This window comes from Chamaea fasciata, unplaced genomic scaffold (genome assembly GCF_029207755.1).
Source record: "Chamaea fasciata isolate MVZ Bird 193981 ecotype frontalis unplaced genomic scaffold, bChaFas1.0.hap1 SCAF_9, whole genome shotgun sequence".
Classification (NCBI taxonomy): domain Eukaryota; kingdom Metazoa; phylum Chordata; class Aves; order Passeriformes; family Sylviidae; genus Chamaea; species Chamaea fasciata.
In genome coordinates this window covers 8,328,562-8,472,740 of record NW_027094094.1, presented here as the reverse complement: position 1 = coordinate 8,472,740, position 144,179 = coordinate 8,328,562, and the positions used below count along the sequence as shown (strand labels likewise).

General features: G+C 41.4%; 2 protein-coding genes across 4 annotated transcripts; one reads left to right on the top strand and one right to left on the bottom strand.

Moving 5' to 3' along the window:
- Nucleotides 1–73,664: 73,664 nt before the first annotated feature.
- HABP2 (hyaluronan binding protein 2) lies at nucleotides 73,665–97,229 on the top strand. 3 transcript variants are annotated; one of them, XM_066190904.1, is made up of 14 exons: nucleotides 73,665–73,776; nucleotides 81,933–81,969; nucleotides 86,891–86,995; nucleotides 88,104–88,211; nucleotides 88,631–88,747; nucleotides 88,995–89,114; nucleotides 89,751–89,922; nucleotides 90,352–90,440; nucleotides 90,574–90,808; nucleotides 91,664–91,806; nucleotides 92,153–92,287; nucleotides 93,790–93,935; nucleotides 94,822–95,022; nucleotides 96,604–97,229. In XM_066190904.1, exons 1-13 carry the CDS (start codon nucleotides 73,702–73,704, stop codon nucleotides 94,996–94,998), a joined length of 1,659 nt encoding a protein of 552 aa, XP_066047001.1. In that variant the 5' UTR covers nucleotides 73,665–73,701; the 3' UTR covers nucleotides 94,999–95,022; nucleotides 96,604–97,229. The 3 variants fall into 3 exon arrangements, with proteins under 3 accessions (XP_066047001.1, XP_066047002.1, XP_066047003.1); XM_066190905.1 differs by having other exon boundaries at nucleotides 96,577–97,229; XM_066190906.1 differs by having other exon boundaries at nucleotides 73,665–73,780.
- NRAP (nebulin related anchoring protein) lies at nucleotides 95,635–143,729 on the bottom strand. Its single transcript, XM_066190907.1, has 42 exons — nucleotides 143,495–143,729; nucleotides 143,134–143,228; nucleotides 142,339–142,426; nucleotides 140,031–140,135; nucleotides 139,387–139,491; nucleotides 138,608–138,715; nucleotides 137,679–137,783; nucleotides 137,019–137,126; nucleotides 135,960–136,064; nucleotides 133,114–133,218; nucleotides 131,278–131,394; nucleotides 129,804–129,908; nucleotides 128,730–128,837; nucleotides 127,921–128,025; nucleotides 125,434–125,532; nucleotides 125,156–125,260; nucleotides 123,446–123,553; nucleotides 122,532–122,633; nucleotides 121,821–122,018; nucleotides 121,576–121,680; nucleotides 119,203–119,301; nucleotides 118,053–118,157; nucleotides 117,487–117,594; nucleotides 116,554–116,865; nucleotides 115,407–115,511; nucleotides 113,226–113,324; nucleotides 111,296–111,400; nucleotides 110,793–110,900; nucleotides 110,248–110,361; nucleotides 108,729–108,926; nucleotides 107,204–107,308; nucleotides 106,084–106,182; nucleotides 105,162–105,266; nucleotides 104,688–104,795; nucleotides 102,792–103,103; nucleotides 101,896–102,000; nucleotides 101,127–101,225; nucleotides 100,904–101,008; nucleotides 99,272–99,379; nucleotides 98,296–98,607; nucleotides 97,900–98,052; nucleotides 95,635–96,663 (listed from the first exon to the last, which is right to left on the bottom strand). Exons 1-42 carry the CDS (start codon nucleotides 143,564–143,566, stop codon nucleotides 96,562–96,564), a joined length of 5,214 nt encoding a protein of 1,737 aa, XP_066047004.1. The 5' UTR covers nucleotides 143,567–143,729; the 3' UTR covers nucleotides 95,635–96,561.
- Nucleotides 143,730–144,179: the final 450 nt, after the last annotated feature.

Here is a 144,179-nt window from a genome sequence, read left to right as displayed (position 1 = left end):
ACTGCACATCTTTCCACCTTTTTGATTTTAAAATGCATGTGTGTTAAGCCTAGAATTTCCCGTGGCTACAAGGAATGGCGTCTGATTGATTGTAATTAGGGACAGTCTAAATGAAGTGCTTGGACTTGCCCCGGGCACTTCTATCTGCAGGTGCTGGGAGCCCTTGCCAATGTGAATGACTTTTTGGAGCACATGTGATTATTTACTGCCGAAGCAAGCCAAAGGCTGTGCTTCTCCTTGCAGCTCACAGCCCTTGGCCTCCAACAGGAAATGTATTTCATTTTCAAATCCCTCTCTGACCAAAAAAGAAATTCCAGCAAAACAGCAATAAACATTCAGAGAGTCTCCTCTTCTGTAGGAAAAAAACTCATGAGCTTGGGTTTAAAATGAAATATCCTGTGACTAATCTATTTTAGGACCAGGCTGGGGTCAGTTTGTTGCATGTGGAGAGTCAGCAAGATGACCTGGGAGAAGGTTGCCACACCTCATTTGCCACCCATCCCACTTTTAGAAATATCCGAATATCACCAACGCGATGTTTTCAAACAAGGATTGCAAAAGGGTTTGCTGTTTGATCCTCCTCTTCTCAGTTTGTCATTGATTTCCCCCATCAAAATAGTTTGTGCAACGAATCCCAGCTGTATTGCTGGCACTTTACTAGCCAGCAAATACAATCCAAATGTTAATTCTTTGGAGCCGGGAGCTGCGTGCCAAGAAAGGAATAATCTGTGCAAGGCTAAACAAACAGTTTATTGACGGGGTGGGGTGGGGCGCAGGTGGGGGGTGGCTGGGCTCAGAAGCAGGCGAGCCCGACCAGAAGGACATCAAAGCTGCTTCTGTCACAAGACTCAGTCACATGTGATTTGTTTTCTCCCCCCGCTAATTCAGTTACATGTTGAACTACCAATATTCCCAGGCAAGAGTGTGAGAGCTTTCCAACCCAAACACAGCAGGCAGGCGAAGCAGATGTTTGCACCCTGCTCATCCCAACTTGCCCTCTTTGTCTTTTTTGGGATGTAAGAATGCAGTGGACACACTCAGGTCCAGAGCTCCAGCAGCCAGGCACTCTCTACACTTGTCTCTGCTTTATAAATGGAGCACATGAGGCAATTTGAAAGTTCACAGTGACATTCCTCTGGCAGCTGATGGGAGTGTGGCAGGGCTGTTCTGATGAGATTTAAACCAATAGATTTCAATTACCTTGTTAAATCTTTGCACCTTCTGCCTTTCTCTCCCACATTATCCAGGAGGTCAAGACCAGAAGCAGGATTAAAGCCTAAATCCCCTGAGTCCCAAGCCAGCAACAGTGCAGACCACTCACTGCAAATGCTACTAGATCCTGACCCCAGCTATGTGCTGTAGTAATCCACTTTGCACATTTTGGGCCAAAGCCAGGGCAGAATCCTGGGGATGCTGCCAGCCAGGTCTCATTCCTCTTCCAACCTGCTGCAATTTTGCAGCATGCTGTCTGGACTTTCTGGACTTGGTTTTTTTTCAGGGGCAGGGGAGGGGGTGGGGGGAAGAACTGGATTGTACTTGAAACCTGAACCCAGTAAAATACACAGACAGAAATTTGAGCCTTAATTTTTAAAATAAAAGATCTACTCAAATTTACAAGAGCCTCATGCTGAGGAGATTATAGGAACAGGCCTCTGCTTCTTATTCCACTTTTCCACTTCCCAGATGCACTGACAGAGTAGGTATCTCCACTTTTCCATTTCTCCCCATTGCAAAGAGGGGGTGTGCCTTCACTGGCAGCATCCCTGCTGGAGACATTCATCCTGCAGACAGACCTGTCCAGGCTGCAGCTCAGAGGAGATGGAGGGATTCCCTGGCCACCCTCAACACCTGTCATTGCACAGACAGGGGAAGGTGAGGGCCTGCAGCATGATGGTTTAATAAGTAAAAGGCAGGAAAAGTCACAGGTGAGGGTGTTGTGATGACAGGATATGGAGCTGCATGCACTAGCAGTTAAGTCTGTCGGGGGTTAATCTAACGCAGGTACTGATGTGGGCATTTAGATAGTGGATAACTCATGCTGTCATTAACCTGTCAGCATTACAGCAGGAAGATTATATCTTCACAAGTATGTATTGATCTGGAAAGGGACGTGTTAGGCATGACCAAGCTTTTTATATACTGTCTTTTACCACCTGCTTTTCCCCTGGTCAAAGATGCTTGATGTGTGTGGTCAGTGCAGAGAAAGCCATGTTTTCCTCTAGGCTGAAGAGATGTTTCTCTTTGTCCACTTCCCATTATCTTGGGTGCAATCTAAAAATCTGGTTACTTACACAGCCCTTTCCTTTTCATGCTGATGGAGCAGGGGAGATGAGGTTGGTGTCTCTTCCACAGCACACCAGAAAATGAAAGTTGATGGCCTTAATTTGGGAGAGGCTGGGCAACAGTGTGCATGACACAAGGAGAAAGCAAGGGTTACAGCCAAGAGTTACAGCCAAAAACGTCTTCATATTTAAGTGCACCAAAAAGCTAAAATGAGGGACCATTGCACTGGCAATTCCAGCTAGGGTAAATGGTCTTTTACAGGCAACAGCATTCTTCTGATGACATAGCATATCCATTCGCAACAGTTCCCAAACTGGGGCAGATGGACTAGAGGATGGCCCCCAAAACCATGGCAGAGTCATTTGTGCAGTGCTTTTGAGTGACTACCCAAGGACAGGATCCTGTGGTAGTCCATAGGAAAGTTGGGCAGTTGGCAGATATCCAAGGACTAAAAGTGCAGGAATGAGCCAGCCTTACCAGAAGGATAACATGTCCCGTTACTGTCTGGCATCAGGATTTCTCACAGCATAGTGGCATCAGCTAAAATTAGGATTTTTTTTCCCACCTTACATCATTTAGATTGGCAAACATCCTGAAGAAAAGTTCAGCAGTATGAAATCAACAAAATTCCCTAGCACTGGCATAAAAATGCTGATATTGTCATTTCTTACACTGGGTAGGAGGCTACATTTCTGTGAGCTGTGTTGATGAAACTTTGAAAGGCACGTACATTTTTCTCTCATTCTCCTGGTTCCCTTGCTTTGGGGATGGAGACAAGAAGTTATTTGAGTTCAGATGAATGTTCTTTATTCATTGCTTATGTGAGAAAACCAAAGTAACTGATAGTGGAGGTATTCTCTGGGGGCTCTGCATGGGCTGTTGCCCTCCGGACCTGCTCCTGGGCAGGGAAAAGTCATGGAAAGTCAGAGGAAGCAGTTGCGTTTCCTTTCCCTGTGCTCACCCCAAAGTGCTGTGTGAGATGTGAGCAGCATTTAAACACTTTCCTCTCTCATTTTCCTGCAAGTGTCCACTCGGCACAACCTTGTGCTTCCAGGGTCTGAACTGGAGATATCTGGGGAAACATGAGAGGCCAAAAAGTCTCCCAAGAACTGTTTAATCTGGCATCAAAATACTGACAGTGTTTACACAAATCCTTGCTCAAAGCCTTCTGAGAAGAATTTGTTTTCAACACCGCAGTGGAAACTGGCAGCTCTTTGATAGGAGGCAGGTGGAAGTTCAATGGACATGTGTGGCTGGTCCTAAATCCTCCTGCCTCAGACTGGGAGCCTCTACCATCTGTTGGCAGCTGGATTCTGGAGTGCTGATGGATGTGTGCAGGGCATTGAGCACACAGGCATACAGGTGCACACACTGCTCAAGTGCTCATAAAAGGTGCCTGCCCTTCATTTATTCAAGCTGAAGCACAGTTCTGGGCAGGTGAAAAAATGGCTCTTCCTCTCCCCTTAAATACATCCACAGATTAGGATTTAGTGTTGAGAACAGAGCAAAAAGTTCACTGGCTCTTGTGTCTGCACAACACCCCTGGAGAAAGCTCCCCAAGCTCCCAGCTCCCCCAGCCCTTTTTGGGGAGGCAGCACTGCCTTACTGGGGGCTGTACAGTCATGGCGATTCGTCCTGCACGGGCCATACAGTGATATGACACCAAAAAAAAATCAACGGAGGGAGGAAGAGAAACGAGCGTTCCTAACAAAAACAGAATAATTTGCTAAAGGCAGGGCTGTTTGTGATGTGCGGTTTGAAGGCAGGCGAGCACGGAGCTGTCGTTACCAGCCTCCATCATTTGAGGGCACCCTAGCCTTTGATGCTGGCTGCAGTCAGCTGCCGGAGAGGTGCTGCACCACCCCTGGTCCTGGCAGGGCTGCCTTTCACTGGAATGCTCCCTTCCCTCCAACCCTCCAGGTCAATGCTGCCGGGACTTGCTTCTTTACTGATGGCAGGAGCACGTGCTGGGCTCGCAGGTCACCAGCCTTATTGGTGTGTGGGGGATTGGAGGTGAATTGCCTAAAGGAGGGATGCACTGGCATGCCAACACTGCTATTGATTAATGCTAATTATCATTTAATTTAACCTCCAATTAGTTTTAATCAATTGTCACATACATTCTCCCTCAGTATGATTGCAAGGATAGTGTACAGTAAGGAGGATAATTGTCTTGAGCTTTTCCTTACTTGCCAGATGGCTATTTTCTATCCCTTTCTTTTTCTTTTAATGGAACTGGGTGAATAATTAGTTTGCCAAATTTAGTTGCTGCTGCTTCTTGTCCCTTAGAACTATCTGTAAGCATAGTTTGAGTCTGATGCCTGGTCCAGAATTTCTCATCACAGAATATTGGTTCTTGGTCTGTATGATGCATTACAGCCATTTGATCCCGAAAAATCAAGCAGGGCGGTTTCATTTTAATCAGGCACGTGGTGGAGTCTCATGGCCCTGGCCCCACTGTTGCTGTCAGTCATAACTCTGGGGATCCAGTTTTGCATGAATTTTCTATAACTCTTTCTTTAAAAAGTGGTCACAGTCATGTTTCTGTCACCCAGAGTGTTTCCCTTCAAAGGGGGAAAGCAGGGAGAAGGAGCAGTTACATCTGTTCCTCTGGATCATCATCTCCAGGGCTTGAATACAGGCTATAGCAATAAGAGAATGCCAACTCAGCTTCTTCTCCCAAGGGGCCAGCTCCTCTCTGTTACAGCACCAGCCCTCTTAACATTCTCCTCTGTGGTCTTTCCACTGACGCAGGAGAGACTGGTTTTGTCTGAATATTGCCATGACAGCCTGGCCTTTCCATGTTGCATTTGAATGGATGGTCACAGAATATATATAATCAGAGGCACTTGTCCAATGCTAATAATAGCTCTGTCTGTCCAAGAGAATTACAAAAAAAGTATCAATTTATTAATCACCCCCACTGTTTTTGTGTACATTACTGATGAAACATCAGGCAGTGTTCCCTGAAGGTCAATAAACTGGGGCAGTTATCCAAAATTACCTTCTGAGATCTCTCTGAAAGCTAAGGGAAAAGTGAGCAGAGCACAGTCCCATCTATTCTTGCCGAGGATCAAAAGCGACTCAACAATACCTCAGGGCATCAAAGACAGCTGATAGATCTAACAATAACATCTTGGAGCCCTGATATTCATCTGTAACCTGGACTGCCCGTGCAGTGCAGTCTCTGTGCTCCACTCTGTCTGTACCCAGACCAACACGGGTCAGGAAGGGCTGAAGCTGTCAGGCACTCGGGGAATTCGCTTCCCTTCACAACTTTCTCATTAACCATGCCCACACTTGAAGAACAGAAACAACACAGCCCCATGGCCAGCATCCAGCAATAGCTTGTTTTGGCGCCTTCTCTGCACCTTCCAGAGATGTCTCCCACCCGCCCTGTCGCGGTTTCAGGCGGGGCAGTTCCTTCCCCCAGCCCTGCCACCAGGTATCTGCAACACTGATCAAAAGCCCTGGTGGACAATGCAGGTTCATTTCAGCTGGTGGGCAGGTCACGTCCCTGCCACCAGTGCCACTGCTCATCTCTGAGCCTCTGCTGTGACCTGAAGTGAGGCAGCGGCAGTGTGGGCAGGTGAATGTGGCCATGGCCCCTCTGCTGTCTGCTGGCCAGGCTCTCCACATGGGCACTTGGCCTCCAGGGCATTTCCTCCCATCCCTTCCCTGCAGAAGACAGGAAGAGCCTCATTGCTGGAGTACTCAGAACCTCCCCTGCAACAGAAATCCGAAGGAACTTGGGTGCTTTTTAGGAAACACACAGTTCATCCCAGGATTATGATCTGACTTGTTATTTTTTTAAAGTTTTATTTTAGAAAATAGAAGGTCATCTTATGTGTACAGCTGAGCTCTTCCTCCTACCCAGCCCATTCTGTCCCCAGTGGGTCAAGTAATGTGGGCTCACATGTCCCAGGCAGATAGTTGTGTCTTGGTTCAACATTATTTTATTATAAACATTTAAGTTACAGGAGAACTTCAGTGAAAAATAAAACTATGGTAAAGCAAATCCATTGCTCCATTGGAACAAAAGCTGACCCCTTGCTCGCCTTTGTGCATGGGCTGGATAACAAACCCATTGTAAGATTAAAATGAAAAAAGAAGGAAAGCCAAAGCTTGTTTTGTTCGTATAAACATAGGACTTTCAATTTACTTTTCACAGAGCTTTGACTGGGCAACAGAAGAAATGTGAGATATCTCACAATGTTCTCTTGGCATAACACTGTGCTTTCAGTCTCATTATTATTGCATTATATGTAGCACATCTGTTACTGGTCAGGAGCCAAACTATTTAATTCTATTAGATACATCTATACAGCTAAGTGATAATCTACACCAGGTTTATGGAACAAGCACTTAATTCTTGGCAGGGAGCAGCTCAAGACTTGATACAAGAGCAACAGAATATATGCAGTGTAGTTGTAGATCAGTGTCAGAAACTGGCCAGAAATCATTTCTGCATTCTTCAGCATGCAGGCATTCCAGTGTGGGAAACTATTCATTCAATTTATTGTTCTAACATCTGTAAGTTATTGGGTGAGGGGGAGGGGAGAGGGAGAAGAGGAAAATGCTCAGAGGGAAAAACGTTTACCTAACAAAATACTAACTCTTTCAGGGGGTTTCATGTCAGCACTCTGTAAATAATAGGAGCCTTTTAATGCACATATGGTAGTATTTACTTTGTGGAGAGGTACACAGAATCCTGCCTTGCTCAGAAAGTTTTGTGCCCCAATGCTTTTTGCTGAACATATTTCGTCTTAATCCATCTTTTATCTTGCTGAACACAACTACCAAAAGCAAAGTCACGTTGCATCGCCTCTGCTCACAAGCACCCCTAGAGCAGGCTGAACATCAGGATATGGGGTTGTAAGAAAGAGCTCAGCTCCTCAGCTCTGCTCCCCTTGCAGGGCACAATGCAGCTCCAACATTTGATGGCTGGCAGTTTGGATCCTGGTGCTTTTTCCCTCCCCTCTCTGCAAGACCCTTCCAAACTTTGGGAGGAAGAAGCCCCAAGCCATGTGTCCTTCCCAGAAACAAGTAAACATGGTTCTAACCCATTTTGTAGGGGAGGAGGAAGGGCACAGGGAGGTGATGACTTGCTCAGGATTGCACAGGATGTCTGCAGTGGAGTGGAACAGGGGCCAACTCTGAACTGTCAACAGCTCCTCTGCCTTTATCCACCAGCCTATCCTTCCTTCCTCTATGCTGAAGAGTTGAAACAATTCTGAAAAGGAAAAGAAAGAAAAAAAAAAAAGGGAAAAGAAAAAAAAGAAAGAAGAAAAAGAAAGAGTCTCCACCTGCAGACATTCCTGACCTTCCACTGACAGGGCTTTTCTTTTCCTTTCCTCCTTCCCCCCCATCCATTTTTTGGTCTCTCAGCAGAATTAATTGGATCTATTTCTCAAGGAAGTGATGTCAGGAGACCTGGGTGTTCCAGGAATAGTTACTTCCATATGATTTGAGCAGGTTCTTACATACTGTGACACTTGCATTGTAATTTAAACAGATCTGCTTCTTCAGACCGAAGGCCATTTATAAGAGTCTCCAGCTGGAAAGGAATTCATTTACTCATGGCCTTTGGGGAGCAGCAGCATCCTTAACTCTCTGCTGTCTCCTCCAATACCTGGTGTCTGAAATTTCCCAGAACTGTCTTATCCTGAGCCTGACGGTAAGAGCACCTTTTGATTTCAGAGGTCCTGCTCTGCTGTGGGTGAACGTGGCTGAGCTGGACATTGCAGGCAGCAGACTCGTAATACCAGTGAAATCGTTCCTGGTCATCACTGGTGGTACTCAAGCTTTTATAAGAAAACCCACTCCTTGCACCTGAATTTGCAAGCTGAATCCAGGAGGATAAAAGCAAGGCTCTGAATGAAGGCAAAAGGCTGTAATGCTGAACTGTATTTAGGCTGTGAGCTTTGGGGACAAGTGCTGCATTTATTTTTCCCATGGAGTCGTACAGCATCTAATACAGTCGGGTTCTGGTTCAGGACAGATGTCTGACAGGAAACTTTAGTGCCAAAATAATATCATTAAATACCAGTAATAACATCATGAGGCAATAAATAGTAATATAAACCTTGGAGAGAGGCCAAGTAGAAGGGTCTTCAAAGGCTGTGCTGCCCCTGCTACTCTTGATCCTGAATTGTACGTGGTCTTCAACCCTAAATGAAGTGGAGACGTGTCAAAGAAACAAGGCTCTTGCTTATTGTGTGGTCACAGCACCTGGGGGTAGGATGAGGAAGGAGAAAGGTCTGTGCCTTGCTGAGCCTCTACACCTTCCCCTCCTGCCCAGTACAATGTCCTTCTGACCATCCAGAGCAGTGCCAGGTCTTGTCACAGGTTTGGGGAATTTCAGAGGTCATTTTAAAATGATCTCATGATTTAGCATTTCCCAAGTGCTGCTCATGTCAGGGATGCCAAAAGCAAAGTCACTGACTGGCTGAGTCTTATTAGGTCTCAAACACAGCCCGAACCTGTCTTCTCCCTTTAGCTGAAGGCCTTGGGCAGGGCCAGTGAGGAGGAACAGGTCACTGCCGACAACAGCAATTTGTACATTTGTCAACACATCGACTTGGAGAAGTTAATTTCCCAGCACGTGGGTTTCTGTCCATTAAACAAATAGCTCACAGCCCCACATGGCCTGGACACACCCTTCAGGGGGCTGACTGAAGGAAGGAGGCACTGCTGGCTGAACCTCTGACTTCCAGCCAGGTTCTTCCAGGGGAGCTTTGATCTCTGTGGAGCAGGGAGCAGAACAGACACATCCAGCCTGCTCCCACCACTGATTCTCTGAGTCACTGCGGGGAAGGGTTTGTAAGGACTCCAGATACTTTCTAGAAAATGGGGAAATCAAAAAGACCAAATTCAGATGGTGAGAAAGTCAAGTGTGTTTTTTGCTCTTTGTTTGCCTTTAGCTTTGATAATTGCTCCAGAGTGCTGTACCTTGTGACAGTGTCCCCCGGAGTTACTGCTGCCGATGCTGAACATATATGCTGATATCCAGAGGTTTAGAGCAGCAGGTCTGGCTTCACACAGACTAGCAGTAGTAGCAAAACTCCTATTCAAAATGTTGAAGTAATTGCCAGTTTCCCCACCAGAATCACTCTGTGCTTTTTTCAACAACCTTTCTTTCCTTCCTCTTCAGAGCTCTTTGACTATACCAATGAAGCATCCTGGCATTCTGAGTCAGCTGGCTTTTTGCAGTTATTTTTCAAGATAAACTTTTCAAAATAAAGGATTTTTAAAGTTGGTTTGGGTTTGGGGTTTTTTTTTCCTGTTTTTTGAGTTGGGTTGGGTTTGGTTTTGTCCCTTTCATGAAACCTGGTGAGATGCTGGTAGCACAGGCGTTGCTTACTAAAGTGAGGTGGTTTCTGCAGGCTGGGAAGATCTTACATTTATTATAAAAATAATACCCACTATGGCCTTGAACCTGTTCACCATTTTCGAACTGCCCATGTGATGATACAAATTCCTGATGCTGGGTTTTAAAGAAAGAGCTCTCACCGAGCTTCTGTGCAATCTTCCTTTTGCATGTTATTTGCATATACACTTGACAGGCAACTGTAATCACTGCCAAAAAATATTTTGTCTACTATTTTCTTGCCATGGTCTAGAGCAGAGAACCAGGGACACAATCTCAGAATGCTGTTGCAAAAAGATGAGGAACAGGCATTTGATTTCAAGGGCTGCTCGTTAGGTATTTTTTCTTGCTCTCTTCCCATGAGAGAGAAAATTATGTAAATGGAAAACCTTAATGGGAGTAGTTTGCTGTGATTTAGATTATGCCTGGAAAAGGACAGGGGTTCTAAGATACAGATATTTCACCTAGCAGAGCTCACCCTGTTCCTGGAGCCGTAGTTGGATGAAGCCTTGGCATTGGTGCCATCACAAATCCACCTTTGGAGACGTGAGGTGCTTCTGTCCTCCGCTCTTGTCAATTTCAATCCACTGAGACCATTTGTAGGAGTATGGCCAGCCCCTGTAAGAAACATTCATCTGCCCATCTACAAATAACAGGATACAATTCCCCTCTATAAAATCAGCATGAGACTGTGTAGGAAGCATCAGGACAGGAAAAGCCCAGCAGAACAGCCCCTGGGGCTAGTGCAGATCTGCTGACAGTTCACACTGCTTGCTGCTAGTGATATCTCATTGGTCATGGTGTTGGACAAGGTTTTGAGAGGTCTGACTTCGTTTCCTGGTTTTCCATAATGTTTTAGTGTCCTAATTCCCTACTTCTGAAAACAAAGTTGGTAGGGGAATGCACATCCTTCTTGAACGTTGTGAGGGGTATGGCCCTGTAAATCCCACACAGTCATAGACTCAGTCACACTGCACTGTTTTTAGAGCCTACAAGTTCTCCACATGCAGTATAAAATAACCATTAAATCATCTGTAATGAAGCCAACTTAACTGTAATTCTATAGGGCGTGGATTGAGGACGTGTAACTAACAGATCTGGTTAGAGAATGTGGGAAACGTTTCAAGGGAGAATCAAAAATAACCTTTGGATTTATTTTTATCCAAATTTACTTGTTTTCTTTTAGTTAAATTACCTTTTCCTTACTCCTTTAAGCAGCCTTAATTCTTTCTTTTCTCTTTCTCATTTTTTCTTTAGAAAGAGTGAAGGAAAGAAGGGGATGAAAATCAATAGGGAAGAGTGAAAACCTAAAAATCTTCAAACCTTGCTGGGTTGGGTTTTTTGGGGTTTTTTTTTGGGGGGGGGTGTTTGTGTTTGTTTTGGTTTTGGTTTTGGTTTGGTTTTGGTTTGGTTTTTTTGAGGTCATTTGGTTTGGGGTTTGTTTTGTCTTAAAATTAATATTTATGCAAATGCCAGAAATTTGTGTTTCATTAAATGGATTGTTTGTCACTGGAAAGTATGGCTGAATTGAAGAGGCTCAGGCCTTAACTTCTCCATTGGAGTTGGGAAACCCGAAGTGAAACACTGGAGTGATGACCCGGAATCCACATGGTGGGGGTCAGTGTCAGAAAAGATATTTAGACCAGAGGAATCCCTGGCTCCTCTCTCAGGTCTGGACCATCACTGCTCACAAGGCAGCTACGTGAGGTCTTCTGCTGCAACACAACCACGCTGTGCACAAGGAAAGCCTTGAGGGCTTCCCTCTCCCCTTCCTCACAAAAAAAAAGTCCCTGCATCTCAAGATTACTTTCCAGAGCCCCTTCCGCAGCAGTTGGGTGAGGGAGCACTTCAGCACGGGTCTTGGTGATGGATGCAGGAGGCAGAATGCTGGTGCTGAGGACAGGTGGCAGGTGGGACTGCAGCCCGGTGTGGGGCACAGCCAGGAACGCGGCGAAGGACCGCGCACATAGATCTACAGATGCCTGAATTAATTGCCTGCTGTTTACAGCTCGGGTTTATTGCTCAGCTTTTAATTAACTGTTTCCGGATTTAATCTCACAAATGTTCTGTCTTGGTCCCTGTTTAATCCGGCAGTCTAATGGCAGGCTGATTTATGCAGATCAATACTGTTTACAAACATGAAAGCCGCCCGTCGGCGTTTGAACTTTCGGCGTGATGGCATTGGTTATCAATAGCTGAAGCAGCCTCAGCAGGTGGCCTGTCAATATGCAGCCAGTCAATATGCATGGAGCAGCCAAGATTAAAACTTTTTTTTTTTTTTTAGCAGGAGTGGGAGGGAGCTGCCTAAACTCCTCATCATACTCGTATATGGAGGATTTACTACCCGCTCCTGCCCCTGTTTTCTTTTATTCATTTGCAGCCATCCGAATGCAGCGCTAATGAGAATAATCAGGTTATTTGAGAACACAGGTGGTGGGGGGGGAAATAACTGTTCCCACAATCTGCTTCAGACTCTCCCTCTCCCTGAGCCAGCTCACCTGCAAAGGTGTTTCCCTTATATTAAACTATTTTAAGTAGTAGCAAGGGAGACCTGGCTTGGTCTTTGCACCTAGTTTACCATAGATTTAAATGGAAATTACTGAAGGTATTAGATTATTTTCAACTTACTCTTTTGACTTCAGTAGGCATGGAAGAACCATTCAGCAAATGCTTTCCTGAAAATAAAGAATGAAAACCCAGTGGAACTTTTGGTGAGGGGATGCATGGACAGAGCAGCTGTCGATGTGAATCTGACTCTGCAGCCTTGTATCTCCTTGGACCTGTTCTTCTGCTTGTGCCTTGGGCAGCTGTTGGCATAATTGTGAAAGGGGAAAAGGGTGTTTTCCCTCTGAGTTGCACAGTTTTGAAAAGCACAGAGTCTGAACCCTTAAAGGACTGACACATGCTTATCTTGTTGCTCTCATCTCTGTTAAAAGTCAGTGGCTCTGTTTTTAACAGGCCAGGTTAATCATGTGCAAACCTCTGAAAAGGCAGAGCTGAAGTTAGTCACTAGTCAGGGCTAGTAAAAGCTTTCCTTGGTAAGAGTTATAGACCTAAGCATGGAACACAGAGCCTCAGCGTGATTTTATCTAATACAACCTTAACCTACCAAGGTAAATGAGATCAGGCTTGCCTGTGCCTTCTCTTTATTTGTGCAGTACTCGCAACACCAGCTGCATTCAGGGGCCAAGGCCCTGCTGTGCTGGGGATGGTACAAGCAAAGCTAATTGCATGTTGGCTAAAAACACAGCTCTTACACAGTTGTTACACCTTTCATAAATGCATTTCTAATAATCAGCAGACAATAGCACGGGCAAGCCAGAAGCATAACACAAAGCATAAGAATAAATTGCATTTAATTACAAGGAGAATCTAATTAAGCCAGATTTTCTTAGACCAGTGTTAGGCTAGAAGTAACTTCATACACATTAATAGAGTTGTAACAAATGTGACCCGTGGTATAATGACAATGACTACTCAGGGGTGGATTGCCAGACTGATGCACGGCATGGCATGAACACCATCCCCTAATTTCAAAGGTGCAGAGTAGATTGTTTTTATGCAGAACACAAGGACTCCGATCCTCCCATTACCTTTGTGCCTTGGCTTTATGCTTTGGGCCATTTGCAGCATTTTCCAACATTTCCCAGCCTGTTTGTTCTAGTATTCACTGTCGATTAAGTAGCCAGGAACAAGACTCTTGGGGCAACAGCTGCAGTGTTTGCAGTGAGGTCCTGTGGCTGCCTCGGATCGAACACCCTCCATGGCCTCCCAGGAGGGCATTTTGTCCTCTGGGTTCAGAGGCAATGCCATGGTGGTTTAATTTTGACTCTTCCCAAATGATTCACAAAAGGGGGAAAATAGGACATGGGGAAGAGGGGAGTGGGGACATTGTGGGAATGCCGGGCCAGCCAGGCTTTGCAGAACCAAGCTGGGCTTCAAAGGGTGACGCACCCTTGTGTACATGCGGACTGGTTGGAAGCTGCTGATCTGTTCTCTAGCAACTTGTGGCACACCGCAGGCTTTGTAAGGCTGGCAAAGTCGGAGCAGCTAATCAATTCTGCTTTATTCTCCTCACCACAGACCTTCGCCTGCAAAGCACAGCGCCAGTTTTAATAGTGACATCTTGAGCGCCTTTCAGAGTCTGCTTGAAAGCAAATATAGGCCTTTTAATAGGTTATTTTAATGCATTAAACTATGGAGAGGAGGAAGAGAAGGGGGGAAAAAAAATCCCTGGCACATACATCTCTGCAAAAGTTTCAGAGTCTGGAAGAATCTGATCCAGAAACAAAAGCCCTTTGAATCTCTCCCCTTCCCTGCTCCCCCATGCCTGGCTCCCCCTCCCCTTCCTTCCTTCACTTCTCCCTCCTCCTGCTGAGCAGTAACAGTGCCAACTTATCAGATACTTTTAGCTGCCAGCTTCCCAGATACTTTCCTTTGAATGTGACCTGGCAGCAGCTCGCTGCAACTTTTGAACTGCTATGTATGTCATATGCTAAGAAGAAGAAGAAGAAGGAGCTGAAGTATAATGACTACTGGAATACGCGATTCAAGACAAAGTCAAAATGCTTTCAGTGGGGAGCGTGAGGCAATTTATTTTAACTCGTAAGGCAACTTTGCTATCCGACAGGTAGGGGGGGTGGGGAAGCGAGCAGGATAATCGTCGTATTTTATCTTCACCTGAGGGCTGCGAGTCCATTGCCAGCATTCCACAAATTGCCCCTCCTGAGAGCCCCGAGGTGCCCGGGGGAGTCTGGGGTGAGGAGGGAGAGGGGAGAAAGGGCATGTGCCTGCCTGGACAAGGAGGCATCCGGGGGCACCATCCAGCCCTGACCAAGGAGGTGGAGGAAAGGGGAAACTGAGGCAGTCTGACTCCTGCTGCTGCTACAAGTCTGCACAGGGAATAGCACCAGGGATCAGCTACCTGGGTTCCTATTTTCTGAGTGAATGGGATCCCTCTGTTATGTGGAGGAAGAAAAATACCCAGAAATCCAAAATACACATGGAAACAGGCAAACAGCTAAGTTTCCCACATCAGTACCAGCTCAGAAAAAGGTTATTGTAGGAGAAATCATCATTCAGTGATAATAGACCTTTTCTCCCTTTCCTGGAGAAAAGTATGGACACTAACATGTTACTTTAAAATCAGTTATGGAAGGAAGCCTCTGATTAAAAACAAAGCAAATTCCACGAATGACAATACCCTCATTTCATTCATCATCCAGCTTTGATTTTTGAAACAAAATTATTTTTCTTTTAGTAAGGTGGAAAGGAACCGAGAAGCTTTCAAGGCTGAGACATGGTGCAAAGTGGTGTCATTTAGTAAAAGATGCTTCAAGTGATTGGGCATTAGTTTGTCAACTTTTGCCTGGAAGGAAATGGTTGAATTCCCAAGTTTTTTGTTTCAGAACAGAGTGGATGTGGCTTTCGTGGCCTCTGGGGTATTCTGCACAGAGAAGAAACCAGTTCCAGCCCTGGCTCTAATACTTTTAATGCCTACAATTCCAGGGATCTCTCTGCCTGTAGCTGCCAGTTGAGGCTGTTAATAAAGGAGGACTGGGAGTGCTGAGACTGGAGGAAGGTGGTTCAAGATGTTCCCTCCAGCTCAAGGTTGATTTGCTCCAGGAAGCCCCCAGGTGCTCCATGAGCCCCTGCTTAACCCTCACTGAAACAGGTAGACTAGTAATTATTTGCCATAAAGTTTATTAGTGTCCTTGGCACATTTCAGCAGACGCAGATTAAGACCACCTTGGCCCCAAGGAGTTTGCTGGTACACTGCCACCCTCACCGGGGCTTGGCAGGAGACTTAATACAATAATTTCACAAAGCGCTTTGAGATCAGGGGATGAAAGCTGCTACAGAAGTGCAAAATATAATGATTAATTGCCTTTTCTTGGTGGGAAGTTGCTATCATCTCTTCACTTTCTATGGCTGGCAAACCGGAGGGAGTATTTAACTTTTAAAAAAACCAACATCTTTACAAAGTAACAAATTAAGATGCAAATCTGGAGGGGTTTTTTCCCCTCTTCTTTTTTCCCCCCTCTCTCTCTCTCTTTTTCTTTTTGCTAATTGGCAGAAAATTAATGACTGTGTTTCTGACTGAGCAGATGCTCTCGTCAAAAAAGGCAGATTTGGAATTTCTCTAACCCTCCTTTTAAAAACACATCAAGAAGGCAGTAGCATGTGGCAGGTCAGAAATTAAGCGAAGGTAACTGTACAGATTGTAAAGAACACAAAGGAGGTTTTGTGTGTGCATGTGAGTGAATGAGTGACTGAGTGGGGGGTGTTATTTTCCCCCCATCTCTCCCTTTTGTTTTAACTTCCTTGCATCGGATTTTATGGGGGTTTTTGTGGTTTTTTTTTGTTGTTGTGGCATTTTTTTTAAAACCCATATTCCACTGCAGCTCACAATTAGCAGCCAGGCCTCTGGGACCTAATTAACCAATTCAATTAACAAAAAAAGCATACAAGTCACCCTGACATTTGTCAGCCATTAGGAGGGATGTCAGGCTGGTAGGTTCTACCGACACATTAATGATGATTAGCTCATTTGCAGCTCACTTTTACCCCAGGTGTCCACCTGGAGAGACTGGCACAGAACACTCCACAGACAGGGAGAGGAGCTGGGGCTGGGAAGAGCTTTACTGCAACTGTGGTGACCCTCAAAGGGAGTTTTGACCTTTTATTGAACGTATAATCAATAAGATTTTTGCCTCAGTTAAGAGAAGCTGCTGTCCCCTCATCTGGCTCCTGTGCTTGCGAACCTTCAGAGGAGTGCTCGCCCAAAGAGCCAGGGGACCAGTGCTTGCCCCAGGGGCTGAAAACCCTTGTTTTTCAACTCCTTCAGTGGGAGAGAAGTCTTTATAAACATTTTCCTTGTCGATAGCGCTGTTTGCTTGCTTACCACAGCAGGGCTCCTTCACTTGGCTGGGGCTGTTCCTTAGTTCAAGCCAAGCTCTTTGTTCTCAGGATTGATTAACTACACTACTCTATATAATATAGGCAGATATTTATATAGACGTTGCTTCCGTTCCTGCCTCTGATCTCCCTTAATTTAACTCCATTTCCCCAGCAGCATTGATTTAATAATAAGTGGCTGATTGTTACGGAAATGAAACCAAGAGAAACACCGGCAGAGATCACTTCCAGGGTGGAGAGATGTTTCACCCTTTGGGGATTTTCCTTTTTTTTTTTTTCTCAGCACCTGAGTGCAACTTTCCTTTCCTGCCCAGGGTTGACTCTGGGTCACCTGAGACTGCATCTGGCTCTTGCCATCCAGGGGAGAGACAGATGTGGCTCCATGGGAAAAGATATTGCTGGGATTTGCTCCTGAGGGGACATTCGTGAGGCTGGCCAGGGTTCACAGGCAGTTCCCTTGCCCTGTGGAGGCTGTGAGGGTATTTCAGGTGAGTGAAGAAGGGCACAGTGGTGGGAACACACCTCCACCATTGTGCAGGCGTCTGTGACCCCCATGGTGGACACAGTGGGATGCTGCCAGCATCCTGCTTCATCCCACCCAGCCCTCCTGACTTCACTATCCTTCTCCAGCCAGCCCAGTCCCAGCTGGGTGCTCGTGGTGCTGTGTAACATAAAATAAGAAAAAAAACTACATGCACAGGAGTCACCAGAAGTATCCATGGGGGTTCTTGCAGCTTCCCTCTCATTCAGCCCTGTTTGACAGTGCTTTTCCTGGAGGAACAGAGCCTTTTAGTTTCTTTCTCTTTGCCTCTTCCTCTTGTCCGCAGCACTGCTGGCCAGCCCTAGCCAAGAACAAACTACAAACTGCTATCAAGGAATAGATTTCTTCCTTGATTTTGGTATTTTGCAAGTTTCCTGCCCTCAGGGTGAACTCCTCACGTGCAAAGGCAGTGACAGCAAAGTGTGAAACCCAGGCACACCACCTCTGAGCAGGGGAGAAAGCCCAGAGAGGAGTTCAAAGGCGGTCGGGTGCTTTCCTTAATTTCAATTAAATCCTAACTGCCCCTTCACATCAACTAATCACTGAGGGGCTGATTCAGCTCCTTCTGCAAAACAGGACACGTATCAATAGCCAGAGCCAAACACTCCTTCCTGGAAATCTGCAGTGCACAATAGTAAATACAGAGAACCGGGACTATTCATGTGCTAACAATGCAGCGGCAGCAGCCCTTTATTGTCACACACATTGTTAAACCCACAAAGAGCAACTGGTAGGTTAAATCTATTTTAGCTGGGAAAGCTTGACAAAAATCCTTGCCACTAAGCATTTGATACTGATCACAGTGTCACATCAGGGAACAGCAAGCTCAAAAGAACAAGTCATTTTTTTTTTATTTCTGAACTTTAGAGGCAACGGCCTCTCCTCTTCGCTGGCTCCCCAGGTCTTAGTCCTCTTAGTAGGAGGTGGTCTCTTTTTTTTTATTTTTATTTTTCTTCATGCCACTCAATGAGAGCAAATTCGCAGGGGTGGGGAGAGGCGGGTAAAAAAAAGCAGGAAACATAGAATGCTGTATTGAGGCAACACAGGTGGACAGGAATGTGAGCACAAGCTTCTTTCTCGAGGGAGACCAAATCCAAACCTCGGGATGGCAACAAAGGGTGTGGCTTGCGAGGCAGCAGGACCGCTGGTGGCAAACAATCACGGCATAAATCAGCCATTTCAAATAGAGACAGCCTACCTAGAGCATCTCTCTGAAATAAACACCTTGGTATTAACACAAAGGGCTCGACTCAAATGGATCTGTTTGAGCTGCAAACATTACTGTAACCTATTCATTTTTCCTAAGAGTTTTCTATGCAATGGGACCAGGTGTTTTTTCCCCCCTGTAACACAACCTCGTCTGAAATTATGCTAATTATCACAGGCAGTCTCCACAAAGGTCTCTTAAAAAAAAAAAAAAAGCCAAACAAACAAACAGAAAAACCCAAAACAAAACAAAAAACAAACCAACAAACAAAAAAAAAAAACCCTCTGTGTCTGGAAAAGGACAAAGCTCCCGTAAAGATGGGAAAAAAATTCTTATACAGCAGCATTTGTCCCCATGGCAGGGATCACTGAATACTGCCAGGAAAGTCCAGTGTGACAAGGGGACATTGGTGTTGTCTAGTTGGTGGAGTCTGTCTGTTGCCTAGTGGAATATTCTTATTTAGATGATGGCAATGAGTGACTCTTTAAAAGGGTAATTCAAAGCTTCCAAAGTGGGATCCCACACTGATTTTATAACCCATGTGTTGGATTTATAGGGACATTGAAGATAGCTCTGTAATTGTGGATGCCTCTCGTATTGAGATATTCCTCTTAAATTTTACAAGTGGATTTTTAACATTCGTGGAAATAACAACTCACTGGGAGGATAAAGCCCAGGGCTCTCCACACAACGTACCATTTTTTATAACTCCCATGCCTCAGAGTAACAGAGTCAGGAGCAGATAAGAAATTACATATGCTGTATTTTCTGGGAAGACTGGATGACCTTGGGTCCCTGAAAATCCTTCTATGTTTATATGGGTGAAGAGAGGGGTCTAGATTAAGGTCTTTGGATGCAAAAGGAACTTGAAAAAATGTCAATGGACAGTATTTTGAACTATCCACCAGAGGACATTGTGACTGATGTGTGGTACAGGGAAATCTGGGATTAAGGAATTTACCAGCTGAAATAAACTTCACATTCCAGAACACTCTAAAATAATTTTTCAAGGGAAAGGGAAAAAAAATAATCTGGTTCAAAACCAGGGCTGTATTAAACTCAGTGATCCTCATAAGAATCACCACCTCAGCTTGGGCACCCAGGTGCCTTTCAGCTACCCAGGGACAAGGGTAAACTGCAACTGCACCTTGATCCCACTGTCAGAGGCCCATGTGGTCCCTAGGCCGAGTTTCTTTTTCATACTGACGCTCTGCTGAGAACCTTATGGCTCAATTTTATGGATGAATTTTTTACCATTGAAAGTCAGCCAGGCAGTGTGGAGAGGCTGTTTGCTCAGCCATAGCAGGAGTATCTGAAAACACTGACATCTTGTGACAGTTTGGAGTGAGATGACAATAGAAAAGAGCTGGAGAGCTGGCGGGGTGTCCGTGCCTCTTCAAGGACTGAAGATTTTAAAGAGGCTTTTACATCTATTGCCATTTTTCATATGCCTTCTGCACCACAGCCCATTTGGAGGCCCTGCTGATGCCAGTGCGAGCAGGTTGACACGGCCATTGAAGGTGCTTAAGCCCTGAGTTTCTGTCCACTTTGCTGCTGATTCCCACTGTTACCCTTCAAACAAAAGTTTGATAGTCTAAATCTTGCGATAGTCTCTGAAGCCCTGGTGTGGGGACAGGCCCATTACCACCCTCTCCTGCAACCTACAGCCTCTCCTGTTCCCCACAGACCCCTTCTCATCCAGTGATGACTCCCAGGACTTTGTGGGCACACTCTGCATTGCCCCACACACACCTGGTCGCCTACAGGAGCAGTGAAGGTGACTGACCCCCTGCCCAAAAGCTGAATGAAGGATGGCAGCAGCCCCAGGTCAATAAAACATTTTGTGTCTCAGAAAACTGGGTTTAGCTTCTTTAAGACCACAATGAGGAAACATCTGGCTGATGCTGCCAGTGGTGCAGAAATGGGGCAGGACTGTGGTGCGTGTTGCTGCATCCCTGCCCAAATTGTCATCACGGCTCTAAGGGCCAGCTGAGTGGCTGCCCTCCAAACCAAACCTGAGGGAAATGTCAGAGAAGCCACACCAGGTCCCTGGTCTGGACCAAGCCATCAGATTCTCCAAGGTTTCATCTTGTGTTCAGGTCTTTGATTTAGGTTAAATGTTGTTTATTTATGAAAAACAAACATTTTTTTAGCCTAGTCCGTTAAACTGAGTCTTTCTAGCCCAGCTAGATTTTCCTTCCCCATGGGAGAAGTCAAGTGTCCATATACCTGGGGACTGCCAACCTCAAATGTTTAAATTCCAGAATCAGGAGATTTGCCTTAAAATTATAAGATGAAAAAGGAATTGGAGGTGCTTATTTACTTAGCTCTTTGCTTACATCTTTTGAGGAGTGAGTGTCATGTTTTCAAACTTTACTGGAAACCAGAGTGAAAGATTTTTTTAAGAATTGACAAGATTTTTGTATATTCATATGACTCCTGGAGCTGGCAATTTAAGGAAAGTTATCAGGACTCAAGATAAAACTGTGAAAGATGGTATTGTTGGGACTCAAATTGAAAGTTATTTTATAAGTTAGCTACAGAGTAGAAAAGGAATAAAAGTAATGTCATTATAGGACATTATTTATTCCCTATTTAATAGCTATAGAAATACTATTAAATGTAACAATTTTACCTAATTAGTTCAATTCCTTTTCATTTGCAGGAATATGTTTATAAGGAGTATCAAATAAATAAATGTTGACAATTATGACAAACAACATAAAAGGCTTGCTGTGAAAATTTAAAATAAATTTGTTATAATTTGAAAAGAAATAGCAGTATGCTGGTTGAGAAACCAGTCAGCGCTTTCCAACTTCTTTTATTAAAGAGAAACTAGACTGTTTTTAAATTTCTTTCTTTGAAAGATCCTGAGGTGTTACGAATAGTCTGCTAAGCAGAGTCCAGGTAAGGCTGATGAACTGCTTTAACCAGCTTCTGTTTCCAAAATTAAAGTTCTGTGGGCAGAAGAGGTCGTCAGGGTGGCTTGCTTTTTCCTTATTGAAGTCGTGTTTGGGCTTCACAGATTTTAAAGCCAGAAGGGACTATTATGATTCCCTTTCCTGACCTCCTGCATAACACAGACTGCAGAACCTCACCCAATAATTTTCGCATCAAACCCATAACTTCTGTTTGATCTAGAGCGTATCTTTTACATCAAGACTGGATATCTTCTTAAAGACTTCAAAAGTGATGGGGAATCTACCAAGTTCCTAGATAAGATAGTTTGAATTTGTCTAACTTCAGCTTTCAATCACTGGATCTCATTATGCCTTTTTCTGCTAGATTAAAGACTCTTCTTCCATCAGAAACCTCTTCCCCATGTAGGTACTTGAAGACCTTGAGAGGGTGATAAGAGAGGATGATATTTCTTGAATGGTTGAAGAGAATGTGTCATCTTAACAAAGATAAAAACTTATCCATGGATATTCTTTTTTTCCCCCCCTGTTTAGTGCTGGTAAAAGGTGAAACCAGTAGACTGCTCTGGTGAGCAAAGATTACTGCCAAGAATAAGGGCTACAGCATCAAACTGACTAAGTCATTGTAAGGGATGTTAGTGTGGATTTGAAAGTATCTGTCAATTAAATTGCCCTTCCTTTTTCCAGGTAGAGACATTATTATATAGTAGGATGCAGCATCTGCCCATATGATTGGAGACTCTGTTTTTAACAGGCATTTACAGTTTTAATCCACTCAGGAATGATCCACTTCACAATTTTTTTATCCTTCCCTTTTAAAACACAAGCACAAGAATAGCGTCACCTCAGGCTACATCTGTTTTAAAAATGTTTACTACAGTCCCAGGAAAAAGTCTATTTTTTTGTGTGTGTGAATCTACATAAAGGGCTAATTTTTGCTGTAGGCTAATTGTGAAACTACATACACTTTAAAAAAAAACCTAAAAGTCCAACCAAACACATAAGCAAAAAAATACCCACAAACCGAAATGCAGCACCTCCATTCCCAAACAACTCCTTTCCTGCCCATCTAAAACAGTCTTATTGTTGTAAAATAGGACAGGACAAAGGAAGTACAAGAAAGCAATATTTGCATGGGGGTCAGTGGCTCCTAATTCTGTCCATGAATGACCTTTTCCCCCGCTCCTCAGACCACTGACAAGAGTCCCAGTGATTATTTGGCCAAGGAGTTTACAGGAACACTACATTGTGTATTGTTTGTCCAAGGTGGATAGTGCCATAAAGTGTATTCAGCTGGAATGCTCCACACCTTTGTGTGAAGGAACAAAGGAGATTATTAAAGAATAGAAGTAAACCACATGGTCCTGGATTCATATTATAAATACTGTCCTGCATCCTCTTTGAGAGGACACAGCGCTCACTTCCACACACACAGGCTGACTTGAACAGAGCAACATTTCCAGGCCAGCAGTGCAGCTCCCAAGCTCATTATCTGGTGCCCTTCCAGGACCATCTCTTTTCAAAGGGAATGTCCAGCTGTATATTATCAATGTCTTTATGGTTCAGGAAAAATTGGTTGGGTTTTTTTTTCCATTTCATTATGTAATTCTTGACAGTCCAAGGTGCAGCCAGGAGCTCTGCAGGATCAAGTCCTCAAAACAGAAGATGGATATGACAACAAGAATGAGTTTTTTTCCAGAGAAATTATTTTCTTACATCTGCAAAAAAGCCCAAACCTTTTTTAACATCGTGTTTCACTTTTTCCATTGTGCAAACATTCGGGATAAAGGATGGAAATAGCTAATGGTATTTTTGGCCCAGCTCAGTGATGTTTTGGATAAAGATAAAATTCTGGGTGTTTTGGCAGAACTGGCCTATCAACACCATGAGGTGCTCCAGCCTCTCTTGTGGGTTTAGCCACGTGCTGGCTGGGCAGTGGAGGTCTGGCATTCAGCCAACATCATCCAAAAAGCTGAAAGGGCCTGAAGAAGCTGGGAGGGTTACGTGCATACAGACAGGTCTGTTCTACTAAAACAGGCAGGGCACACAGTTTACCTTCTGGGGCCAGCATCTGCCAATACAAACTAAACTCTCCAGTGTTCAGCTGGGAATTAGCCCACAGAACCCAGTTTTAAAAGCACTGGTGGATCAGGAGCTAACAAGGCCCTGTTCAGCCCCAGACTGCAGGCATGGAGAAGGGGCTGTTTGCTCTGAGCACACTGCCTGCCCCAGGCTGGCTGCTCACCTGGTGCTGTGCTCCGGTCACGAGGATGTTTGGACAGCTCTTTAGCCTGACTAAACACCGCTGTCTTTGGTGATACCCAGGCACTCTAAAGCAAGGAATGTTAAATCAACATTGGTAAATAATTTTTTTGAGTAAAGGCTCTTGTAAAGGCCACTCATATCCCAAGATATTTCATCAGCTCCCCATGGATATGGCAACCTGTCTCTTCATAAACAGGTGACAGGTAACACTGCTTCAAGACATGGAAGACCTTTTTGTAAACAGGTTTTTTCCTGTACCTACCAGAAGGTGTTTTGTTGAAGAGTGTGAGTTTTCTTCCTCTCTTTTTTACAAAGAAAATATTTCCCATACACCCTCACTACAAATGGGATTGCAGAGTATATTTGTAATATCTCCTTACACTGCCTCCTCTGCCTCCTCTGAAAACATTGATTCCCACCATCAAGTAAAAGCACTCTATGTAGTTTTCTTCCCTGTGTGCTCCACACTTTCCCAGGGCCTACATTATTAATCTTCACAGCACACAACACTCACCCACAATTCAATGTGCTATTCTGTAAAGGTTAGTACTCCCAGAGCTTTTTAACAAATGAGAGGTCACAAGATATTGCCTCTACTGGATGATGCTTCAGTAGCTACCAGAAATCTGCATAATGATCTTTCACCACTGGAAATACTGTATGGGAACCAGACTGAAGGGTGGCGTTAGGACAGACCCATATGCTGCATTAAAGAGCAGACAGTATGCATGTGGTCCTGTAATTCATATTTTTATTCCAACTTACATTTAAGGCCATCCTGCATGTTCACAACTCTTTATCCAGACTCCTCCATGATATTTATGAGGTAATTTCTCCATGGGCTATCCTCCAGTGTCATGGAAAAAAACATTCTCCAAGGTAACAGAGCTGCACTAGAGTTTGAAAATTAGACAAAAATTCTTATGCTTCTTATCCTTACCAGAAAAGGACCATCTTTCTCTCCCTCTAAGAGAGCAGAAATTCTGTTTGGCAATGAAATAGAAAATTGAAAAATTCAGCCAAAATTAAAATAATTTCTAGCAAAAGTGCCATTCCTTCTCGACTGGGTGATCTAGCAAAGGCTGTGTTTTCTACTCAGTCCTTTCACTTTCTGTTAAAAAAGACCTGATGTGTCAGGAACATAAATACATATTTTACATTACCTTCTCTAGCAGGATTTCTTAGTGAAAAAGAAAAACCAAACTGACTTCTTTATCAAAATTGGAAAATGAGAGTAGATTGAAGAAGTATTTTATTGTTTCTGAAAGCAAATGCAAGCTTACTGCTCCCAGGCTGCAAGATGAGCAAGCTCTGTGTGATAGCTTAGTGCCCGAAAAGTGAGAGTATCATCACTGCACTCAGTTCTCAGCTGCCTGAAAAATTCTTGGAGTCAAGCCCTTGTGGAGTCAGGAGAAGGATGGGGAGAGATATTTTTTTCCCAAGCAACATAACATATATAGCATGGAAGAAACAGAAATGGTCAAAGACCACCCTGGTGAGCAGCAGGTTCCCCTGGGCCATCTCCTGATCCACCACCGGGCAGCAGGATGACATCCTCAGGCAGGACTTGTCATGTAGAATGTGATACAGCTCCAGAGAAGGTGTTTGGGAGAGACTGGAAGGAAGCTGAGCTGCTGCTGGAGGAAAGCGTCAAAGAGCATCACTTCTGAGGGGAAGAAATTTTGGGCTCAGTGGCTTGAGGTTTTGGATTTCCTGGTGCAGACTTTGCTGAAAACATGCTAGGTTGTATCCTGAGCTGGTGGTCTTGGATCTTGAGCTAGGATCTTGCCTCATACTGGGCAAGAAAGGGGACTTCCCCTGATGGTCTAATGCGGAGCATGTTTTATCTTTCTTCTGTTGGGCTTGGCTGTCCTGCTGCTCTTGCCATGCAGGAATCTTGCTAAGGGAGCAGAGCCTTGGGACTCCCTGCCCTGGGCTGGCAGCCTTTGTGAGACTGTAGCAGAGACCACTGCTGGTTACCAAACCACCTGGAGGTGTCAGTGCACCTGCAGAGACAGCCAACCACCCCTGATGCTTTCAGCAATCAGCCTGGCATCCCCACTGCCATTCCCTGGCACTCTGGGCTTCCCTCCCTATGCTCAGAGCAGCCTGTGACGATGGAAGAGGTGGTCTACAGGTGTTTGCCCCAGCAGAATCCAGCAGGCAGGTTGTGTCTGAGTCAGGCGCTGCCCACCTTGCAGCCCATGGGGACATGGGCATCCTGGCTCAGCCCCATGTCCTTTCCAGTGGGTGGCTGGTGGCAGCAGTCCCCCTCTGTGGTCCTTACGTCAGGTCGACCCAAACCTGCTCCACTACACCCCACTGAGATTTACTGCTGCAGAGACAGGTGGACAGGCAACAATAAGCAACACAGTGGTTCAATTTGTTCCCACTGGCACATTAGAACCCTGGACACAGTTAGGAAGGTGGCACCAAAAAGCCTCCTCTAAAGGGCTGGACTCCTCACCATGTCCTGGTGTCCCCCTGGAGGCACACAAAGCTGTTGCTCAGGTTGGTTTTCATCTATATGAAATGCAATGAGCAGAAGTAGCAACCCACTTCACAGGCATGCTGTGAGACCTCCTTAATGAATGTGCGTGAAGGACCCAGGGTTGATAAATGCAAAATAACAAATAAAGAAAACCGTGGAGTCCCAGAGCACTGCTAAAGGAAGTCAACATGTGATGAAAACAGGTTTTAATAGATCCTGACCAAACCTCCCTGTGTTGCAGGCCTGTGAGCAAAATGCAGTCTGCCTCATGCCATGTGTGAGGAGACTTAGAAAGCCAATTAAAACTGTAACTAAAGTCTGTAAATTTAAACTTCCTTTTTTTTTTTTTTTTTTTTTTTTCTTTTCATGGAATTTTTAGGCTGTCTAATCCTAGGCACATCTGAGCTGTAAAGCACCTGTGCTGTGCTGAGGTTTGATGATCTAGTGCTGATATCCTGGATGGTGGCATAAAATATTCACAAAGACAAATGTGAACTGAAGCTGTAAAAGCTCCCTCTACCAGCTGTGTGGACAAAAAAAAAAAACAAAAGCAAAAACAAACCAAAAAAAACTGCACCTAAACTAAACCAAACAAAAATATATATTTAAAAAAAAAAACAAACAAAAACCCCCAACAAAAACAAAACCAAAAAAGCTCAAACCCCACTCAGTTAAAGGAAATGTGGCAAGCAATCAGAAGTGCCTCCACATATGTGAGTTAGTCTGTGTGCTTTAAAAGCCACATTAACAGAGAACAATGTTCTCCTGATAAGTCAGGTGAATTTTATTCCTTGCTTTCAGCTGCTCCAGTGAATTTTATGCAGCTCTCTAGAGAGGTTCAAGCTTACAGTGCTGCTTCCAAAAATGTCATCTTTTCTGTCTTTGTTGCATCCCTCTCCTTGTCAAACTTACACTGCTCCAGTCCCCAACTCTTTTAAATGGGCCTTTCCTGTTCATTTTTGCACTTTAGTGGCTGCACATTGTCAAAAGTTTTTCTTCCTGTCAGACCTGAAACACCCATGAAGTTAAACTTCTTCCCTTTGACCAAAGAAGAGGAGCATGGAGACTTGGAAATCTGCTGAAAGGAGAGAATAAATAGCCAGGATGGGTCTGTGAGAGGCTGGAGGTAGGGGTGTCCATGGGTTAAGGTGTCCCTGCAGTCAAGCATCCTTCACAGTGCCTCTGAGGGATGTGCAAAGTTTTCCTATAACGCGTAAGGTTTGGACAACATTGGAAGAACAAGTAGTAGAGAAGAGAGGGTGTTGGATTTGGGGCATTTTTTGTTGGTTTTGTTCCCTGTGATCCCATAATTTATAGGATTTGAGGCCCAAAGTAGAGGCAGAAGGAGCAGAAGTCTCTCCAGGTACTGTTGGATACGTCTCCTTGACAAAGGCAGGCATAGCAGGGGCTCAGACTGATCTGTCTCAAACTCACCCTTCAGGGCAGGTTTGTTTACCACTGTTCTCTCCTGGCTTCTCCAGAGAACCATGGCATTAATTAAAGCCACGTGGAATGCTGGGGACACCTGCCCCTGGTCTCTGGGGGCCCAGTGACCCTGCAGTGGCAGGAGGTGCTGGCTGCTCCAGCCCGGAGAGGACTGGAATGAGTGACCCAGAGGCAAATAACTCAGTATCCTGTTACTAATCCAGCATCCAGCTAGATCCCCATCTCTCCCCTCTTTTTATTGTTTTTTTTTTTTTTTCCTTTAAAGGGCATTTGCTGCACCAGCTGCCAGAAGATCTGAATTGCATCATGTCAGCAGGTCCATTTCAGCCTGGTGTTTTATTCTAGGGAAGGTTGGGCTTAACTCTTCCATCAAACAATTAAAGCTATGCACACCAAACTCGAAACAGGCTCTGTTGGAAGAGAACAATAAATACTGATGGGTTGAGGCAAGTCTGGCTTTTATGACGTTTGATGACAAGTGGTATCACTTACAAAAATTTCATCATAAAGAAAAGGCAATGAAATTGCATGTCATCAAGCATCACTAAATGTCGGAAGAAATATGTTTATCCTTTGTTTTCAGATCCAAATTCAGTTTTAACATTTAAATGAAATCTAGGACTATTTTGATATTTATCAGGCACCATTACAAAAAGTCTTGGGGTATTTTTGTTTGCTAACTTGCACATTGCCAAGGGTGGTGTGTTGTTTATATTCCTGTTCTTTCAAGCCAATTTATGGTTAGTAGAGCATCCTCTGAATTGAAACATCCCCTTCCTCTTTACCTCACCCACTTATTTTTGTCTGTTCTCATCCTCTGGAGGATTCATGGGCTGGCAGCTTGTTGAAAACCTCAGTGTAATCAATGGCAGTACTGGGCCTGGAGTGAGATTCACAGAGGTCTGGTATTAGCAATAATCCATGGGTTTATTGAGATGCTTGGAGATGTAAACACTTTGTCTCTTGGTTTTTTTTGTAAGCTAAATAAAATTAGGACTGTCTGGACCACTGCACCACAGCTCTGTGGTTCAAAGAAAACAAACCCTCCCTCTGGACATGAACCTCAAGATCCTATGTATAGCCAAGGATGTTAAAATAAATGCTATTATTAAGCAACGTTAGAATTTTCAGCTATTCTGAGTGCTTTAATATCTATTGTTATACACATTAAAAAAAAACCCAACCAAACAAAACCAAAAAAAACCACAAACAACCCAAACCAAAACAACAAAAAAACCAAAAACAAACAAACAAAAAAAAATCAAAAAAAAACCCCCAAGAACCAAAAAAAAAAAAAAAAATCCCCCAAAAAAACCACACAGAGAAACCTTAAAATGCATGTCTTAGTATTGAGGTCTTTTTGCTGGTCAAATTCTAAAAATTCATTCTTGTCTTTGCACAGAGTGGTAGATCACATGAGAAACCTGGCCTGGGGTTCATTACTGTTTGTTAAGTTTCACTTTTGATAATTGAAACAAATGTAAAAAAGTTACAATTCGGGGAGGAATTGGTAGAAGAAAGTAGAAATGGCACTCAGCAAGCACCTGGGAGGGTACAAATGTCATTTCTTTTTGAAACAGCAGACAACAGCATTCAGCACCTTTTACAGTAACCTACATCTCTACGGTGTCTGAAACCAGTGAGCTCTTTGAGCAGAAGAGCTTTGCCATTGCTTTCATTGTTAACAATGTCCCCTGATGTCTAATGTAGGGGGAAAAAATATGTTCAAGTTTTTTGACTGCCATGATCGATGAATGTGTTCCCATTCTCCTGTAGCCGTACACAAAAGGTGCAGCTGCCCCACGTGCACCTCCAAAGTAAACTGTGCACACAACCTCAGTGTCTTCTCAGACATCAGCCAGAACTTTGGATTTAAGCACTTGGAAGATTGGGTAAAGCCTGCCCTGTACCTTTATTGCAAGTTAAGCCCCTGAAGACCTCAGTGTTTTTCATTTAGGAAGCTGCTAGAAGGGGTCGGGGGAGTTGCTTTTGACTCTGGGGGATCTAAACCCAATTAAACTATGCAAAAAATACATTTCTGGAACAATTTTGCAGTAAAAGTTTCAGTCAAGTTTTACTTGTTGAGTTTTTGGCTCATCCCTAATGAACCAAAAGAGGAAGGGGAAAATGTATTATTTTTTTTTTCCTCCTGGATGGTGCACAGGCTGCCAGTTCATGCAAGCTGAATAATCATTGCTGGGTGTTAGGTCTCAGATTTTCTGATGATTTTAAAGCAAGACAGGGGCAGCTGCAGTTGTTTTACACTGAGGAATTTCAAAGAATCATCATATGCTTTTTCTTGTGTTGAAATGCTTAAAATATTCCTGTTCCTAAAGTAAGCTGAATTTACACACATCTATATGTATTTATAAACAAACACAAACCAAGGCTCTAAGTCTGCTGGGAAAAAAAAAAAAAAGTAGCAGTTGAAGCAGGAATACATCTAAGTTATTCTGGGAGACTATGAAAGCATAATAAGTAAATAAAACCTATAAAAAACCCAAACCACACACACACAAAAAAAAAATCAAAATCAAGCATTCATAAGGACTGGAAGATATTCCATCGGCTTTACTCATTTGCATGTCAATGCCACAATGCCATGCCAGCTTGGAGCTGCTTCATAGCAGCACTGATGTCGGAGTCCAAGGAAACAATGTAAGAGGTCAGAGCAGCACATTTGTAGGTTCACTGATTTCTTTTCAGTGTGCTTGGGAAAACAAAACAGAAGTGGAGAGACAGGATCCGTATCCTACGTGGTGATTTGTCACTGACCTTTCAGGTCTCCAGCGCAAGCACGGTGGCTGGTTTTCCTTTACGCTGCACAACGTGGTGCAAGAAAAAACCCTGGGATTCCACTGTGGGCTCTGCTGCAGCTTCTCAGTCAGCACAGCACCTATCTAGGTGTGCTTTGACTATCAGCTTTTCCGTGCCTGAACTGAAGGTCAGTCAAGGTGTCTTCAGCTGAAACAGGAGCAGTCAGCTTTAATTATTACTCTGTCAACGTCTCTAAAGCCTCATATCTAAATGTTCCAGGGCATTTTACGGATGTTAAGGGGTAAATTTGGCTCTGTTACACACCAGAGCTTTCTTAAAGGACGTTGTGTTTGTGGCTCTGATTTGAAACAATTTATGAAATTTCTTACTATCACATCAGCAAGTGCTTTTAGGAGGAGCCTCCAGTTCCTGTGTGACATGGAAAGCAAGCTATACTGATATGTGGGGTAAGAATAGGAAAAATGCTGAGTCTGAGGATGGGAAGGGTAAACAAGTCTGGTAAGAAGCTCCTGCTACAGTAGTTCACAGGTTCACATTCTCCTGAAATTCTGGCTGCACCTTATTGGTATGACACAGGACTCCCGTATCTTTCCTTAGCACTTGACACTCTTTCGTGATGTCAGCCCTGAATTTTGTGGTTCATGCTTTCAGGTGGTTATGGTTCCCTTCAGGCTTAATTCTGGACTACTGCCTTCATAAGACGGTTAAGAATTTAGAAGTAGCAGATCCAGGGCTCAATTTTCTTTGTGGAGCCAGCTCTGAGTTTTCTCACCATGCCTAAGATGACTGCTTAAACAAGTCCAGCTGTTACCACATGATAAACACAATTGGCTACTCTGGATTAGACCTCCTGCTACAGCTACAACTGGTTCATTTTTTATTTTCTTAAATGCCTGGGAACTTATGCTAGGACCTCACCATGCTGTACCAAAAGCAAGAACAAGAGACCTGTGGAGGAATCCAAAATCTCTAAACAAACTAAAAATAAATTCTGCAGCTGGAGAATACCACGAGGAAAAGGAAGAGCTGCCAATACATGCAGCATTTTTCAGCCTATCATTATGTGCCAAGTTTAGCTTGTCAACCATTGCTGGCAGTGGCCAGAGGATGTGAGTGATTTTCATTAATTACCATTTCCCTGCCAATGTAGATAACCAGAACTTTCTTCTACATCATTGATGTGCAGTGTGACTTTTCTTTCTTTTTTCTCTTTTTTTTTCTCAGTTACAAAACTTCCAATAATCTTTGGAAACAGGAACTTTCACCAGGCCTTAAGCCTGCAATTTTTTTTCCTGGATTGAAGTTCTGTCTCATTGATTTAAGTTCTGTTTTACACTTGCTTGCACCTTCTTGGACACTGAATGCTGATGAGCTTTTCCGTAGTTTCAACTGTTCTTAGACAATGGTAAAACCTTCTATTCTCTGCACTGGATTCTTTTTTTCAAAAGGCAATAAAAACCCTCCAGACTTTCTTTCCTCTGTCTTGGCCATGGGATAGGTGTGCAGAAAGCTGGATTGAAAGGGAACAAAAATATCCATTTGGGGAAGATAACATTATGTTAATAATGAGGCAGATTTTGTGGGATTAAACCAGCTAGAAAGCTGGTGAAAACTGAAATATTGGTGTTAATCTATCTCATGTTTTGTCATCACCTGCACAAATGGTGAATTTTACCTTCCATGCTTTACATTACCAGCCACAATTATCAAAATATATGTAAGCAAGGTCTGCAAGGAGAGGCAAAGCCATTTGGCTTTATATAAGCCAACTTCTTCCTTTCTGCTTCTGTCTTGCTTGTATTTTTAGACTAGCAAGACTACAATGATGTTCATCCTTTGTCATTAGCAAGACTTTAATTATTTTGTTCATGAACTAGCAAGTGATTTTGAAGGCTACAGGGTTTTTTCCTCAGATTTGCTCCAATATTCAGTGTTTAGGTTATTTTCCCTACATGGAATATTTAGTCATGGTTGAACAAATAACAGATGAGAAGGTTTGAGGAAAATGAAAGCTGATTTAAACCATCGATTCAAGACTTCTGATATACTCAGAACATTTTGTTTAATGTTTCTGTTAACCTAAGCAATTGTATCTCCTGCACAAAAGGCAAAAATGCTGGAGTCTTCCATAGCAAAGTTCTCAGCCACTCCATCACTTTCTGTGAGGCCAAGTTAAGAGTTTTCCTCTCTTTAAAGGATAACACCTGCTCTGCCCACGAACTTAAGGCTCCCTTTCTGAAATAATCCCTGCAGCTCTGTGTCTTAGGCTCTGACTTCTAATACTCAATTCACTTTCTGTGTTAGCACAGAAGATCAGCCTGTGTTCCACACCTTTTGTCAACCTGCCATTGAAATCAGAAAAGTGTTTAGAACCAAACAGGTCTACCTCAATGGTGGTAGACAGTGTTTACAGAAAAGGGATTTGATGGCAAAATAATGTTATTATCCAGCTTTCCATCAATTCTTCTAAACATATCTAATTTCTTCATATTATCTGGAGAGTACTAGTGGTCTAGTTTAATTTCTTTTCTGATCTTAATCACCTGGGCACTGGCATTTATAAAAAAAATTCTTTAAGATTGGATGGAGTAGAAATGAAATTTTAAAAAGTAATAACTTTGGCATGTTTCTCTCATGTCTCCTTTATGGTATTCAAGGCAGTTCTTCAGCTTTGATTTACTTTACCTGCAGCTTTTACCTTTCTAATTTCTTATTAAATAAAATCTGATTCATACAGGAAGCATTGAAATCCAAGTCATGACACCATGAAATGCATATGTAAGCTGCTGATTAAGTTCCTACCTGAGGAGATGCCCAGATTGACCATATTGTACCTGTTGAGATCCAAAATACTATTTTCATTCTCCCATTTCTGAATGGGAATCTGGTCACTCCTACAGGTCATTTTTGTTGTAGGAAGATTGAATCTCTGCTCTTATCCCTCTATTCTGAGAGACCTGGATCTTCCCTTATTCTTCCTTGGGGCCCTGATGCACTTTGGTTTTTTCTGTCCTTCAGGCTGTACCACAAAGAAAATGAACCTGGCTCGATCTTGTAACTCTCTGTCAACCTTTCTGAAAGTCTGTGAAGAGCTCTGCTAATTGTGCTTATGCGTTTGCATACCCCTGATCACGTTTAGCTGGAGCAGTCAAGGAACAGTCTAGGAACAGTCAAGCCTCATTAGCTAATCATACCTTTGGTGAAAAAATTGGGTTTGACATCTTCATGGACATAAATGCCCTCTAGTGACTGGTGATCACTGTAAAGAGCTGTACATTGGGTACAGCCTGTGTATTCTTTGATAAATGTCTTGTATGTCTGTCTTGAAGAGTTACTTAGTTGGGCTGTTGACCGCTTATGGTACTGGTCTGTTATGGGAAAATTCAATGAAGTTTAGGGTTTTTTGAGAAAACACTCACTCTTCATTCTTTAACTCCATGCTTAGACTGAAGGTGTTAAATGTGAGAAACCCCTCTGGCACTGCTGTGTTTCCTCAGCCTTCCCTTCCCTCTCTGTTTTTCAGATAACATGAGCAGATGATAGTTGTCACTTTTCCCTGACAACCCTCAGTGCCACGTTTTCCCCCAGTATGGAGCAGCATATCTGCAACAAGTATTCCTGGATCTAATTGTGCTTCTAATTGTGATTTTCTTCAACTGGAATAGCTTAATTCTCCTTGATGAGCGGGAGAATTGGGAACAGGAGGATAGGGACTGCTTGGTTCTGTTCTCAGCTCTTACTGTGAGATAATGTACAAGTAGATCTTTAATTTTTTAGTTTATTTTTTTTTCTTGAACCTACTGGATCCTTACTTCCTAGTTTCTGCTTCTATTAGCTGAGGTTCAGAGATGCAAGGAGCACTCTTGCAGAGGAAGAGCAAGATGCCCATTGCCTTTGCTTTTTAGATGATAGTTCCAACCCCTCTGGAGAGGACCCTACTACTGCTGCTCATTGACCTGTGGATGGATGGGTCTGCTCCCAGTCTGAGCTTTCACCAGTGGAGATAAAGCCCTTTGAAGCTGCACTTAACCAGAGCCTTGAATCTAGACCTCATCCAAGCTGTCATCAGACCAAGAGATGTCTTTCACCCACTTGACTGGGAGATAACAAGTCTTGCCCACTGGCAAAAGATGTGAGGGCCACCAGTGGCACGATTGGAGCCAGGCAGTGCTGCCCATCCTCTACCCGGCCCCTGATCACCCAGTTTTGTTCCGAGGTGGGTTCACCCCACTCCTGGAAGTCCCCCTTCCCTGCTGCCAGTTCATCCTTATCTTTCTGTCTGTGCAGGTTTTCTGGCCCGGTGCTGCTGGCGGCCCGCCAGGTCCGGGCAGCGCTGCTGATTTGCATGTGAGTGCATCGCTGCCAGCGAGCTGCTGCTCGGCCGCCTGCACTGACCCTGCTCGCTTTGGTTTGGGTTTTGTTCCTTTTAATGCTGCTAATCCCCAAATCTTATGTAGGACGAATACAGGACAGCTAAACAATTTTCTTTTTTTTTTTTTCTTTTTTTTTTTTTCTTTTTTTTTGGCGAGAGAGCCTTGCAAAGCTCTGTAGCCAGCATGTGAATGCTATCTGGGGAAGGGGAAAAACAGCTGATCTTGGCTGTGTCTCAGGGTGGCTGAAGGTTTCACATTAGTCTGGGCTGATTCGTTTGGAGCTCTTTCGCACCAGGGTGCTTGCAATATCTGCTATACAAACGTATTCTGTGTGCTTTCATGCACGTGTGTTATTTTCCATGTTGCTCTTAAAAGGATTTGCCATTGCTATTCATATTCCTGTCCCTTTTGGGTGTCACTTCCTTCTGCCATGATGAATAAACCAAAAAGGGGGAGGGGGGAAGTAACCATACAAATAAAAACTACAGACTCGTCATATTTGACAAAGGCATCAATGTTAAAACAGAGGTTTTTGATGCCATGACTGCTTCCCTGTTACACCTAGCTAAGGGAAAATGCAACTGATGTGTTTTTTAGTGATTAAGTGGTTAATGATTTAATGAACTAAAAAAAAATCTCATTTGTTGCATCCCTTGGACTCAGAAAAAACCTCAAAGAGCTGATTTTCTGTGTACCTCAGTCCAATATTGCTACCTGCTGGGATATGAACACAATCTCTAAATAAATTGCAAGTGGCCTTGGGCAAATGGAAGAGTTTCGCTTTGATCTTGCTAGAGAGAATGAACTCAAATGTTCAATCAATCAAATTCATAACTTCTAGCTACAATCGGCCTGACAACAGCCTATTATTTATTTTTAAAATCATATATTTCATTATTGCAAAACACACAGTCTCTCGTGGGGGGAAAAGCCTAAATTATTGATAAGCCTTGTATGTAACTGAGTTTGTTGGTTTTGACATGCTTGTCACTAACTATTGTCAGGAAGAATTTACTAAGATGTTTAGTCTGAAAAGTTGGCCAGGAGTGTGTGTTGTGCCACATTTAAACTGGGTAAAGAAAACTTTAATAGCTGCTTTCTTCTTGAATTCCTAGTTGGTAAAGACAGCTGAAGGCAGACTGGGCTTTCTAGTGTGAAAACAATGCATTAGAACAAGTGCTCTTTGTTTTAATTGCTGCAAACCAGATGATTCAGGCTCTGAAATTATCCATGAGTTGGGGATATGAAACTTTTACTTGATTTGTGTATTTCTGGAAATAGCAATTCTCAGTCTGCAGAATATTAATGTGTACAGAAAAGGGAGAACAATTAACCCCACACCTCAAGAGTCTGTTTTCACTAGTGTTTGCCAAAAGCATCTGAAGAGCGGGTAAGGGAAGAGTGTATCAGGGAAGTCTGTAGGGAGAGTCATCCTGTTATACAAAAGCATTTATAGAGATGTTATAATGAGTAGTTTCTCCAGCCCAGCTGGAGTTTTTGAGGAGGCTGTGCAGACACCTGGATACAGCTCCCACATGGCTCAGGGGTCCCCAGGAATGAGCTATCACCGTGTGCCTGGTACTGGATAGAGTTTTGTAGAACCACCACCTCTTCACTCCCCTCTGCTGTTTATGTGACCCTTACGGGCGTTACATGTCTGTAAATAGCTACTAGTAATTCCTTCTTGCAGGAAGGAACAACTCTTACAACTCTGGAGCAGATCGAGGGGCACATCTGATCCCTGAGCATAAGTCAAAATCTGCAGAATTGTCTGAAACTCTGGTATGTCACACAGTCATAGGGCTTGACAGAGAAATCTGAAGATAATTTTAATGGGAAGGTGATGGTATTAAAAAGCAAAGTGATTGTAATAATAGTTACTTTTTTTCTAAATGCTGGCTCTCTCAGCAGAGTCCAAATGTTGTTTTATTTCGGCTTACTGTAATACTGCTCTATTTTTCTTCTGGTTTTGGCGTGGCTTGATTCAAAATGAAATATTTCAGGTCACCAAAAGAAGAAAAAATTAAATGTTGTTGTAATCCCCAGAATGTTCTTTTAGTCAGATATTGAAATTATCATTTTATTACTTCTGGCTGCACTTGTTCCCAAACAATTTGTTCCATGAACTTTTGGATGATATTTCATCATTTTCTATTGACTTCACAACACTGGAGTATCCCACGGGTTACAAGTTCCATGAGAAGGTAGTGGAAAAGCTGAGCAAGAGGACTGATGGAACCAAACTAACAGTCTGAAAGCTGTGAATCTCACCCGAGGTCCTCCAGGGTGCCTCTGCAGACCCTGCAAAGAGGAGCCCTTCCAGCAGATGGTGTGCCGTGTGCTGAAGCAAGCTGAGCATAGACTACCTTTCTCCACAGAAATGAAGGTTACTATTGTAAGTACGATTTGCACTTTTGGCATCTTCCCTCATTTCCTTGTTTTAGCTGCCACTGTTACATGGTTTGTCCGAAGTACCAGTGCAAAAAATCTCCAAGCCTTTTCAGGTCCCTCTGTTCAGATGTGTCAGAAACAGCACTGTAGGAGCAACAGGCAGTACCAATAAACCTAGGTGGCTTTGGGAGCTTCTCTTCCTGGAGCTTGCTTGGCAGCTCTAAGCATGAACTCACACCATTTATCTGGTCTATGTCACATATGGCAGTCCTATTTGCACCTAGGCTTGGGTCCAGACTGTGAATGCCTTTTGAGCCCCACACCAACTCACACTTGCTACAAAGCCTGGAAAGTTAAGCCTTTCTTTAGGCTTTACTCCTGTGGCATCATTGTACCATGTAATTATAGAGACTGTAATGTTATTCTATTATGAAGGTTTAGCAAGATGAGCAGTTTGGGAGGCACTTAATGCCTAACATGCAGTTCAACTTGGCTTTGATTTCTGTTATGAGATTTATTATCACAGGGAATACACACTTCACTTGACACTGCTGTGTGCCTGTCTAAGCTGAGTACATAGACTTTTTAAAACTAGAAAGATTTATTTGTTCTTTTTAATGTCTGGGACTAAACTTTTGCATGGAAGGAATGTGTTGCCTAAATATAATGTGATCCTTCCAGGTATATAGTGGGATAGAATAATTTGTTTTATATCTGTTTTCGTCTGAGGAATATTTCAAAGATCTTTTCTGCCCAGGTTTCCATAGGGCTCTAAGTGACTGTTGTCTGTTTTCAGAAGTTCACAGGTCTACCAAAATGTACAAATCATATCTCTTCCCCCTTAGCACGCACACAGGCTCAGATCCTTGTGGGGAGACAGTGCCAGCGTTGTGTTCTTTGCCAGATGCTTAGCTGCTGTGATAATGAGGGTTATTAAGGAAACAGGGATATTAGCTGCTGCAATCCGTGATAGTGGGGGACTGTGCCTGATGACTCAGAAAGGTCTCCTCAGCTGCTGTGTTCTTGTGTTTAAGGAAGGTGGTGTTTGTTACCTGCCAAGCAGCCTCTGATTTACAATCTCAAAGCACCGTGAAGTGTCAACACCAAATTAATTTCTTTGTGTGTCAGTTGTGATCTCAGACAGTCCCTTCTGATACATGGTGGTTATGGAAGAGTGGTAAATTCGGCTCTGAGGTTGTTTTGGTTTTTTGGCTCAAGTGAACATCAGAGGAAATCCTTCCCTTTTTACTCAACTGTGCTATTGAGAGGAGCGGAGAAATGGTTCAGCTATGCAGCTGGAGTCAGTTGGAAATGTTTTCAAAGGAAAAAGAGCACTTGAAAACTGGATTGTCCTGTGATTTCTCTTAACCAGGTATATTTTGCTGTTAACTATAATCATGTAATCCCAAGCAAGCCCCATACCATCTGTTTGTCAACTCATCCACTTGGAAATGAACATGCAGCAGGTAATTCTGCTGCTGTAGGTGGCTCAGCCATGGTACCTCTGGAGACAATAATTATCAATCACTTCTGTCTGAATTAAGATACCCTCTGCACCAGTTCACAACAAGAGCAGATGTTGAAAGTTAGCCACACATGCCTGCACAGGGGAACATTAGAACAGGTTTGTCACACAGGACAGCATCCTGTTGCCATTTTGCGTGTCAGAAATTATTCATTGACTTCAGCGGCCACAGAGTTTTGGCCATGGCTTTGAGTGCACATAGCAAGAGTTTGTTTCTGAAGACCTTTGACGGCACAGCAACACCTACTGCCTTCAGGTTTGGGGAATGAGACAGTTGGACATTTTTCCAGGGAACCTGTGCTTGTTTCTGTCTCAGCCTGTCTTGGTTTTCTTTCCTGTTCCAGTAATTTATCACAGCATTTCATGACTTTGAAACCTGGAGTTCAAGGACACCTTTTTGCCCAGGCAAAGCAATTGTGTGCTTTACACATACACCATATGTGGGCACTTCTGAAGGAACCAAAGGTGCCATCTGATTGTTTTCTTCTGGAGTTTGCATATGAGGTTCCCTATTTGAATACTGACATATTAACATACCAAAAATAAAATCTGTCTCCTGAAAGTAGAAACCATATAGACAACCTGATGCTTTCTCCATATCAAAAGTAGAAGTAAACAAACCAGGCAGTGTAGCATGGTTCAGTTCTTTGTCCTTGCTGTGAAAATTTTTCTGGTCTAATTTCCTCCGGTTCTCAGGATGCTGCTCGTCTGCATGACATGCTGTATCAACATTTAATTATAGGCAATTATCAGTTTCCTCAAAAACATAATTATTGATGCATTTAATATCCACCCTTATAAAAGCCTGGCCACAATAAACTAGGGAAATAGAGCTTTATCCCTAAGGAGAGGCTGATTTATTCTAGCAGTGTAGTTGCAAAGGGACAAAAATGAAGCAAGAGGATGATAATCAGTGCACACAGGCTGGAAGAAAGGCCCCCATACCAGGTTTGGATGGCAGCTGGCCCAGGCTGGCATAAAGCAGAGGATGATTCAGGGTGCCCAGGTTCCCAGCAGAGCTCCAGCTACCCCTGCCTGTGACTGCATGGGCAGTGCTGAGCTCTGCTGTTCAGAGCATTTCCAGCTCTCGTCCTTATTCTTTTTTTTGATACATACAAGAATTCAGGTGTGATACCTCAAGCTGGTCCATGAAGCTCCCCTGGAAATCTTACTATGCAGCACCATTGCTGATGCTGATGGGTTTCCCACTGTTAAGTGGAACACCTCGGGTTTTGCCATGCTGTGGTGTGTTTGGTGGTGTCCTGCTCCCAAGGAGAGCAGCATCTGAGTGCAGAACCATCATCAGTGTCCATCCTGATCCTGGCACACATCTTACTGTCTATCCACCAGTTTTAGATTCACTGTATTGGTGGGGAGCTTGATTTCACAGGGGCAATGAAAAAGATTTGACTCCATGATTGACTTTCCTCAAATGACACTGACAGTGGTTGATGGCCAATTTCTGTTTGTCTCACTGTGCTATTTTAGTTGTACTTCTTAAACCATAAAGTGCTTATATTCCCATTTTTATCCTCGTGAAAGCACAAACTGCAACTCATCTTCCGGATATAAGATGTGGTTATCTGTAAATGCATGGGAGAGAGTGGATTATGCAAATATGCTTATTACTCTGTTATGGTGCTGCTGGTGGTTTGTTTGTGATTTTTTGTCTTTGGTTTATTTTTAATTTGAGCTCATTAACACTTGAGGCAACATGTATTTTTCCTGCAATCTGAAGACAAAATCATAGAAAAAAAAATAGTTGCCACTGCTATTATGCCTGGGGTGAGACATAAAAACAAAGAGGCTGCACATTGTTGACCAAGCCTCTCTTAAATCCCCCCAGCTCCCCCTATGTCAGTCCTTGTTTTCTCACTCCTGAGCTGAAAGTGTCAACCAGGAGCAAACATACAATGTTTTTGTAGTTGTTTCCTTAGAAATTAGGCAGTACTTCTGCTACACCTTAATTGCATATGTGGCAGATCCCGTCATAAGTCGTTCTGACAAAAAGGCCAGGGAATGTTAATATTTTTGTTTACACTATGTTAAACAGATGTTTTTTTCAGTGTAGAGATAAGACTACATTAATATGATTTTATAAATAGAGGCTCTCACAGCTCAGCTTCTCTCGGGACTGCTCTGATTTGCTTGTTGGATGATTATAATGGGTTTTTAATTACACCTGTTAGCCAAGGTGTATATCAGAACTAAATTACAAAGCACCTTACAGTCAAGATTTTTCAGGTGTACAATGAGCTGAAAAAGGCTTTTTGTCCGTAAGGACAAAGAAATTACTTTTCACATTATCAAAATTCGGAAGTTTTCTGGGCAAACATAGTGATAACACAGTAGATTAAGACAGACAAACTTTTTCTCTCTTTATTTTTATTATTTGTTTATTTTGGAAGGTGCTTAGTAATTACGCCCAGCAAGTTTAACTCCTTGTGAGCAGCTGACTAAGCCTCTGCTGGTTTTAATATTTGGTGAAGTTTGCAGCAGGTTATTTTGCCTTTTTTTTTCTATTTTTTTTAATAAGAATGAAGAAGCCCAATTGTGACATTAAAAAAAAATAAACCCCCCCCCCAAAAAAAAGAAAAAAAACCCTACCCAAAACTAAAAGGCTTGTGTTTAGAAGAATGAGGACAAATGGGTTTCATCCTTGAAAGACAAACATTTAAAACAGTTCAATCTTTTCTGAGTCATCTGCAGCTGTCACTTAGGCTGAGAAGTACGTCTAGCTGCCATGAGGAGTTGGACAGCTGGAATCACGAGGAAGTGGCTATTTTGGTCATATATGAATGCTCAGTGAAGTTACAGGAGTACAATAATTCCATGTAAACAATGATTGAGGTAATATTTAGAACAGGCTTGCCCAGTGCAGGCTCTCAAAAACATTATTTCAAACATAAATGTCAGACTGATCCAAGTCCTGCTGAGGCCAGTGGAAATAGGTCCAGTTTCAAAGTTTTGGGTTTGATTAAAACTAGATCCAATATCTTTTGAATTTACCTGAAACACAGGGTGAAGTTTTTGAAAGTACTAATGTGAATTATTCTTCCAGCTGCAGAAGTCTATTGAAAGGTTTTTGAGCATTTCATCAGTGTTCTGGTGTGCCTTTTAGCCAGGGGTTGTTGTGTGTTTCCACCCATTGAAACACACGATGGTTTCAAAGTCAGAAAATCTGGAAAGGCCAGAAGGGTTGTGCTTTGCAGGGCTGCCCTTTCTGGGACTGTGTACAGAGGGAAGTTGTTGGATTTCCTGGCAGACCCAACTCTTTGGGTCTTAACCCAGCAAAAGGCAAGTCTTGGCCAACCTGCATCTTTGTTTCAGAGCATGGCAGCTGTTGAATTCCAGACTTCCACAAGGAGAGACCAAGGAGAGCCCACCAGTGGCATCTCAGGGACATCCAGATGTCTTTGAAAAAGCCCTGTATGCAATGAGGGACTTGATTGTTGGATGATTATAAGATGCCTGTTGCTTATCCTTTTTTAAATAAATCTTTCCAGTACTACTCGGTATCAAGGAAGCCACCATACGCCTCCCATATTTGTTTTTCACCTTCCAGCAGCATTCCTGGGTGTGCCAGCATGCAGGGACACTGCTGGTCCTGGGAATGACACAAGCTGTGGTAGCTGGAAGCCCAGCTGCACTGCTCCAAGAATTCATGCTTGAAGAGTGTGAAATGGAGTTCAACTAACCTTTCTTGGCTCCTGACTTGTGTCAGAAAGAGTCATTTCACTGTGCAAGTGTGTCTTTTGGTCGGTCTTTTAGAAGAATTTTTTTGACTAATTGGTGGTTTTATTGAACTGATCACAATAATTATGTAGGTCTGAACTTCTCTGAGTAGCACAAGAGCAGGTGCTTCCATAGTTTGTCTCTTAAATGCACAAGTCTGCTCTGAAAAGGTGCTTGTTTCAGAGTGTAAAAAGACATTTTTGAATAATGCTGACCCCGACTGTTTGCCCCTTCAGCAGCTCAGCTGAAGTGAAAAGAACAAGAAATCTCTTTTCCCCATGTGTTTTGAGAAGGGGAGTGGTGTTTCTTTATAAAATTTTGAGAAACTGAAGTCTACTGTAAAGAAAGAAGAGAGGAAATCAAATGAAGGAATGGTGAAATAGTCACCTATAGATATTGTTGTTAAAAAGCTGTGCAGTCCAAAGACATTAGGCAGGCACAGGAAGGGAAAAAGTGTAAAAAGCAAAGTTGATTGCCATGTTTACCCTGCCTTGCTAAACTTACCCACAGGGCAGCCTTCCCTGTTGAGTTTACTGCCCGTAAATGTGCACATGCAGTAAGCAGGCAGTATCTCTGTTCTTGCCTCATATATCTTTCAGAGAATGAACTTGCTGTGTTTCTGAAGGTATTGCTTAATGGCCAAGGGGTAAACGGACCACTTGAGATAAGCCATATTTGAAGGAGCCTGTAGGCATGTTGTTCATGAACTTTAATTTTTCCCTGAGTGGAACTGGAAGACAATAAGCTGAATGTTGAAAGGTGGTGATGGAAAAGTAACACACAAAGAAAGGGAAGGGGGAAATGCAGGGCATAAGAAAATAAGAAGAGATGAGTAGATGGGAAAATTGAAGAAATGGATATGAAGAGAAAAAGACATAGTGAGGCAGCTGGTACTAAGTGATTGGTCTTAGGATGAGCCTCCAGAGGAGATTTTATTATCTGTTCTGCTCCAATCATGCAGAGAGCAAATGACCACAGATATTGGCTTGGACACTGTTTTCAGACACTGATTTCACCCAATACAAGTGTTAATGCTGGTTTGAATGAAGCATTTTAGAGTTTCATAGAGACTCTATGGAATGAGACCCTATGGAATGAATCTCTAAAAATGGAATATGATCCCCCTGGGCTCTAATCTGATGGTGAGCAGTGGTGTTGTCCATTGTGCTGATTCCAGTTCCAGTGAAATTCAGAGGGTTCACTCATACAGGGTGTCATCAAACTTCAGCAGGAGCTCATTTAGCATCAGGTCAAAGGCTGATAAAAAGAGAGACTAACTATGCTTCCATGGTAGCCTTCTCTTTTGGAAATGCCAAAAGAGTGGCTGAATCTTGTTTGGTTTAGATGTGGCACACTGGAGCCAGCATGGTTGCAAGTGTCAGTCTAGTTGGTTTGGGAGTAACACTTATTATACACAGTTCCTGATAGGACCATGAACACAGAGCATAGAAGGCCAGATCTGTAACAGGTATGAATTTTCTACACAGAAATCTCTTCTGTTCCATTGAACCAAATATTTCTTTCATTTGTTAAGTGTCTGCCACTTCTTGCTGGATGTTGACAGTCAGGTCTCTTCCCAAATGCTCTCCTCATTGCTCTGCTGACTTTGCCAGTGTGTGATGGCTGGGACAGCCCCTCTCCTAAGTGAGCACAGCAGGACTGCCAGTTTCTGACTTTTTCTTGTTTTTACAGCAGGGGTGGCAACAGTGCAATAACTGTATCATTTCCCTGATGCTGCTGACTTGAAACGAACCCAGGTAGCCTGTTTATCACAGATCACAGCTCTCTTTCAGAAATCAAATTACCTTTGATCTCCAAATCCTCCATTTATTATCACTCAAGACCAGAAAGCCTGATTCATAAAAATGAAGGTACAATACAACCATGTTCAAGAAGCTGGCCGTGACCTCTGTTGCTCCCCCTTTCCTGAGGTGTTTGAGCCCATATGATGAGACTCACATGTTTCAAGGCCTCCAAACTAGAGAGTGCACTGGCAGTAAAAAGAGACATACTGTAGGGCTGTGGCAACTGGAGTACACAGCGTTATAACAAGTAGCTCTCCAGTTGCTGTCAGCCTTGACAAGTACCCCATTGAAATGCAGATGCCTCCTTCTTCCACCCAACCAGCAAATGGTTCAGCCAGAGTACATTCCTCTGGCTCTAATGAGAAAGAGGGGAAAGGACAAGCTTTTGATAATATATAATCATCTCAGCTTGTCTGTGCCTCAGGGTAGGGCTGTATCATGCAGGTGCTTTGTGCATTATTCTGTTCTGAAATTTAATATTTGGCCTATCCTACCTACACCCCAGCCAGGAACATGCAGTGGTATCTGAGGATTTGTTCCCTGTTCTTTGACTTTGTGGCAGTAAGTGGGAATGACCTCAACCTTGACAGAAGATGAAATTTTATAAGCATTTACCTACAGGTGGATGTTAATAAATATTTCTTGCATTCTAATATCCTTCCACTTCAACATTAGTAGTAAAATCTCCCTTCCTCCTTTAATCACCGGAGCTAGACATTTCTGAGCTTTTGAAAAGAGACAAACACGCAACAAATCGCGCTTGACTAATTTTGTTAAATTCTACAGAAAAGCAAATGTGAAGTCAAGTCTCTAGAGGTCGGGTCTTTGGCAAGAGGAATTTATAAGCGGAGTACTATTTGTTCTCTGATTATTTGCTCCGCTGACAGTAGATGAAGAAAAGACGAAGCAGAAGATTTGTGCTAATTTAGAAAAATGTTTGAAAATGTTTGCCTTGCAAATCCAAATATATTAGCTAAATGTTATTGAATAATAATGAGAATGGGCGTTTATTGACTGAAGGACTTTGGAACTATGCAAAATTAATTTGTATTTATTTAACACTGCCTTTCAATGGATCTTTGTTCATGTTTCTGCAGCTTGGATTTCCTTGCAAGAGCTGATCTCTTTTTATAGCACTTCCTTATTTTAGTAACCAGCCTAAGTGCCTTGGTTTCCTAACAAAGCTTGAACAAGAAACGAAGTAAATATACAAAGCAAGGGCTTGCTTCTCAGAGGTGCTATTGTTTGTACAATGGTAAAGTGCCGGCATCTCCGCTGAGGCCTGGGCCACCTCTTGCTGGATGTGCAGTAACCCCAAATCTTCCCAGACAAATGGCTGAAAGAAAAGAACTCTGTTATCTTTGACTTGCAGGCAGAGAGCTGAAGTGGGGAGCAAGCAGGAGACCCATCCCAGTCTCTGGTAGCAGTGATCTGGGCTTCCCCGAGCCACAACCCCTTACCCCAAGCACGATTCCCTCCTCTCATCCTATACGAAACTCTCCACCTGATGCCTTTTTCTTACACAAAGAGAAATGTTTCATCAGGTTAAAATGAAGAAGGATGAGAGTCATAGGTATGGAGATCTGAGAAGGACTTACTAGTAAAGAGTAGCTATTAAAAGTGAAAAATGAAGATCTCACTAATCTTTCATACAAAGATGACCTCCTCTAGCTCGTGCCCACAGACATCATGTGGGAGATGAAATGAGTTGAATGCATCCTCTTCCTCACTCTTCCAGCACCCTGGGTGCCTTCCTGGTGTTTATGCATCCCAATCTGCTGTGCCCTGAAGCTCAGCAGCGCTCAGTCCTGTGTGGTCAGCTCTCTGCTGAAGGACATACATCTGAATTTCATTCTCCTGTGGGCCAGTGTATAGCATGGCCAGGTGTTGGTTTACAGACCGGGGCTGCAAAGACCCTCACTTCTCCTGCTGCACCCCATGTAAAGGGCAGCTGGGCTCATTTCATCCCTGTACATCCTCTGTGGTGCAGTCTCAGGAGCCTGTTTAATCCTTCTTTCTCACTCAGATGAGATTGAGCAAAGCCTAAATCCTTTCTGATATCTTCTGTAACAGATCCATCACGGGCACACTACAGCTTCCTGCTGCTCCAGGGGGCTGGTGCCCAGACTCAACATAGTACGTCTCTGTGGAAGACAGAGCGTTGTTACTCATTCCTCTTTCATAACAGCCATTCACACGTGAAAGGTTTTGCCCTCTCTGCCTTTTTCTTTAGTTCTAGACTAGCCAAATCCATGGAGTTTTTTGTCTCCAGTGTGGGTGGGGATTCTCAGAGCTCAAGTGCTTCCATTTGCCACCTCTCCATCACTTCAGAGCCCATGTGCGTCCTTCCTGTATCTCTCAAAGAGGTAAGGATCCTCCCACCCTTCTCATTTTCAAAATGCCACCAAGGACTTCTGGAGAGGCCAATGAAAACGTTTCACAGTTGCTCTGGATATCCAGAGAATAAGCAGCATTTGTCAATAGGAACAAAAACAGAATGTCATGTTCCTTTTCTCTGTGGGTGTGGAAGTGTTAAAGGCTTTTAAGCTCTGCTGAGGACAAGGTAAAAGAAGTCCCCAGCACATCTGTAACAGTTGCACTGTTGCCTGCATGTACATGTATTATCTGTAGTAACACAATACTTTTGCAGAGGGCTTTAGGAAGTGTGAGAATGAAACAGACTCTTTTTAATCTCATTTATTTCCTCAGGCCATCTGGATTTAGTAAACACGCAAGACGACTGACAGGAAAAAGTTGAACCTTAGCACTCACAGGTTCATATGTGCATTAAAAGCCAGGACTTTCTGCCCTCCAAGTATTGGTTGGATCATTGGCTTGCTATGAAGCCTTAATAGCTTTTCTGCAGTTTATATGTCTTAAAGTAGGCCCAGCTCTGACTTCTTGCCTCATGGGATGTTGGGAATGTTTATTACTTATTGCTGAGAGTGGACAGCATTACTGAAAAAAAGCTATCGGTCTTATCCAAGGCTCATTAAAACCTTGAGGATTTGGCTTGTGCAAAGTCATTCTCAGGAGTTACCTGTTGAAGTTGCTTTACACCTTCTTGTGTGAGAATGGCAGAGCTGAGCCTTTCAAATGGTTTCCAAATGAATCTGCTTTCAATGTGGTCAGGAGAATCTTTAACTGGCTTCAGTGGAAGCATGGGATGTGGTCCAAAGTAAAAGAATCGGCACTCTGGGAGTTTGAATGAAAACTAGTAACTAATAAATGAAAAGTACTTTTGTTTATCCATGCTGGCAAGCAGCCTGTCCGTAGTGGGAACACCAGTGCCCAAGTATGTTCTTTATCCGTTTGGATTTATACGATGCTAAAATGGGAGCCTGGCCAAAGCAGGAGGTGCCCCTGCCACGAAAAGCAAACTCAGCTCTGAGAGCCATTTGTGAAATCTGTGTGAAACAGAGCTCCCAACTCCATGAAATCCCTCTCTTTGCCTGTTCCTGTTTGTGTCTGGCTAGCACAGACTTCCATTAAAGATGCTGCTACGTTGCTGACCTCTGTGCGCTGCTGAGAGTGTGGTGGGAGTATTTGGATGTAAATTGTGCAAAACATCAGCTAGAGGCCGGGAGGTTTTTTGGCCTCATAGTCCTTAAAGTTCCTTCACTGGGAGGATTCTCAGATGGTTTAGTCATCTTGGTTCTTACTGCCTTGAAGTAGCAACAGGTCCAACTCACCAACAGTTGTGTGACCTGTATGTACCTCTCTTCTCACTGGTGTCAGAAAAGGGATGAGTAAACCATAAGTTTACTTACGGTTTCTGGGGTTTAAAAGTAAACTCATAAACCTTGATTTATTTTCACGTGAAGGCAGCAGAAGGAAGGGTTAAGTGGTATTTTTCCAGTATTGTCACCTATCTGATGCTTACCCTTATCTGTAATCCTGCTGTGAGTCTTGTGTAGTTTTACTGAAATTTGTGTTTTGGTAAGTGTTGTGAGAAGGGGGATGTTCCTCTTTATTGTTCCTGATCCAGAAAATTGAGGATGTGAATATTCCACTTGGACTTCAAAGTGTATTTTAACATTAGGAGAAAGAGCTGTTTAATGCCTTTTCTTGGGGTTTGCACTCAAGATACTGGGTTAAATGACAAAATTTGGTCTAATTATTGTATGAATGAAAAGCTGCTGGAGGGAGTTTCAAGGAATCATTCAGCTGAGCCACACCTTAAATATCTTCCTGATTTTTGTGCCTGAGAACACTAATTACAAACCCCCCCACAGCTGAAACTTGTGTAGGACATTTTATTCAAGTCAGATGTATATTAATAGCTGCTACAGCACGATACAATGTAATGATAAGACAATCTCTAGCTCCAGCGTCATGGAGGGGCTTTCTAAATTGCAGACAAAAACCTCCCGCCTATTGCAAGGCATCTTGGTCAGCTGCTTCATGTCTTCCACTGGAGGGGGAGTGGGCGGTTCCATGCAGGCTGGTAAATCTGAACCCCGGTTTGACACCACCTCAGCCTGAGGTTGAGCCATTTGAATTTCACGGCTATGCAAAGTGATTGGGATGGAAGGTGTGGGGGAAAGAGGCTTTCAGCTAGTTAGAGCCTTACACTGCTCTTGGTATGATGCCTCCTGATGGGAAGCAGTCTAATAAAGCTTCCATTTTCAAGTTTAGATAAAAGCATTACCTATCCAATAGATCTGTGTGTAGAGACTAATGCCTCTCCTCTTTGTTTTCATGTATTATATGTACAACTGGCATTAATTGTTACATTTTCCTTATGTTTTTCCAGTATGTTTTTAATCTCTGCAGGCTGTATTGATTTTTTTCCTGTGTTGCTTCTACACTTGCCACCAGGACCTCCTTGTAGATAAGGTGTTTCAATTCAGTGTGTGATATTTCTTGGGAAAACACTCTAAAACACTTTCTTTTTTTAATGTGGTTTTTTTTTTTTTCTTCTCTCCCCCCTTTTGCGATGTATTAAAAGGAAGATGCTGGAAAAGAATTCAGAACACAAAGCAGGGACTTGCAATGCCCTTTCTCTTTCAGCAAACTCTTTTATTCTACTGTGAGGAATGAAACGCTCCTGTTACAGCAAACACAGGCTTGTGTTTTACAGCAAAAGCTGTTTAAAAGGTTATACACAGACTGTACACAGAGTTGAGCTTGGTAACAAGAGTGTTTCTGTGTTGCTAATATTGAGAAGAGAACACTTATTCTGAAGTCACAGCTGTTATGGAAGGAACCTTCCTTTTAGTGCTTCTGTCATCTATTTAATTCAGAGCTGAGGGGATTCTGGTTGGAGAGTTAGGAGTTAAGGCAGCATATTAAGCTATCACAGAATTAGGCTTGGGGGCTACAAATAGGGTGTCCTTGGCTGTTGCTCTTGCCTGATGGATGATGATGGGGGATAAAATTTGATGTGGGGTTGGTAAATCCAGTGGCCCCAGATAGAGAAATCACAATGTTTTTTAAGTTGTTGCTGTTTACGATGCATTCCTTAAAAAAATTAAATATTAAAATTCTTCATTATCTTAGCGCGCACAAACGGCAGACATGAAACAGTCTGAAAATACTGTGGAGGTGGACTCAGCTGCCATCTCCAGGCAAACAGAGCTGCCAGAGATGGTTTGTGGTATATCGTGATCACCAGTGTTGTGCAGATGTGATGTACGTCCCTGTCACGCATCTCCCACCATCCCACCGTCCCAGGCAATCCGAGTGGTGCTGCCAGAAGGCAGCTTTCCTCTCAAGCATGCGGCCTCTCTGCTGCCAGCCCCCACCTATGCCCTCAGCTGCCCAACCATAAACTGAGTTGTTGAAACTTGGTACGAGCACAAATCTAAAAAAATGTGTCATAAAGTCCAGCTGCAACCACCCTGGCTGTGAAGGTCCCGAAGAAGGGCAGTGGTGCTCCTGGCCCCCCAAACGCTGGGCTTTCTCAGCCAGCTGCTGTGGCAGCCCTTATCCAGGGGAATGGGAGTCACATCATTCAATGACAAGTTCTGGGGAATACAAACCACTGTCGCGCCCTCTTCAGTTATAAATTGAGTGGTTTCACTTGTCTTGGGAGGCAGGACCCTTTTCTGCCCTATGCACTCCCCTGGACACACAGTTTCTGCCCTCTCTTTCCTGGTGTGGACTGTGTGAACCTGCTGCCCTGCCTGCTGCCTGGACAGTATCCTGCTGGTTTCTGGATATGGTATAAACAGGCTAACCCAGATTTAGCAGTTAGAAAACTGTGCTTGGAGCATCATGCTGTGCACTTCCCACAGCCTGTATGATGTGCAAGCCAGCAGCCTTGTCTGCCTCAGCTATGCATCATTATCTAGGCCCTTCAGATCCACTGTTGCTCATTAAGTCTCTTTCCTTAGCACAACAGTGTCCACCTGTGCATCCCCAAAATGTCAGGGACACTCCTGGCTGGTGCTGCTGGGGTGATGACACACACGAAAAACCAGTGCTCACCAGAGGTTATTTTGTTAGGCCACTAACTGCTAGTTCAGCTCCAGACTGATGCTGCTCTGGGGAGTGGAGGACAGGGAAACACAAGCTGCTCCTGTTATCAAGTGCAGTAAAGGCTAAAACCTGTTTCTCTGCTCTGTCTCCCTTTATTTATGCCCTGTGTTTGGGTGTGTTTGGCTGCTTATGGACCCCCCCACAAATTGTGCTGGGGGTGACTGCACTGCATCCACTACTTTTGCCAGTACTTATGTGGTGATCTCATTGTTCTGGCTAAGTTCTCAGGGCAAGATAGAGCAGAGGAAACTCCCCTTCAAAGCTCAGGGTTCAAAATCAGACCAGTATCTCCCATAGCACTTTATTGCCTGGGAAGCCTATCTCAGCTGTGCCTCATATCCCATCCGCCTGAGATGCTCCAGCACACAGCCTCCCACAAGCAGGAACGGGGGAGAAGATGAACTTCCCATCAAGCACCAGGACAAGAGAAAGAGCAGCAGCCTGAGCATCTCCCAGTGATGCTCATTCTTTCATGTGCAGTGAAAGAAATTGCCACGAGTAGGTCAAAGAGCCTATGCTCTGTTGTCACGGGCTGTACCTCGGGCAAAAACACAGCTGAAGGAAAAATCAGAAACCTTCCAACCCAGTCAATGTAAGCAGAGTGAACAATGTTAGAGAAGAGCTACATTTCCATCTGATGTCCCTAAATACAAGTGATCACTTTAGAAAATAATTTAATATTAAAAATTCAGCCACATTAATTAGAAATAAGCCCTGATTCAACACAGATGTACAAAAAAATATTTTGAATTTTTAGGTCTACCCCCCAACCCCAGAGAGCTAAACACTGAATCGTCACCGCTCTGAAATGCATGTTGTCTCCTGGAAAGTTCTCCAAAAGGTGAAATGTGCTGTGGTTTGTTTTGCTTCCAGACTGATCTAACTAACTGTTCAAACTTCCAAAGAAACTGTAGGAGTCTGACATTTAAAAGAGTGTGGGGGGAAAAAGAACATGGGGGAGAAAGTTGAATTTTCCTTGTGAATTTGAAAAGATATTTTTCTGCCCCCCTCCCCAAAGGAGAGTGTGTCTGGGGCACTGCTGGGCTGGTGTTTGCTCACAGGGGCAGGAGATTGCACTGCGTGTGTCCCAGTACTGCAGGAGGAGAAGACAGTGCAGATGGGGGTGCCAAGTTTGCCTGGCTGGGCATTCCAGTGGGAGGGGAGCGATCAGATCAGCTCTCCCTGCATCGCGAGATACTGCACGGAACAATAGGAAATATTTGCAAAGACTTTATGGGCCATGGGAGATTCAAAGCTGGAAAGCACAGAGCATGCTACAGACCGGTCATCTGCCCAGGAGCCAGACAAGACTTGTACTCACTTTAGTCAGTACAACCAGGAATTTACTAAACTGAACTGGGGTGCATTTCCAGTGTGTTGTTCCCTCTCTGCAGTGTGCAGAATTCCCATGCTTGCATACACATACAGATATATAATAGAATCATACAGAATATATACTGCTATAATATATTCAAGTATTTTTCTCTTTAAGTATTTATTCTATATTTTGAGACACGTTGTGGATGCAAATCGGTTGTTTGGAAGCACAATAAAAAATTTGCCAGAGCTTACGTGTACGCTGTGATAAGGTGTCCCTAGCTACAAGGTTTCTGAAATTTAACACAAGAGAGGAAAACCTGCTTTGTCCTTAGAAAACCATCACCAGGCAATACATATCCTTAGAGAAAGTTGTTTTTTTTTTCCCCTTACCATACTGGCAGAGACAGACCCACAGAAATTATCTAAATTTAGATAAAAGCTCCTGAGGTCTAAATGTTGACATACAAATGGCAAAGCTCCCTGTAATCCTGTCGAGTAGGTGACCACAGGTTACTCAGCACAGCCCCCCTCCCAGGGCCCTTGCAGCTCCTGGTGGAAGCTGCAGGTCCACACTGAGTGCCAGAATGATGCTGTTATGACTGGTAAGAATTTAGCTCTCAGAAACTGAAATAAATGCCTCATTCGGGCAGAATGTGGTGGATGTTACTGAGGTTCATGGCCATGAGGTGTGGGAACAAACTATTAGGTTAAGTCCTCTCCCTTGTCAGCACTGGATGTGGACTGCTGTCCTCCAAAACTGTGCTCACACTAATTCTTCACACTTATGTCATGCTTCCTACTGAAGTAAAATCAAACTCCGATGCTATTCCTTTCTCTGAGCTTCCCTGCACATCCTGTCTCCTTTGTTTCTAACAGAGGTTGGGAATGCAGGCTGTTCAGGATTGCAGCTTTCAGCACCAAGACTTAAACTGAAAGTAGTGCCTTACTAGTGAGGTGAGAGACAAAAAATACCAAATGGAGATTAAAAAATACATTTTTCAGGGGTTTCGGTAAAAAAATGCATTCCTAGGAGAGAATTAATTGATATAACTATCTGCAGAAATTGTTTTTTTAACCAAGTTAATATTTGGATTTATTGGAGAAATGCAAATCAAGATCTCTCTGCCTTGGATAATTTCAACTTTAACATTTTTATTTCATACAATAATCCTGCAAATCTCCTGGTTTTCTTTTTCCTTTTTTTTTCCCCTCACAGTAAGATGAGCAAAAAATTCTCAACAAAAATTTAAAAAGAAACTCAATTTACATGAAGTAAAATAAAATGTGTTGTGTAAAAACAGAACAGTAACAGGCTCTTTTTTCATTCTTTTTTTGATTTTTGGTTATCTCCTGGTGGAAATTTTTCTTGGTGGAAAATTTAGGAGTACATTTTGCTAAAATTGTTTCAGTACTTAGATCTTGCATATTCCAGTTACATTTAAAAATATTTCATATTATCTTAGTGTCATATTTTCAGTTATCAAGAATGACAGTCATTCACTTCTGCAGGTTTTTAGTGCTGGGGTTTCTTACATCTGGTTTATAGCTAACAAAAAGGTGTGAACTGATTTGCACCAAATTCCCTCATAACAGCAAGAGTTTATAATAAAAAGTGATTGTGAAAGTGAGGGAAGAATTAAATATAATGGCAGAATAATTCTTTTAATCACTCAGGACAGGATAAGCATGAAATGCAGCTATAATATGAATGATAATCTGAAGGGGGAAGTAACAGCTGAAAGACTGAAAGAATTTCAATTAAAATATACTAAGCTTAACTGATTGTGCAGATAAAGCCCACCGATACAGCAATGATGGGCACTCCATACATGCCAATGTAGATTCCCCGAGCACACCAAACAGTTTAATTAAAAATGAATTTCGATACAATTATTATTTTAGCCTGACAAAACAACTGCAACGGGAAAGTCTCATTTCATCTCACGAGCTCCCGGTGCACAAAGCCTTTCATTGTCGGGTATTTACCCACCCCGGTTTTGTTTCAGACCCGGTAAGGGACAGTGGGAACGCGGCGCGATGAGCATATCCTTGTGTTGATCCTTTGTTCTGGAATTTTATCTAAAGATATAATGAGAGGGAAGGCGGCGGCACCGCCGGAGCCCCCGTTGGGCGCTCCATCGCTCCGGTTGTGTTTCAGTGCCCTCTCGTGGCTCCCGCGCCGCGGGGACACGGGGGACAGGCGGCCCCGGGCGGGGACACTGCCGCCCAGGGATGCGCCCCGGGACCCCTCGCACCCCGCCGCGCCTCTTGGCTGCACCTGCACCCTCCGGCAGCCCTGGGGGACATCGCCGCCTTGGAGCGTCCCCGCGGGGTGACACAGCCTGGGCAGCCGTCACCCCACGCGGGTCCGTGTGCCCCGGGTGGCACCCCTGCGGAGCCAGGGCAGCCCACGCTGCAGGGCACAAGCCTTCCCGGGAAAAGGCGCAGCCCGAAGCCGCGGCGGGCGGGATCGCTCGGCGCTGACCCCGTTCCGGGGCCGGGTCGCCGTGTCCGGTCCCTCGCCGCGCGGTGACTCACGCTCCTGTCGTGTACCTGGACATCAAAGGATGCTGCAGCCCGAGCGGTACCTGCCTGCATGGGGCTTCTGTAACAGGCAGGGGTTATAGACTGTGTGATGGCTACTTCAATACTTAATCGAGCATTTCAAAGTTCCCCTGTGATCTATACATACGTGCCATTTAAAACATCTTTCATGTCTGTTTTTTTCTCATAACATCTTTTTTTTTTTTTCTTTTTCCCACCAGCTGCTTCCTTCTGCCCCTTCCCCTCCTCCCAAAGCGAGCAGTGCCTCCCTCAAACTGCAGCGCAGGGGCTGCAGGCTCAGGGGCAGCCAGGCTGTGGGAAGCTGCCCAGGGAGCATCCCACACACATCACAACTTTCTCTCAGAAATTAAGTTTCTTGTTCTCCCCTAGTCCCGAGTGTGCTGCCAGTCACACTGATTTGTACCAAACCATGCAGTGCACGTGCTCTGATACAGAAAATTGTGCCTAATTCTGAATCTCAGTCACTTATCTAAGGCTGGTTAGGAGTCAAGCTGTGACCATTACATTCAGATCACTTATGACACAAACTCAATTTAAACACATATCTCAAGAAGCATAAACCTGTGTCTCCTGACTTTACTACAGTTTTAGATGATGGTAAAAGTCAAAACCACCACTGTAATTACCCATCTATTTCTCATTGTGTTTTCTGTAGTGCCCATCACTGTAAAACCTAGGATATGATGTTTGAAAGTTAAATAAGTGATGTGGAACTTAGATCTTTGTTTCAGCTAGGCATTTTTTACAGCATCAGAGCTTGAGTGCAGACTGTAAGCCTTGTCTGTGCACCATGTCTTTTATTGCTTCTTTGCTCGTACAGTGCAGCTTGGGAATTTTAAGGCAGAGGAGGGTGTATGAATTGCACAGCACTGTACCACAGATGGAAGAGATCCCTGATGTAATTCTGCTGAAGGTAGGAGAGCTGTAAATGAGAAGGGGTTTTGCTCAATGTTTAGTATATCCATTTCACCAAGCAGTGCTCTGCCCAGGCCCTAAAGCGTCACGCTGAGAAAGAGACAGCTGGTGGAGAGCACTTGTAGATTTAAAAAAAAAAAAAATTAACTGAGCAAGGGTCTTATTTCCTTCTTCTATTTTTTTTTGTGCCTCTGTGGGACTATATAGATATCACTTTTTATTTTCAAGAAATCAAATGGCAAATCAAAGCCATACTAGGTATGGGTAGAGTTTTTCCTCTGATGCCCTTCAAACGTGTGGGAGTCTCCCATTAAGATGATGCTGAATCACTGGTTTTATCTTCTGCTGATACTGAACTAATATTCCAAGTGCAAGGAAAGTTTCTTATAAAGATGTTTTTGCAAAAAAAGGAGAAGAGGCACAGTGACTCTCTGTGTTTCTGTGCGGTTCTTACTGGTTCGAAGTTATGTATCAGTGGAACTGAGGCAGCTCATGGAGGTAGCTGCTACTTCTGCCTACAGTCCCAACTTTATCAGCCATGTTCAAAAGAAATGTATCTGGTCTTTGAAAAGGGCAAGGGAAGCAGATGGGGGTCACGGGAGCAGGCAAAACTTCTACTGGGACCATCCAACATATCTGGTCAGGCAGCTCTGCTACATTATTATATAAGCGTGCACAAACAGTTCTCAATTTTCTGCTTTGTGACTCATTAAATGGTACCTTTCAGTACAAACTAGGATGCCTTCTTTTCAATCTTCAGTATTTCAAGTACCTCTAGCATTGAGTCTAAAGATGTGTGGAGAGGAGTTACTTGTCTGCTTTGTGACTAAAATTCCAAAGGACCAAGGACTGTGAGATGTTGAGGACACATTTCAGTAGGTGTTCCCACTGCAGACCAGAGAAACCTGCAGTTCCTGCCACACAGATGTCAGGTGTGTGCCCAGTGGTGGGAAGAGCTGTGGGACTTTGTGGCTGCAGCCCCTTGCTGTGACTGTGAGTTGAAATGCAGCTCCCTTTGCACAGACAAGGCAGTGAGAAGGAGTTTCTTTATTTGCCTGGACTGGGGTGAATTCTGTGTTGCCATGATTTTGCTTTTCTGTGACTGCTGTCCTAGTGAACCCTATCTTGTCACTCACTGACATTTTCTTGAATGCAACTGTTATAGTCAGAACAAAAGGTGAATGCTCAGAGATGTTTTTGGAAGCCGGTTGCAAAGGCCAGGTTAATGGTTACTTGTGTGCTAACACAGACTCTGACCCACATGGTGCAGCCAGAACGGTGGAGAGCATTGCTGTCATCTGCTCACACAGCACAGGATGGCACAACACAGAGACGACCTGGAGTAGTGCTGTCTCCTCACTCTGCCTCATCTCTCATTAGCAGCAGCCTCTACAGCCAGAGATGCTTCTTTCGAAACTTAAAAAGTGAGCGTGAATGCTGTTCAAAAGCCTGCTTGTTAGAAGACTAGAAATGAGTGGCAGCCTGAGCCAGAGAGATACAGAAGACTTTAAATACATATATATGAATCATATATGCCAGCCTACGAGGTGGGGTGTATAGAAACTGACCCTTCTCTTTCATCACTGCAGAGTAAACAAACTGCATAATTTGCTCCATCCACGTGTACTTGTCCCCTCTATGCTGTCTGTCCCAATGTCACACGCTGCAGCTGCATTCAGCAGCTTGACTCCCTCCCTCTTCCCTCAATTCCTTCTGTCCTCTGCCAGCGAGCACAGCAGGGCATTCATTCCACTATCTTCCCTGTTTCTTCACCAAAAATATGATCCAGTTCATTCAGGTGGCAGGGGTGAGCCCTGATCAGTTGGGCAGAGGCAGTGTAGATCAAAAAACATAGGAACATCTTGTAAGAGAGCTGTCAAAGCAGTCCCAGTTTTACTGGGACAGACAGTACTTCTGTCTCAGTTAGAGAGGTTTAGGTGGCTGGATGCTTATCTGGAAAGGCAAAGATCCTGTTCTTGGTGGAGGAAAAAAATTTATGGCCAAGGAAAGAGTGAACAATGGGTCTACCACTAAAAAAGGACACATGAATGGAGTGCTCAGACCTGGTCTAATACATGTTCAGGTATCGAGATTTGAGTTCATACTCAATGTCAACACATTTCCACAGCCTTTGTTGAGGATGTATCTACTCCAGCTTGAAAAAGTTTCTCAAGAGTAGGTATGATTTTACATTTGGATTCTCCAGTGTTGGGACACTTTTAGATTCAGTCGGAAAGGGTTCTGGGGCATGTTGTCTAGACTGTTCTTTTGCCAAGCAAGGTTGGACCAGGTCCTTAATGTCCCCTTCCATCCTGGTGTTTATGATTCTATGATTTTGTGATTTGCCAGCTAAATGACACAAAAAGTCGATGTTCTCACAGCTGAAGATCTACATTTAGTTTTTCCTTGAGGTAGGCAATCTCCATCAGAAAATGTATGTTTTTCACTCACAGAAGCAAACAAATATTCTCATGAAACTGATGCATAAAATAAGCAAAGAAAGCACCCTCCTGTGAGTACAGCAGCCTGCTAGAAGTCCTGAGTAAGCAGCATTAGAAATCTATTGCTTCATGGAGGCTGGAAAAGGTTTGTTTAATATTTTTAGCCCAGTTGACAGTTTTGCTAACCTCTCTCCCTTTAGAACATTTTTCACATAAATATTTTTCAACAGCAAGTTTATAGAAGCAGAGTGGTAAAGGAGCAGGGAAATATAAGAGGAGCAGGTGAAACTGGCAATGCAGGAACTGAGACCTGTAAAATACCAACTCTGCAGCCTGATCTCTATCTGCTCTCTAGTGGATGCCCACACAGGAAAACTTCAAAATTCTCCTGCCTACAAATAAATCTGATCTCCTCTGGGCTGCACACACATACTTCTTACATACCTCCAACACACAGCCCATCGCAGTGCATTCAGCTGGGAGCCCTGGCCCCTCAACATGGGAACTCTGACCCCTGAAAAGGACTAAGAGGAGCCCACGTGTTGCAGACATGCACCTCGGTGGTGCCTCTGAGCACCAGATCCATGGTGCTTTTTGTGTCCAACTCCAAATGGCCCAGGTGCCACTCAGGATAACTGGCTTCATTTCAGTGTAATGCTGAGATCTAGTCATAAAATAGGAGTGTGAGCTCTTTATTTGTTCTTGACTGCTGATTTCAGGCATTCACAGAGGGATAACCATCCCAGAAGATGACAGGCAGTTATTTAATCAGTCTTTTTCTCGTTGCTACAAAAGAGATTTTTTCCTATAAGTTTCCAGATAAAGGTGAAACCATGGCCACTGAGAATTACAGATTATAGAAAGGTCAGGCTGCAGGAACACTCCCACCTGCATGCCCTGAATCCTACGGAAAGTATTTCCTGAGCCTAAAAAGCAGAAAGAATGGTAAAAACTCACTGGAATGGAAATTCTGAACATGTATTAAATAACCAGGTGTTAAGGGAGGCTGAGGTGATGGGACTGGAGAAAAGCATTATTTGTGGGGAAGTGATATCATGACTAGAAAAATCATCCCTTTCCTTTGTGCTGAGGTCCAGCCTTGCAATGAGATCAATGCTGGAAGAGGCTGTGCCAAGAGGCAATGCCTCCACGGCAAAATGTCCCTGAGATCCAGCTAGAGAACATTTCAGCAGTGCTAGAGCCCTAGCAGGGGACAGACTGGTGAAAATCACGTGAATTTGTGTGATATTTGCTGTTTTCTGGCAGGTCGGGTTGTTGGATGATTCAGCTATGCATAAACCTCCGTCTCCTCCCTGCTGTAACATCAAATTACCTTTACTTCTCCTCTCTCCCTTCCTGTGCCACTCATTTGGATGGAGGTTAGGTGACCTGGCATCGTTTATTCATGAAAGGAGCCCTGTAATATATGTACATTTGTTCTGTGTACATGGGGTTAATTTATTTTTTGCAAAAAGTGCAGACAAAGAGCCCTGAAGCTAAAAATCCTGTATTTTCCTTCCCAGAAATAGATACTGTTGTCCATGCTGCAGTGGCTGTCCTGCAGAATTTCTCCTGCCTCATCTTCAACACCACAGGGAATTTCAGCTGCTTGTACAGTCCTTGGCCTTACTGAGATCAGGATAACAGTGCCAGCCTGTTATCCTAGCCTGGTTGATTTTACAGCTTCCCCTACCTCCTCCAAGCTATAAATTGGATTGGGGAAACCAATTTTTTTTCTCTGGGGAACCACAGAGGATCACAGTTGGTGACTGATGTCATCCCATTCTCACTACCCAGCTGTAACTCATGGGCAGAAGATACGTTGTCTTCAACAATTAAAAGGTGATTTAAAATTGGTTATCTATCTCTCATGGCAGGAAGTGTCTCCAGTTTAATTGTGAAACTTAACTCTATCAGAAAACTCCTGCCTATCCCACATGAGCAATATGGAACTTCTGAGAAAGAAATTGCATTTGTCACTGGGGAATAATAAGTCTTATTTATAGAGTAGCCCATGCATGAAATCCTCTGGGCAACTAACAAAATACCGTCTGGCTTTAAAAAAAAGCAACAAGTAAAGTCTGAAAAAATATCTCCATGTAGTCCAATAAATGCCAAGAGGGGTGAAATAGTTTCTTAATGTTTTTAGACCAAATGTGGTCAGCAGTAAATGAGTGTCAAATGGATTTTTAACAGACATTTTCTGGAGTGGCTTGCCTATCCTCTTCCAAGCAGTTAGTAGCTGTGTGGGATGATCAGAAAAAGAAGAGAGAATACAGCTGAAGAGGTGACGATGTCTTGACCTTCAGCTCATCAGAGCACCCCTTCCGTCTCTCAGCAACTTTCATCTAAAACTACCGAAAAAACTAATACAGAGATGGCTCTGCTGAGCACCAAGTGACATTAATTTTGCCCTCAGATGTGGCAAATTAGGAGAAAAGGCCTCCTGTTTAAAATATTTCCCTGTTAAGTCTTGAGGTCCCATCCCAAGGGAGGAAATTTGGGGTTTTCCCTTAAATTCATGTGAGCAGGGCAGTCCCTGTTCTCTGAAGGGGCTGAAGTCACGAGGGAATCTGAGGAGACCTGGGTGACCCTTGAAGATCTGCTGGTCCCCATTGTCAGGGGTGGGTGTCACTGATCATCACACAGAGGCAGCACTGGGGAAAAAGTGTGAGAAAGGACAATAATACCCCGATCCCTTTTACCCCTGGCTGGAATATGTGTGAAAATCCAGGGAAGAGACTGGGGACCAGAGCCAGAGGTGTTCCCCATGTCAAGATTCTCATCTCTACTTTAAGGAAAATAAGAGTGAATTAAGGGTGCTATCAAAAACCAGATGATAATTTATGCAGGTACAATACATCTCTTAATATCTTCCTTCCAACCACATTTTCTGTATGTTGCAGCTTTTATTTTAATTATTGCATTCCAAATGACTTGCCTTTCAGTCAGCAAGACCGAAAGATCTTGAAAGACCCCAGAAGTAATTTATGAGCAATTATCTGATTTTCATTTTTAGCAGCCTGTACTGTTCCGATTTCTGTCACCTTGGAATATTCTTCGCTGCAGTGTAGATAATTTAACTAATAGGAGGGACACCCATTTAAAAGGGGGCTTTCTAATGACAGGCCCTGCTGAGCCTGCTGACACTGGTGCTGGTAGTTGGAATTATTATGGTGATTCTCAGCATTTTCATTAATCTCTTCTGCATTCTCTGGGGTTTTTGAGTTGAAATTTGCCAGGCAAGGTCTTAGCAAAGTAACAACTTTTATTCTCTTTCCTTAGGGCCTTTTTTCCTGTTGTGAGAGTCTATTAAATAAGTTAAAAGTAGTTCACAAAACTACAAATGAAGATGGTGACAACAGGCTGAAGGCATATGTAGGGAGAGCAATGACTGTCTGCTGGAGCAGTGAGTTCCCCCTTACTCATGCTCTTCACCTGAACATCTGAGTCGAGGAGGGTGGTGGAGTGTCTGTGTGTTGGGAGAGAGGAATGAAATGCGTCCAAAGAGCCCTGTGAGGGCTGTCAGATGGGTCTCCACCTGGCAGGACATGCGGAGCAGGATGCAGAGCATTCACCTTCCCTCTCTGCTTGTCCAGGCACAGCTGAGGTGTCCTCCAGAAAGTGTTGGAGAGTGGGGCGAGATGGTCACTGGGGCAGCACAGTCACAACCATTGTTCACTCTCTCTGTCCACCAAGTGGCCACTAAGTGCAAAATCTTGTCTGGTTTGACAATGTTTGACCAGCCCTGAGAGGATAGGGATCTTATGGAAGAGCTGGTGGAACCAAAGCTCTTGCATTCCTGAAGCACAAGGGCTCCAAAAGGTTCCCTCTTGGACAGAGAGCTCCACAGAGGTGGTGGAACCCAGGAATCTCTTGTCATCACGACACCAGCTGGGGAGAGGGTGCCCACAGCTCTTGCAAACCAATTAACCAGACATGCCCTGGCAAAATGAGCATTTCCTCATTCTGATCACAAATAGAAATAGTCTGTTTCTATCCCCCTTGGGTTAAATTTGCTTATTGAGATTGCTGGTGATTAAGAAGACAAGAAAATTCCACTATTTGCCCGTACAGCATTGACTGCAGAAGGCCCTATTTTCGTGTGGAGCATTTGGGTGCTACCACAATCCAAATCACAAATAACACTTTTGTGTTTATCTTGTCTTCCCTTTGATCTTTCCCACACTGTGATTGCTGATAGATTCAGCTAGCTTAGAAACAAATATTTATTGCAGCTATGCTCTTCCATAAATAGAAATTGTATACTTTTAAAATTTTTTTGAGTGTGTATCTGGAAGCTAAAGGGAAGGAAATCACAAGCATTTAAAAAGTCACAGGATGTAAGCATGTGCACGTGTCCCACGTCGGCACTAGTGCCGAGCTGAGCACAAACACCACTGCTGTTCTCAGCAAACATCAGAGTCTTCAGACTTTCAAACATTCAGTATGCAGAGGAAGAAAAGGCATGGCAGCTACCAGCTAACTGGGAGGTTTTGTTTTATTTCTCTCTCTGTTCCTCTTGAATGCACTTACAGGGGGTGGCTCAGAGGATTCAAACTTCTTTGCTTGCTTGTAGGGGAAAAAAAAAAAATCATCCCTGCTTTGGGAACCCAACTTCTCTGCCCAAGTAGGAAGTCACAGATGTAACACATCTGTAGGTAAGAGAAATGCTCACCTTGCCCCCACCCTGGCACATCAGAAGTGAAACCTAGGTCAAATCTTTTCATGTGTTGCTCATAGTTTCTTTAAAATAGTGTTTCCACTGATGCACACCAACGTGATGAACATTTTTTTCATGTATTATTAATGCATTTCTTTGTACCATGTTCCAAAAAAAAAAAAAGTTTTGATTTATTCCACACCTTAAACCCAATGTGACAAACTAGTGAGATGGCAGCAGGCTGCCTCTTTCTTTCTCCAAGATTTGAAAACTGAAGTTAAAAGTCTGGAATTATACTCAGATGCATTCCACTCTTGTAATATTAACATTTTTTTTATTACCTGAACTATTTTCCCTGTCTCCCTTGACTCCCACAGCAGGGACTCTCATATTATTTCCTGCAGTGTTCCACCCCCACTTTCAGAGACCTGGATTTGAGGAGCTGCCCTACCGTTTATCAAAGCTTTTCCCTTGGTCATCAGAGAGAGTCTTGTCTGGTTTGGGCTCTATGAAATTGTCTGCTTCTACTTTTTTCCTTGCTTTTTCTTCCTCTTCTTTGTATCGAGTTATCTGTTCACAGCTGAGTAATCTCAGTAGAACTGCGGGGATGGAGATCTTCTTGCCTCACGTCAAAGATACAGAACCTTTTTCAGCTGAGCCAGGGATTGGTGATACAGACAGGTATTTATAAGTGCTCACACAAAGTAGGCATGAGGTGTCCTCTGTGGCAATTCCTGTGCAATATTGTATTGATCATATATACCTCTGACCTCCTTTTCTGCCCTCTAACCGTACAGTTCACCTCCACCAAGACTAACTGCTTTCAGTCTTCTTTACTGCTTGGTGCCTCTCAAGCAGCAACCATCTTTCTGGGAAAAAAACAAAAGAAAAGAAAATAAAAACCCAAAGAACACACACGAATCAGAAAAAGAAGGTCTTTGTTTCTTTTCTTCAAGATGTAGGATTTTCTCCCTAACCAGGGCTGTAAAATAAATAATATCCATTCCTAGGTGAGCCGACATATTTAAATCTCAGTGGATTGTAAAACACATTAAATCATCACTGTATTTATCCCACAGAGATTTGGGAAGTATTTGTTTGACAAGAGAGAAAAGAAATTTAAGATTGAGGTAGGTTGCAAGATAATAGATTTGAAATTGCCAGTATTGTTGTACAGAGAAAAATCACAGATCATTTCTCAGTGAAACCATTGCTACTAAATTTGTAGACAGAATCCATCATCAGTAAATATTTTAAGGATATGATATTAGTTTAGGTGATCCAGCTGCAGAGTGGTGTGATATGGCTCTAAGCAAACATTTTGGTTAAACTTGCTTGGGGGCTAAATTCTTTGTGAGCTTTCAGCTCTCCCGTTGGTGATCTTTTCCTCACAATGCAAAGCCCCTTCCCTGCCTGTGCTTTACTTCTGAAGCTCTTTAAAAACATTTCTCCCTGAAAGCCTTTCTGTGGTGCAGGGAGTTCACACAGGAGGAAATTTTAAGTTGTCCCTAATCTCTGTCCATTTGTGTGACAGTCCCCTGCATGGGAGCTTCTCAGAATAGAAATTAGTTTCTCTTTCCTGTGAGTTTGGAAATCACCTAGCCCAAATCAGCACCTGTGATAAAGATGCTGACACCAGTGTTGCAGATGGCTATTATTTATTTATGTGCTTGTAATGGGGTAATGGAGTGCTCTCACCTAATATTAATAGAAATACCTTTCTACAGCAAATATATATATATATATATTTATATATATATATATATTCTAACATATATATAAAAGTACAGATAATGGGAACATTATAAACTTCACTAATCAGGTCTTTAAATATTTGCTTGAAGAGAAAATCTGAATCTCTTTTATCTCTATTTGTTTTTCAGTTATTTGGGGAAAGAAAATGCTTTTATTCCCTCAAATATAATTGTCATGTTTTCTTTTTTAAAAAACAGAGAGGAAAGATCCGTCTTCTGCTGTGTTTTTTATGTTGCAGCCCTCTCTAAGACTGGGCACTTGTGGGGAAGTTAATTACTTTTTGTGGCTACTCTAGGTGACAACTGCAATCACAAAACACGGATGTTTGCTTGAGATTCTGAGATATAGGTAGAAAGCAAATTTGGAATGCTAGATGGAATGCAAGGAAACAAAATCTCATTCTAAGAGTAAGACACAATCTGCTAACCTGACAGTGAAAAGGAAACCCATATGAGCTACATATACCAAACCAAGATTTACCAGCCTGACTCAATGCACCCTTACCAGAGGGTTGTAGGAGTCTGTTTTGCTAATGGTTACAGAACACAAAATCTTCAAGGTATTCGTGCACGTTTTGTAAACATAAAAAGTGGGCAAATCTATAGAATAATTTATACCCACTTTTTCCCATTTCTTTTTTCTGACAGCATAACTCTGCCCATACTGTGCTGAAAAAAGGGTTTTGCAGATTTATGATGTTAACTGTTGAATCTATATTTATGAGTTTCCACAATGTTTCTGTAATAATAAGATTATTAATGTCCTTTTTACTTAGTATGAGGCACTAAGGCAATCAATGCATGAAACTCACCCGCCTGTAACAGCGGCTGGTTCATTAGCCAGGGACTGCTGTAAAGACTGGGGTGAACATTAAGAAGTCTGCATTTATTTTTAGCAGGGACTCGATATTCTGTGCAAATCCAGCATGAGAAAGGGGAGTGGATTTCTCATTGGCAAAGAATCCTTTCCAGAATGGCCTCATTCAAACACTTTATACCTTTTCTTTCTAGTCCTGCACCCTAAGGTGCTGGTGAAAGAGCATGAAAATCACAGAGAGGTTTTTTTGGTGAAACTGGTCCTCTGTTTTGAGTGTTGTCTGCTGAGTGTGCTTCTACCAACAGCTGTGCCCATTTAATGCTTTGTCTAGTTGCCATTTTTGGCAATTAGCTTGTGAGAACCTCATGTTGAGTCCTTTCAAAAGCCTCACACAATCTTCAGACATACCTTGCTCGTGCTGAATTCTGCTCTGTCCTTAGCATCTCTTTTCCTTTCAAGTGAGACCAGGTTAGATGGGGAGGCAGTTCCCAAACCCTGAATCTTGCATCCTTTTGAGAATCCCCAACCTTGGTGACACCCAGGTCCCTTGGTGGGCACTGAATGGCCTCACCACGGATGTGTGGTCCAAAAGGCTCTGATCTAGCACTGGAATCCCACCCTGTCCCTGCTGAAAACATGGCTTTGGCAAGGACAGGTTGTGAACATATTCGGTTCTTAAGCCTTAATTAATCAGACTGGAAGTCCACTTGCTCAACTGAAGAGCTTGCAACAGCATGTGAGAGTGACAGCTATGGAAAATGCCATCATTAAGGGTATTTCCATAGTGTCTATGGCTCTCCATCAGCAGGCAGACATCCCAAAGCAATGCACGCAGTGTTTCGAAATTAATATAAAGTGTATATGAGCCACCTTTGTAAGTTTGATGTATATTCAGGAAGCTCAAACTGAGGCTCTGACCTGAATTTGGAATTGAGTGGTCCTTTCAGTTAAGTAAAAGCTCATTTTTCATGACTAGAATCCATTTATTAGGTGAACCAAAAACCCCATAAGCAGACAGTTTTAGGATTTCAAAGTGCCTTCATACAGGTTCTAGGAAACAACTTGCAAAACATGCAGGAATTTATACAGAGATGTTTAATAAATCAAAGAGACACTTACAACAATGAACATCACTCAGTTTAGGTGATTAGTTCTTTACAGTCATTAGGATTGGAGACCAGAGTGTGTGGACTAGTCTCTTTTTATAGATGATTGATGGGATGAGAGAGATCAGAAACAATATTGTAGACAACAGATGAACAGAGAATATTAAAAAAGCAATGGGGGGAGGATTGAAGCCCTGCTGAAAGATTAAAGAATAGAAAGAAGTACAAATGAGCAAATCAATTATTGTGTGAAGATTTCTAGGATGTTGTTTAATTCATATTGGCCTGTTCTATATTTAGTTTCCTCACAGTTTCTTTTTTTATTGATGTTTCTTTTAGTTCCCTCTCTGGAATCTGATTCTAAGATGCATCATTGAATCATCCTTTGAGGGGAAATGTTACAAAATGAGACCCAATCTAGCAAACATTTTCTGACAAGAGCCATCTTGCCTTAACTAAGCAAAATTCAATGATGCTGTTTCAGAGTATGAAAATCACTCAAAGGAGCAAAAAGTTTGGAAATATGGGCCATGGAGGGGGTACATCTTCTTTGGGAGGGGCAGAGAAGGAAGGGGAAGGGGTATCTTAACACATGCTTTTTCCTTCCTCTGGAATTTACTTGAACACCCAGTATATGGGGCAGATTGCTGGAAGGATGGACCCAAAAATGTCCAGAGCAAATAGGATTTATGTGCAGGGTCTGTCTGTCAGACCCCCTTGCTGGATGCAATGTCAGGATTTGGGCAGCTCCCACCTGGGAACATCTGTTCAGGACCAGCTCCAGGGGCCAGGGAAAATGGGTTTTCACTTCTTCTCCTGCCTAAAGCCTTCTTTTCCAAAGCATCCTGTACGTGGTATGAAAGATCCTTCCCTCAAGGGGGTTTTTTGCTTCTGTTTTTAGGATCTCACTCAGGTGCACAAGTGAGGATGTCAGAGAGGACAAACCTTTGTGCTAGAGAGGCATCATGGTAAAAAAAAAAAGGGGAAATAAATACAGATGTTTAAAATCATGTTCTGTTATAACAGACCACAGACTTTAAAATAATGTAACCATATTGCCCTGCTGTCTTCAACATGTCACTAAAGAGCCGAGATCAGGCTGTTCAGGAATCAGTTCCACTTTGGAGCACAATTTCATTAGTTTTATCAATAAATTATTCAGTTTTTCAGTGCTTGGCTTAAGAATGATTATAACATATCTGTAATTTCTTTTAATGTGAACACTGGTACATGCTGCCACCCATACCAGCACCTCCACATTCAAAATCTGCAGTGGAAGTTTAGGGGCCTGTCTAAACCTACGGTATGAAAAGTGCTGCTTTACTCACAAAATATCAACTTTTTATCAAAAAGTTCTTTTCAACAATAGCTGAAAGAATTCACTGATATCCTTCTTGTGAAGCATTTCATAGGAACGTAGTGACTCTTGACTCTTTTCTTCTTTCTGGAAGACTATGATGCATTACAGGAAGATTGTCAACCAGGATATTCATGTTTCTGCCAAGGGTTAGGAAAGGAGGAACTTGACAGCTGCTATCATGAAACATTGTCATGGTGGGCTCATATAAAAATTTCTCAACCTTAAAAATGCTCAGCTTTTGGTTTAGGAGTCTGAAGCAAGAAAATCATGGAGAGCTGATACAGTTGTCAGTTGTTAACAAGAGAAGCCTCACTGGACACTGTCTGCATTTCCCTTTATGAGCCCCAGACTCTGATTTTTCATGGTGCTGGATCTGTCCTTTCCCAGTCTGGCCTTTTGAAAATTGTGCTGGTGATATGGGCACAGAGACCCACCGGGCTGCAAATACCTTGCTTCCATCATTTTCACTGGGTCTGGCTCTTCGTACCTTCCATCAGGGTATCTTTAAACCCTGCAAGGTTTGACTGCAATGAGAAAAGAAACTGGAGATTCAAAAAGATGAAAAAAAGAGATCTGGTAGCTGCTTGGTCAAAAAAAAGGCTGGTTAAAGAGAACCAGAGGGAAGCAGGAAAACTGTGCTGAATGTAGTGAACTAGGGGGAAGAATGGTGGTTGAAGCTTTCAGAGTAAGATAAGGATGAATGAAGTGGAAACAGGACACAAAATCCCTTAGGATCTGCTCACAATTCCAGTGACTAACTTACAAACTATTACCACTGCAGTTAGTTATCTGGTGCTCACATTTAGCGTTGCTGCTCATTTCTCTCATCTGAGAAAGTCTGCTAAAAACCATGATCAGTTTTACTTGTGGTTACCACTGCTACATGGAGAAAAGTGCAAACTTTGCTGTGCTGTTTCTGTTACAAGTTTCAGAATCTTAAATAGAGAAAAAAAACTAAACTTGTTTGACTCCAACGCTGTTAAAAATGAGCTTGAATACTGGAGCAGTGTCTACAGAAAAAATAGCTTTTCAGAAAGAAAATCCAGGTCAAAGTATAGATCTGAGATGAGGGAACAAAAAGAGGAATTGTAACCTGAGGAAGCTGAGCTTGAAATTAATCCACATCTTCATGCTCAACAAAATTGGCCCTGCTTATCACAGCAGGCCAGCCAAGTTGAACAGGAAACCAAGATAAACATGGCATAAGGCTACTCATGTCGTCTCCTCCACAAGGAGAACAAGAAGCTAAGGCAGGATCTACCACCACGTACAGCCTTTCAGCTGGCCATTCAGATGAACAATTCTGTCCATACTCACTAATGACCATTAGACAACACATGAAAATTTAAAATCTGCTTCATGTGCTTATTTAGTGTGCTGCACAAGAAAATCTATACATTTTAGGAGAATGAAATATTTCTATAGTTTTTACTGAAAATTCTTTGGCTCTGGCAGAATTGCATAGCTGTGCCCATGACATCTGTGCATCTTTGCACCTGAATTTACTTGTCTCTGTTATTTCAGTCAGACAATTAATTGAGCAGCATAATTAAATTATTCTGCCAAAGAATTCACAGATATTTAGTATGTGTATCACTGTATGATTGCCTGTTGGATTCCTCTCCTGAAAACAAATGATGATTCAATGAAAAATGTGTGACTCTTCTTTAAGGTAACAACACTACAGCAAATAGGAAGAAAAAATATTTTTTAAATTTCAGTAATTATTATTTAATGATGTAAGTTAGAGGCATGTTTGGGGTTTTTTAAAACTCAGGTGTTTCCTAATCTGTGATTGCCCCTAAATGCAAGCAAAATAGCATGGGGGTCATATTTTATTACAGCTTTGCTTGTATGAATTCCCTCAGATTAATGTTCCTGCTCTCTACTTTGCCTGGAGAATGACCAATGGGGTGGAGGAGGTGTTTGGTAACTGGAGCAGAGAGACTATATTAGCTCTACCTTTGCAGTCTAAAAATATCTCTTTTTTTAGGATGGTTGGACAGAATTTGGCCCTTGGGATTTATAGCCTAGGTAGGTTAAGTGAGTGCTGTGCACATTAAATGCAGACTTTGAGGTAGGCCATCGCATCTTTCCTAAAATGATGTTACCCTACGGTCAGATTTTGTTTGTTTTTAATACTCTGTAAATTTACTACAGGGGCTTTGATGCATGTTTTTCAGCTTGAAAGCAAAACTGTCTTCCCTCATCCACCACTTTACAATTTTAATGCTTTTAGCAGGCAGCTCCAAGACACAGAAATGGGCTCAGAAAGCAGCACAGCTAACAAGAATATCTGGAGCTGTTCTAGGAAAGATTTAAAAGAATACCCAAGAGGCCAGAAGAGGATAGAAAATCTTTTAGCCAGGTGTCTGTCAATCTTTGTCTGAGCACATGGACAAAGCTCCACCGTGGCAAGTTGTTCTTCAAGGTGGTGTTTATGCACCTTCAGAGGAAGAGTTTGATACCAAATCAGTGTCAGAGAGAGGCTGCTGGTCCAGGTGTGCATCCCTGGGGTGGGATTGCCTCTCTCTCCAACAAGCTCAGCTTTTTGCACCAGCTTTGAGCTTGCATAAAGCCTTTGATGAGTTACTCCTGGGTTACAGCAGAATGGACGAGGGATGAGCCCTCATGCACATCCAGCAGAACTTTCTGCTGCCTGCACTCACTCTGTTCTTTGTTTGTTTGATTATCTTGAAATTTTTAACTGTGCTTTTGATCCGAGCCCAAGAATTGAAACCATCACTGGGAATGTGCTGCTAGAGGGAATTATGAAGCAAAATGCAACCACAACACTTTAAATGTTGATTTAAGGGATGTCTAGACCTCATGCTGGCTCTCTGCACCAAGATGAATTTCTCATAGAGAATATCCCTCCTCCACTTTCCAGATTTTATATTAAAATTCAAACGCCTATACTCTCTCTACTCCAGTCCTTCTGTATAAAGAGGAATAATAGGGCTACTGCTTTCTCATTTTCATTTGCAGTTTGAAAAGGGCTTGTATTTAATGGCAGTGGAGGGAACACTAAAGTGGAAGCATGAACAGTGTAGGGCTTTTGAGTTATTAGGTTAATTAAAGAAAGCCACAAAAAGGTAGCAGTGTAAAAGACCAAAGTCAAAGCATCCTTGCATATTCCATGGCATTGCTGTTGACTCTGCGGAAAGTTGTTCATACCCTTGAAGGGCCTGGCTTGTGCTTCTGTGGGCTGATGTCAGCAACTATTTCTAGAACTTCTGTTTTTGTTAGAGTCACATAGTAGATGTTTTTATCTTGCTTTTATCTTTGGAAGTTTCTCTCTTCTCTCACATCTGTGGTGATTTGTTTGTTCTGGTGGTAAAAACTAGATCTGCAGTTAGTGTGTCTAATAGCATAATAATCCACATACACCAGGCACATAGAGGTAGATCCAGCACAGAATATTCATTTGTGTTGGTGGATAGAGAAGACTTATCAGCCAGGAAGGGTTTGAAATGCTTTGCAGGATCAGAATTCAAGTGATCTGTACAGTGGCAGAAAAATACCCAAGAGTAATATTTTTTCAGTGGAAATTCCTATTTTAGGGGGGAAAAAAGGACGAAGTAATATTTCTGCTGTTTATTCTGGCAACCAAAGCTGCTCAAGCATTATAGAGTATAATACTCAGCAGTGATTCCAAATAAATCATTTGAGACTACAGTCTTTTAGGTTACTTTTTCCTTCCTTTATAGTAGACATCACAGCTAGGACAGGGCTTGTCTTTTGCCTGGAGCTGCTCATTAATACACGAAAAAATAGTGAGCCAGAAGGTTTTATTAATTAAACAGACAGGACATAGTGAAAGTAGAAAAGTTACTAGCCACATTCCTGTGATGGGAATGAAAGAGTATTTAGAGAAATCATTTGTTCAAGGCAGTATCGACAACGATGCAGAAAAACTCCAGCCCACCACAGTCCTGAGCCAGTACTTCAAAGTTTTGTTTTCATCTATTCATTCTCAATTCAAAAGGTTTTGATGGTTCTTATCTTTTTTTTTTTTTCCCCCCCATGTTTGTTGTTAGAAGACACCTAAATTGTCACAGAGAAATGCTTCATGTCTGATGTGCAAGACATGATCACTAGGATGGGCTTGGAGATTCAGGGAATAGTCAATTCCCCCAAAACAACCCACCTGTACCTACGTCCTGCACCACCCTTGAAGCCTTTTGCCATGCACAGCAGTGCAATATACCTTATGCATTTCCATGCCCAGAAGGGTGTGGCCATATCCTGATGGACAAGGAAAGCAAGATGTGCATGTGGGCTCACAACTTTGAAATACCAGTATGGTTCCAGAGCCTCTTTTCAGTTTCTTGAATTTCCCTGCTGACAAAATATTTCCAAATATAGGAAAGTGAAAGAAGGATTTTCACATGTTTAAACTTCCTATATAAACTTCAATCCATCTCCTAAACCCAGAAGAAGTTGCAGGGAGGTTTGCCTTCCCATTGGGTCTGACATGAGGACCACTTTGCCACTGTCAGAGGCCAGAATAAAAATGGATCCACTGGACATTCTCACTGGTCAAAATCCTCCAGGCAACAAAAAGAGACTCGCAACCTTGTGTCTTGCATCCTATTGTGTGGATTGATGTGGTATAAAGGACTGTGGCCGTTGTGCTGGCTCTCTGCACATGGCAGGGTTTCACTCAGCAGCTTGAGAAGGTCAATTAATTATTAAATAGGACCCAGAATAACAGGGTAAGATCACTAGGTGCCGTGTAACATTTTTTTACATATCATGAGCTGTGCACAAGGGCATATCTAAATAAAATGCATAGGAAATAGCATCACACAAATATGATCTACATTTTTTCTTGATCAAAGAGGCTGAGGGAAAAAATAATTAAAAAGTAAAAGCCTTATGCAATGAGATTTAAAAGAAAACTTTGGAGGCTGACAAGACGCATCTGGCACAACTTCAAAGTCCATCAAAGTACATATAATCAATGTTTGTCAATAGCAGTTTTGCATCCTTTAATTTAACTTTCATGGATATAAAGCATGATGTTATTAGGATCCAGTCCATACCTTAATTCTGTTTGAGATTTGATGAATCAGGGCTCTATTAAAATTCAGTGCAAATCAGCTTACTCAAGGACACATTACATAAAGTCGTGTGTTATCTAACTCCTTTTATCTTGCTGTCTTTCTAACTAGTTAAAGAATCTGGAATTTCATAAACTTGTACTTGTGACTGGCCACCAACATGCTGTCTCAAACACATATCTCTTGTAGTCACCTGCTACATGGTATGCACATGTGGAATAGTCAGGATACCAAAATTCTTTGTGTATTTTTTGGTGTCTGAAATCTCCTTTAGGAATGTTCATGCTCCAGAACAAGGAATCATCAGAAGCAAGGTTCTCTGGCATCCAAATTTCAGCATCTGTCACTGTAATCGAGCTCTCACAACTACCTTTTTCATCTCAAAATCACATCCAGGATGGAAAATTTTGAAGCCCTTGGGATTTCACTGTTTTCTTTCACATATTTCATCATGTGGACACTATTTGTATCACCTTCTTCCTTTTAAGGTTCTAAACTATCTTGGAGAAAGAATGCTCACTTCATTTGTTTTTGTAACATGCAGCACAAACAATATCTGTTAAGCAAAAGTTTGTCAGCATTTCCACAACAGAGGGTTGTTTATTCTTACAGTAATACTCTGATTTCCTGAGTTGCTACTGTTGTTACAAATGCTTCAGCCTCAGGAGAATAGAGGTTACTCATGAATTTAGATTTTTTATTAAAAAAAAAAAAAATCCTGGTTCTCACATAAGTGGACAAAACTTGAGAACATGAACTCTAATTCATGACTGAAATTTAGAAAATAATCAAATAACACACTTTGATACTTTTAAAAATCGTATATTATGTAACAAGATCTCATTGTGTTTCAGGTGGGAGACCAGTAAGCATGATTCATACTTTTTTCCCCCATTTAAAATAATAGTTGAAAGATAATGCTTGTTTTTATGGGTAATTTATACTGTTCCCATCCTTGTTACCTAATGATTTGAAACATTTGCCACTGGTCAATGCAGTGATTATCTGGACAGGATGCATTTATTTGATCAGGGCAATCTGTTGAACATTAAACAATATTTGAAGCACGGTTAATTATTTGCACTGAATTAGCTTGGCCTCAAAAGATTGTGGCTTGTCTGAAAAAAAACATAGACAAGAAGGAAAAGCTCATTTCAAGAAAAAAAATGAGGATGGTTAGCAGTTCTTTGATGCTTCAGGTTCTTCCACTGGTTATTCTCCTAGGGACCACGTGTTTGGGCGTGAGTATGTTTTTCTTCTCCTTTTCTTTCCACGTGCCAGCTCTGCTGTATCTGCATTTCAGGCCACCGAGATGATCAACATAAGAGGGAAGCCCTATGGGTTTTTTTGAAGCAAACATCCACAGTGTCAAGGAACGGCTCGTCTAGGTACACTGAGTGGCCAACAACACTCCCAGTGGTCTGTGGGGGGGAGCGTGGTCCCTCTCCTAGCCCTGGGCACTAAGAAATGCCTCAAAATCCTGGGCTCCAGCATGGGCAGCTCATCTTAAAATCATAGAATGTTTTGGGTTGTAAGGCACCTTAAAGATCACCTTGTTCCACCCCCCTTGCCATGGACAGGGGTATCTTCCACTAGAGCAGGTTGCTCAGAGCTCCATCCAGCCTGGCCTTGGGTATTTCCATGGATGGGGTATCCACCACCTCCCTGGGAAACCTGTGCCAGTGACTCACCACCCTCACTGTAAAAACTTTCTTCCTTATTTCCAGTCTTCCTTCTGAAGGGACTAAATATCAGATTAAACAGGTCAGGCAGGCCCTGCCTTGGCAGTTTTGCAAACTCTTCTGTAAAAGACAAAAATTCCACCGGCCATGTGTTTTGAATGTCTGAATTTTCGGTGTCGCTAACGTGGGAGGAAGGTTAATGGCAAAATATTCAACACAGCTAGGGGTGACCAGAGCTCTGCTCTGGCAGAGCTTGATATACTTCCCTGCATCTATTCATCTCCTCTTTAAACAAGACTGGAAGAATGACTTGTAATCAAAGGAAAGTTAAAAGTCAGTTTTAAAAAAAGCTTTTTTTTCTTCCACCAATTAAGTAGATTTTCTCATGAAGGAATCTGAGGCTTTTTTAAACATCTGCTTTCTTAGTGACTTTTCCTCTGTGTGCAGGTTCATATTTACTGAAATGCATTGCAAAAATTCAGATGTTGACATGTTTAAATTGAAATCTTTGGGAAAAATATATAGTGAGGGAGCTTAATGGGGCATAGATTTTTTTTAAGAAGTCTGGAATTTTAGATCAGTGATTTTCACAACTCAATAGAGTAATTATTATTTAGTGTATCACCAGGACCCATGTCACACTTGGTCCAGTAGTACATGTAGCATCTTTCTGAGGTGATCAGCTCTAAGATACTTCAATACCAATTTTATAGACTTTGTGGGAACACCATCTAATACAAATAAACTCATAATGAATTTGCCAGTGTTAATTCATGCTCAGTTAGGAAGATGTGGGGCCAGTCTTAGACAACATGAAGTTTTGCCCAGATTTTTCTAACTAGTCCTAAGTGTTAGATGGATTCAATGCTTTGACAGTCCTAATCTGACTTTGCTCTAAAAATTGCTATAGAAAATGTAGAGTATGTCTCCCCCTCCACCTCTGAAAATTCATTAACATTGCTAAGATGCAAAAGCAATTCTGCTGTCACTGAAAAGCAGCACGACAGAATATTCAGCAGGCTAGTTTTTAATAAAACATGCTTTTTCTTCATAATTAATATAACAAGGTTTTCTGGCTTAGCACTTGGCATGGATCCCAGAAAAAAAAAAAATTAAAAAAAAAAAAAAAAAAAAAAAAAAAAAAAAAAAAAAAAAGAGGGGAAGGAGTCGCCATGATGTGATCATTGCATGACAAACAAGTTATGAGAGGATATTTTTGTCTTAATGATTTGTCCTGAACAAAACATTGTTGCACTGAAATAGTTTGAATGAAAACATAATAGATGCTGCACTTTGCTGAAACCACAGAAAACACCCTTAAATTCCTATTTTCATCCTTTTCTAGCACTAACAATTAAAAAAACTACCTATTAATAAAATAATTTTTATTTGAATCTGGTTTTAGAACTTTTCATAAAGAATAGCCCGATTAACAAATATTACTGGTGAAATGTAGCCAAAGTCAAACATGAGTTTAAGCAGTAGTTCATGCTGAGTCAGTCGCAGTAGAACAAGAAAATACTAGGACATTCATGGATCTGGCAAGTTTGGAACAGAACCCTAGGACAAAAATTTTCATTCAGTTCTTTCATACTACCTGAAAAAAAATCAATTCCATCTGCACGAATCCAAACTATTTTCATAAAAGTCATAAAGCTGCATGGTGAGCACTGAATTTGGTCCTTTGCTTTAGCATAAGTGATGCAACTGCACCAAAGATTGTCTTCAGACATGGCAGGTCTTCTTGGGTTGGTTTTTTTCCCCCTGCTTTTCATTTCATTTCTGCTCAGCAAGATACTGTAGTAGAAATATGCCTGCCATCAAGGCATTTTATTAAGTATTCCTTAATTAGTCAAAGAGAAAGCCGAAGAACTCTGCTGCAACTGAGCTGTCACCTCAGTTATCCAGACTTGTACTGAAGCAACTTTTCTGGAATGCACTCAGATTTAAATTATATGCTTAAATGGTGTGCTGAGTTGGGCTAGAGAAATCTGGAACAGGACAATAGAAAGTTGAATCCCACAACACTCCAGTGACAGCCCTTCCCATACACTAGGCTGCAGCACCCACTCTACAGTGCTCTAAAGTGATTCAGCTCATATTTTCAGGAAAAAGTGTTATTTTTAAATCTACAGGTGTCCAGATCAAACCTTTTCCTTGTATCAGATATCCCTGCAAACTCAACTTCCCTGGCAGCAGGGAGGAAGACTCAGCAAGGGTCAGAGTATCAGAGGCGACTCTTCACTGAATATTTCGGAACTTCAAAAAAATTGATGTCCACTTACTTGTGATGGAAAGTGTTTTGAAATCATGAGCCTTGCCCAATCCAATAGCCAAGTGCACTTAGTAGTGGAAAGGGAAGGATAAAAGCATCACATCAGGATCAAACAATTGCAAAAAAGTAACCCTTATCATAAGAGTCTATCTCCTTCTTGGCCCACAGTAAGCAGTGGACACTGTTGCCAGTAGTGCAGGTCTTTCCTTGCCCCACGTGTTTGGAGACCAACATTTTAGGGTATTCCAAAGTCAGCTCTGTCTGACATCATTTTCTAACCCACAGCGGATCCATTCCTGTTATAAAATCCCACTTCTGCTTCCCTCACCCTCACTGCTGGACTGCACCACACACACAAGGGCTTCACACTCCACCGTGTTGCACAATGATCACTGCCAAGAGAAGAGAATGCTGCCAAGCCTGCCTGGATTTGTGGCCCATCAGGTGTAATACCCTTCTGCAGTGCTCTCCTAAATTTGCCTGATGCAGCAGGAAAGCAACAAAGCCCTGGGAGCGCCCCCAGCTAATTTTGCACCACGCTCTCAGAGAGGGAAGCGTTCCTCGCTGACCCCCGAAGGCAATCAGCTTATGCCCTGCAGCGTGCAGGTTGATATCCCGTGTAACTAAAGGGACTTAATGACTTTGCATAAGCTTTAAGTCTAGCAGTATAACCTGCATTCCCAGTACTGGCTGCAGGAGCGTTTGATGGCACAGGCACTCATGTTAGTGTGACTAGCTGGCTCCTGCAGGCCCCTGAAACACATTTTGTAGCTTCCCTGTGCTGTGGCATTTGAGGCTGACCCCATTTTCCACCTGGGAGCACGAGTGCACTTCAGCTACCAGTGAGCTTTAAAAACACCCAGCTGCTACCAGGCCACCTCTTACAGAGCAAAGATTAATTTGGAAACTTTGATTCCTTGGAAAACAGGAGCAGGTAACTCCTGAGCAGAAGACCAAGCTGGTTTCGGCAGCACCTCTGGAGGATCTTGCTTTATTCTTGGATCCCTGTGGGTTTTGTATCAGGGGCTACCATCAGAAAGGTTCACCACTAAATAATCAGCAAAATTACGATTTTAAGTGTGAACTTCTCTGGGTACACTGGGACTGGTTGATAAGGAACACATCTTATGCTGATGCACAAATTGCAGTTCAGTGTGGAGGCAGGAGATGTCATGTTAGCAGAGAAGTGAAGAACTCAGAGGTTTTGGTGGAATCCTTTCAGAGAATGGTTTCCCAGGCTAAAAACACAACATGTGTTGCATGTGTGCTCCAGATGATAATATGCCCTGCTTTCATTATAGTGCAACCATGGCCTTGGCTGAGAAATACAATGTCATTGCTGGAAAAGCCACTTTCCCTTGAAGTTCAAAGACTGTCACTACCCAAGATGGTTGCAGGCAAAAATCTGGCCGATTGTAAGAGCATCAGAACTGTCGATTCCCTCCTCCTTTGGCAAGCAGCCCAGACAAAGGTTCCTACTGAGAGCTGTCAGCAGGATCAAGGGGTTCACTACGAGAAGGCAGTAGCTGTGTCTGCCCTCGTGGCTCCTTCATGGCTTGTGTCACTTGTGGATGGAAGTTGATCAAATATCCATCTTCATTCTCCAGCTCAACCCCATCCCACCTCCTTCTTGGCTGCAAAGCTGTGACTGCACAGATGAACAAATGAAAGCGTTATCTTTGTTTTTCTGCCACAGAGGCCAGTTTGTGACAAGTTGCAGGAGAATTAGCAGGACTTCATGCAATTTAGTGAATAAGCCAATTCCTACCAATGCAGTTTAATATTGTAATTCCTGTAGTGCTTTGTTGCAGTGTGTGTGTATGTACAGAGCTAATTTTCATCTCTCTTGCTACTCTGCTGTGCAAGCTTGAGTAATTACAGTGTTTTCTCCGTGAGTCTGTTTTGCACACATGTAAATTCACAGCATAACCCTGGGCTGTCGCCTTTTTGCTCTCTTTCTCCACCTCCTTTTGTGTTTTAGTGATTCATTTTTATTGTAATAAGAGGTAACATTGTACCCAAGACACAATAAACAGTTCAATTGCAGAATGCCCTTGGCAGCTGTAAATAATTTCCCCTGAATTTGGGGTCAAATCTTCCTGGGTTTATTCAGAAAGAATTGCCAGAGATTAACTGGACAATTTTGTCTGAGAAAGAGCCATAGGATTCCATCCTGAGATAAAGAAAGCTCATGGTTCTGTCATTCCTGTTTGAAATCTATTATATTTCATTAGACTCTCTTTCTTAAGGAGTTGAAATGGAAAAATTGAGTGCCTCATGTATCTGCAATATTTAATATTAGTACAAAATCTATTTAGCAAAATTTTGAAGGTTCTTCGGAGGAATGAAGTTTTAGTGAAGTGCTAATCATTACAGTGACAAAAGACAACAAATGTCAGGTGAAATTAGGATATTTTGAATTTCACAATTTTTTTCTAGGAGCCTTATAGATGTAGATGGCTCCATAGTCACCAGTGCATGGTATCCATGTAAAATGTCCCTCCCAGCTTATTTTTCCCCTTTTCTCTTCTTCTTCTTTTTTTTTTTTTTTTTTTAATTTGGTAGGGTTTTAGGATTTCTTTTTTTATGAGCCTGAAGTAATAAAATTTAAAATTGCTCTCTGCAAATTCTTCCAGCTCTGTCCCTCATAACTGCACAACTGCTATGAACAGAATCCAGTGATTTTATTCCCTCTTGAGAGAGCACACAAAGTATCGGTGTCGAGCTGCAGCAAGGAGACCGTTTGGTGAAACCAGCCCCACAGTCTAATTTCTTCTCCCCCCGCCCCCCTTCTTTTGTTCAAATCCTGCTCCTCGTTGGGCTCAGAGTTGCACCTCGTCGGAAGGACAAGATCCTCCTCTGCTGGCCACGAGCAGCAATACGGCACTGCAGGCAGGAGGCCCTGCCTGCCCTGCCCCTGCCTGCACTCCCTCCTGCAGCCCCGCCTGGACCCCTACCCTGTGCACCCCTCCTGGCAGCCGCCTTCTGTATCCGTGTCTAACATCCTGCATCCCACATCCTGCATCCCACATCCTCTCCCGGAGGGGGTCAGGGGAGAGCTCCAGCACGCAGCAGGGAAGGAGTGAGCTCTTCCTCCTCCTCCTCTGCTGCACACCACCATGCCAAGCTTCACACCATGAGTCGAAAAGTTAAAATTTGACCCTGCTGGCTAGCAGGGGTGAAAATGCTTCAAAACCAGTGTGGTCTGATGAGTGGTTCAGGGGACCTCAGGACAGAGGAGAAAACTCCATGCTGAGAAGTCACCTCTGCCAGAGGTTCTGTCTCCTGTGGCTCTGCTGCTGCAGCTTGTGACAGGCACACGAGGAGGGAGAGCTGCAGCACAAAAGGAGATACAGGAGCCTTACAGTAAAGATTCTGTTTAACTCCTGGACTCTCTATGCTGGGTGCTCCAGAGGTCTTTGTTCCCTGTAATATTTATACTGTGCCAGCAGACAGAGGCTTTCATCCAAAAGCAGGAATCAAAATCTGGGACTCAGTCACCAGTCACCAATCCATTGCCTGCTCTGAAGGATGATACTGTAAACCCGCACATTGTTGAGGGCATCACTTTATTGCAAGATAAGTTTTACCGCCATTTTACAATTATTTACTGCCTTTCTGTAGTCAGCTCTACCCATGTTTGGACAGAGCAGCAGGTGGATAACCTGGGAAAGAAAGTAGTGTAGGACAATGCTGCATCTCTCACCTTTCCTATTTCCTTGGAGTGTGAGCATTGTGAGACTGTCATCTCCACTCTACAGCTTGGGAAACTGAGGCACAGAACAGCCTGGTGCACCTCACTCAGCCTGGGCTGAAACCAGCATTCCCTGGGGTGCCAAGGGCTGCCCCTACTGCAGGGGCAAAATCACCAAGTCAAACCTTTCAGACCCAAATCCCTTCCAACCCCATAAGGCAAACACCACAACAGGGCTGCACAGAGAGCTGGAGAGCGAGATGAAATGCTTCTTGCATCATCCTGCTCCCAGTGCTGCTTCCTTGTTCTTTGTTTCATCTGTTCCTCCAAAAGAAAGGAGTGCACTTGCAAGGTTTGTTTTGGTCTGTTGTTTATGGATGAACATTACCACTAATTGTAAATGGAGCAATTAGACCTTTGCTTTATATAGTCTCCTTTGGGGTCTGGCAAAGGATCTGACGAATGCTGTACCTGCACTCAAGAAACATATACACCAAGGACAGAGCTTTTACAGCCTTCTCATTTACCATCATCTCTGCACTCGTTCAGGAGGGGCAATTGTGTGTGGTTGTGTGTCCTTCCAGCTGCAAAGGATTTAGTTCTGTATGTGTGTGGCTCACTCAAATGCACCTGGGAAGGGGCTCTGCTGAGTGGTTCAGGGGACATTGCTCTCATTAAAGTCAGTGGGGAAGGGGAAAACTGGAGTGTCTGTTCTCCCTGGCTCAAACACAAGAGGGACGCAAATGTGCCTGAAGCAAAAGCTCATTTATGTATTCCAGATAATATTCACAAATGTGAATTCTGAGCTTTTTATTTTGTCCTGTTTCTTATTCATTGCTTCTGATTCATTTGTTCCGAGTCTCAACCAGCATTATCTGAGAATATCTTTCGTCTATATATAATGTGTGACTAAACAGGGCATATATTTACAGTTAATTGTATCTTCAGCAATGCATAGGTGCACATAATAATTGCATGTGTATGTATGCTGTCCTTACTATGTGTGTTAAATTGTTTGGAAATACATTTTATTCCCTAAAATTATGTGAGGGATGAAGAATAGCAGCTTCAAATCTCCTTTACACCCACTGTTAGCATGTGTATCCTCACTGCAGGCAGGCAATCCTGCCCTCACCTGGGATTTAGAGCAAGAGGGAAAGCAAACGGAAATTGTCACACTGGGGATGTGCCCTGGTGTAGAGTCAGTGCCTTTCCTTACAGACAAACCTCACTCACACTCTTCAAAGGCTAAGAGCTGTTTTCCATCTTCTTCTGTTCCCTTTTGTTGCTTGCCCTTGATCATGAGCCAAACAGGAAAGGCTGGAGCCCCACATTGGAGGTGGGACACATGGCATTTCCTCCTGGAGACTGCCAGAAATATTCTCCTACATCCAAAGATTGTTGACAGTCTTCCTGCTCAGGAGTCCAGGTCCCACTGGGTGTACCAGGTGTAAGGTCCTGGGCCATGCTGCACTGCCCAACACCCACTCTGCCATGCCCAGGCACCTCCCAGCAGTTTAGGTTGTATGCCTGGAAAATCCAGACCATTCCCATGAGCTGTTGACCATTTGCTACTCTTTCCAAGAGCTCTTAAAATCTAGGTCACTTAGCTACAAAGTGGGGAGAAGCCTTATCTGGGTGTCCAGCACTAGGGGCAAACAGAATCTTTGTACTGTGAGCAAAGCTCAGGGCTGGCTTCTGTTTTTTTCCAGAAAATGACTCTCTGACCTTTATTATCTCATACAGGCTTCCCATTCTTCCTCCTGGGCCAACATGATGAAAGGTAGGTGGTTTCAGTTTCTTCATTTCAACTCCTCCCTGCCACAAAACTGAAAGGCTGGCAACCTGGTTAATCAAGACCCCTCACTAGTGCCCAATGCTGAACTATACTAACTTCAGCGAGAGCCTTGCTGAGCCTTAAATGTGGCCTATGATCACCTAGAAAGTCTGTTTGACTTAGGAGAAGTAATATGATGAGTGCTTTCAGACCTCCACATGTACAGTATCAGTGCAGGAGACAATGCTGCATCATGTCCCAGCCAGGAGGGTGTCTGACACTCTGGAGCCAAAAACAGAGGTACAGCAGCAGTACCAATGTGCAGCTGATCACAGGGTTCTCCTGGACCACACCTGGAGCCCTCAATTCTGTCCCAAACCAGAACTTCTCTGCCTTCATGTGCTTGGGGACCCCTGGGTGACACAGTGGGCCATGGTCTGGAGAGATCATGGTGCTGGGCTGCAAACCTCACAGAAGGAGGTACAGAACTAGGCAAAAATTGGGGACGAAAACTGAAGATCAAATAAATGAAGGCTGACTTTCCCTTGCAGCATGCTACTAACTGTGGAACTTATTTCTGCAAGGCTTTGTCCTAAGTGCTAGAAGATTCAAAAACAAGCCCATGCAAGTAAAAAATCATTAAAGGCTGTGTCGCATTAAGAGGTTGATAAGGAAAAAGCTGTGATGAAAATTGTGTGAGGATGTGTAGGATGTGTGAGGATTTGTATATCCTTTCACAGCCTTTGTGGTCCATGTAGAAGATTATGGTTTTATTGATAAATTTAATATTTTTCAGGTAAGCCTTGCTCTTTCTTTTCTTGTTTTCAATGACTCTTAGACTTGAGTTTATAATGCATATCTAATGAAATATTACAATAATTTTGCTCCTTTTCCTGCAAAAAAAATAAGGTGGGTTTTAGTATCCACTTGTTACTCATCTGCCTTCCTGGTCAGTCCAGCGGTATTTGGGCTTTCAGGTCAAACCAGGTATCTTGTCACTGATACAGCAGTGCCCAAATCAATGTTGCTGTTCTAAAAACATATGTCTAGAAAAAAAAGTTTCCAAATCACTTTTGTGTCTGAGCTCAGTATTTGGGTTCTGCAAATATTTGGCCACAGTCATGCACCAGATTCAGTGTTTACACACCTGTTTACTCAGCCTTGTACAAACTGTTTGGTCTGCCTTTTGATGGTAGCTTATCCCTTTCACAATTTCTTAATTCATTCCCTGCTTTATGGTGTGTGATCCTTACCTCTGTCCCTCCACTGTCCCTACAATCTCCTACTGCCCATCCCCCTTTTAAAGTCTCCACTCCTTCAGCCATCACGATTCCCCTTCACCCCGCATCCATCCCTCAGAGGAAAAAAAGTGCTGCAAAACTGCTTTTAAGTAACAGCCACAAAACTATTTGAAAGGCTTTCTGGCTTTGTTGTTAGCTGGTCTCCCTTCTTTCTGAAGCTGCAGATACTCCCAGCCACAGCCCGCTTGGAAGGGAGGAAATACTGTGAGGTCTCATCTCTGCAGAAGTAAATGGGGAATATCTCATTATTTAAAATACAGTTAGGATTTCAGCCTCATAAAAATAATACTGCAATAATCTCAGAGCTGGGGACAAAAAGTATTTAGGGGGGTGGTAGGAAAACTCACCCTGCTTAAATTAGGCCAGATTTCAGTCAGTCTCCAGAAGTTCAGAGAGCTTGAATAAATGCTGGGTACTTTCTGGCACTCTTGATGTGTGTTGGCAATAGGCTTTAACTCTGCACATCACTCATCTTGACAACTGCAGTCCAACAAAGTTACCTGGCAATTCAGGTCACCCGATGGCATCCTAATGCATCACTTCCCCACTTGGAGCATTAGTCATCACTTGATCCAGGGAAGGTTTTGAAAACAGTGTGACCGTCGGCATCGGGGTATCTGTTCTTTCCGTAACAGAGAGCCCATGTAAGCTAATGAACAAGGGGATATTGATCAGAAATCCATTGCTTGATTGACACCTCTTGGCAATGTGAAAAACTGCAGATGAAAGCTTGTGCAGTTTAAAAGATCACCCAGACCTCAAAGCTGATTTGAAGCTTTAAAAGTCAATCTCTGTCTATCAATTATGGGGGGATTTTTTTGTACTACACAGAGGAAAGTTATTCTTTGAAAATTTGCATGCAGGATGTCTAATTTAATTTCATGTAATAGTCACATTTCAGTGACAAATGTCAGATCACTGCTTTTTTAAAACATGTTAAGGTTTTCCAGCACTTACAAAGAACGAACACTGATTTAGTAATATGTTTAAATCAACCAGTGTATCAGACTTTTTGCTTTAATTATGTGCTCAGATAAAAAAAAAAAAAAGTGTTGTTTTTGCTTTACTAAACCTATGGCTTGTTATGAATAATTTAAAAAATTGGAATGGGAGCACTTCTTAAATAAGAGATGTAGAAGCCAAATAGTTATTTAGTGTCAAAACAGTGATAAATAAGACATCTTTTAGTTTGATATCATATGCCCCACTGAGGGTTTTCTGGTCTTTGTTTTTCACTGCTTCATGCAGCTGCAGATGACATGGAATAGCTGGGAGATGGGAAACATCACTCATGTGACCTGTAGAAGCTATGCGTGTTTCTCAGTTTCATGAAGAGGGATAGCAATGGGGAATGCAGGGACACTGGTCATTTCTCAGATCTGTTGCACTCTTACATCACCTTTTCTAGTCTCTCAGCCAGTAACCTCAGCTTCCTGGCTCCCATATCCACGTGGGGGACAGGGTACTCAATAGGGTTTCCTGATATCTTCTGAGCCCTTTCCACATGCACCTTGAATTCCACGCCTTGGCCATTAAATTTCTGGAAATGGTAATTGCCAACCCTTGAGGGGATTGCTCAGGGTTGCCTGCTTTACCTCAGCCCTGGCTGCCTGAAGTTGCCCTCTTTGAGGGGCTGCTGGGTGTCAAACTGGCCTCAGGTGTGCTATAGCCTCTCCCAAAACTGTCCCATCAGTGCACATGGGGGATTGCGCCCCCAAACTCCTCAGAGCCACCAGAAAAATGTCTTGCAAAACATGGATTACACCTTGGCCATCTTGTTTACAGAAGAGCTAAACTTAAAAGTAGTTCATAACATGTCAAATAATTGCATAAGTGTTCCTAACAAATGATTAATCTGTTGCTGAGAAATCATGCCAAACAAAAATCAAATTACAGTAGCTTCATTTCTTAACAACACACACTAAGCAGTGGTTTAAAAACCAGGGTGGATGATTCTACAATGGGTTAGCTATTTGTGCTCATTCAGGTCACTTATTTCTCCTCTGTTGATCCAGAAGAGTCCTCACCAGCCACTATAAAGCATGCTGGCATGTTTGCAGTCCGCCTTTCACAGCTGTCACTCCCCTGTTCATCCTTTATAACTTTTAGCAGGTATATTTTACCATAAAAAGGGATACCCCATTCTTCAGACAGCATCTGTGGAATAAAAGCCATCATGGCCCTCGAAGATTCTGAAAATAAACATGGGATACAAAATCAGACTACTTCAGACAGTTCCCTCAGCCTCAAGTCATTTGCAAAATCTCCTCTCCAACAAAGTGAACTTGGAGGCTGCATTTCAGGCAAAACTCCCTTTTTGTTTTTCTTCCTTAACTACATCACATTAAATTTAATTTTGTTCAGTGTAGACAATGTCCTTATCTTTCAGCAAGATCCTTCTGTTCCTCAGCAAGGCGTACACTTCTGCAACACTTGCACATAGTCAAGACTCGGCTCCTGTGGAAATAATGAGCTGAGGAAAAGGAGTCTTGACTTGACATAGCAATAAATGAGGTGAAACTTTCCTCTATTTTTTTTTTTTTGTGAGAAACGAGAGTTGGCATGTAGGAAAAAAAAAAAAAAAAAGACGATTCTATTTTAATATAAAATATAAAACACCCATTGTACAAATGTGGAATTTCTTTCTTTTTTCAGAAGCAAAGAAAGAATAAAGATAAAGGCTGCAAGTGAATGAATGAGGAGAGAAAACTAAGATAATGCAGTCGATAATCAGTTCAAGGCAGAGCATTATCCATGGGGCCATCGGTCCGGCCTTAGGGGAGAGCTTAATAAAATGTCTCTGTACATAGCTTAGCTTTGCTCATTACCATAGCTTGTCTTTGAAGCACTGGAGTGGCTTCCACTGGCAAGAGGTGTACCTGTGCAAGGAGCTGCCAGTCCACTTTAATCAAACAACCGCCCAGCATGGCTGGCAAGGCCACCCTGGCTCCTGTGGGCCATGGGCTGGCAGAGGCAGGGATGGGCTCCTCCGCAAATGTCTGCAGTGCCGGGCCCTCGCTCCTCGAAGGCTGTTCTGCGGGTGAGAAGCCACAAGGTCACGCCTCAGGCCCTCTGTTCCCCCTGATTGCTCTCTGTGTCCCCCACACACAGCGGGGCACCTGGGCTGGGGAGGGCCCTGCCTCTCTCTGCAGCAGCAGTGGTGATGGTCAGCAAAGCAGCTGGACAAAGAAAATCCCTTCTTCTCACAGGAACCTGAATCTCCTTTTGTGCTGGCACCAGCCTCAGCATCTGCACTGGCTGTGGTGCCACACGGGGGGTTCTTTGTGCCTTTGCCTGGAGAGCCCTGGCCTGCATCCACTCTGGGGCATCCTGGCTGCCACCACAGGGGTCAGCTGGGCAGCCGGAGCCCCAGTGCCCCTCAGGAGCATCCTCGAGGGCAGCGCTGGGGCCAGCTGGGCTCAGGGTGGCCATGCTGAGCACTAGGTGGGCTCTGCCTAAGCCGAGGAAGAGCTGAACAGCGTTTTTGGTCCTCAGGGTGGTCTCTAAACCCATTGACATCCCATATGAGCTGAAAGGGAAAAGTACTGTCCATCTCAGGAATAACTTCTTTCACAACTTGTCTCCTTCCAGTTTTAATTCCTCTGTTCTCTCACCACTCCCTGCAGATGAGGCTGATGACTATGAGAACTACTACTACACAGAAGCAGAGCGGATCACCAATCTCCAGCAGGAGCTCTTGGACACAATCAACTGGCTCGAGACATTTTTAGGTGACATCTTTGCCATGAAAAGTACCTCTCAGGGGTGGGCAGAAAGGCAAGGAAAGGGTAAAATCCCAACCCTGTTCTTGAAGCATGAGTGTGGCAGGTCTGGCTGCCAGCCTGCTCTCGAAATGCCTGCATCAAAGGGATGAGTTAGGAGGATCGTTTGCAGTGTTCTTCTTTGTATTTCCCTTGTAAGGATCCTGTGTTTTATCTCCAGGTTTCACAGGATGGATTCTGATCATGCAGAACATTTCTGATTGCTACTACAAAAAAGCACAGACTTATTTGTCTATAGTCACTGTAAGATGTAATTGCTGTTTTCATGGGATATATGTTCTGTATTTATGCTAGGAACCAAATGTAGAGCAGGTTTCTTTTTTCTTCTTCTTCTTCTTCTTTTATCAGTTGCAGGGGGTTTATTTCCTTTTCTTTTTTTGTTTTGCCAAACTTCAGGAGAACAGGAAAGGATCCTTGAGATTGCTCAGGGGACTCAAAAGGAGAGGGAAGGAAGTTGCCTGTAACATTCCCTGAGTTATCCCCTGGTACAAAGCAAGCAGAGCTGACTTCTGGCTGTCTCCAATACCGGTTGCTCCTGGCAGCCTCGACAGCAGTGGAGATGTTGTGCACACTGTAAGGAGCAGCACACGAGTGACTTTCAGCAGGTGCTAGCTCCCTTGAGGCAACCCAGGGCTCTGGTAGAGTCTAATGGTAGTGGATGGCTTCTCCAGGGAAGATTTAATGCTGTGTTCCAAACAGGACACTGCCAAATCCACAGCACTCCAGACTCAGTGCATGAAGGCAGACAGCCAGAGGTAATGCCACAGAGGCAAATCTATCTCTGATCAAAGGAAAGCACTTGCCCCATTACAACTCTAACAGGGCAAGGGGAGTAGAGGATCTCCAGACCCAAAGCTGTGAGCCCCTGCAGCTTGGAATAAACTCTGCAGCAACTCATTCTGCTCATGTGGATGCTGAGTTGATGCATAAGCACAGCACTGGTTACACAGGGTGCTGTGGCCAGGAACACAGAGTCCTGCAACCACGAAATGCAAGAAGAAAAAGCAGGTGATGAAGGTTGAGAGGCTGAAAGATCTCCATCCTTTTACCTCTGCAGATTCCTGCTCCTCCAACCCCTGCAAGAATGGTGGTACATGTGAACCCAAAGGAAGGGGCTTCAGCTGTCGCTGCCCCGAGCCATACAGTGGGATTACATGTGAAAAAGGTAATGGCTCTTTTGCTAACCTACAGTCCTTATTTTGGCAGTTCATGCTACTGTTGCAACTTTATAAACCCACTGTTTGCTGAGCTGAGTGTTCTGACAGCCCACAGCAGTCATGTCCATAGCTCTTACGACCTCATCCAGGCCAAAGTCTGTCTAAAGAGCGTCCAGTAAAATAAGCTTCAGGAGTGCAGAGAGTGCTCTTCTATGCCCTGCAAGGTGGCAGTGGGGGGCTGCTCATTGATACCACAGATTTTTTGCCATAAATACTGTGAACAAGAAGTGAGATCCCAAGTCCACATCTGCCAAATGAAAGATCCCTTGGAGCATCAAGGGAAGGCATCTTCCCCTGATCCCTGCAAGGGCACAGCTCTTGTGCACACACATATGCTGATGATGTACTTTATGTGTGTTTTCCACAGTGGAGGACAGGTGTCTGGACAAGAACTGCCACTTTGGCGACTGCCTGATTACATTAACCCCACCCTACTACAAGTGCAGCTGCAAGCCTCCCTACAGGAGACCATCCTGCCAGCTTGGTGAGCTCTCAGCTGGGCACAAATTGTGTTGGGGACAGCACCATGGGCAGTCTGCAGTGGGAAATCACCCACTGCAGAGGATGATCCTGCCCTAGACACGCTGCAGCTCCCATGGGCCTGGCCAGTGATGAGTTATGATTCATTTGCAGGGTGGTGGTTCAGTCATAAAACAATGCCATCGGGCATGCGAGTGGCCGTGTAGTGTTCTACACATTAACAAGGTTGTTTGTGTTTCCCATATTGACAGCATCCAAACAGTGCAGTCCAAACCCTTGCAGAAATGGAGGCACCTGCATACGGAACAGATACAGATCAAAATTCGCCTGCAGGTGCCCTGAACCTTTCAGAGGGAGATTCTGCGAGATCGGTAGGTCACAGCCCCTCAGGATGAGGGGTGAACCTCCAGAGAGCCAGGGGCTGGCTTCCTCCTGCAGCCAGACTATCTGATGCTATTCATGTAGCATCCTGTGGTGACCTCCTGTCACTGTTCCAAGAGCCTGATTACACCTAGGCACCAGGCTCCTTGGAGACAACGTCAGAGGAAGAGGCTGACTTCTGCAATCACTGCTGGAAAAAGGGCTCGAAACAGTTCCCATCTTGGTATTTCTAAGTGTGCTTTGGCAAGATCTCACTGGTGTATAACAAGTGAGCATACATTTCCCAGAGGTCACACTTGTCACAAAGGGAAAAAGTGTCAGGTTTTCCTTGAACACTCAAAATCTGATGTTGTAAAAATGCCTGCCCAGTTACCTGTGACTCCCTAGGCTGAGGGAACTGTTCTTGATGGGTGACATTTGAAGTCAATCAAGCTAGAAGGTGGACAGATATTGGGACATTATTCTAATTTCTGACCTGTGTACAATAAGGAACATAATTACTTGGCCCAGTAGGTTCTTCTGATCCTCAATAAAAAGAATATAGACAAGGAAGGGAAGGAAGAGGAACCACTTTGAGCAAGGAACAACACAAAAGTCATTTTCATATGAGGATTGTCTTCCTACAGGACCATATGATTGTTATGAAGAGGACTCCTCTACATATAGAGGAAGAGTGAACCAAGCAGAAAGTGGCAGAACCTGCCTGCACTGGAATTCCCACCGTCTCTTGGACCAACCTTTTAATGCCTTTATAGAGGATGCTGACTCATATGGCATTGGTGAACACAACTTCTGCAGGTAATATTTTGAAGAAGCAACTCTAGAGGTCTGTATCAAAGAGATCTCTGAGGACAAACTACTCACGGATTTGAGAAACTGATGCTGTTAAGATCTCACATCTTTCTAGATGCTGATAAAACACCAGAATGTTAGAGATGCCTTCTCTAACCATGCTGATGTGAGGCTTCCAGAAGCAGCCCTCTTTGTTTTCAACTAGTCTCACATTTTTCTTATAGCTTAAGATAGGTATGGGAATAGAAATATGGCAGTATTTTTTGCCATGCTCAGACATCTTCTTTGTCAAATCTTATGAAATATTGTCTTTGGAAGTTCATCTCCCCTGTGGGAGCATGAGGCTTCCTCCTCCTAAGAATCCTCAGCTCCTTCACTGGTTTCATGGAGATTTCTCCATTCGCTCTGGCTGATTCTCTCAACCATTCCCTTCAGGAATCCTGATGAGGATGAAAAACCCTGGTGCTACGTCAGAAAAAATAAGGAAATAGAGTGGGAATATTGTGATGTTTCACCCTGCTCAGGTAAAAAAAATAATGGAAGGAAGTGATTTGGCAGTATGTAGGTGGTCTAGAGTAGCGGGTGACTCCCTGTTGCTTAACTCTTCCAGTCTGATATTATCTCTGCATTATACATCTGCTGTCTCTTCCAATGCAGCTGAAGAGACCCCAACAGAACCCCCTACAGATCCCCCTGAAATATTCCAAACTTGTGGACAACCTGAAGTTCGTGGGACGCTCAAGAAGATCTACGGTGGATCCAAGGCTACACCTGGAAAACACCCCTGGATGGCATATCTGCAGATACAGACATCTCCAGATGGGAGTGGACATTTCTGTGGTGGAGTGCTAATTAAATCATGCTGGGTTCTTACTGCTGCACACTGCCTTGAGTAGGTGCATGTCCTACAATTAGGGTAGATAAAGTATAAAAGTCAAGATGGTTAGTAAAGGCAGCTTGGCATCCAAATTATTTGCAATCAAAATGATTGCTAGGAATTAAGCTTAAAGGAAAACATATATGTGGACAGAAAAAAAAATTAACACACACATAAAAATGTTTATGTACTTGAAAGTTGTGCTTGCTGAAACTCAGGGCACACTCAAATAAAATGAGCTAAAGAAGTTGTGTGAAAGGAAAAAAGGAGAAAAGCAGCAAGATTTTGTGATGTGCAAAAGAAGAAGTCCATGAAAAACTCAGGGGATATTGGGTTGCCATAAGCAACATCACATATTACATCAGAATTAATTTCTTCAAAACAGTCAAAATATGCACTTAGCTTTAATTTTTTTCTGTGTTAACTAGCTTAGAATATTGCATTTCCTCCAACTTTGTATTGAATCAGTTGGAAACCACCACTCTAGGAAACAGGTAAATTACACACTTGAAATCATTTCAACATGGACTATTATAAATAAGCTCAGACAATGGCAAGCAACTCTACTCCCATGGCTACATGAGCTGCCACTCGTCATCACTGTCACAGTAATAGGCTGTGTGCACACTGCTACTCTGCCCTAAAATGCAAAGCTTTAAATCACTTTATTTCATGATTGCAACAAATAAAGAGCACATGTATTTTCCAACATCACTGCTTTCCTATCTAAACCTTCCTAAAATGATTTTAGAAAATCTTCTGGCCAAGCTTTACAACAGGAAGAAGTATCTTGACTTCTTGTTACTAAAAGTGCAGGTTTTCACCACCACTGATAAAAGATGTCTGTATATAATTTTTTTTTTCCCCTAGAAATCCAGAATCAAAGATCCAAGTATCCCTTGGAAAGCAAAACCTCGAGGAGAAAGAGAATCATGAGCAAATATTTGATGCAGCGGAAATAATTTTGCATGGGGAATACAGAGACAGGGGTAGTTCCCTACACAATGATATTGGTAAATCTTTTATTTGATACTCACGTGGTTTACCTCCAACCTTTGCTGTTTGAAGTGCCTCTTCCCACTAAAGTCATTGTAAAATTCTCATTGAGACTATGCTCTGGAAATAATCAGGCCAAACTGGGATCTAGACCCATTTGAATCTTGGGATGTAAATTTTGATGGGCAGGCAGAAGTCATTGCTCTGGAGGAGCCAAACTATGGGAGCAGGTCCAGCACACCAGGGCAAATGGAATATGGAGTTTATGCAGCTTTGTATAGAATTGCATCACACACTGCTAACAATGGTTAGGGATGAAAATTAGCTCCAAATACTTTTTGTCACTGTTTATCTCCTCTCCAGCACTACTTAAACTGCAGCCTGTTGATGGTCACTGTGCAGTGGAAACAAAGTATGTGAAAATAGCGTGTCTCCCTGACTTCCTCCTTCCTGCTGGGACTTCCTGCTTCATTTCTGGATGGGGCAAGACAGAGACAGGTACTTTTGGGTTAAGTGGATTTTGGTGAGTACTCCAGTGGCAAGGTGGGCCACTACTTTCAGTAGCAATTGCCAGACCCGAATGAGGACCTACGCACTAGTGAAACCAAGACATGGAATTCAAAAATAAGGTCAGCTAAAACATGCCATGCAAATTACTCATTAGCAGAAATCTCCAACTGCTAAATCAACTAAACCTGTCAGAGTTCTGATAAGATGCCTGATGCATATTTTTGCCTGTGATCCGACTCTCCATGGTTTCATCTGAAGCCAGCTGCAGAAGCAAGGAAGTATCAAGAGAGGCTATTGTATAGCTTGTGTGTTTCAAGACAGGACCAAGAAAGAGGAATTTTCACATCATTTTCCAGCCCATTGGGTCAGATAAAGCTTTTCAGAAGCAGCATCTGGACCTTCAGATGTACTGAAAAATAAAAAAATTCCAAGCTTTTCAAGTTCAACCAGTTCTATTCAAAAACCTTTCTTGCTCACAGTAAATCCTAAGGGGAGAAATTATTATGCTTAAAAAAAGATAATGGCAATTTTCTGAAAAATGCATTTTCTCATGTTCTGATTGATGTTCTGTTTGCTGTAAAGCAGCAGAAGCCTGTCACTGAGGCTGCAGTAGATGTCCTAGTGCTTTGTGACTGATACAGACTGATACGATACATGAGACTTAATTCTCCCTTCTTATATAACTCCCTGAAGTCCACGAGACAAGTGTGTTCATCTGATCAGAATGCACCAACAGAATTTAATGGACATTTTTTTAAAAGTTCCAAATAAAAAGTCTCCCTTGAAAAGGCTAAGGGGGATTTAATGGGTTCCCCCCTCCCCCCCCCCCCAACAAAGAATATCAAGTACCCTGTACGTGTTCAAACTAGATGGCTTCTTCTTTGAGCAGAACTATTATTAGCATTTCAGGAAATCACTGCAGAAATGGAATATTTCCTGAAACTCAAGCAGAACCAAACTTATAAACCACCTTTAATTATCTACAGATGTAGTACTTTGAAACTAAGGCTATTGCCTTTAGATGTCAAGTTATGTCTTTAGATTCACTGTAATTAATCATTGCCCTTAAATATTGTATGATTTTCAGTTTTCATCTGTTTCATTAGCTTGCATGTTAAGGCATCTAATAGTACCAGTCTGAGAAGTGCTGAGCAGCTCAAATCTCATGGGGGCCTCTGGGAGCTGCAGACAACCAGCATCTTGGAAAAGCAGGATTACACAGAGAGAGCCGACTGGAACCAAATTCTGAATATCTGACTTCACATTTATTCAGGCAACAACTCTGTCCTGAGCGAAACTTCAGGCTCTAACTCATTGGAAACTTATCATTTCAGCCAGATAATTCTTTCCTTCTCAGGCTAGCACATGCATTCCCCCTGCTCTTCCCCTTTCCCATCTGTTTGCCAAGCAAGCTCGTATTTTGAATAAAAGACAGTATGTAACAGGAATGGGAAGAAAGTGACTCCATTTTTTTGGTGCACGTCCCATAGGTGACCGATCCCATCAGCTGTTAGATGCCAATGTCAAGCTGATTTCACAGAGCAAATGCAATGAACCTGAACTACTTGATAACAGACTGGATGATAGCATGTTTTGTGCAGGAAGACTTCGGAAACCCGGAATCGATTCTTGTCAGGTCTGTTGCTTTTTCTCTATGTGAACACTGATTTTTTTGTGTAGAGTCAGGCTGTGCAGACCTTTAGTAATGTGCTGCATATGTATCTGTTCTCACATCAGTGTATTTCAACAGCCTTTCTGCAGCACACTTTGAGTTGTACAACCTTAGAGCTAATGTTGCCACTGTCACCTACAGGCAGACCTGTGGAATCAAGAGACCAGCCTGGAAAGCTTGGCTTCTGAGGCAGTTTGTCATAATATCCTGAGAACTTGGTCCTTTTTTCCTCAGTTTTGTTGTGGCCTCTACCTTGAGTGCCAATTCTAATCTGATTTTCATTATCAGAGGTAGGACTTGCAGGGAGTCAGTATTGATGTTTCTTTTCATTACAGCTAACACAAATGTGAAACAAGTTCATATTTATACCATTGAAAGGTAGGAAACAGTTTGAACAACACTTCCTAAGGTGCAAATTACCACCGTAAAGCATATTTTGCAAGAGAAATCAGAAATAAAACAAAAAAATGAGACCTAACAACTCAGAATAAGGATATTTTGAGAAGTGTGAGACAGCTTAAGTTTTCATTTATGCCAGGGATCACATCTTTATCTTTCTGAGTTCAGGCTCTGAATTCCTGATACTTTCACTCCTCGGAAATTCCATGTGACCTTGTCAGATTTATGTCACAGACTGGAAAAAAGTTAAAACTTACATCCAAAAAGTCTGGTGTCATTTGACCTGGTCGCAGAACTGCAAGTCCACTTAGGGGCTAAGCAGCATCTGATGGTACATCTGTTAGGGAAAAAACATCATTACAACTTCAAAGTCTTGTGATGAGAGAGAAGCATTCTGATTTTGGTTACTATTTTGCTTCACACTTTGAACATGTGTGCTTTCCTTCATCAGGGAGACTCAGGAGGCCCACTGACTTGTGTAAAAAATGGCTCCTACTATGCATACGGCCTTGTGAGCTGGGGTGAAGGATGTGGGTTAAAAAACAAGCCAGGAGTTTATACCCAGGTGACAAAATTTGCCAGTTGGATTAAAGATACAATTCAGTCTTCATCGAGGTCACATCATTAGGAGAGAGGTTTGGAATGAGAAAAGGTAAGATTGAGAGTTTTACTATTTTTATTAATTTTCTAAATGCCTCATCTTTGACTAGAAGTATTACTCATATTTTCTCATGGCCTGCATGGGGTATCCTTCATGAACATCTTGAAAACAGCCTCAAGAGCATTAGCTAGAATGTCAATGACAGTTTTTCTGTTGGGGGCTTTGAAATAAGCCCACATTTTGTAGCTAAACAGATCAGAAAGTAAAGCTACTCCATTTCTTCCCCAAACAAATCAAAGGCCCTGAAATCATGTTTCTAGATCTGCTTTTCAAGCCATGAGAATTCTCCCAGCTCAGCTGCTGCCAGACATTTCCTCTTCCCCTCATGCTCCTAAGGTGTATTTTCTTCTGCACTCATTGGACCCTGACACCTCAAAGCTATTGGTGTGTGGTCTTAAAGCCAGTACCATTTTTCACACCCATAAGAATCACCATGTGGCTGAGTTTGCAAGACTGCAGCCATTGGAATTTCCTGAGGAGTGAGGATCTGGCAGAACAATTATTTTTAAAAGCACTTTTCTGGGTAAATAACTACAAATTTCGTTTGTGATGGATTTCAGATTGAAAAATCAAACAAACTCTCAGTACTAGAATTATCCACTTTATTCCCAACTAGAGAATAATTACATGTTGTGCTCCAGATCTACAATGGTTTCTATGTGCTTAACCAGAGAGATCTAGTAGTACTAAACACTACTTTAAAAAATCTGTCTAAAGCCATTGGATAACTTGGGAGTTCTCATAAGACGCCCCTGTCAAATTGTGTAACTTTTGCCCAAAGATTCTGCACAGAAATTTGAAAAACAAGGGATTGGTATTAAATCAGGATATAAAGAATAGACTTGTTTGTGAAGAGTCAATTTTTTAAAATAACAATGTCACTCTCACTTGAATTCCAGGGTTTACAGCCTTCTCTAAGCAGCAACCTAATCTGTCAATAGCTACCCCTACTGCAAAGAGCAATTCTGATTTTTTACTTTGGAAGGTTTGAAAAAAAAACCTGAAGAACTAATTGTGACCTGAATATATCCTGATAATGTAGAACAGATTCCCTGATGTCTGCTAGAAGACCTGCCTTTGGCAAGTCAGTGATAACTTTTCTCCCACTGGCCTTTGACTCGTTCATCTCTTAAACCACCTGAATTGTGGTTTTATACACTCTTAGGTCAATGGTGCCAATATTCCAGGAACATAAAAATCTCAAAGAATTACAAACATGGAATAAGAGTCACTGATTTATTCATTACAAATTATTTCATATTCTAATATGAATGGTACAAAGCTGAGCCTGCCAGTCATCTAGTACTAATTTCATTTACAGCTTCAAATAAATAGCAGAATCTGTAATATATTCAGTGATAAATCACAAAGTATCCACACAAAAATAAAATGATCAGTTATAAATTGCAATGTTTCGGTTGCCTTTTAAAAATTTTTAAATGCCATCTATTGTGTTTCCCAGAAAACTGGAAAAGCTACAGGATTTGCAGGACAAGATGAAAATATATTTCTGTTATGTCATGTTTCTGTTTACTTTTGGTACAGCTGCATTTGCCTTCTCTTGACTTGCAGAATTTCTGAAGCATCAGGATTGACTCCGACTTGCTGAGATCCTTCAATCTCCAACTGGTCCTGTAAAATCACACCCCAAAAAATTGTGAAATCAGCCAGTGGATAGGGGAGGGTTTTAACTCTTATGTTGTAACAATATTTTCATATTCAAAGTTATACAACTGGAAAAAAAAAAAGAAAAAAAAAAAAAGAAAAAAAAGAAAAAAAGGAGGAAAATCTAAATCCCTGTTCTGCACTGAGCAAATTTCTGCTGTGGAGAAGTGCAAAAATCGACCTGTTCATGTAAGTTAGATACCTTACATACCAAAGGACTAAATGTGCTCAAGTCCTAGTTTCTATTTTGAACCCTAAATCAAAAGCAAACCAGGAAACACCTGAGTTCCACATGGATTGCACACCTGAAGGTTTCCCTGGGACCACCAGATCATTATCATACCTTTGACTTAGGAAGGTTTTGCCTGTAGTTCCCATTGTCTCCATTATTCAACCATAGTTTTTCTCTTACTCCCTGAGTAACTTTTCAGATGGGATGTAAATCATGGGTATTTACTGTTTCTCTTGGTCTGGATTATTGCATGACTTCTTACCAAAGTTAACAATTAAATGATCGAAGTATTTGAAGTGCAGTTCTTCTCTTTTATTGTAGCTGAATGCTTCCTAACTGTAAGGGCTATGAGATTGCTGTATGGACTTCTGCTCCCTTGTACTGGGACACGGTAGACTGGGAGTCATCCCTGTGAAGGCAGGCAGAAGGAAAGCCCGGAAGATCCCTGCTTGTAATATCTTTAACCTTTAGCTGGATAGAGGCAGAGCAGGCTGGAGCATTTCCCCTTTGCACAAAGCCTCCCACAGCACATCTTATGCCGTTAGGAGCCTACACTCAGCTTGTCAATACAGCTGCCAGTGGAGATTATATGGCAACACGGAATTACATGGCAACACGTGGTTCCTGATGAAATTAGGAAAAGAGAATGGGAGTTACATGGGGAGTCCCTTCAACCTCTGCTTCTGCTTTCCTCAGAGGTACTAGGACACTTGGAGATCTGACATCATCCACCAGTTGGGGAAAACACATCCTGATATGACACTGCTGACACTGCTGAATTCCCTTCAATGGTTCCTTCAAATTAAGATGCACACTAAAGCACAAAGCTTCATAAGGGAAGTGCACATATCCTGTTCAGGTAATAGGGAGAACTGTAGACTCCAGGGACCATTCAAAAGTATTAGACAGGGTGTGTGCAGGTAAGGAGCAGAGCTGTTGGGATTTGTGAGAAGAAGATTTACTCTACTTACAGCTCCAGGTCTGTAATGAGCAGAAGCACGCAGCAATCCCATTTCCCGAAGGTATGCCAGCTCAGCAGCTCTTCTTGCCATTTCAACTTTGTGAGAACCTGGGGGAGTCCAGCCAATGCCTCTGAGCCAGTTCAAGTCAGACTTGTATTTTACCTGAGAGAATGAAACATGCACCAGGATGTATTATTTTGTTGAGCTCTAACCAAATTGCATGCCCCGGTATTCAAGAGAGAGCATACAAAGGAGCAGCAGAGTCAATAATAAACAGATTATTCATTTTTAGCAAGCAGAATGTGGTTCTTTCAGGGTGATTTTGTTGGCAGGTAAGGTTTGCAAAGGGGATTGTACAGACAGCCCCCAGCACAGGGAAAGACCATGTCGCTCAGCCACACTTACATCGCTCTGCAGCTTGTAGGCCTGCTTTGCGTGTTTCACATTTAGCTGCTCAGGGTCACAAGTGTATTGGTGCAAGGGCTGCCTGTAGTTAACATTGCTTGCAAGCTGCTGGCTTCTCTTGGCATGGAGGAATCCTGGCTGGTTGAGGTGACTCTGGAACTGTGCCATGTTTAGGGCATAATCATTCCTGTACTGGAGTTCACTCTGGAGTTTCCCCACTCTGAGGACATGTCTGATTTTGGGATCATCATTTGCACTGAGGAATCCAATCTGCTGGCCTCTGTCTCTCAGGAAGGCTTCTCTATATTTGTACTGCAGGAAGTGCAGAGGAAAATCTCATTTTCACATTCAAATTACCTTCAAATTCCGTTATGAAATAACTTATCCTCCTCTGGCTATCAATCATGTTTCCTGTAGTGCACAAAGACCAAGGATTTGTTTGATATCAAACTACATCTCCTAATCTAACAAGACACTTTAGAAGAATTACCTTTGTGCTCATTTTTAAAGGAGTGGAAAGACTTAGGGGGCCCAAAATGCTCGTCTCTCAAAAGTAATCAGAGATCCCCCTACTGTTGCACTCTTGGGTACACACAATACACAGTTCAACCAATGAAGCTCCTCCATCTTTAGCTTTCTTGCCAGCTGTGGTTCTCTGTGTTCAAAGATAACCCACTTTATCCTAGACCATGCTTTAACTATTCATAGCCTAGTACCTATTTTATTTGATTAAATCATAATATGTCTTCTTCCCAAGAAAAACTCTTGGGACATAAGACAGAACAGCAAGGTATTGGACATTATTAATGGTAGCCTTTAGTTGGAAATCTTTGCACTTAACCAGCACTTTGTTTCATTGCACTACCAATTTTCCACACCAGAATAAAGTTCACTCCTGTCAGACTTCACCCATTTTTATGGGACAGGGTGGCATGGGAAGAGGGTTGGGAAGTGTTTGAAACAGAACAACTCTTACATCACTAGCGATCTCTCTTGAAGCCTTTGCTGTCTGGAATGGGATGGCGTCAATCCTAAAATCATAGCCAGATGCCCTTGTCTGTTCCCAAGATGTTTTATACAATTTCTGTGTTGAAAAGAAAAGAACAAAACAGTCATTTCCCCCTGCAGTTTCTTAAACGCAGTCCCATAACTGCAATAATAAATGTTTTATCCTACTGGGCTTATTTGTATCAAGAGTCATCAGTACCATCTCTGAGGTTTTGATCCAGTTCTATAGTACTTCAACTTCTTTTCTACTCACCATAATGATAAAATGCCTCATCTGAAAAGTGCCACCAGGGTTTCCTTTTGTACTTGAATGTGGTTGTTTTTGATGTGATTTAATTTCTATTAGAAACTGTGATGCATCAGTCACATCAATATTGCATTGATATTGCCCTTATTCTCTCTTTTGATGCATCCACTCACAGTGTCTTGGGTTTCCTGGCATCATAATTTCAATACCAGTTATTTCAAGCTTTTCAAATGATCCTCGTCTCTATCCCCAGCCACATGTGGCTTCATTAACTCATGTGGAATAACAGCCGGTTCTAACATATTTAATGTGACTTTGAGGATGGGAATCACATTTACATCCTGAAGAGAAATTGCTCTAGATTTGGTTCTTCTTCCACAAGTAGCTTTCTTAAAATAGCTTCCAGTCTGCAGGTCCTACTACACAGCCATGGCATCTTAGCTGACACTTTCGGCGATCCCTTTCTGATTTTATTCATTTGTTTTCTATAAGTCTTTGATTCCTCCCTTCTGGGGTTTGTGACCATATGAAAAGAAACACAAAACCTGCTCCACATTTTAAGATAAAGTTCTGTTTCACTGGTGAATGTAGTGGTAGGTGGTGATAAATTTGAAAGTAAACTGAGATGGCAGAAATCCTGCAAAACAGCCAAGGTAGAAGCAGTTTAAGCATCACTATACACACTGTTAACAGGGCTGACCTTTCATTTGTGTGCAATCCTTGGACACAGTATTTGCTTTTCTACATTTTCCTCTATTGCTTCAAAAATGTAATTTCTGTTTCTTTCACCTATCTCAAAGCTCCTTACAAACTGAGGTCATTCTGACCCTTCATGTAAAGACAACAGCTATTTAGTCAGGGAACAGGACATTAGGAATAGACTGAGTTCCTCTGTATGAGATAATGTGGAAACAAATTTTCTTTAAACTAATTCCACTCACTGATTCAGTTACATCCAGATTGATGACAACTATGCCTAAAGGATCCAACACAGTGTTGCAGAAAGTCCTTCAGAAAGATGGTATATATAGTGTAGGAAAGAGGGTTTTCCCTCCTCCCTCACCCAACAAAACCAAAAATATTTCAATTTGTAACTAATCATATCTATAATGAAGGTTTGAAATCCTTAATAACAGCTGATTGCTCTAGAAAATTAAATGAATTCTCAAAATGAAAATTAGCAGACTTTTCCCAATTTTTCAAGTCCAGACCTAGCAACATGCTGGCTGCTCACTGCCTCTGGCTTCTTTTAGTTCTGGTCAGGCTCAGAGAGATTGGCTTCTACACACATGAAAGTTTTTATTCCCGAACAAGTTTACTGAGTCAGCCCCACAAAGGAGAAGGTTTACTCACATCACTGATGTAAAGGGCATTCTGGCGGGCTCGGATAAAATCCGGATGATCAGGAGGCAGGGTGTACCTGTGCCTGTCTTCAGAACCTCCAGCCTTGTACAGTCTCTGTGGGGCCAAAAGTCATTGAATGCAGATGATACTGGAAACAATGTCAAGATCAATTCTTTTATGCACTATGGTACAGCAAAAGTTAAGGGCAGTTACACATCAGAATGAAACCTACATCATTGCACTGGAGGTAGCTGTTTTTGGCATGAATCAGACTTGGAGAGTCAACCACAGCAGTGAACTTCAGACTTTCTGGCTTCTGACGGTACTTTATCTGAGAGGGGCAGGAAACAACAAAAACAAACAAAGGAAAAAAACACGAGATGTTTCTGTTAATGATATATGACAATTCCAAGAGTGTGATAACTGGGGTAAAATATAAAAGACACCACTCTGAAGCCACTGTTCTGCTTTAGTCTCAGTTGCTCTTTCAGCTAGGAACTGGGGATGCCTTTGTATCAGGCACAGAACTTTTTTGTGTGTGTGTGTCTATGTGTGTGTGTGCGCACAAAGGACTTCCCACTTAAAATTCACATGCAAAAAGCTTTTGAACACTACACTTTTGACAGCTCATAATTTTTCTCCATTAATGTGTGATACTGAGCAGGCAAATGCCCCTTCAGTGTGGTTGTCAGTGTTGTATCTTTCTATACAACTTCCATAACCACCTGCTTAGAATTTCATAATGGAGTTTCCTGCATTTATTTATTGCTACATGTTTTGCTTATACTCTTGCGTTTCATTTGGAATGGAAAATATTCAGCAGGTGTCACACAGTGGACTTGCGTCTCCTGTACTGCTTCTTGGTAACTTACACCTTGTATAAACAGGCTCCCACATCAAAAGGAAATGATAAGCTACATTCGTAAGTGTCATGTAACGAGGAGCCTTGATGGTAAACAATTCCTACAGACTTGATATCCCATGAAAGATTTATCAGTTACCTCACTGATGAGCTCTCCAGCCTTCTTTACACTTTCTATCTGCGGAGATCTCAGAGCCATCCAACCAACTCCTTTCATGAAGTTCAGGTCTGATTTATAGCGATGCTGTTAAAAATGAAAATCATTAACTATCAGGTTTGTATCCACAGCTATTAAGGTTTTTTTAAAAATCTCCCTGGTTCATATTCACATTTTGAGGTTTTTCATTTGCCATGCACATATCAGATCGTAAAGCCAAACTGTTTGCATTTGTTCGTTCCACCAGGAATTAAATAATGTATCATATGCAAGTTACAAGAGAAGGCCCCATGAGTGAATTAGTATGACTCAAAGCAGTAAGTAATAACCTGTTTGTACTGGGCGTAAAAAAACCTCTTTTGAAATAATTTTATGAGGTGAGTTTCAGTCAGGAATACTAATTATTTTATCTGGTTCATGGTTCCTCGTTAACCCCATTTCTAGGAGGACACATTACTCTTTCTTTACTCACATTAAAGGCTTGCTTTTACCTCCTAATCTATTAAAGAAAATCAGGCAGACCCAATAAAAAGTGAAAGTCAGCAGAGTGCCTGCAATCCCAATAATCCTGACTTCACTTCAGAGCCATGGTGTCGCACCGTGCGACTTTAATCCAGTCATCCATTTTTCATTTTTGCTCTCCCCTATATGTTAAAAGGCCATGACAATAAACTGACTCATGTGCTCTCTACATTATTCTACTAGGCAGTGAGGGTATCAGGCAAAACCATCAGCATTTGTCTGGTCTGGACTCCTGACTTGGGGCTGACCAGAGCTGGCAAGAGCCAAGCCCTGAGGTTCTCCTTCACATCCTATCCTCTCCCTCCCTAGGCAGGCTCAGGATTACATGCTGGTATGGTCCAAAAGAAGGATTTTACCTCACTCTGTAGCATGTGGGCTCTTTTGGCCCACTTCATCTTCATGTCTTCTGGGAGTGCTGTAAATTCATGGAGTCTCTTTCTGTAATCTTGATCACTCGCCAAGGCCTGGGCTTTCCTGGCATGGACAAGGTTGACCATGTCCATGGGCAGGTGAAACTGAGACCACACATCTTGGGATCCCTTCTTATACTCTTGTTCACTCTGTAATTTGGCAGCGTGCAAGCAGTGCAGCAATCTGGCATCATCCAGAACACTTCTGGCACCAATGCATTTTCCTCTCTCCATCACAAAATTGTGTTTATATTGGTACTGAAAATTTTAGAAAAAGGGTAAAAGTGAAAATGTGCCAAACTTAGACCAGCTATTCCAGATAAGATAAATTACTGAAACATCTATGTTTTCTGTAAAGCCAGTCAAGGTATGTAGCACTAGAAAGTAATTGTTTGAATATCTTATTGCTCTCAAATTTAAATACCGCAGGAGCTGCAGCATTAAAGTGCATCTCATTGCATTTTCTGAATATGCCCAAAACATTGATCATGTTTAACCTCAAATCATGTATTTTGTTATATCTCTGGGAATTTCATTCTCACCGCTAGAAATGAGAATGTCAGAGAAACAAACAAAAGACAGAAGAAAAAAAAGTCTACACAAAAGCAAAACACTGTGCACTCTGTAGCCTTCAGATTTGCAAATGCCACCCAGCTATTTTAAAGAGTAAATTCAGTTTTCCTGGAAAGAATAAGAACTAACAACTCCTCATTCTCATCTTAGCTGGGACTATGACTCTCCCTGTGATCTTGCATTTATCCTCTCTGTGAAATAGTGATGATGAGGATAATGCTTATTTATACAGCATCAACAGGGTGCTTAGAACTTTAAAGGGAAGTCCTGGGCCCTGAAGAGTTCATAATGTAGTTGAAATGGGATAATAACACTTATCTACAACACAAGAGAGTTGCAGGGATTAAATTACAGCATCTAATGTTTATAAAGTGCTTCGAAGATGAAGGGCCAAATTCTGATCTGTTGTAAGTGGATGTAATTCTATTACGGGCTTGTACCCTCTAGAGCAGATCTGAAGCTGTAACCAAAAGCACTCTGCAAAATATGGTTAAGTATATATTAGAAATTACAACTAGAAATGGTTGCTTCATTAAACAAACACATGTGAAATATATTAATATTTTATCACATTACAGATAAAGTATGCAACTAAATACTACACGAAATGAAGACTTTTTCCATCCTCCTAGTATTTATTAAATATCTTGTGAAGGAGGGATGAACTTAGGCTTTCTGAGAAATGGGTAACACCATGTCTGAGTGTTTTGCAAACAACAATCCAAATGATAGGATATTTATAAAGATAAGATGGCTTGCTTCCTCTATTTTAGAAGTGAAGGGGATACATATTTACAGGAATTTGCATTGATTTTTACTTCCCAACCAGACAGGTAACTACTGATTTTTGGAGATTCAAAGAACCCTCAGCTTTTTCTGACTTCATTTCAATTTGGAAACACTAAACACTTCCAAAAGTCAGCTCAAAACGGAGTGGACAGAATTAGTGGGCACTTTATAATATGAGGAGCCAAAAGCCTGAAAAAGAGCAGAATCCCTGTTTTTTCTGTTTGCAAATACTTTAGTTCATTTGCCATTTCCCACTGGAAGATGTTTAACCTGGCTTGGTTCCCGATTAGCAGCGATTCTTTCTCTTCTTTTTTTTCCTAATTCACACAAAGAATCTCATTCATAAGTAATATATTCTGTCTCACACTTGTCTCACATGGTTATGGCACTGCTTTAATTCAGTAAAATCTGCCTTAGACATTGTTTTACATGAAGTTAACAGAAATTAGGCAAGAAGGGAGGTTGAATCATTCAACTCACATCACTGGCAATTTCTCTGGAGGCCCTGGCAGTCTGGAATGGGAGTGCTTCCATTGTCAGCTTGTAGCCTTGAGCACGTAGATTATGCCAAGATTCTCTGTATTTTGCCTAAAGTAGGAAAGGCACATGTAGACTGCGGCTTTACTTTTAAATGCACAAAGGAACAAACAAAGGAACCATCTTTCATTTGTTATTCTGTGTTACAGTCTCATTCTTTATAATCAAAGGATTTTTTTTTTAAATTATCTTTGGGAAATCCTACTAACTCAGACAAAACATGTCTCGTTCTTTATGTAGATTTAATTTACTCTCAACCGTATTTATGCTAATGGAGATAAATATCATTATAATCATATCAGGGAAAACATAAATAGAATAGACCTCAAATTTCCTCTACTTATCCATCTTCCTTGCCACTGCACAATTCATCCTGCATCTGAAATAAGTTGTAAGAAATACAGAACAAATTCTTACATCACTGAGGTTGGCTGCATTTATTTTTGCCCGTGTAAACTCTGGCAGACCCAGCGTTGGTGTGTAGTGATGCCGACTGTCCTCTCCTGCTGCTTTATAGAGGCGCTAGGAAAGAGATCAAAGAGACAACTGAAATTAATTTTCTCTCTAGTTTCAATAATACAACAGCAGTACTTAAGTTGTTAATGATTGTGACAACTGTAGTCAGCCATCATTGAAAATAGCTGAGTAAATCATTGAAACTGCAAAGCTTTTCTCTGGGCATAAAGATATGGGGCTTTTGCTGGGCATAAAGGACATTTACACTAATTTTTATAAATATATGATGATGCCAAACCACTACATTCTCAGCCTTGCATTGTTACATTCCCAGCAGGGCAAAAGTAGACCTAAGAATGTCAAGGGCATCATGAATGTGTGTGAAATAAAAAGGCAAGCATTTCGGGCAGACTGGGGATATTTTCTAGCTTGAATTTTTTCTTCAAGTTATTATATATGATTTTGATAATTTTTCTATAGGTTTGTCTTGTTTTTTCAGAATTTAGAAAAGTGATGTTTTTCTAAAAAGGAAAAGGCTCGTTGAAAAGCCCTCAAAGGTGGATCATACTATGCAAATGAGCTCCCTCTAGAACACTCCACAGTCCTGATTTTTGAGTCTCTGTTTCATGCAAAAAACTTGATAATGGAACTCTGTTATTTGGATACTATGTGAGCTTTTTGAAAGAGATCAATTGAAAATGGTATTAAATGTTTGGAAACAAAAAAAAAGTGATCCAACTGTGAAAAAGCACAAATCAGTGATGCTTTCACTTTTTTTGATGCATTTTGCTTTCAGAACAGGGTTGTCTCTTTCCCAGTTCCCCATCCCCAGCTTGCTGCATTTTGAAAAGCGTATTTTCTGATTCACGTTAGGAGAGCCTACCTCATTAGCAATCATATTGCTGAATTTTGCATGAAGGAGGCCAGGAGAGTCTGTCACCGATGTGTACTTGAAGGAATGTGGCTGCTGACGATATTTACTCTGAGTTCACACACAAAGAAAAATGAGCATCATAAGTAAATTGCCTTGTCAGGTAAGGGATTTTTTTCCAATTCCAGTGGTCTAGTACTGCTTCTTGTGCTTAAAACTCTAGTTTGTCTATTAATCCTTAGACTAATTTACCTTTCTAGAGTTAGGTTCATTCAAGTCTCACAGGGGAAATGAAAAGTAAATAAGGAAAAAAAAGGTGAAAGGAAAGTGCTGCCATGCTGAATATGCTGAAAACAGTAATGAGGTTATTTCATCCATCGGTGTCATTAGCACAGGGCAGTAGAATTACAGCAAAGGCAATCCAGTCCAGAGAGAGAAAGAGCTGGACAAGCCCACTGTTTTTTTTTGTGAGGAAAAGAAGATTTCACCTGGCCTGTGGTCTGATGTCAGAATTGTGAACAAAACAACTGCAAAATCACTGCAAGCAGGGATTTTTTTTTTCCTAGAACCAACTCCTACTTTTTCTCATTTCACACCAAGTGAATATGGGCCAAAAAAATAAGATTTGAAACTAGGAGAGACTATACGAAAAGAACATGACAGATGAAATAAAAGTCCAGTTACAGAGAGAGAAAAACGATAGTACACAAAAGCAGCAGGTGAAAAACAGACTGACTGTAAAGAAGTAGAGATGAGGATCCTGTAATATTCTGGGCCCTGCACAGCTCATTCTAATTTTGGAGAAATAGTACCAGATGCTTATTACAGATAGGTACAGCTTTATTTTTAGTTGAAAAAGCCCATTTAAATTCCTAAATAAATAACATAAAAATAATGACCTCCAGGGTCTGAAACACAGGAGAAAAGATTTGCAAAATAAGTTAGAAAAGTTTGCAAAGCCTAAAACTCCATCAGGTTCGCCCATCTGCAGTTTGGACACGAGTGGAATGATCAAACGTAAGGGGAGGGAGTCTGGCATTATCCAGTGAGTCACTTTGCCAGCCCAGTCTAATAGAAAGACATCTGGCAAACTCTTGTTCGTAGTGCAGAAATCAAAACCCTCTTTTGTTACCTCGCTGATGAGTTCAGAAGCTTTCTTCTTTCCTTCAATCTCCAGGGCCCCTGGGGTAATACATCCAATGCCTCTCATAAAGTTCATGTCAGACCGATATAAATTCTAAGGAAAACCAAGCAGAAGTAATTACGAGTTTGCATTTGAGATGCCCTATATTTATTCACCCAAAAATATACAACGAATCCATTAAAATTAGTATCTACCACAGAGAGTTCTTACACACTGCCCTAAGATCTTGTGTTTCTGAATGTGTCTGTGTGAATACAGCCCTGACAGATCTACAGCACAGATGCAGGATTCTTAGGACTACTGAGCCTCATGAACACCAAATGCTGCTTCAGTTCCTATCTTCCATTTGTAACCTTGAATAAACCTTTTCTAGGTACATTAATTTTTTCTTCATATATTGTACATAAATCACCTGTAGATAGTATTGATTAATAAATTTACATAAAATAAGACCAGTTTATAAAAACATAAGAAAATATGGGTTTTTTTCTCTTTTAAGTAAGAGGAACTGCAGACAAACCAGCCTTGATTTTTAACAGTTCTGAATGGCCATAATATAAGCAAGGAACACTAAGGAAATACAGCACTGAACCACTGCATACACTTCATTAAAATATTTTCCAGACCACCAAACCTAGCAGGGACTCACTGTAAATACTAATTTTTCAAAAGTTACCAATAGGTTCCTGATAAATACATTACAATGATAATGTTTCATTTGATAATAAGAAGGATGAGGAGTAGGATGGATGGAAACCTGCCTCGGAATCTCTGTTTGTGTATATTTCACCCAAATTATGGCAACACAACTGGCATCTGATGTTACACTTGTCTGGACACAGTCTGTTATCTCTAAGTCTGTTGGTTGAAAGTGTAAAGTTAATATACAGTAGCATTTTGTGGCCAGCCATGTTTTTAAGATACCCTGAGGTCTTCAGGGACAATGTGATCTATGAAAAGCCCTTTGCTCAAGGCTCTGCCTACACATTTGTAAGGCATTATTTAGTTAATTCTGCTCAAGACTATGTAGAGAGTTAAGCTTGTCCGTAGAATTTCAGTGGATGTGTCTTGGGCTAGAGCTTATAAGTGTCTTACAAATCAAATCTTTCTTGTGAAAGTACACATGAAATTTCAGCCAGATCCAAACCAAGTTGTAAAGTGTTTACGATTTTACCAAGTTATCCAGTTGGCAAAGGGATAGAAGGACCATTGTTAGAAGGACCTTAAAAAGGGTATTTTTACCAGCTTATCCAATAATCCTCACTTCCAAACCCTTCTCTACCCAATCACCAAAGACTACCAGACTTTATCTCTCAGAGCAGTGTGATCACACACATAGTTCCACCGCTCGCTAAGATAAATGTCTCATTCCTGCACACAATCAAGGGGGAATAGCCATTGTTTATCCCTCAGCTGGTGCTCAAACACATGCTGCCAGTTGTCAATGAGTTGGAGCAGAACTGTCTCACACCAGAACCAACAGGGAGATATCCGTGGGACACTCTGCAATTACCTCACTCTGCAGTTTGTAGGCGTTCTTGGCACACCGCAGCCTCACGTCCTCAGCCAAAGCCGTGTACTGGTGCAGCAGCTGCCTGTACTCCTGCTCACTCGCCAGGGACTGGGCTCTCCTGGCATGCACCAAGTGCACCATATCCAGTGGCAGGTGGAAGTGAGACTTTGTGTCCTCAAAACCTTGCTTATACTTCACCTATCAGATGACAAACGGATCACATAGATATCACAGAAAAGTAATTAAAATTCAGGTTTTGATCAGAAGAGACGTTCCTCGTATTTCTTCCATTTTGCAGTATAAATTATTCTTTTTAAAACAAGTTTCCTAACTTGTTTAACCATACTGTGAAAGATCAATAATTATAATTAGAATATGTGGCAGCCTATTCCTCATCAAAAAGTAGCCGTCTATATTATATTCCATTAAGCTGAGATTATTTCTTTATTTAGTTTTTTTTTTTAACTTGATACATTGAATCTATAAAATTAATTAAACTAGCACAGGAAGTCCTAATTCACTGCATTTTTAGAAAGAGCCACAAAAAGGGGCAGCTGCTGCCTGAATAAAATATGCAAGCAGCCTTATTTATATTAGAGTTAGAGCAAACCCTCGGGTAAAAATATTTGTTGGTTTGGCCAGTTTAGTTCCCTAATTTTAGACTACTATTCAGTGCTGGGTTGGTTTTTTTCACTTCTTATCTCTGTCCAGAAGAAGAAAGGTGCAGAAATCTTCAAAGAACATTTTTCATATGACATTTCCCAATCTGATTATGCAAATTTGAGATGTTCAGGCTGTTCGTCGGGATAATGAACATCCAGAGTTACTGGTGGCCATCAAATGACTTAGAGTAACCTGACAGATGGATGAATGCTTCAGACACTTTCTGTTACCTGTTTGCCTAAGCCTGCCATCACTACAAGACCAGCACTTCTGAGAAGCATGAGCACACTCCCATATATTTCACTGCCTTCTGGATCAAGCCACAGTCTTCAAAATGAATTGAGGAGTTACGATTCTTATAAGCAAACAACAAATGATGTGATTCTTAGCACAGGTCAAGACCAGGTGGGAACCATTCCCCAGCCAAAAAGTCCAACTTGAAATTTCATAAATTCATTCATCCATTGGTCTTTCAGAAAAACAATAAATTGAAAATAAACACTGAATAACTAATTTAATTTACTTCTGTACAAGGATCAGTGCCAATTCTCAATTAGACCTGCCTCTGAGTGATGCTTTCACAGAGTAAAATATTCTGTGATAGTCAGCAGTGGTACGAAGCAGGGGAGTGTGCTAGAACACAGGCTTCTTTTACTGTCAAATTAATGTTACTGTAAATAACGTAGAAGAATGGAAAGAATATCACGATTATATTAAAATATCTGGAAAGTAGGACAGAAAGCCCTAAGTTTTAAATAAGTAGGCTATTCCACAGCTAGTCCACATCTTCCTTGAGGAATGATACGCAGTTAGGGAACCAATTCAAGAATGCCCCCATCTTCTTCCTTGTACTTACATCACTCTGCAGAGATGTTGCATGGACTGAATGTGCAATACGAATGTCACCATCCAGGCCACATGAGCCGGCCATCTGCCCTTTCATTTTCTGAAATTCCTCCTTATACTTGTGCTAAAAAGGAAGTAGGAAGAGAAATGTGGGTAGGAGTAAAAATAAGTATTAGTCCAGCTGTTAAAACCTGAATAAAAGGGCTTTCTTAATACAGTAAATTCTGATAATATTCAGTGTGATAATACATCTGAATGAAGTTTTAGTGGGTTCTAGGAAGACCTCACCCAACTGCAATCCCTGTGATTGTCCAGTCACTGCAGCAGGGAAACTGCTCAGCTTTGCTTTCACAAACCTGCCTTTGCTTATTTACCAGTATCACCTCACTGTGGCTGCACCTCCAAAAGCAACACTAACTAGTCTGAGGCCAGATGTCTCCCAGATGCAGAGTTGGCTGGACATGCTGTTTCCATCAGGAGTCACTCAGCAGGGCAAATACAGTCTGGAGTGACTGACACGTCCTGCTGGACAATATCAGCAGTAGGTTCACGTACATCACTTATGATTTCACCCGACGCCTTGGCTGCCTGGAAGGGGATGGCATCCAGTCTCAGCTGATAGCCACCATCCTTCATCCTTCTCCAGGACTCCTTGTAACGAGTCTAGGAAATATGGAACAGAAATAAAGAAGAGTTGCTGTTCAGTGGGTTGACATTTGCAGCATTATTGACACCCTAGAAATATTACCACATGAGTTTCAACCTATTCCAATGCAGAGGGCAAACACAAATGAAATTATCAATGCACGATAGGAATTACCTCAAGACAAATGACCATTATAAAAGACTATTTGCTTGTTCATTCTTTATCTTTCTAGTGTAGGTAAAGTTGGATAAGAAATCTGATTTCCCACACTACTTCAGAAATATTTAAACCATAGAATGATCATATACTGGGGAAAGGAAAGAAATCTAGTACAATTTCCTGTTTAGGGCAAACAGCAAAGCACTATCAACACTTACACTTTCCTTTAAAATATTAAAGGTCAGATTTATACCTCACTGATATTCATAGCATTTAATTTGGCCTGAAGGATTTCAGGAAGATCTGTCGTTGGTGTATACTGATGCTTTATACTCTCTCCATGCTCCTTGTACAGCCTCTGCAAACAGAGATGAATTTCAATAGCAAATACTCTCTACATGTTCAATCATTAGTTCAAACAAAAACATTAACAATTAAGTTTATGGAAAGCAAACACTACAGAAAAAATCAGAGGCATTAATAAGTACAGGTAATTGTATCAGTCAAAATGGATTCAAAAGGCTTTGGAAGTCTGATACACTTATCAGCTAGAGTATGTTAGAGAGGAGCTCCTTGAAGTTTTGAGTGTGTAAATCAATGTATATGAAAATTCAGATATTTGAATATCAATTTGATAAAACTTCTAACATATGTGAGTGGGGAGAAGAAAAATAAACGGTAGTGATTAAGGGTGTGCAGCAATGAGTAGTCCATTCACGCTTTGAAATTCCACAGAAATACAGGGAGTTGAAGATCCCCAAACACCTCTCCAAAGGTGTTCAATTTTAGCTGATAAATGGGATGGTAGTTATCTGTGCAATTACTCCACATTTATTTCCAGAGTTAGTCGCAAATGGGTGCTCAGTAGTCAATGGGAAGAGACTCAAACACCTCAGAAGGTGATTTATCCTATCATAGAAGAGGTCTCTGTGTGTGCCACTCCCACCAACCTTTGGAGAAAGAACACAGAGCTGGCCCAGGACCAGATAACTTTCAGATGTCTGCAAACAGGTAAGAGAAGTTCTGTGCGATTAACTGGAACTGGAACTTCCCCTGCAATGGCTGTGCAGAGTTCTCCTTCTCATATTGTTTTCCCTTGCTAACCTAGTTTTCTTCATACATTGACACCATAACTTTCAGATGAGTGCAGACAGACACCTTTAATTGGCCTTGGACATGACCCATGTCTGGAGCACCTGACTTGCCTTTTCCAGGCTGTTATTTCTGCGTTAAAGTTTGAGAACCTCTAGATTAGAATGGACCCCTCCATTTCACCTATCTGACACTTTTTTAGCAGCTGGGCCCACTTGTATTGCAGCTCTGTAAGAGAAAAATTAATGAGAACTCCATGTGTGAAGAAGTAGAGCACCAGACTGATTTTGACTGTGGCTCAGTGAAACAAAATGACTTATATTTATCCTGCCTGAGATGTAAGCCTTTTGGATCTTATTAATTAAACCAAAGGCACAGACACCAAAAGTATTACAATAGCATGTGTTTTACACAAAGTCTTTCATCTTCTCCTTCACTTTAAAAATATCTATTTTCACAATAAAACACCCTCTCATGTTTGAAACTTGTCTTTTTTGAGTGACTTTTGCTTATTATTCACTTCTGTATTATCCCAGTTAAGTCTACAATATTTTTAAATCGCTCTTCTATTAAAAATAAACATGTTTAAACACCAAACAGCCTCAATTCTTCCCTTTAAGGTTTCCCCTCCTGGATTTCTCTCTCAGCAGGATGACAGCTTGAAATAATTTATTTTTCCTTCCTTGTCATGCTGCCTTACATTTTGTTTCCAAAGAATATGCAGAAAGTGAAATTTGAAAGATGTGTTTGAAAAGGGGAAAGAACCCCAAACACGTTTTTCCTTAATGAATATCAAAAGGCCAAAATTCTTTAAAGGTCAAAGGTCGGTCTCACTGCTAAATTTTACGTCTGAAAATAAATGGGACAGAAGGTGCTTTCTGTATGAAAATCCCATTCATTTCTGTGGGATCTCTTCCCAATCCAAGTCAGAAACATGCTCTTTGTGGGATGCACCACACCAGAATACAGAAGTTTCATGGTTCCCAAGGATAATCTCACAGAAAGAAAGAGAGAGAAAGCCAGTGCTTCAATCAGGTCGTTCAAAGAGGATACCACTCTTATAATCATAATGTATATACATTATAACTTACATCCACAGCCTGGTTATAACTAATTCTAGCCTGGATCATCTCAGGAGTGTCTTTAATACTGGTAAACTTCAAAGCATATGGATGCTGACGGTACTTCTTCTGTTGAGCAGAAAAAGATCAAAGCTGTGAATTTTGTGCTGCTCTTTCATGCTATTTGAAAGAGAAAAATCATAGGTTGCTGGAGATTAGAGTGAATTTGTGAACATAATTATTATTCCTCTTTCCTCATCTTTATGTCTTAGGTATTTTCAGATTAATATTTGTTTCAATTTAACAATAACCTTTTGCCAATTAATATTAATCTTTAAATATAAGAAAAATATTTCAAAATCAGGTTCTGCTTACCTAAATACTCCAGAACTCAGGATTTTAAAATCTTTTCTACATTACTTCAAACAGAGTATGACCAATTGTATTTTTAATTTATAGTTCTTTTAAGCAAGAAATGATAGACATTTGTAGTGTGTTAATAATGGCAATTATTTGACTTATTGTTTTGGGGTTTAGGTTGTCTCCTTAAACCTGCAGCAAATCTGTGCACTCATTGACACTGTACCTAGTTGTTATGGCATATCTTCTACATAATGATATTAATTTTGCTCGCTGTTAAGGACTCATAGTAGCTTCTGAGAGCTTCTTGGTCTTGTTATATATACATAATTAAGGTGTAGGCAGGCAGTTCAATGGAAAAATGACACTTTTTCCAGTTGGCCAGGTCACAAAAGCTTCCCTTCCAGCAAGAGTTGTCTTAAATCCATTGGTACCCTTATCACTTCTCCAAACAGCACATACTAAATTTTCTAAATGCCTGAGATAAACTCATGGCTCATAATTTTCCTTTAAACTGAGTTGTGGCCTGCAGAAGTTTATTTGAAGCAACATCTTCACCCTTCGAAGACTAAAAATACCAATGTAAAACACATAAGCACTTTTAAAGTATTATAATTTTATAAGTAATGTTTTGGTTTCCAAAAGTAATATCTTAAAATGAGCAATCTTACTGAGTTTAACAGGGAACAAATGTGGTTTATGCCTTGTCTTAATCAGATTTGGAGACAAAGCAGAGCTGACCAGAACATCTCTATATAAAATTGCTAGAGATTGTATTCTGGCAATTCCTTTTTGACAGTATTAGAAGGACTAGTCACTATATGTAAGAAAGGACAATGCTCATAGCAACCTAACATTACTTAGTACTCACAATAAGGTTGAGATGAACAACCTAGGGGGTTAAATTTCTACTCAGCAGTTTTCACTACTGTAACATCCAAATGGAATACCTATACAGATTCACAGTTACTATTCCAGCTGGCATTACTGTACCAGCTTTTAAAAGGCTACTTTGCTTGACACTAGCTGAGGATCTCATTTATTGAGTCTAAAAAAAAACATCCTTCTTCACAATGGACGATTACATGGAGAAAAAAAATAGCGTTAGCAATCAGTCAGTTGTGAAAAGATGACTGTACTTTTCTGAGACGTCGCAGACTGAATGGAGACATGATTCCTGCATCATAGCTATTGAAAAATCACAGGATTCTATCTCTTACAGCAGCAGATTTGGCCAACAGAAATAACTGAAAGAACTCTGAAATAACAGAAAGAGAATTCTATGAACCTTTTAACCATTTCCACCAGAACTTCATTTGAAGGTCTCATGGGACAGGCACAAAGTATTCTAGAGTCCCTTCTACTGAAAGTGATACTGGTTATAGGGAGAAATAAGGATGAAAAGTACTTGGACTGATAGCTACAGACAGAGATATCTATATGAATTTCAATAGCTAGCATGAATATATATGAAAAATGAGCAAGAAGGAAACGTGTATCTGTTATAAAAGAAGGTTCTGGGTCCAGTGGCTCCATCTTTTCATCATCTCTCCTGTTTTGCTTCATTAAAAAGGTGGGCTAGTGGGTAGCAATTGAGCACTGTTTGATTGCCATTATTATTCATAATATCATTTGTCACCTACTTTGTTTTTGCAAAGGCTATATGGACTCCTACTGGTATGTGTTTGGTATCTGGTTTCCCTCTAATTACCAGTCCTATCCCTGGTTTTGAGGGCTTTCATGTGGTATGCCTTTTTCTTTCCCCTTTGAGTGGAAATTATTTTAATTTTATACAGACATTTTCCACACATTATGCAGCAAATTCTGTTACATGCTGTCATGAAATCTCACCTCACTAATGAGTTCTCCTGCCTTCTTAGCCTGTTCCACATTTAATGACCCAGTGGCTATCCATCCAGCTCCTTTCATCCAGTTCAAATCTGCTCTGTATCGGTTCTGACAAAGGAAAGAAAATGTCCTATTGCTGGTGTTCATACACTTAAAATGCCAATAAAGGATTCAGACATCTCCAGAACAACAATGAAGTCAAATTAGCGCCTGCTTTTGTTTTATTCACTATTGCATAGTTGCAAGGAAAGCAAAAAAATACAGAAAGAAATAGAAATTTAAGGACTCACCAGCACTTGTGCAATATGCCTTGCAAGATAATTTTTAAAACTGATCTACACCTTACTGTTGTTTGCAATTTTTACTCTAACTTCAGTTTTATTGTATATATGGAGCACTCTTTAAAAGATCATCCATGACTTGCAATAAAAAGAAAATGATGCTTAGCATTTCCCAAATCATCCTCCTCTGTTTTACAGGAGAGAAAGCCTTTTGTTTTGCTTGTTTTTCCTTGAGTCTTTAAGGAAGAAGAGTACAGGAGCACTTCTCACTTTCCTCACAAAATCTCTCCTACCAACAGTACTGAATTTCAAATGCTTGGCTGTAAGTCAAGTTTCTCAAAGATGTCACAAAGGTTTCAGCAGTCAACAAGGCCTGTACACATTTCTATCTCAGTCTCCTTGAAAAGTTCTGACTTACAGCCTCAGAATGGAAAGTCTAACTTCACTGTTTACAGTATCAGGCAGTTCATCTGATGATTACAGCTGAACATGTGGTCTCCACATGGAATTTTATCACCAATTTTATCACCATACATTACTTAACCTCCCTGCACCTTAGGAAACAAAAATAAATGTACATCATATAGGAATCCTAGTGTTTTATTAGCATTTGAAGTAGGCTTTGAAGAAGCCATGCTCATAAATGGAGTTATAACCGTCCTCAAAACACTGCACAACTTAAATATATCTCATGAGGAAATAAGTGGCTAATATTTACTGTTAATATTCACTGTTTAATAGCTGAAAAATTAGATGCATAAAGATGTCATGGCATTACAAGCATAAATGTCTGAAGAAAGTCAGCCCTAAGTGGGGCTGAGGAAGGGCTGGATAAGAGGGTATTGAAATATGGGAAGCTTTGGACTTACATCACTTTGCAATCCGTAGGCCCACTTGGCCCATGCCACTCTCCTGTCAGTAGGCAGGACTGTGTACTGGTGGAGAGATGTCTTGTATCCTACATCTGTGGCCAGATTCTGAGCCTTTTTCGCATGAACAAGGTTAACCATATCCATGGGGATATGGAACTGACTCTTTGTGCCCTCAAAGGCCTTCTTGTACTCCAGATCACTCTGCAACTTTGACATCTGCAGGGAATGAGCCATCTGCGAATCTTCCTCCACACCTTTTACTCCAATGAGCTTACCCTTCATCTTCTCATAGCCTTCCTTATATTTAACCTGTGAAGAGGAAAACAGACCAAGAGGAAATGATTTGAGCTGCCAAACTGACAGACCTACTGGGAGTAAAGCAATGATCTGTCAGTGGTGTGGCATGCCGGGTCCTCAATACAAGCAAGCAAGAGGATCATTTGCAAAAGAGAACTGGAATGCCTTAGAAATTAGTGTCTAAAGAACAAGCCCTTTCTTGATAATATTATGTTCACAAAAATCTGGAAGAAATATTTTCTTTTTGGTTCTCTCTAGGAAAAATAACATTCTTCAGGCACAGAGGTCAGAGGGTTCTTTCAGGAATTTTCTGGCCAGGCATAGATGTATTAAGTTATGATGTTTCACAGGACATTTCCACTTCATTTTGAGTTCTAAAATTCACCCTTGGGTCAAAATGAGAATAGGAAAACACAGTCAGCATGTGGGGAAAAGCTCTGAATTGCTCAGAGCAAACCTTCTGACTAATTACAGAATGCCAATCATGCAGACAGCTCCTCCATCGCTCCTTAGCATGAATCGCGTGAGGGTGGCTCAGGGCACTGAGACATATGTGACACATCCCCAACACCAGCAGCAACCTGGACTGTCAGCTGTCCTAAGAAAAAGAAGGCTGATGGAGTCCATACTCACATCACTTGCCAGATCCCTCTTTGCCTTAGCTGTCAAGAATGACAAAGCATCCAAACGAAGCACAAATCCCTTTTCCTTCTGCTTCTCCCAGCTACTCCTGTAGAGTTTCTAAAGAGATGACAACAGCACAGTTTCTTTATTACCATCAGTCCATTCTGTTTGTTCTCTAGTCACAGTGAAAGCTCTCAAGTAACGAGTCCCTCCTGCACTCCATGCCCAGAATCCATATGGCTACAGATCAGATCCTGGTGTCTTCCTTTACATTCTGTAACTGTGGGTACTGTGGTTACTGCAACCCTTCAATATCTCACTGGTTCCACTGAAACTGTCAGTGTGCCACTCCACTGGAAGCATGTGAAAAGCGCAAAGCTACAAACTCTAGAAGTTGCAAGTCTTCAGAACAGCAGATGTGACTGCTGTTTATTAGGAGCATGGAATTAAATTTCACGTTTTTATATCTAAAACATGATATATTCTTCTCTGAGGGAGAATATAACTTTTACCTAGACAACAAGTATTTCACAGCAGCTGTAACTATTCACAGGAGTGAGGGAATCACACAGTACCTCACTGATATTGGCAGCATTTGCTTTGGCCAGCATGAAGACAGGGTCATCTTTGCTGATGGTGTACTGATGAAGAAACTGCTCTTTCCCTGACCTGTAGGCAACCTGTCCACAGGGAGCAAAGCAGAGTCAACAAGCAGTAGTCGACATTTAATGTTGAAGGAATACTGGTTAAAACATCCCAAATATTCAAGGATTTTTAAGGGTTAACTTATTTGGGAAAGTTATTCTTAAGCATCTGGAGCTTTTGTGTTAAATATGGAGTTAAAAACTGACCAGAGAGTCAGGCTGACCAAACTATTAATGGGTAAATTTCAAGGAAGCTGTGAAACAGCACATATATCAGGATATATCAATTTTATTTCCCAAAGTTAGCTACTTATCTAGCTATAAAGATGACAGCAACTCATACTCTATATCTCTATATAAAATGCATGCAAGAACATATTTCACTCGATGTTAAACTGCAGCTACTTCTTGGGTAGAATGAAAGTCTTTAATAGGATATAGAAACAGAATTTTAGGCATGAAATGAAGAACATTAAGCAATTGAATCTGCAGAGATCATTTGTGACCTAAATGTAATTGCTGACACAATACTCCAGTGAGGACTAACATTACAACTTTGAATGAAAACATCAAGGACCTTTTATGATCCATGTAGAAATCATCCCCGTTTTATATCCCAGGGCTACGACAGCAGAGAAATTAACTGCTCTGTTTTAGCCCATGAAGTTCTTGGAGGAGCTGTTGAAAAACTATGAAAATATGCCCCATTTCACAAAGTGTTATATTTCTTGCATCTCACACAAAAAGAAGTCCCTACCATAAAGCTCTAAATCTATGAGATTTACTATTCTGATTTCAGAACACACAGAAAGGCAGCTTGACCAGCACACAAGAGTCAAGTAGCATGCCCATTCCCAGTGGTGCATGATTTCTGTTGCTGTTGTTCTAGTTCAAAGAATTTAAGGAGAGAATTAATCAAATAAACAAATAAAACCCCTTAGAATTAATCTAAAGAAGTTTTATATATTGAAAGGCTTCATGACTGGGGGCTCTCTTACCGTCACACTGGTGTACATATGTCAGGAATGACCACATTATGCTTAAGCTGCTTGCAAAGAGACAAATTCAGTCAAGGACTCACATCACTTTGAAGTTCCTGGCTTTTCTTGGCATGCTTGATCTGAGAACTGTCAGCCACACTGGTGAACTTCAGAGCATCAACCTTCTGCCTGTACTTTTTCTACAGCAAATTAAAGCAAGTTACACAGAATTTTCTACAGAGTACTTGCCCTCCCCCAAAATACACCACTTTAAAAAATATATGAGTGATAGTGCCAGAAGTACCCTGTAAATTCCCAAGACAGTTTTAAGACAGATTTCAACAAGACAAACTTCCAAGCACAGCCCAGTGCTGATATTTTGAGGTGAGGAGGGCAGTGCACAAGTGTGTGCCAAATGCACTGCTGCTGCCACTGCAGGCATGGATATCTTTGGTGCCAGATGTGCTGTCAACATATCTTACAGGACCTAAGTTGCACACCAACCAGTGAGTGGTGCTCACAACCTGGGTATGACTTAAGTCAGGACCCAAGAGAGCTGATAAGCCACACAGTCAGTGATACTATCTCATTTCCTTACAAGGGACTTCTCAAGCAGATACATGGGTGGTTCAAATCACAGAGCATATGTTACTGAGATATTTTTAAATTATTAAGATGATAATTAAATTAGAACGAGCAATTTCAGAGTCCTGAAAGTAACTTGGATTCAAAATCTTTTCCATCTTCACAAAACCTTTCTCTTTTCAAAGCAGAGCTAGGCATAGACACTGCAGTCAGGCCTTTCTGGGATGAACAGCTATGAGAGGCCTCCACAAGGCTCAGGTCTCACATATGGGAAAAAAATGTTGTTCTTTATTCACCCTCTGGTGCCAGTATTTATATAAAATCCAATGGAATGGAAAAATGTGCATAGAGAGCAATATTTTTAGCTTGGTAAATTAAACTGTAGGTAGTTTCATTCCCTTTTACATTTTGTTTTACATCTGAAACACTGAAGTGAATGGAAAACTTTAATTGACTTCATAAGGCTTTAGAACAGACCTGTTTTAAACTAATGTCTTTTCCTCAACCTTTTGCACCACTCATTTGAGAGCGAGCTAAGCATTCTTTCTCTCTTTGAGACAGTACAAGGAAATGCAGGACTCTGTTTCAAGCCCACAGTGTGACAGGGGAGACCAAGCAAACAATTCTTGTATACTTTAATTGAATTCTTATTCTACCAGTTCAGTCATGAATTGGGGCATTCCACTTAGAAAGGGTGTAAATGTATTTTTTTCATTATCTGGCATTTCAGGAGAAAAATTCTTCTGTTTGAGCTGATGGGTGAACAGATCAGTTTACACTGTGTCTCTGCTAGAGGAACACAAAATAGAAGTTAAAAAAGCATGCAGCACTTCAAAGAGGTGCTCATCGCTTTATTTTAGAAACCTGGAAGGGAGGGAGGCAGATTAAAAACAGCATGTTTTGTCACATTGCATGGAACACAATGTAGTGACATCCTGCAAAGAAATGACAAAATACCAGGCTTTGTATGGCAACAGAGATCTCTAAAATAATATCCACCAGTCTCCAGTTTAAGTGACTGTCAGCTGTCTCATGGCCTTGCACAGCACTGGATTGAAAAGGAGATCATTATGGATTAAATATTTGTGGAAGTGATTATTACTACAGCACACCCCAGAAGCAGATGTCAGTCTACCCATAGCAAGACACCAGATCTGAGGTACCTCCTCTTCTTTTGTTTCTAAGATGCATTTTTCCCCTTGTAGGAGTAGTGAGAGGATGTCAGAGACCCAAGGTGTCAGAGAGTGTGATCGCCAGTAACTAACTGGCTTCTGTTCCTCCTTCCAGAACTAAGTGGGATTTTATCCTTCTTGTCAAACTTCCCCCAATTTATTCTTCTCTCTGTTCTCTAGCTTTCCTAGGACTAGTGAGACTGCTCAACCATAGCTAAGAAGCTCAGGAAGTTTACTTCCATAAGGTTAATGGCAGTGCAAAGTCATTAATTAATAAAGCAAAAGCAATGAAAGGCAAGAAAAGCTGAATTTGCCCGTAAAGTCACAGCCCCTACTTGACAAGGAGCAAGGAAATTTTCAACTATGGCTAACAAATATCTTATTTTTCAATACTGCTCCTTAAAACCTCTTTGTACTTCATGCAGCACATGAAACTCAATGGAAATTCAATGCTGATCTGCAAAATGGACAGGAGAATGAAAAGAGGTGGAAGCACAACTTACAGGGATTACTACCTCACAGACAATTTTGATAATTATATAAAGGGAAAACCAAGGATCTTCTAAACTATAGAATAACTAAATTATGCCCACCAGTTTTTCCAGTTCTCAGATATTCCTTGTCAGGAATCCCTCACCTATTCCACATAACGTAATGGAATATATGTGCATGAACCTTTGAATGAACAACAGATCGAAGCCTGAGAACTTTGCTTACCTCACTGACTAAATCTCCTGCCTTTTTGGCTTGTTGTATATTAAGACTTCCTTCTGTGATACATCCAGCTCCTTTCATCCATGTCAGATCTGCCCGATATTGGAGCTGCAGAGGAAAATTACATTTATTGGCACAGGGAACACAAAGTATAAGTGTTCATATGAAACAAGAATTAACATCAAATGGAAAAAATTATAATCTCTTGCACTGTTTTTAACAGTTAAGCTGGGTGTACATCATCTTACATCGCTCTGGAGATCATAGGCCTTCTTTGCCCACTTGGTCTTCATATCTTCTGGAAGCACTGTGTACTCATGGAGTCTCGTTCTGTAATCCAAGTCACTGGCAAGAGCCTGAGCCTTCTTAGCATGCCTCAGGTTTATCATATCCATGGGCAGATGGAACTGGGCCTTGCTCTCCTCAAAACCTTTTTTGTAGGCAATCTAGAAATAGGGATGAAAATAGATTGTCTGTGTCAGATATTACAAAGCTACCTTCAGTCGCCCCTCTTGTTTGGGTCTTTATGCAGATTAGGCAAAAAAAACCCCAAACACATGTAGAATCAGGTCCTATAAAGGACAGAACAGATGGCAGGGTAAATTTTCAGGGTTCTAGAGACATTTTCTCTATTACAGTACATCTTACTTTCAAACATACCCTTACAGACTTGAAAGTCCTGTGCAGAAGTGTTTATATTGAGGTTTTAATATGATGATATTTTATTCATATTGAGGTTTTAACAGGATGTTATTTTCCTGCCCCAAAATAAGGACACTGTTGCCCAAAATCCCCGGCTGTGCAATCATTGCAGATTAACAGATGGTGAAGGAAACCAATGTTGTTAAATGCTTCCAAGAATTTCTTACAGTGAGAGCAGTAACGGTGGTAGATTGCATAGTGTTGCTGAAAGTTTCCTAATTATGAAAAACACCTTTTGAGTAAGAGAAATAATTTACCTCACTACTCATCTTGGCCACCTTCAGAGAGTGCAAAAGTCTTGAATCCTTGGTCTCAGTTGCTTTCCCTTTTGTTTTTTCATATTCTTCTTTATATTTAATCTGTCAAAAAAAAAAAAAACAGCGTAAATCTAAGAATATTTCCAATTACCCATGAGATAAGCAATATGTTTCTCACTGGTCAAAATTTAGAAGAGCTTAGTCTGATTCTCTCATTGTCACTTCAAATTTCCCAGATTTTCTCAGAAATTCCAAAGATGCGAGGTCAGTCTCATTTATGATGTCTTTAACCTCATTCTTTAGGGCTCATCCCTCTGAGGTGAATATGCTTATAAACTTGAATTCTTCTGATTAGTTAAATTATCTGGCTCTTAGAGGCAAAGATAAGAAATAAATCCAAGCAAGGAATTCAAGACTTGATTTTTTTAATGAGGTGGGATTTTAGAATCCCCACCACTGCCGAACACTTTCCAGCTGCAGAAAAAGTGCCTCCCTTTTCTGCCTCCCCACAGGTTAAAATCTTGATATAAATTGTTTAGAAAGATTTTGTTTGGAATTTTTTTTATATACATGTGTTTATGTTAAAGAAGCAGACTAAAGAAATACGCATTCCCTTTGTAGTAGATTATAATAGAATTTTTGAGGCTATAAGCAATTCAAAACACTGAATTTCACTAGGGGTTTATTGTGTAAATTTTCCTCCACTCTGTCCACATGACTTTTAAAAAATAATTTTTGGAGAGTAAAATTTTACAGCAGAATCTGAGAAAGTTTCCAACTGTTCATTAGCCATTTAAAAAGATGGACAGCCAAATGCAGGATTTAAAAATCCAGATGAAGTGAGTTATGCTTTATTTCCCTGTGCTATAACTACTTATATAAGAATAACTCCCAGGTAACTAAATGTAACATACATCACTGGCAAGATCCCTTGAAGCTTTGGCAGCAAGTAAAGGCAGAGAATCAAGTTTCATTTCAAAGCCCCGGCCCTTACTCTTCTCCCAGCCTTCTTTGTACTTAATCTGAGAAAGGAAAGACAGCAACATGTCACTAACACATAAACACACAGGATTTTCAAACAAATGTGGAAACGACTCAGAGAAAAACAGAAGCATAAATACGCTCAGTCCACAAACTGGGACCTTCTTAAGTCACAGTTCATTGTCATTTTCAGCTAATTAAGTGTCTAGAATTGAGTCAAAATTTTCTTCTCGGAGTTCACAGGCGCTTAATAAAGTCCCAGAACATCCACCAATAATTCTCAATTTAAGACAGATATGGAGAAGGAAGCGTTTTTCAAAATTGCCTCTTGTTATGTCTATCTATGCAGACATAAATAGTATAAAGAGATCTAAATAGTATAGATCTATAAGAGTTGATCTATAGCTGAGCTGAACAGCTAGTGCTAAGACAAGACACCACTCATTGCAGAATTTTTCTTTCTCACCCCCAAACTATAACCAGGCAAGTCCCATGCACTCAACTGGAAGCTGCAGCTCTTTACAGGAGCTCCTGGAGAGCATTCCAAAGGGACCCAGCTCGTGTGCTCTGAGCCCACCCCGGAGCGTGAAGCAGAGGTCAGTGAAGCATTCTTTGTGATCAGGGGATTGTCTACAAAAGCACACTCCTGAGCCACACTATCTCACAAACACTGATGAGGTGCATGAGAATCACACGTTTAACTTCTAAAAGTTGTGGGATTTTAACAGTTTTTCAAGCTCATTTTCAAGATTCCACTTGAAATTCCATTAAAGCAAGGTCGTCAAGTGTGCCTTCATCCATACTATGCATGCAACTAACGAAGGCAGAAGGTTTTCAGGACGCCCCCAGTTTCTGGATTTGGCTTTTTGCATGTTTATATTTTACCAGTATCTAACAATGAGCATGCATCCCAACACAGTACAGTTGCAAAGTCCACAACACTCTGCCAATGCAACTCAAATAAAACTTAGGGGAAGAACACAAGACACAAAAAATTTGCAGTAATGACAACTCAAAACCATGAAAAATCGTGAAACTGGTTAAAAAATAGAAATCACACCAGTAATATCTGGAGGTTTTTTCCTCATTTTGCACTTATTTGTCTTGGGTTTTTTCCCCTCCAAAGCTATCTATGGCAATGGAGGCCTGAAAAATACACTAAAAATTAAATAGAAATTCAGCTTTTCAAGCAAGCACTTGGTTTTAACCCACAAGACCCTAAGTGAATCACTATTTATTTGCCAGGACTTATGAATGGAGTAACAGTGGGCTTGATCCAAGTTGGCTGAAGTCACTGCTCCTTTCCATTGACTTCAGTGGACTTTGAATTACTAGAACTGTGCAAATGTTGGTTCTTCATACAAGTGTCACCCCAGAAGCAGTTACTTTTGTGGACTGAATACCATTTTACTGATTTAAAGAAATTCAGATCATCTGAAAATGTCTTGGGGAAAAAAGTCTAGAGGTTTCACTGTCCTTGAAATTGTATCTCTGTCTATTTGGGGCACTATATTTCATGTTCTTTAGTACAAAGCTAAATGATAAAGGTTAAATGCTTCCAGAAAAAGTGTCATCATCTTTATAGTAATTTCAGTCTAATAAGAGCATCATGAATGCCAGTATTTCCCCAAGGCTTGACTTACCTCGCTGTATAACTCAGCATTGGCTTTTGCTTTCACTAAGAGTGGAACATCCTGAGGCAGAGTGTAATTTGTTTTTGTCTTCTCATACTGGGCTCTGTAGTTCAACTGCATATGTTGAAAAGGTCAGCAAGAAATTCAGTTTTTTTTAACTTAATAAAAATATAACAGATTGATTGATAGCTGTTTCAGATTATTTGTGCCATAAATTATAATTTATGCTGTGAAATTAAATTATCTCATTCTACTAAACAACAGTGGCTAATGGTAGCAGAACTTACATCACTGAGCTGCTGAGCATTTATTTTGGCTTGAGCCATTTGTGGAGTGCTGGCAACAGAGCTGTACTTCAGTTTGTCTATGCTTTGCCTGTAGTTTACCTAATTTAAAATAAATAATAATAATAAAAAAAATTTAGTAAAGGAAGAAATCGTCAGACTGGAAAATGAGAGATTGCATAGATGAAGTTTTGCTGACTAATACTCTGGATAAAATAATACTTTAACCATAATAAATAGGTTTGAGGAAAAATGCCAGGATCTCTTGGATGAGATCCTAGTTAGTGCTCTGAAAATTTCCCTGACTGAGGTCACAGTTTTCATCCCACTCTGAAAATTACTTCACTTATAATCCCTGCCTGTAAACCCACAAATTCTTACAAAGATGCAGCACCAGGTGCAAATCATTGCTATAAAATCCCCCAAATCATTGCTATAAAATTCATATTCTTAACCAACATTTCATCCTTTTTTATCTTTATCAGACTAGAATTATTATACCTGTCTATGAAGAGATTTTTCCAGTGTACCACTGGGTAGAGCAAATGAACTCTCTTATATTGGTCTTTACTGAGTTTTAATGTAACAAATTAACCACAGAATTTCCCTGTGTGGTCAGAGATTTGTGTGGATGTTGAGAAAAGAAAAATACATACTTTCAGTACAAAAAAAAAGTCATTTTAATGTCAGCCATCAAGAGGACTGGAGCTCACTAAATTACTAGCACATTAATATGGTAGCAACAACAATAAGTTATAAAATAAATATGTTAAAGCCCCAAATTATACGTGATTTGAAAAAACCATATGAGGCTTCCCTTCAAACCTGTTGCGGCAAAAGGGCTCATTGCTATACTACAAACCACAATTATTATTCTCTGTAGGCCCTCATTAATATTCACTGTAGTTAATCACCACTTTGCAAGCATTGCAAATCACATTGCTTAAAACTAGTTTCTTAAGAACACTTCTTTCCAGTAAAGTGGAGCATATTTCTAGAGACTTTGTGTTACTGAAACTATTTCAATGCAAACCTTCTTATCTCCTGTGAACTTATGTAAACATAAACTTCCTCATTTTGCCAGAATAATAAAAGCTAGGAAAAAAGGTCTGAATTATCTCACAGGTCCAAAGTGATCAAGGTACTAAAACAGTGCATTTTGCTTCCTCAGAGACAGAGAGAATTTTAATTCCACAGAAAGGGATCATTTCTTTTTAACTGCAACTGTGTATTTATTGCTACTTGTGATTGCTTAATGTATGAGAGAGTTGTATTCCTAAAAGAGATCAGAGTAAGCATGTTGGTTATTTGGGAGCACACAAGTCCTGGGACTAATTCAAAATCCTAGATCAGGTGCAATGGAGTCTCTGTGGTCAGTGAAATTATGTGTTTCAAACCCTGATGCTGACTATCAGCTGTAGAGCCACTGGAATTGCTGAAATGTTCTTCACATTTTGGACATGAGTTTAGGCTTACATTAAACTCCTTAAGAACACAGGTCTCCCACACAGTAAGCAATCAAACACTGAATTTTGCTGTTCTCAGCTTTCACAAAGTCAAAGCTGAAATTACTGTTGTAGAGGCAATAGTTCATCTTAGAGTTGAAGTATACCCAGTATTTCCTCAAAAACATCAGGGTTCCCAATTCTAGCTCGGTGTTTAGGCCCAGATAATTCTCACATAATGTTACTGACCTCTCTAAGGCACATTGCTCCTGATTTATTGCAATTTCAGTGTAAAGACAAGGTGTATACACTTTAGGAAGTCAGAAACATCCTGCAGAGCTGCTGGTCTCTGACTGTAGGTTTTATAAGCAATGCCTGCTGACTGTTCTCCTAAGGCACAGGGTAAGTTGCCAGTGGTAGAGGAGATCAGTCAAGCTTTTAATGCTTGTGGGCGGTGAAAGTTTCATAAGTTGTACAGACTGCCATCTTTCCTTCGTCTGAAGGACACACACAACCACAGCAGTACACAAACCTCCTCACATCCTCCCCCAGTAACTCAAGCCCAGGCACAGGGGCTCCTCTTTCACATGGACCTCAGGCTGGAGGAAGGTTGTGTGACCAACCAGTTCCCCTTCAAAGAGGAACACACCTGTCCTCAGGGACTTCACAAAGGACTCACAAAGACTGCTTCAGTCTCCCTGTCCTTCCAGTGCTTTCAGTGCTTGCTGCTGCTGTTGGAGCTGCCCCAGGATGGTGAGACTTTCACAGCACAGAGCTGGGACAGGGCAGAAGCCACTGATTTCACATCACTCTACAGTCTGTGCTGAACTGAAGCAGTGACAGGACATGGCAGCACTCTCTACTGCTCTGAGACCTCTTAACACTGCGCTGCTTTAACTTTGTTAGCAATGACTGTTTGCTCCTATCATTAAATCATCATTTGACACAAGCAATCTATCACAATCTCTCCTACAGAGAGAGATGATGAGCTATGCAAGTCATAGGGGGGAAAAAAAGCCAAAAACAAAACCATAAAATTATTTACATCTTTCAAAGGGACCAACTTTCTTGTTGTCTGGTATGAAGGAGTGAGAGTAGCTGGGTAATTGTAGTCAACACCGTCGTGTTTGTAATCAGACTTATAGGCTATCTGAAACACAAGGAGAACAAAAAAAAAATCATTCTTTTTTTTTTTCAGCTGTCATTTGTTTGAATAATTATCAGTCAAGAGGAAAGGAGAAACAATAATATTAATATTAAATACAAGAAACAAAGTAAGTTCAATGTCATGAGTGACAAAGAAAATGAAATTATTTGCATAGTTTAGCCACTAATTGATTCTTTTTCAGCTTCTCAATTAATCCAATGCCAACAGTGGGAGCATTAACTTAACTTCCACCTATGACACATCTCTTTTATCTTCCTGCTTAGTTCTCAAGCTTCTTACAGATTTGTAAATAATGTACTTGAAGGAATGGTATGTAATGAAATAGCTTCTTGACTAACCCAGTAAATTAAATTGGAATCCAGAAATCTTCATTAAAGACTGTTTTTTCCAGCAAAGGTCTGACCCTGGGGGTGGTGGCAAACAACCTTCGACATCCTACTGATGTCAAAGAAAACTGAAGGATCTCAGTATGTTGCCAGATCACTGAAATTTCTTATTTTAACTTCTTCCACACAGTGAGCCGTAAAACAGTACAAAAGGGTTTCCAGAATTTCCCCTCTTCTCAACTTATCTATCCATCAGATCCCCAGTACAGTATGATCTAAAGTTTTCTATCAACTTAATTCTGGAAAAAACTGAAAGACAAGGAGGCATCAATCATGCAAGTGTGATTAAAAGGGACTCACATTGCTTGCCAAGCTGCCAACTTTCATCGCATGGAGCATCCTCTTGTCCATGCCAATACCCACATAGTGACCTTTCATTTCATTCTGGTAGGTTTCTTTGTATTTAAGCTGTACAAAAAAAAAAAAAAAAGATAAAAATACTCTGAGAAAATGTATTCAACTTTTCTACTGAAGAGTTTCAGTTTTTCAGAGTTTCCTTATTTTACAGCAGGGACACAAATTGTTACAGCTCTGGTCTGCTAGTGTTGCTCCAATACAGGAACTCATTAGTCCACAACAGCCTTGGTACTTAAAAAAAAAAAAAAAAAAAAAAAAAAAAAAAAAAAAAAAAAAGCGCTAAAACCCCCTGTGAGTTTCTTGTTCTAGAAGATATCATTTACTTGCTCTTCATATCACCTGAGTGCCACATAAAGTTACATCTGCATTTCCTCAGAAATAAATACTCTAACAAAGTCCCAGGGAGACAATATTCAGGCATTAACAAATGAACAAAATTGGATTGTTTTAGTGCATCTTTCACCAAACCCAGAGCTGGGGATTTGACCAGAAAAATTGATCATTTGACCATCTCAGCTGCATGGCAAAATATTTACTCCTCTGGGATTTCAGAGAATGGTAAGAGACAGTATGAAACAAAATGGAAAATCATGAGAAACAAGGGGTATAATTATTAACACTGATTATTTTCACACAGGAATTATGTTCCTCTCTGGCATTAACTCTGATGAAGTATCTTCTACCTACCTGTCCAGTCAGGAAATGGACATGCACAATGAAATAAGCAATAATTATGACAGACAACAGCAACAACAGACTGCTCCTTCTTTAGATCAGCAGTACATGGTAAACAACCTCTCTTCCAAATACCATAATAGTACTTTTCATAATCCTAAATAAAATGACCCCCAGCTATACGTCAGGACACACTAGGATAAGTGTTGTACAAAAACGGGCTAAAGTCAGTTGTAATCACATTTCCAGCACACATTTATCTGAAACAAACACACACAGATGACCTGTGATTCCAGCAGCTACCAGGGCAAACAAACCACACATGAGGTACTGAAAACTTACATCACTGGTGAATTTTGAGATCTTGCTCATATTCTTGAATTGTGGAGTGTCACAGTAGTTCATGCTGTAGCCTTTGTTGTTTCCAAGATCCTTCTTGTACTCCACCTTTGTGACAAAAATGCACAATGGGAAGCTATGGTAAAACCTTAATCTGCTTTATCAAGTTCCTTCATACACTTTTTATTAGGCAGACCCACTGCTCAGAGATTTTGATACATGGTTTTCATCAGATGGCATAAGATGAAAATTATTATGAAGAGAATTTTCATACACTCAGTCCTCATTTTATAGGCAAAAGAAATGCAATTTCATCCTCTGCAAAGTATACAAGACAGTGACAGGAGGAAAATTATTTAAAAAACAATGATATACAAAGAAATTCTAAGGTGAGTGTGGAGCAAATGAACATGTACAAATGTGTCAGGTACCAGATTCCAGCAAGACCTCAGCAAGAGCTTTTTCCTCTTACAGTCATTCCTGTTTAAGGAACATGTACTCAGCCTGTAACAGCTGCAGTGAAAGACTGAGAGATGAGAAGAACTCAGCTTGCTTAGTCGAAGAAATCAAAGGCAGAGAGAAGAAAATGGTATATTTGTAAACCGCTCAAAAAAGTACCCATGCAGGGAGAAGAACTTTTTAAACTAAAGGGCAACGCTAGCACAAAACACAGTGCTAATAAAGTGGACAGGAAAAAATGTAGGCTAGAAATTGGAATAGGAGGATTATAAGATGCTGTGTTGAACCAGCAGGAGCCAGGAATCATTGGCCCAGGAGGCCCCTTCCAGCCCTACTTCCAGGGGTTTTTCATTATTGAAGGTTTTATATTTTGACATCTCAAGAGTATAAGTTTTTAAACTGCCATGGGGAAGTTCTAGAAACTCACATTTATTAATAGTTTTATAGCTGATATGACACTATAAATAAATTAATAATTCAGAATCTACTGAGAATTCTCTTGCAATCTTCCCTTAGCAAGCAGAAAAAGAATCAATTATCAGTGACTCACAGTCTTCCACGTGATGGGAGAAAACAGAAATCTGCATAATCAGAATGGGATAAATTTTGTCTCTGTTCTTCTTAGTTTTTGATTATTAGAATACCCTTTGAGACCCTCTAAGGTACACATCCAATTCACCCAAAAGCATTATATCTTAACATCATATTAAAAGCACAATTCAGGTTTGAGGTGGGCTTTTTTCAGATTTTGATTCTTCATGTGGTCAGAACTAGAATCACTCTCCTGGGGTTAATTTCCCACACTTTCATACAGATTGGAAGGGCCAGAATGCAGCACCTGAAGATCTGCTCTTGAGCTTTTCTCTCCAGCTGCTGTGCTACACACAGATGATTTTTGTTATGTACAATGCAGTAAGAATAACAGCTTTTTTTTTTAGCTTTCAGTCCTCACTCATCAAACACAAATGTTTGTGTGAGCTGCTCCCAAACTTGTTAAGAGATTGATTCAAGCCCTTACCTCACTGACAAGCTTGTTAACACTCTGGGCTTGTTTAAGGACCAAGTTGTCTTCGGCTGTTAGGGAGTGAAAGTGAGCTGCACCTTTCATCTTGGAAAGATCTTTCTTGTATTTTATCTGAAAAGAAGTAGGGAGAATTATAAAATAGATGTGCATCTTTTCATCCTTACTATTTAGACTGGCTTCATGAGTCAGGATAATATCTTCCCTGTGCTTGCTTTGATAAGTAAATGGAACTTGCCAAGCTGAAACAGTGTATTTACTACCTTGAATAACCCAAATAACCCATAGCCCTTCACAATCCCTCTCAAGACATTTTACTAGATAGTTTTTTTATAAATTTTTGACATAGACTGAACAGCACTGGTTGTTGTTCATAGTTTGAACAGAATACCAGCAGATCCTTGGCTGGAGCATTTGTGCTCTTCTACTAATGAATTTAATCCTCGGTGCTTAATTTCAGTCAGGGAATTAGAGATAGTCACCAAGTGCTCTGCAAACTTCTCCTTTGGTAAAAACCAGCTTTTTTAAAAAGGTGTATCTTTTTGTACTTTTAGTGTGTTTAAGGGAATTGTGTTTCTCTACGAAATCAAGATTGAAATAATGGATTTCTAAACTTAATTTAGACATCAGGTTATTGACATAAATTGGACTTGGATGGGTGAAGAGAGGTAGTACTTGGCCTTTTATAAATTATTTTACATGAACTGAAATGCAAAGCGGTTTGGGTTTTTTTTTATTTTCCAAGTCTGCACTCATTTCCTCAGGCTTTGAAACTATAAGGCAGGTTGATAATGTTCACTGCCATGAACCAATCCTCCTCTTCACTCTATGTATTATAAATTAATGAGGAAACTACTGACCATTAGCATTTTCAAAACCTATGAAACTGTGATCTTTATCTGGAAAGGTTAAATATTTCATGTTCAAACAGGGGATCACTGAGTTTGTCATCAAACTGGGCTTGGTCACAGAGGATTTGAGGTGTTTTATATTCTCTCAGTGATAAGCTCAGGTAACAGAACATGACTGATCCTTTCACTGCAGTTTATTGCTCATGTCTAGCCCAGACTAACGCAAGCTGAAAGACTCAACCATCTGTTAGCTCCCCAGAAGACAGACTGAGCTCATCAGCTCAGACAGCCCCGCTGGGGACAGGTGTCCACACTTCAAAAGTTGTCACTCACAGGAACTCTTCAGAGCAGCCACAGGGTACTGCCCTACAGACTGACCCATTTTTTGTCACTGCCAGAAATGGTCTCCCCAAATAGGGTTGAGGGCCTCTAATGGGCTGGATGCAGGAATCACACACCACCACCTCTTTGCCAATCCTTTTGTTCCACCCAAAACCAAAAATCACATCCCAGATATAAGCTCACTTTTGTGAAGTCACAGTGTCATACTCTATGCTTTTTTTCCTCCATATGGCTTGCTTTGTGCTAGAGGCATGATACATCAAAATATCAAAACCAGTACAGTTCATTCATCCTCCATTTATTCACTACTGGGAATACCACAGTAGTCCACAGGATGATTAAGGCAGTTGAAGGTTTCATTAATAAAACAGGTGCAGATTTGCCAGGAGGGTTAACCTAACAGTAGGGATCCCCATTAGTTGCTACATCCATCTCCTCCCTCATGCAAGTTGGAGCTGTGCCCCCTTCTATTAATGGATATTATTAATCCCCTGAGCCATCCAGTTCCCAGCAACGCAGAGAAATGTCACTTTTGTTTACTTCTCAAGTGCAGTTTTAGCATTCTCCTCCCAGGCATTGCTCTGACAAACTGCTGTTTTTAATTGTTTATGAATTGTATTGATTCAGGTTTCATACTTACATCACTTGCCAATTCATTTGCTTTCTTAGCATTTTGATAAGCTGGAGTGATCATAGCAGGAAAGCTTCCTTTCCCTCTGTGTTCCTCAAACTCATCCATATATCCCTGAAGAAAATTCAGAGTGTTTACTCATCACACATGAGCAGGTGGGGCCATGGGTTATTTTACAAAGCCCTACAGTCCATGTTAGTAGACAGGTTCATGGCTTCAATGATTTCTTTTTAATGAAAAAATGACCAAAATATAAGAATAAATTGACCCGTTAAGTTACCTATGCCTCTGAAGCTACCAATGCTGCATTCCAAGAGAAATTTAGGTAGCTATTAGCTGTGGGCAAGATAGCATTCAAGTGCACAATGGCATACACCCTTCTGATCTCACCTCATTTCTTACAGAGATGATATCTACTTGCCTCTCTGTTTGTCAATACATGCTTCCCTGGAATATTATAAAAATAGTTAATGGTTTGGTTAGCCAGGAGACTTGCTTAAAGTTAACAAGTTTAACAAAGGATCAGCCTTCCTTTGTGGTGTTACAGAAGCTGTTTGATCTTTCCATGGTCATTTTTCATACCATAATTGCCCAAAACAATAGTTCTCTAGTGCAGTAACGTACTTTGAAGAGGGATTAATAAATGAAGCAGAGATACCTAGATATCAAAATGCTGAACTCGTTAGTGAACAAAATCACAGAATTCCATTTGTCTGATTAAAAAAAAACAATTATTGTGGAAATAACACCCTTAAATCCATCTATAGATAAGTTTATGTGTAAATATTTGACAATTTGAGAGCCATTTAAGTAGTTTAACAACAAAATGCTGGACATTATTTTTTTTTAATTGTAATGGACAATAATCATCCCAAACCCCTCTATGGCAAGATCTGGGGAGAATATGGAGTACAAACAAAAATACAAAAATGTGAGCTATAGTGTAATGTGTCTTCTCTGCAATATTTTGTAAATCTTTTGCAATAAAGAGACAGTTTGAGTGAAAATAGAACGTGCCATGAGTAGAATGCATGTCAAGAATGCCATGGAGAACACAGATAGGAAGGACTACAAATGTCTGGGATCTCTGTTCTCAATGCAAGACCATCCATTGTAGGTCATTTTGTGCACCATCAATGTCACATTTAAAAATAAGTCACACCACAATTTTGTGAAATATATGATGCCAGAGTTAAAATGTCATTACATTAGTCTATAAACAGGCATAGAAAAAAAATATAGTTGATTATTCAGCTGAGTTAGTTTCTTAAAATACCGTCAATGAGTTTGAATCCTCCAGACCAGCCTGTCTTTTGCTTCTTTCTTAAATACGTTTTAATATTATTTCTAATTTTGTGCATATATTCAAAGTTTCAGAAAACTCTTTTAGTCACTCTTAAAGTTTTTAAGCATGAACAAAACAGATGTTCAACATAGGAATTTTATGGTAAGATTCCTTAAATTGTCTCATGTTATATATATAAATTTGCATATATATGTATATCTATATATATATCTGTCTGATGCATACTCAATTCATTGTTGATGATCTCAACAGTTAAAAATCTAATCCCTTTACCCATGTTAAGTCATAATTTACTCAGAAAGATCCATTAATTTCAGTGACTCTGTGTTATTTAACTAATAATATCAGTATCCAATCTATAAAGATTAAAACTCAAATTGAATTTGAAGTCCATGACTGAAGTTTCAAAGATACTTTCAAAGAAAGAAAACTTAAATTAATTCTAAAACAGAAGCATTCTAACGCTTGGAAATGTAATTAGTGCTTTTTCAAATTCATTTTATTTGTTTATTCCTATTAAAACTTGTAGCGGTTCAAAAGACAGAATTAATTGAAGGCTTCATTGCTACAATTCTAAACTCATATTCTTCAAGGATGGTTTGCTTTCCACAAAATACTAAATGTGGATTTAGACGGAAGAGGTGAAGAAATGTAAAATACCAAAGGTTTTAGGAAAGTACAGCCCCTGTTCCTTCATTTCTCCAAATTATATGGACCTACTGAGGAGCAGGGCAAAACCCCCTAAGATTAACCACATAATTTTCTTTATACAACACCACTATTCAATTCCTTTCAAATTCCATTTAGCTGCATTCAGATCTATTTAGCTGTGCTATTTCCCTAACCTAATTGGAATAGAACTTTGGGTGCATTTTGGGCTACCACAAAATTGTATTCCCTTGAAAATGAAACATAAGCAAAAGGAATGCCACTGACCAAAACAGAACTAAAGCCTATTTGGTCCCACAAATACAGAGCTACAGCGTGTGAACCTTATAATACCCTTTTTGTAGAGGAGGTGAAATCTAAGAGATCGTGTATCTCAGAGACTCAGTGCTGTTAACACATATTTAGAGCTGCAAAGTTCCTAAGATTTGTGAAAACACCCCGCAGGGAAAAGGCACATATCTGCCAACTTTCTACCATTTCACAACCCTTTTGCTTTTCTCCTGACTGAATTTTCTTGTTCATGGAATGGGAATATTTCCTGGAGTAAACACATCAGTGTGGTAGATAACAACACCACGATAGAAATGTAGAGTGTGTACATGCACACAGAATTTGTCAAGGTCAGCCTTTAGGAATGGCCCTACCGTAAGGGTCATGCAGCGACAGCACAGCCACCTTGTAGTCACATCTTTAGGTGCCAGTGACAGATACATTGCACTTTAGGAACACAGTGCTGTTTGCACACCATCCTTTCCCCTCAGACCTTGTTTTCTCACAGAGGAAAACAAAGTGAAAATAGGTGTCACCAGTCTCTAAAGCTTTGAGCATCAGCTGTAGTAATGATCAACATCAGCATGGCTATCTCCTGGATGCTGCATACCTGTCCATATTGATCTACATTTTCTCTTGCAAAAGCAACATCTGTTCCAGCTGTATGGCTGGCTTTTCCCTTGATCTCCTTTTCGTATCTTTGATGATACTTTACCTAACAGGAAAAAAGGAAACAAATAATTCGGGTGAGTTTAGTCTGGTACACAGATGCTGCACAATAAATAACAACCAAATGACATGCACATGTTGTCAATAAAGGATTGTCAAAATTCCTATTGCCACCAAGTTGCACTAGTCAAATATGCCACTTGAAGATATAAAAACAGAATTAGTGGTGTACCTTTTAATAATGCACTAGGAACGTGGGACTTGCCATTTCACCCCAGACCATTGGTTCAGTGTGTTTGGCACCACCTGCTCAACAGTGGCTAATCCCTGATGCTCCAGCAGTTTAAAAAAATAGAACTGATTGTAATGCAAATTCACGTTACCACAGAGCACTTTTTTACCACAGGGTCACCTGAACCCCATCAATAAATGGGTTTGTTTCTGAAAGATGCTTTATCCCCAGTGATGGAGCTTTAGGCAATCAACCTTCAAGTTTAGACCAAGATTTGCACTACATTTGCTGAAGTCAAAACAATGCCTGTAACCTGATGCTGCCCTTTAATCACCATGTGTGTTTGCTGACAAAAGTGAAGGGTTTTCCACAGATCAAAGGCAAACAAAAACACGCAATTGTTTTAGAGTCAGTTGCTTTTACCTTCAAAATTAGGGACCTCTGATGTTCCTCAATGACTCTTAATAATGTTTTAAATTCTCTTTGAGTTATATGTTCTTCCGTATGTTATCTTCTCCAACAAAAAGAGCTTTTCTTTCAGTTTCCAATAACAAAGCACAATTAACTGTACATTTTGAAGGACATACTAGTGCCATTTTATGGTGCTTATTAAAAAGTACAGGGGTGTTGTGGTTTTGTTATGTTTGGAAAGGAAAAGAAAGCCAGTGAAGATCAGTATGCCATGCTCATGGAATTTCTGACAGTAAAAAATCTGTGTGACAGTTTAATATTTTCTTTCCCAAAAGAGACTTTGCTTTGGACACTTACATCACTGGCTAATTCATTTGCTCTCTTGGCTATTTGATAAGCTGGAGTAATCATAGCAGGAAAGCTGCCTTTTCCCTTCCGTTCTTCAAAGTCTTCCGTGTATTTCAACTGTAAAAAATCAAGACAGTTCAGGAGCAATTACAGCAAATGTATCTCGATTGCACACATAATCAATCTTTAAAGTTGCCAAGTAAGGCATTCCATGGCTGTCATCTGCCAAAAGGAAGATGAACCAAGAAGTCTGAGTATTTGCAATTTGTTCTTTAACTACACAATCACACACCTTCTGCATGACCCCTTTGCCTTGTTCAGGGTGTAGGATGAAAAGAGTTGTTTAAAGAAAATACTTAAGGTGTCTGCAAGATGCCTGCTCTATTTACATTAGAGTCGGGCAGCTTTTTTCTTTACTTTGCATGGGAGCCAGTTGCTGAGTATGGAACAGACTGGTTCCCCAGCTTCTGTTCTGACAGCCTAAAATGGCCTCAAATTGCATGTGGTCTTTGTAACTGGAAGTATTAAATGCTTCACGGTAAAACGAGTCTGGCTTTAAAATATTATTTTTTTTATTTTTCTTTGTGTTCACATTTTCAAGTAATTTATAAATACCCTAGGAACCACTTGCAGAGTCAAAAACAGATCAATCTATTTTGTTTTACTTACATCACTTGCAAGATGTGCCCCAGCCTTTGCATGAAGTATATCTGGAGTGTCTACAACAGAGGTGAACTTTGAAACTCTCTCTTCATGTCCACGCTTATATTCCACCTGAAGAGGAAAAAATATATATCCATATTACAAACAATAATCAGCAAAAGTATATTTCCTTTCAGAAGGCTTCAAGAGAAAACGAGCAACAGCAGTCATGACATTCTGCACTCTCCACAGTCAAGCTATCCACATATTTAAGCCCCAATTTCCTTGAAGTGAATACCAGAAACAGACAGAAATGGACCCAGATATTCAAATTTTCACTTGATTTATGTGAGCCATACATTTGATTAAAATATCATGGGAATAGCCATTAATGTCCCAAGATCATACTGCAATGACGATGTAGATAGTATCTGCAGAAAACAATAAAATACTTTAAAATAATTTTATGGGATTTCTTGTTACTCATCTTTTTCATGTGAATTGTTCTTTTTATAAATAAGCAATTTTCTGTGCATAAATTCAAAGTAGCTTGTGTATTAATTAATTTCAATATTACAGCTATTTGATGCCAAATAATAAAGTGAAAAATGTCAAATGTAAATATATAGATGAACAAAGCCATAATATGAAAGCAAAGGTAATGAATTAAATGAACATTTCAGTGTGAGTCACAATCTTTTTCAGGTTGTGCTAAATTACAGCAAAAGTTGCTACATTTTCCAGGAAACATCTACATTTTCATCTATTCTATATGATTGTCTTCCCAGGCCAGGTAGTTTATTAACCCCGTTTTCTGCATCATGTTAACATTTTCTCACTTTGAAACAGTATAACAAGTATTCACCATAGAATCTAACATCTCAAGCGAATGGCCTGAACCCGGGATTCTCCAAATTCAGAAGTGTAAAATATAATTAAAAGCCTCTGTGACTTACATTACTGCTTAGCTGGGTGGCTCTCTTAGCAACCTGATAACCTGGAGTGATCATAGCAGGGAAGCTGCCTTTGCCTCTTCGTGGCTCATATTCTTCTGTATATTGAAACTAGAAGATGGATTTGTTTATTAGAGAAGAATGTAGTTCAATGCGATTCCTTCTGCTTCCTAAAGGTATGTATCACTTTATTTACAAGTAAACAGATTAAAGAACTTACAATTTATAAGTTTGTTAGTTACAACTATTTCTTACATACAACAGAAAACATTTCTCATTCATATCAATTATCCGCTGTTAATTGCCTATGTTGATTAGGTCATTAACCCGTTGTAGGGACACAGTCACAATTCAGAAGTGATTTTCACCAGTCATGGAAATTCAGTCAGTGAAAAGTCTGGTCTGTGGAAAACATGACACATTTTCCATCATGAGTTCTGCTCTACTGAGAGGAAGAGCACTGCCTGCTAGATCAGATCCCCTCAGTTTGGTCAGCAGTTGAAGTGTTTCTGAGTTACATAAATACATAAATGTATGATGGCAATAGAACTCCTATGTGACTTCAATCGCTTACATGGCTAAGTATTGCAATTGACAGAAATAAAGATGTCAGTCTCTCCTTTGGCAACATCTTCACAAAGATCAGAGTGTAGACAGACCCTCCAGATATTCTTCCTGCAAAGCCTGGAGGTGACATCTTACCAAAGACTGACTTTGATGCATTTGTAAGTCTTCAGAATATGATAAACCATGAAAATAAAGCCAACCATGAGTCCACTTACATCGCTCAGAGCCTTCTGTGCCTGTGTTATCTTGACCATCTCAGGATCTGGGATTGTTCCTGGGTACCACGCTTTTCCTTCCTCATAGGCAGCATAGTAAGCATTCTACAAAACAGGAACTAAATAACTACCTATCTTCACCCTCGTTTTAACACTCAAACAGCTGATCTGACAGGGAAAAAAAAAAAGGAAACACACAGTGCTGTGGAAGTGAAATTGTGCAGCACAAGGCCTACATTCCACATCCCTTCAGAGTGCCAAGGCAGAACTTGTATAGCAAGAACTGACATCAAGATGACAGGATCTCGGATCCTGGAGTGAAACTCAAACAACACCCCCTGGGAATCAGATCACCTGCTGTGAAGCTCCAGTGCCAGTAGAGAGAAGACACACAGAGTATGGCTGTACATGCTGCAGCCCCAAAAGCTGACTAGAGACACTCTCTTCGTTCCTCACCTTCCGATTCTTCTATCCTAAGCTAAAATTGAGCTATTTTGTCTTGAAAAGTTTAGCCAAATGAGAAGCAAAGGGAGGTTTTTTAGTATTGAAATGTCACGGTTAAACCCCTAACAATCAGGACAGCCAGAGCCAATCCTTGGTGTCCTGCAGGCTGCTGGTTTGGAGACTCGAGGCATATTTCTTACCTGGGTAGCCAGTTGTTGGGCTTTATAGACATTTTCAATTTCTCTGGACCTTACATCCCACTGAAAGACTGATTTGATTTGTTCACTCTCTTCTCGATATTTTATCTTTAAAATAAAATAAAATAAAGATAATGACTCATTTTAGTAGTTTGTTAGTGCATACTAACACACTCCTTCTTTGGAGAAGAATAAAAGGGGAGACAATTAAGATGACGATTGCATTCAGCCCTAAGGCCAAAACTCTGCTTTCTAGTCCACCCTCAGCTTCTATCTAAGATTTCTGCCAGTATAGGAGTTGCACATCTGTAAAGGAGCAGCATATTACACCTGAAACCTGGCATGACATTCTGAAATAAAAATTTGATCCTTAGATAATACTTTTGGAGGAAATAATCTATGAGAATTGAAATCCCTAAGAAATTTTAAGCAGAATGTGTCGATGCATTAGATGAAAAAACTACTACCAAGTGAGCAATAATCTACTTTTCTATTTCCCTGCACAGTGTCCACAAAGTATCATATCCTAACTGTGCATATGTAAATGACTACTGTACTTAGTCCTGGGTCATTATGTTCCTACTGCTACTTTTATCATGATAGCATGTAGAAATCCAACTGAAATCACAGCTCTGTTATACAACTCACTCTTCAGATGTAAAAACCCAGAGTAGGAAATTTAAACTGACTGGGCAGAAATGTTACTGGGCACATGTACCATTACCCCCATTTATAAATAAGGCCCAGAGGTGCAGGGAGCTGAATGATTTGCCTGCTAACACCTAAATTCTGTAGAGAGAGACCTAATTTTTATCTCTGCATTCCTGTTGACATCTCAACATAAGACTTAAGGTGAGAACATCAAGCTGGGATTGAAGAAACATTCTATTTTCTGCACCAGAAACAAACTTAAATATAAAACAACAAACTTCCATAGCAGCAAACCTTTTCCCAAGTTATCATTATTTTATACATTTACTAGGGAAAAATTTTTCTGCTCTCAAAATTTTTACAGAAGTACTCTCTTTAAGCAGATACTGCAGAATCAGCTTCTTTATTACCCTTAGCAATTTTCCCTCTGGAACAGAACCTCATTATGTGATTGAAAAGGACAGAAGGTCTTTAAGGTGTATAAAACAAGGGAAACTGATCTTTGAGCTATAATTTCTCTGGCTTGTGTACTCAAATGCACTGGAAGTATCAGTCTCATATCACTGCCTAAACCAGAAATAGAACCTGCAGTAATCCCAAACTCATTCCTGAGGAGATTCGTCACACACAGTTTAAAGTAAGTGAGATAGTCATTGCTGAAATATTTACAGCCCATGATACTGCAAAAACTGAGGCATTAGAATGCCGTACAAAATGACAAATGATACAGTGCTTGACAAAGGCTATTCATATGCATCAAGTCTTTACAGCTAATACAGGACATCAGAATGAATTTAGCATGCCATAATTTAAGAAATACAATTTCCTTGGTTAATTTTAGTGATGGCTAATCACATCAAAGCACATTGCTTTGCCTGCGAAATACATTCACAACGAGTGACGCTATTTCATAATATAAAAAGACGCGGCATTCAAGAAAACAGCATTATGCAGAGAAGCGAGATAGCCATCGATTACTGGGCGTTGCTGTTTTTTCGTATTTCACCAGATTCTCACAAGTGCAAGTTTGGAGATGTGTCAGGAGGGAACAATGCGGGACACCCGGGAATGGCGCTGGGATGCACGGCGGGCCCCGAGCGCCCCTGGCGGCGGGCCGGGGCACAGCAGCGCCCGCAGGGAGGATGTTCCCCCATCCCCAAAAAACGCCTCCGGCAAAACCCTGCAAAGCTCCCCGGACCTGCGGCTTGCCCACCTCACTCCACAAAGCGTCCATGGGAGCTTGTGCCTGCGTCCCACCTAGTTATAATTTATTTGTTGTTTCCTAGCGGTTTCTGATAAGATGACAAAGCAAGTCCGTTATTGCTTCCAGAGGTTGTGCAACCCTGCTTGGTCACTGAGTTTACACAGCTCTGGGCAGTTTAGGTGAACTGTGCTTCCGTATAGATTATCAGATATACAGGTGAGGAGCTCCAATCAATTTTTCCTTCTGAGAACAGAAGCAAAACCAGATCTAAGATTTCTTTCACATGAGTAATCACATTGAAAAAAAAAAAATATGATTCAAAGCCAGATGAGATCTTACTGATCTATGAGAACACAGGGAGGTAAGTAAAAAGCACATATTTATACTTACAAAGCAAGAGACATAAATATGTTATCAAAATGTAGAACAAACACATTTGACCCTCAAGCTTCTTACCTCACTTACCACTTCTGACAGTTTTTTTGCATTCATATTTATTGGTGTTTCAAATACACTTGTGAATGCATTGTTTTTTGGATTGTGCCTAGAAAAGGGAAAGTGTAAAAGGATATTAGGAATGTACCAGACAGAAAGGTTCTCATATAGCACTCAAAAACACAATACCAGCCTCCACCCCTCAAAACACAACTTTTCCCCCACTCACAGAGAGATCTTAGATTACATTCAAGTTATCATTGTAGGAAGTAGGTGCCTAGAGCAAAATTAATTTTAATGTTCATCATATCAATGTTGTGTTTCTAATAACAAAAGAGAATAATAGAATAAAAAACAACTGTCATCTCTCCTTTTTCTGCTGACAAATTTGACAGGAATTGATCATTATAAAATGAAAACTTCCTAGAAGAAGCCAGCTCCAAAATCTGCATTTTATGCATTTTCCTTATGATTAACTCAACCTTGTTAACTCTTAACCACTGATTTGGAAAGCACTGAATTTTGTGGTTGGTTTTATTTCATACCCACAGTACTGAAATGGAACTTAATTTGGTATCTTTTAACACACTGGCCAAATGAGCAAGCTTTATGTGCGGTAAAATGGATTTCCCATCATTTGTGATTCAGGAAAATCCAAAGATACACACGAAGGCACCGACAATACCTAATTTCACATCACACATGGGACAGACTGAGTCCAAATGGTGATCTTCCATTATATTAAAATGAACAGCCAAATCAAACATTTCCTTAAAAAAAAAAAAAAAAAAAAGGACAAAAAGGAAATACACTTACGCTTGACAGTAAGGCTTTTTCTCATGGCTAACAAAGTTGTTTACTGTTAACATCATCTTGCATACTTCACAGTGAAAACAGGCTTTATGCCACGTCTGGAAATGCCACAAAAGAGAAACCAAACAGACATGATTTGTATTTCATTATTATTCTGTTAAGTTTAAAATCTTGCTATTGATCCTTACCATTCATTTAATGAATTTGACTATTTTTTTTCTTCAAATATATGCGTGTTATTAATTCATTGCAGTTCTGAACCCAGTTATGAGCAAAGAACTTTTGGAAAAGAGATTTGCACAGTGTTAGAAGTGCCAATCTGTACATTTATTATAGTCCAAAATGATAAAGAAAGAGAACTGACCTGATCTATACAGTTAATCTTCTCAGCAGGGTAAACCCCATAGCCACATCTAGCACACGGCTGCACATTCATCTTGAAATCCACAGAGTAAAAAATATATAGGTTTATACAAAAGGTTCAAAGAGTATGAAAGTGACTTTTTGGCCTGTGCAAAGCACACTCTAGACACTCCAGTCAAGGCCTTTTGCTGTGGTCAATGGCTCCCATTAAAGCTCTGAATTGAAGTCTGTTGCTCCCTTTGCTGACCTTCTGTTTCAAAGTCAGCTGCAGGCTGGCTTTTAAAGCTGCCAGTTAGTAAGAGCGGTTATTTTGGCAACTGTGTCAGTGCAGAAGGGAGGGCAGCAATATCTTTCTCTAAATAGAAGAATGAACTCACAGAAACAAATCACGTCCATGTGAATGTTAGAGCCTGATCATTTTGTATTTCAGTTTTGCTGTCATAAGCCCAGGATGAAGAGAAAAGTACTGTCCTGGTTGAGGGCAAATTTGGTAAGAAACTTCCAATACAACCTTTAATACAGCAGCAGCAATATACCATTAGTTTTTCCTCATCCTGATGAAGAAGTGACCTCATGGGGGGAGTATTGTGTATTTAGGAGCAGCCTGATAGCAGGAGGAGGTACCACCAGAGACAGAGGCCAGAGATGGGTTGGAAGTTTCTTGGCCCTTGGGTGGATGTAGAAAT

Coding starts and splice junctions, on each gene's coding strand:
- NRAP (XM_066190907.1), bottom strand. CDS start 143,566: ATGAATGTGCAGCCGTGTGCTAGATGTGGCTATGGGGTTTACCCTGCT. Junction 136,065..137,018: donor CAAATGAATTAGCCAGTGAT/GTAAGTGTCCAA, acceptor TTTTCCTGTTAG/GTAAAGTATCATCAAAGATA. Junction 133,219..135,959: donor ATGTAGATCAATATGGACAG/GTATGCAGCATC, acceptor AATTTTCTTCAG/GGATATATGGATGAGTTTGA.
- HABP2 (XM_066190904.1), top strand. CDS start 73,702: ATGAGGATGGTTAGCAGTTCTTTGATGCTTCAGGTTCTTCCACTGGTT. Junction 81,970..86,890: donor CTGGGCCAACATGATGAAAG/GTAGGTGGTTTC, acceptor CACTCCCTGCAG/ATGAGGCTGATGACTATGAG. Junction 88,748..88,994: donor GAGACCATCCTGCCAGCTTG/GTGAGCTCTCAG, acceptor CCATATTGACAG/CATCCAAACAGTGCAGTCCA.